General features: G+C 42.4%; 1 protein-coding gene across 3 annotated transcripts; it reads right to left on the bottom strand.

Moving 5' to 3' along the window:
- Window positions 1-853: 853 nt before the first annotated feature.
- On the bottom strand, window positions 854-112,412 carry arhgap18 (Rho GTPase activating protein 18). Of its 3 annotated transcripts, none has more exons than XM_080192469.1 (15): window positions 112,006-112,412; window positions 43,111-43,310; window positions 40,166-40,371; window positions 34,213-34,288; window positions 32,792-32,940; window positions 30,631-30,796; window positions 23,407-23,498; window positions 21,616-21,693; window positions 19,962-20,121; window positions 16,334-16,416; window positions 11,663-11,857; window positions 9,172-9,324; window positions 8,453-8,586; window positions 8,008-8,066; window positions 854-4,306 (listed from the first exon to the last, which is right to left on the bottom strand). In XM_080192469.1, the coding sequence occupies exons 1-15, from the start codon at window positions 112,047-112,049 to the stop codon at window positions 4,215-4,217; spliced, it is 1,887 nt and encodes a 628-aa protein (XP_080048595.1). In that variant the 5' UTR covers window positions 112,050-112,412; the 3' UTR covers window positions 854-4,214. The 3 variants fall into 3 exon arrangements, with proteins under 3 accessions (XP_080048595.1, XP_080048594.1, XP_080048596.1); XM_080192468.1 differs by lacking the exon at window positions 112,006-112,412 and adding an exon at window positions 95,723-95,789; XM_080192470.1 differs by lacking the exon at window positions 112,006-112,412 and adding an exon at window positions 72,287-72,460.
- Between the last annotated feature and the right edge of the window lie 4,878 nt (window positions 112,413-117,290).

Raw genomic sequence — 117,290 nt, 5'->3', positions numbered from 1 at the left:
AACCCTACTAATCCCCCTGACTCTAAGGAGCAATTTAGCATGGCCTATCAACCTAACCCGCACACCTCTGGATTGTGGGAGGAAACTGAAGCATCCAGAGGAAAGCCATACAGACACGGAGAGAACGTGTAAACTTCATACACAATCACCCAAAGTTGGAATTGAACCCAGGTCCCTGACACTGTGAGGTGGCAGTGCTAACCACTGCATCACTGTACTGCCCACAAAACTGGACTAGTAATCCAGAGACCTAATGCAAGGTCTGGGGACCCATGTTTCCACCATGGCAGATGGTGGAATTAAAGGTCTAATGATGACCATGAAATGATTGTTCTAAAAACCCATCTGGCTCACTAGTGTTCTTTAGAAAAGGAAATCTGCCATCCTTACCTTGTCTGGCCTATGTGTGATTCCAGAGCCACAGTAATGTGGTTGACTCTCAAATGTCCTCTTAAATGGAGGGTAGTTGATACTGGGCAATAAATGCTGGCCCAACCATCAACACAAAAAAAATTAATATTAATATCCGGTGACTAAATACTCAGTTGGATATATCGTTATTGTATTATACAATACTTTATTCTAATATGTGCAGTGCATTTATTCGGATGATGCATTATTATTGTCTTTTGGGTTGTTGAAACTGAAAGGGAACAATGCTATGAGACAAAATACTGTAGGTTTGTTTGAGTCAGTGATAATTACATTATACCCTATAGAAATATTTTCCACATACAAGCCTTCCTTACTAAAAAAAAATTAAATGACAACTGCAATATCATTGCAACAAATAGATCATATATATCTTTATTTACAGAACTAGAAAATGTAACTGTACAGTTTAAAAACTGAAAATTTATTAAAACAGTATAGATATTTGTATATAAAACAAACATTTTATTTTGAATACATTCAACAAAAGAAAAATCTAAAACAATTTGATAATTTGTTTGTTTTTAAAAATCACATAAACCCTCGTAAAAGCAGTACCATTGAATCAGTTTGATGGAAACTCTTTAAAGCATGCTGTTTTTTGGAACAAATATTGTAGAATATTTACTAAATTCTACATGGCATTGGTATTGCAGCACAGGGAGACCATTTTGACAAATCAGTTGAGTTACTTCATTTTTATTTAATCTGCCTCCCTTTTCTATTATTCTGAAACTTCTATCTCATTTAATTTTGCTGCAACTTTTAATTAAAATGTTTAAGCTTTAGGTTGCATAGAAATAAGTTGCGATATTATTGTTTGCAATACGAACACGGCATCTTGATGTAAAATTTTGTCGCTATTTTAATGCATTAACCTGGTTATTTATGTGTGTTAATGCTGAAGAATGAAAAAGTGCTAAAAGTACAAAGCCATACTAGCTGCCTGCTGGCTTACTAAAATCAAGGGCAGAAGCAAGCCATTCAACCCAACAAGTTCAGGTTAAGAGCTATGCTCTACTTGTGCATAAAGTTAAGTCTTGCATATCCATCACTTTGTGGAATTATGGTGCTGCAGTCTAAAGCCCAGTTCAGCAAGTGCCTTTAACCTCCATCTTATGGAACATGCATGATAATGGGCCTAATCCAAAATCCGAAGCATTTCAAAATATCTGAAGAAAAATCATATGGATTCAAAAAATGAACTGTTTCTCGCTCTACAGATGCTACCAGACCTGCTGGGTTCCTCTATATGAGAGAATTTGTTTTACCTAATTGCTCTGAATTTGTCTGTGATACAACTTGTAAAGTATTTTCAAGCTTGTTCTTAGAACGTGATGTTAATTTGTTTTCTGGTGATGTGCTACATGATCGACTGACAGTTTTACTATGAAGCAATGTTCCCTCTAATTTGTCTATCCATGTGCATAATGAATTTTGAATTATGTGCCAACATTTAGGTACAGTACAGATGTGCACCACCAGTACAAACAAAAGACCTATATATATTTTCAACAAGTTACCATAGGTATGGTTGAAGAAGGAAGAATCACCCACAGCCACTAGATCAGCAATATGCTAGACCACAAACCACCTGATTTACTAAGTTTAGTTTTAAATTTACTGTTATGGCATTTCAACCATGTCATCTAAGTCTTATGTTCAGGGGAGGTAGTGGTGTAGTGGTATTGTCACTGGACTAGTAATCCAGAGATCCAGAGTAATGCTTTGGGGACGTAAGTTCAAATTCCACTATGGCAGAGGGTGAAATTTGAAATTAATAAAGATCTGGAATTAAAAGTCTAATGATGATCACAAAACCATTGTCGATTGTTGTAAAAATCCATCTGATTCACTAATGTCCTTTAGGGAAGAAAATCTTACCTGGTCTGGCCTATCAGACCACAGTAAATGTGGTTGACTCTTAAAATGTCCCCTCAAGGACAATGAGAAATGGGCAATAAATGCTGGCCCAGCCAGCAGCACCCACATCCTTTTGAATGAATTGAAGAAAGTACCATATCCACTACACTACCATATATAAGAGACATTTGTTAGCTATTATATTGCAGCTTGTATTTTGTTCATTTAATGGAAGAGTTGAATGGCTCAGGACAAGTATCTTTTCTTTTAATTTGACGAGCTCAAAATAGAAACAGCTAGATAGAAAATGTGCCAAAGGCAACTTCTACTTCTAAAACTTATTGGGTGTGTTCTTTATGTAAAAACTGCTATGAACGATAAGGAAAAGAACTCAATAACTTCTTCACATCAAAAAACGTTATCAGGCAGAGTTAAAGTTTCCCTGTGAATTTGGAGGGAACATGTCAGCTTCTGTCAGAGAGATGCAATGGCCGGAATTCTCCGTTGTCTTACACCCCATCACCGCTCCCAGCAAGAACAGAGAAATTGGTGCAACTGCCACAGTAGCGGGACTGGAGAATCCCAGTCATGGACGAGGTCAGAGAATCCCAGCATTGTCCCCGTGAATTATGTGAATATTGAAGGGGGAAAACTACATCTCAGAAAATATGGAAGATATCATTGTGGTGGAAACAGAATGGAATGCCAAGAAGAAGAATGACTGTTGAGGTAGTTTTTGGGGAAGTAGTGAGTAATATTTATTCCACCTACAGTTTTATTGATCAATTTTTTAATGAATTGTGAAGTAATAAACTGGTTCACCATTTTTAACATAAGTAGTCTCTCACAAAACTTACAGAAATGAAATGAGAAGAGGTAGTGTTTGGAATACGCAGTTTAAAATATCCTATAAGATGATCTCACAGAACCTTTGCATTATTATTTGGAGCTCTGGTTTCGGAATTGAAAACTTTTCACAACCCCACCCCCACGCCCGAGAAATATCCGCATGTTTTTAATGTTTGAATGGCTTTGGGATCAATTTTCCTGTAATAATTTTGCAAAACCAGCCACAGTAGAATTACTAGATCGGTAGTATTTACTGTTTCAATATTTATTCTACTAACTCTTGATAGCTTAACTCTTTCAACTTATTTCTTGCTCAGTGCTTCCCCCCTCCCACTTGCTGCTTCCCGCCCACCATCCCTGGTCGCAGTGAGCAGGAGGGTCCAGGAAGGAAGCAGTGAGCAGGACAGTTGGGAAGAGAAGTGACCAGCGGGAGACGAGCAGAAGGGTCAGTGAGCAGGAGAGAGATGGAGAGCGAGCCATGGGAACAAGTGCTGAGAGATAGCTTCAGGCTCCGAGACCTGACACGAGTAAACTTTAGCTGTTAATTCTATCTGATTGATTGTGTCAGGCTTAGCTCTCATCTGTTAATTTCCATCAGTTCTTTACTAGTGGACTAGAATGGTAGTAAACTTCATTTAAACAGCAGATGTGAGCAGTTTCAATCAGCAAATCTGCAGTACTTGATTGACCATTGTGCAGCAATGCAGCTTAGAGGGAGTACTAATATTAAATAGTTTGTCTTCCAACAAGCTTTGTTTTTGTTGCTATGAATGATTTTTTATGGTCTACTCACACTATAACATGCATTCTTCCAATTTCAGATCCTTAAAATTCAATAAATCTGATATTTTAAAATGATGATGCATGGAATTGATCTTTCATTATCTGTCCTGGTTTCAACTTAAGTTTTGATCATAAGCAACATTGTTGTTCTTTTGGTCTACTGTCTATAATAAAATTCCAGTACTGGCATAATGAGCATGTCCGATTGGTGTCATTTCCTTTGCTGTACAGAACCAGTTGTATCCAGTATTTCCTAATCACGCTGCCCATCTATTAATAAAACAACTTTATTGACACCGAGGCTTTATAACCCACTCTGCATTCGGATTAAGTTGGTATAGGTCTTTCATATACGTGTCGTCATCGAGGCAGCGTTCTCCTAAAAGCAAAACATTTTTATTGAAAAGCTGAACTGAAACTGATATTGCTTACATTTTACCTTAATCACATTTTAAAGGCACAAATGCTTCTGATCTACTTCCAGTATCAGAAAATCAGTAGTTGTAGTGTTTTCCCAACAATCTCATTGTTCCCGGAAGAGAATTCTGTTCAGATAAGCACTGGCACTGCAATTTTCCACATGTTTTCTTTATCTCTACAATATTTGTCTCAGTGGCAGATTATGCCCGAGCAGTCTCCAGTTCATGTGATAAGTATGTCAGTATTGCTGTAGCCCAACTATTTACATCAACTGATTGTAGTGGAAAAATTAAATTGACTTTGTTCCTTTTCCCTCCATGACAGAGATTGCATCCATGTCTTGCATAATACCAATAAGATTTGTTTAGAAACTATGAAAACACCACTGGCAATTCTTGTATCTAGATTTCTTTTCAAGGCTGCTTCTTCAACTAGTAGAGTTTAGTGTAGCTAAGTGTTTCTTCAGTGCACCAATGAACTGCACAATGAGTACCATGATAATCAGTTACTGAAAATAACTCCTCATGAATAAAAATAAAAGTAATCACCACCTAGAAGAATGGGTGAAAACAGGACCTGGGGCAGTGTGCACTAATCCTTACTCCTTCCCCCATTGTGCACTTGAGCAGAAGGATAGGATTTTCTGATTTGGTCAGAGACTGGAGGGTGTGACCGTGAGTGAGGCAAGTATGGGAACTCAAAATGTAGCAGTGGAGGAGCCTTAGCCTTTCCAATTGCTCAACAGGTTCAAGGTTCTTGCAGCTTGTAGAAATAAAAATGGTGGCTACAGGCTGGATCAGCAAACTGACTATGGCACTCTGGTATAGGAAGCCATGCAAGCAGGAAGGGTCAATAGTAATGCAGTGCTAACTGGGGACAGAATAGTTAAAGGATAGACACAGTTCTGCGCAGCCAAGAGCTTGAGTCCAGATAGTTGTGTTTCCTGCCTGGTGCCTGCATTCAGGGCGTTTGATCTTGGCTGGAGAGGAGCCCGCAGTGGACATGGAAGGATCGAATGGTTGTGGTCCACAAAGGTATCAATGACATAGTAAAACCAGAAAAGACATTCTGCTGATGGAGTATGAGAATGAACACCGCTTGACAATCACCAGGCAAGAGTGTTCTCATCCTGTTGGTGAACACTTCAGTGGTCAGGGGCATTCGGTCTCTGATCTTCGGGTAAGCATTCTCCAAGGTGGCCTTCACAACACACAACAGCGCAGAGTCGCTGAGCAGAGACTGATAGCCAAGTTCCACACACATGAGAACAACCTCAACCAGGAACTTGGGCTCATGTCACACTATCTGTAACCCCCCACAACTTGCCTGGACTTGCCAAATCTCACTAACTTTCCTGTCTGGAAACAATACACATCTCTTTAACCTGTGCTTAAAGCTCTTTCCAGTCACATTGTCTGTACCTTTAAGAATTGATATTCTGTAAAGACTCACATTCCAATCATTATTCATGTAAATTGAGTTTGTGTCTTTGTGCCATTTTTACGATCAGAACACCCAGCCACCTGACGAAGGCACAAGCTGTCCCGAAAGCTTGCGGCTTTTGCTACAAATAAACCTGTTTGGACTTTAAACTGGTGTTGTGGGATTTCTTTCTGAAGTATGAGCAGCCAGGGGCTCAATTTAAAAAACACAACCTCAAAGGTAACAATCTCTGGATTACTACCTGAGCCACAAGCAAATTGGTGCAGTGTAAATGAGTTTAGACAATTAAATGCATAACTCAATATGGGAGAAATGATTAATCACTGACCTCATTGTGAAGGTGCCATAAGGTAGCAATGATCATAATATGATTGAACATTCAATTTGAAGGAAAGAAGAGACAAGTGTTTTAAACTTCAATAAAAGCAATTAGCTGTCTAAACTGAATTAGGAAATTAGGTTAAAGGATAGATCAGGAGAGATGCAGTGGCAGAAATTTCAGGAGATATCTCAGAATAGTCAGAAAAGATATATTTCAGTGAGAAAAGACTCTAAGGAAAGATGCACCATCTGTGGCTAACTAATGACACTGAATTTTAGTATCAACTCAAAAAAAAGTACAATTCCGCAAACATTAGTGGCTTATTAGCAGATTAGACAGAATATAAAGAGCAGCAAAAATATCAAAAAATTAATAAGGAGGCAGAAATTAGAGTATGAGAGTAAGATGGCTAGAAATATGAAAAACAGATAGTAGAAGTTTCTACAGGTATTTAAAAAGGAAAAAAGCAAGCAAAGTGAGCATTGGTCCTCTAGAGACTTAGAATGCCAAATTAATAATGGAAAATAGGAAATGCTGAGTAAATTGAACAGCTTTTTGAATTGATGTTCAGTGTGAAGGATATAAATAACATCCCAGGTATTAGTGGGAATCAGGAGGTGGAAGGAAGGAAAGAACTTAAAACAATTAAAATCATCAGGGAAAGGGAACTAAGAATATTATTAGAATTTAAAGTTGGCAAGACCCCAAGTCCTGATGAACTTCATCCTGGAGCCTTAAAAGAAGCAGTTGCTGAGATAGTAAATGCATTGGTTTTAATTTTCAAAAATTCCCTACAATCTAGAAAGGTCCCACAAGATTGTAAAATACTGAATGTGACTGTTCTATTTAAGAAAAGAGGGAAACACACAGCAGGCTTCTTAACCTAATGTTGGTCACAGGAAAATTGCTGGACTCTATTATTAAGAAGGCTATAGCAGGGCACTTAGAAATCTCAATGCAATCAGAGTCAACATGGTTTTGTGAAAAGGAAATCATGTCTGACTAATCTGTAGGAGTTCTTTGGGGAAGTAATAAGCAATGTGAATAAAGGGGAACCTGTGGATGTGTTGTACTTAGCTTTCTAGAAGGCATTTGACAAGGTGCTACATCAAAGGTTACTATACAAAATAAGAACTCAAGCTGTACAGGGTAATATATTAGCATGTCTGGAGGATTGCTTAGCTAATAGAAAGCAGATGGGTCATTTTCAGGCTGGCAAGATGTGACAAGTGCAATGCCACAGGGATCAGTGTTGGACCCTCAGTTATTTACAATGATTTGGATGAAGGGATTAACAAGGGAGTAAAACATTATCAGAGATGGACAAAATGTGGAGTAGAAGTCACGTGGGAACAGCCATGAACAAGCTTGAGGGGCTAAAGATCCACTACTGCTTCTAATTCATATGTTTATATGTATGTTCAATGTTCACATGGTACACAAAGAATTAGATTAGGCCACTCATTCTACTGTTACCTCTTGGGCATTTGTCTGAGTCCAGCTCAAAACAAGCATGTTATAGATAGCAGTGAGGGATATAAATACCATCAGCCCCATCACAAATCTCTCAGTGATTACAATGCAGAATATTAAAACACAGCGAAACAAGGAAAGTTATTCAACCTATTGAACCTGTACTCAGAGCATATTTATAATTTTCAACAATAATTGGTGTTTACTTCAGAGACAGCTGGTGTGAGGAATGGAGTTGCCATGTTGGTCGGGAGATAATGCACTTTTGATGGAGATTGAGACAATGTACAGGAAGCTACATCATGAATCTAACTCATTGCTATCAGGACTTGAAGTTAAAACTGGCTTAATGAAAACTGGAGCAAATTTCTTCCTACGGTTTATTTATGGATTCCTCATGCTAGAAACAATTGAACTCTTACCAATGTTTCCTCCGATTTCATATAAGCAAACTTCCTCTTTATGCGGAGATTCAGTAATCCTGTTTTTGTGAACAAAGTAAAATGTTTATTACATGAGTGCTATTTTTTCAAAATGAAATTAAAAATTTTTTGGCATAGAATTAATAATAAAATGCAAGAAAATACGATCTAAACTATAGGTAAAAGGTAAAGTTATCAGAGTCTCATTGGACCATAGCCTTTGCGAGGGAGAGCTGACTGGAGTCGATTTAATCTAATAGTCACACCTCAAGGTGGGGCCTTCATGAATAATCTCAGCCAGTATGGGAATTGAACCTATGCTATTGACATTGCTCTGCATCACAAACTAACTTGCTAGCAATTGGCTAGTTTTGATGTTAAGGTAATATCATGAGTAAGCGATAGAGATAATTTCAAAGAATGTCTATCTGAGGTTTTGGCTTACCTGTTCTGACTAAGACATTGCCGGAAACGTGCCAGTATATCACCAGCTTTGAGCTCTTCTGTTAGTTGAATCGCCATGGAAACTTTGGAAAGAGATGGTGCCTGAACTCGTATTACGCCCTGAAGAGTGACTGACTGTAGAAACATACCAACAGAAGATAATTGCATGTATTGTTTTGTTTCAGAGATATCACTTATGATAAACTCAGTATAAATGGCCATAGGAAGTCATCTTTATCCAAAATATAACTGAAAACTATCCCTATTGTACCTAAAGGCTGCAGAGAAAATATATGCATTAACCAGCATTGTTACTGCAGTGAGGCCTGAACCATATTGAGGCCCATGTCTCATTTGCAGGCAGCTTGTCAGCTGGGGCATAGTCTTTACTCCACATAGTGAGGCAGCTCGCTCACTGTTTGGGAAGGAACAGAATTCAGCTGGCTTATGGTCCCAGAAGGAAGACAAAAGTAAACTTCAAAATATCTTACGCTATTTTTAACATGGCCTCCTGTGGCTCCTCCCACTAGATTTCTTTGGCCCTATTAAGTAATTTTAGCCCAATTAATGTAATTTAATACTGTAATATTTTAGAAATTGCCCCTGGCCTAACATATGTCTTTTGGCACATTTGTCATTCATGTAAGGGTGCCATAAAACAATTACATAAATCTTTAAGCTATTTTAAAATAAATCTAAATATTGGTGTAGCTTACTCACATTGGGTAGACTCTTGTCAGATTGGTTCCGGTCATGTTTATCTTTATCATATGCCATCATTTTCAGAAGCTTTTTCACAGCCTTTTCCTTGGACAGCTTTTTATGGTTTCCAATGTTTTGTTGTCGCACTTGATTCATAATAAACTTTGGAATCTGAAACATGTTGGAAGAAAAATGTTTATTTACAGACTTCCTTTGACAGGTGTCAACATTTAGCTCATTAACTTAAGAGATTGTTTCCTTACTTTGGTAGCCCAACAAAATGTATTGATGTGACAGGATCAGATTTGTCGGTTTCAAAATATTTGCAATGCAGAAACAGGCGATTTGATCCAACAGGTCCATGTTTGTCCTTATGCTATTCATGAACCTCATCCTACTCCTTTTCATCTAACCTCATCAAGATATCTTTCTATTCGTATCTCCTTCATATACTTATCCAGTCAGAAAGTTATCATTTGGGATTCCAATATTTCATGAGGATGTGTCTACGGCGGTGGATAGAGGAGAGCCGGTGGATGTGGTCTTTCTTGATTTTCAGAAGGCGTTTGACAAGGTACCTCACAAGAGGTTATTGCAGAAGGTCAGGGGGCATGGAGTTGGGGGTAGGGTGTTAGCGTGGATAGAGGATTGGTTGTCAAATAGGAGGCAGAGAGTGGGGGTCAACGGGTGCTATTCGGATTGGCGGATGGTGACTAGTGGAGTGCCCCAAGGGTCGGTGCTGGGGCTTCAGCTATTTACCATTTATATAGATGATCTGGAGGAGGGAACCGAGTGTAGGGTGTCGAAATTTGCTGATGACACCAAAATTGGTGGAAAGGCAAATTGTGCGGAGGGTGGGGAGAGTCTACAGAAGGATCTAGATAGGCTGGGCGAATGGGCCAGGAAATGGCAAATGGAATTTAATGTTGGCAAGTGTGAGGTGGTCCACTTTGGTAGGAATAATGGTAAGAAGGATTATTACTTACGTGGAGAAAAACTGCAGCAGGCGACGGTGCAGAGGGACCTCGGGGTCCTTGTGCATGAGTCGCAAAAACCCAGCTTGCAGGTGCAGCAGGTGGTCAGGAAGGCGAATGGGATGCTGGCCTTCATCGCAAGGGGGATTGAATATAAAAGTAGGGAGGTCTTGCTGCGGCTGTATAGGGCATTGGTGAGGCCGCAGCTGGAGTACTGTGTGCAGTTTTGGGCGCCTTACTTGCGCAAGGATATTTTGGCCTTGGAGGGAGTGCAGAGGAGGTTTACTAGGCTGATGCCGGAGTTGAGGGGGTTGAGCTATGAGGAGAGGCTGAATAAATTAGGCTTGTACTCGTTAGAGTTTAGAAGAATGAGGGGAGATCTCATTGAGACGTATAAGATGATGAATGGGATGGATGGGATAGAGGTGGAGAGACTCTTCCTGCTCAGAGGGGTAGCAGGACTAGGGGGCACAGCCTGAAGATAAAGTGGGGGCGGTTTAGAACGGAGTTGAGGAGGAACTTCTTCACTCAAAGGGTGGTGAATCTCTGGAATTCTCTGCCCGTTGAAGTGGTGGAGGCTACCTCGCTAAATATTTTTAAGACGCGGGTTGATGGGTTTTTGATAAGAGAGGGGATTAAGGATTATGGGGAGAGGGTGGAAATGTGGAACTGAGCCACGACAGATCAGCCATGATCTTATTGAATGGCGGGGCAGGCTTGAAGGGCTAGTTGGCCTACTCCTGCTCCTATTTCTTATGTTCTTATGTTCTTATTAGCATTTTGTGCAGTATATTTTCTGCTGCTGTATATGCTTAATCTTCCATATTGCAAGACTTGGTGCAAGATTGGCAAACTATCCACAAACATTCACTTCCTCCACCGCTGATGCAGCAGTGTGTACGATCTCCAATATGCAATCTCAACATTGGTCCTGCAATTTGCCCACTGTGGATGCTGTGTGAGTAGGTACGGAGGCTGCAAGAGCAAAGGGTGTAGTGTGGGGGCATGGGTTGGTCTGAGTTGCCACTAAGTTGCCATAGAGCCTAGAAAGGGCCATGGGGGGAGAGGCATAAAGTGGCATGGGTTGGCACAGATAGGGCCTGTGCTGCCTCTGCATTGTGTCTAGGCTTGCCTACCATGATTCCCAATATACCTTGCACCCCCTCCTCACCCTGCCCCAGCAGATCAATTAAACTGGAAGTTCCAGGGAACCTTCTGGTGGGTCGGTTTTGTGGAGCCAGGAATTGTCCTGACTCTGTGCCCTGATTCAAGAGCAAAAATTTAGAGCTCAGTTTTTTTGGCCGATGAACTACTGGTTCATGCAAGATTATACAAGCTTAAGATAAATCATTTTAACTTCATCCTACCATGTGTTGTGCACAAATTTCTGTATAGATATACCAATGCAAGGTGTACCAGAGACCTCAATATGTACTTTTGAGGTGGGGCTCCCTGCCAGGACACCAAAGTCATAACATTACCCCTTGAAGTTTAGTTTCAAAAGACATGCTTTGCAAACTTGAGATTGTTCTTACCGTCCAAAGCAACTCTTGGTATTTGATCAAGTAGCGCATTATGTTGCTTGTCCCAGCAGCCATTTCTAACTGTGTCTTTGTGCAATATCCTTTAAACATAAACAGGTTGGGTGCCATGATGACGGAAACGTTGTTTAGTGTCATTTTGTTGCTCTCCTTGTTGTCTATTAATCTCTGAAGAAATTCGAGCAATGACTGGAAAAGGATATTAAGTACATGATCAAGGCTGCAGGGTATTCCTAACCTTAAAAACAGAAAGGTGTCATTTTGAAAGAAATCAAAGACCCGGACTTTGTTCTGGATAAATTCTTTTCTTTCTTTTCTTGGAAACAAAAATTTGTTCAGTATATCAAATATTTTCCTTAATTATTAACAAATTTGCTGCCAGCCTGGTGAATGATAAATCTGATTTAGTCACAAAATCCAAATCTCTTCAGTGTAAATATGGTGTTATATATTTTTAACAGGCTTTGAACTGATGATTTTCTTCAGCTTCAGAGTCAGTGGATTCTGGGGTTGAGTCCCACCCCAGAGACTTGAGCTCAAAAACCTAGGTCAACACTGATGCAGATCTGAGGGACTGCTGTGTCATCAGAGGTGCTGTCTTTTGAATGAGACATTAAATCAAAGCCACATTTGCCATCATAAGTGGATGTAAAAGGTATCATTATTTTGAAGCACAGAGATTTATGGTCGGCTTGTCGGAGCTTGTAGATTGGCTGCTGCATTTCCTATAATACAACAATGACTATACTTGAAAAATACTTAATTAGCTGTAAAGTATTTTGGGATATACTGAGATCATGGAAGGTGCTATGTAAATGCACCTTCTGTCTTTCATTTTGAGCAAATAACAAGTTGCTGACATTAATCCCATTATGTTGTTCATGTGTGCTTCTTAAACTATATGCCTGATAGTTGCAATGTGGGTCGTACTGTGGCACAATCGTTAGCATTGCTGCCTCACAGTGCCAGAGACCTGAATTTGATTCCTGGCTTGGGTCACTGTCTGTGCGGAGTCCGCACTTTCTCCCTGTGTCTGCAAGGGGTTCTTCCGGATGCTCTGGTTTCCTTCCACAATCTGAAAGATGTGCAGGTTTGGTACATTGGCCATGCTAAATTCTCCCTCAGAGTAGCCAAACAGGTGCCGGAGTGTGGCAACTAGGGGATTTTTGTAATAACTTCATTGCAGTGTTAATGTAATCTTATTTGTGACACTAATGAAATTTAAAACTCAGAACAGTAGATTTGGCAGTTTCTTTAAGGTGTCCCTTTTCCTTTATCAGCTGTTCCTAGGTCCTCTGGGAAATCACAGTAAGAAGTCTCACAACACCAGGTTAAAGTCCAACAGGTTTATTTGGTAGCAAAAGCCACTAGCTTGCAGAGCACTGTCCCTTCGTCGAGTGAGTGGGAGTTCTATTCACAAACAGGGCGTATAAAGACATAAACTTAATTTATGAAATAATAGTTGGAATCCGAGTCTTTACAAGTAATCAAGTCTTAAAGGTACAGATAATGTGAGTGGAGAGAGGGCCAAGCCCAGGTTAAAGAGATGTGTATTGTCTCCAGACAGGACAGTTAGAAATTTTGCAAGCCCAGGCAAGTCATGGGGGTTACAGATTGTGTGACCTGAACCCAAAATCCCGGTTGAAGCTGTCCTCATGTGTGCGGAACTTGGCTATCAGTCTCTGCTCAGTGACTCTGCATGGTCATGTGTCGTGAAGGCCACCTTGGAGAACGCTTACCCGAAGATCAGAGGCCGAACGCCCGTGATTGTTGAAGTGTTCCCCAACAGGAAGCGAGTACTCTTGCCTGGTGATTGTTGAGTGGTGTTCATTCATCCATTGTTCCTAGTGTCTGCACGGTCTCCCCAGTGTACCATCCTCGGGACATCCTTTCCTGCAGTGTATCACGTAAACCTGTTGGACTTTAGCCTGGTGTTGTGAGACTTCTTACTGTGTTTACCAAAGTCCAACGCCAGCAGCTCCACTTCCGGGTAATGCCAGCAGCAATGAGCTTTGCCATTGGTTCCTACCATATAGGATGTCCTGCTGTCCTCTGGGGGTGAGTCCTGTGGCAGTTGGGGCAACTTTCTATGCAGCACTGGCATGGAGCAACAGCTCAACTTTACTAGCCAATAAACAAAAGATTTTGATGCTATTCTGTTTCAACTCTATAACCATAGAATCAGTTTTTTGTTTCATATTTATTTTGTAGCCAGTATTTCTTTTACAATATGCATTGCAAATACTTAACAGCTTTTTAAAATTTGGGGCTACTAACTTTATAATCATGCTTTTCAAACACAGCTGATGCCAAGCTTCATTCAGAACCAAGATACACAGTGCAGACAAACCAACTTGCCTTGCTAAGTTCTCTCCGTGTACCCGAACAGGTGTCGGAGTGTGGTGACTAGGGGATTTTCTCAGTAAGTTCACTAATAACTAAAACATTTTTTAAAATCATTTGTGGGACATAGGCGCGGCTGGCTGGCCAACATTTATTGCTCATCCTTATTTGTCCTAAAATTGAGTGGCTTGCTAGGCCATTTCAGAGGGCAGGTAAGTGTCAACCACATTGTTGTGGCTCTGGAGTCACATGTAGGCCTCACCAGGTAAGGATGGCAGATTTCCTTTCCTAAAAGACATTAGTGAATTAGATGGGTTTTTCTGAGAAACGACAATGGTTTCATGGTCATCAGTAGATTCTTAATTCCAGACATTTTTATTGGATTCAAATTTAACCATCAGCTGTGGCAGGATCTGAACCTAGATCCCAGAATATTAGCTGAGTTTTTGAATTAATAGTCCAGCGATAATACCACTAGGCCATCACCTCCTAAACTAAACACTACTAAGTTAAAAACACAGCTTCATTGACCAAATCTCAAACTGTAGCCTAACTAGAGAACACTTGAGGATTTTCTATTTCCTATGGACTCCTTGGAGCTGAAACTAACTGGTTACAGATATCATTGGAAAACTGGAGAGAGTGAATTGGTTACCCTCTTTACACCCTGTTCAATTTTCTTTGTCCACTACAGTCAATAGAGAAGGAAATCAGCTGAGTGCAAAATTGTTGGCGATTCATTATTGCCAAATTTGTACTGTGACCCAAAAACCATTTCACCCCCTTCAACAAAATACTGTAGCTGCTAGAAATCGGAAATAAAAATTCAGAATTTCTAGCAAATTCTGGAAATACTCAAAGTCTGGCAGCATCTGCAGAGAGAGAAATTGGATTTCACAAGGTGTTCTCCACACCATGTCAGTCGGAAGCCCAACAATGGAAAAGCCTTTGTGCTCTTTTAGACTCAGCAGAGCATTAATTGGCTGAGGGCAAGATGTCTGCCCGATCTGAAGAGAAAGTTTCACCTTAGTTGACAATGCAATTAGCTGGCAGCTCTGTAGTCCCAACATTGTCAGGTTCAAATAGTGCTCATGCTGTGACTACAGCCAGTCCCTGAATTATGGAGGACAGACTGAAGTCAAGTCTGATGTATTGGTGGATTGTGGTCAGGAAAGGGGTGAGAAGTGTGTGGAATAGGGATTGAAAGACTAGGGATGGAAGAAGGTTGGGGAGGGGTGGGGAGGGAGCAGGGTGAGTAAAGCTTTGAGGGGTACCTCTAATGGATACAGGCATCCACCAAAAGAGGTCCCACCTTTGCCCAATATTAGCTCTTCAATAAAAGCTACCCACTTTGCATGTACCTCCCTCTGGCTTAGGTAAAATATTGGTGGGGGAAGGATTTGGCACTTAAGTGGCCACTAATTAGTCACTTAAGGACTTGAATTGGCCACAGGGTTGCCATGCTATGCGATGCCACAACAGCCACCTGTAAAATGTCAGATTGGGACAGGGAGGAAGACAGTCTTCCATTTTCTGAGTTCCCTCCTCAAGTAAGCTGGTTAAGGCATGAAAAATCCAGCCCAGTGTTTCAGGTCAATTATATTTCATTGGAGTCATTTTAATGAAAGGTCATTGATCTAAACCCTGTTTTTTTTTTCTCCAGAAATGAGGTCAGTCTTGCTAAAACATTTCAAGCATTTCCTTATTTTATTTCCCCCCTTTGAATCGTATAGACACTTTGAGCAGGTTGTGGGCAATTTGGTGCTCTCAGACTGCAATTCCTAAGTGACGTGGTTCAAACTACTACACAAACTCACTCTTAATGATTTCAGCAGAAAAAGAAAACTTTCATCCCTGGGCAGGATTCAAATTGAAATCCTAAAGGTAAAAGGCAGTGTGCAAACCCATTCTATCACCTGGTACTCTATTGGCAACCTAGTAAATCTTACTAATATTTAACTTTTCACAGAAAATGTGCATCATTCAGAACATCTTAAGATGTTCATTTCATCGGGTGTTTCAGATAGACATCTCAGTGAATCAGAGGATATAAACCTGGATACAAGATATAAATATAAATATGTCCTGGAAACAGGATATAAATATAAGTCCTAAAATCAGCAAATTTGGGTCAAAGAGAAACCAGCCTATTGTTTACAAGAGCTAGACCCAGAAATTCCTTAATCGTGCAATGGGAATAATGATTTGCCAAAATTATTTCCCTTTGAACAAAAAAACCTGTGTCGAAATTCCACAAAGTAAACATTTTCATTTTGAGGAAAAAAGAAGTTCATGTATGTTTAATACATCAGATAATCATACCTTCAGTGTATCTCTATTGTGGTCTGGGAGGAGAAGCACCAGCAAGTTAAGAGCCTGTAGCTTAAGTTTTCTACTTGATAGATCTGTCAATCAAATATTTGCATCAGGTTATTAAAAAGGATCCTACCTAAGAATTCCCAAACCAAACTACAGTGAACTCCACACAAGTGAAAGAGGCAAAAAAAAACACCTGGCAGAAATTCATCATTCGACCAAGAGGCCCAAGTCCAGCCCAAATTTCGGCCTTGGCCTTCAGTAGCATTTTACCTGAGAGCTGTTGCTGCCTGTAACCTCTCCACTCATCTTAACAGCATAAATATTGGGCCATTTCCAGTAGGGGTCTGATAGGAAGCCTTGAGAAGAGCGGGCAAGACTAGGGTGGGGCTTATTATGCTAAGTATGAAGTCAAGGTAATCTTCTGCAACACAGTAAGTAGTATTTACAAGTTTACATTCAAAGAATAAGCTGCCACTTGACAACTGCAACATTCACTGAAGAATCCTGGAGTCATCAGAATGAGGCCTTGGAGTTAAAATAGCCCAGGAATTATTTCATGGGGAGCAGTGGGAGAATTTTCAGCTCAAGGTTGTACTCAACCACCCAAAATCGAAATCTGACTGGAGTCAAAATTGGGGCCTGACTGTTAAAATGGCCAATTAGTGAAGACAGAAATAAACAAGTCGGAAATTAAAGTCAAGCACAAGCAAGTGCAGGACAATAGAGCAATTTTGTGTTTTCTTCTCAAATTTAATTATCAGTCATAAACAAGATATATATATTTACAGCGGACGCATCTTCATGTCGAGAATGCACTAATTAGTTGATTCTCCTTTGTCTGGTGAGGAGAAATGCTTGTTGATTTTGTAAGTTGGGAAATTGCCCGGTTGTTGGTCATTATTTCCAGTCTATTTAAATAAATAGACAATCAGGCCCAATGCTTTTGCACCAATATCCCTGCAACTGTTGTTCCATTCCAAAGCGAGAATAGAGGACTAGGTTTATTGAAAATGCAAGTTGCAAGACTCCTGCAGTAAATCTTACTTTAATGGGTATTTTCTACTCATTAAAATCTGTCAGAAATTTATAGAAACATAGAATCTCTACAGTGCAGAAAGAGGTCATTCAGCCCATTGAGCCTGCGCCAACAACATTCCACCCAAGCCCTTTCCCTGTAACCCCACGTATTGATCCTGCTAATCCTCCTGACATTAAGGGGCAATTTAGCATGGTCAATCCACCTTTGGACTGTGGGAGGAAGCCAGGCACAGAGGGAACATGCAAACCTCACACACAGTCAGTTGCCCAAGGCCAGAATTGAACCCGAGTCCCTGGCGCTATGAGGCAGCAATGCTAACTAGTGTGGCACCATGTTGCCCACCTTTTTTAGCTCATGTAGCATTTGCACACATTACTACAAATATATGTGCTTACGGACCACAAACATTTACTAATACATTGATAGATATTAGGATCTTTCTAGATTTAGGCTATTTCACATTAAAATTGTGAACAACCTCTGTGCAGTAAACAATCTTATTGCTGCACAGACTCAAGGACCCAGATCCAGAAACCCCACCCTCTATTTCTTACAAATCCCATTTCTGCTTGTAGGGGGTGCCGAGGGATGGATAGAGGAGTGGTGAAGTACACAAACACAATTTGCAAGTTGATTGGTCTATTTAAACCTAGTGCATAAGACAAGCCGGCACAAATCTTCCTCCAGGAATGGTCACAACCTGCAGTGAATTCCTACCCAAAATAGTTCATATCATTTGACATCCGCTGCTTTAAACAGTTTTCATTTAACTTTAACTGCTCCCAATTGCGGTCATGTTGTCATCATTTGATATCATTTGCACTCACAAGTAATCATCTGACCATCATTCTATTTAACTTTCTTTCAGGACTGAAGAATTAGCTTTCCTTTTCACACATAACAATACTTGTGATGTCCAATGATAGTAATTAACTGACATCATTATCATCAGTTTGACAGTCTGCTGTCTTCACAACATGTGACTGTACACAGCCAAAATCTTCACAAGTCCCAGCTGATAATGTATGTAGTGTTTAGGATCACACTTCCCCAATCAACCTCCCTCTCTCTACCTCCCTTTCCCCTCCCTCCAGTCGCACCTAATATCCCCTTCCCAAAACCCCCTTACTTTCCCAACACTACTTCCCTCCTTCCTTTTCCCCCCTCTTTATTTGCTCCTCCTATCCTCCTTTCTCCCTTCTTCCTCCAAGCTCCCCTTTTCTCCCCTCCCTGTCCGTCCTTCCTGCCTCCGACCTTTCCTCCCATCCCCATCTGCAACTGATGAGCTTTGTGTACAGGGTTGACAGCCAGGCATAACTACAGAGAAATGGCACAATGCGACTTCAGAGGAATAACCCAGTTTAAGTTCAGACTAATGGCCCAGTACAAATTTAGAGAGGGTTGGCGTGACTTAAGAAGGGAGGCCTCATGGCCTTAAGATTGGAGGGAGGGGATAGCTGGTGGACAGAGAATTCATTTGTGGGATGTTAACCATAATCTTAGTATTTAAATTGGATGAGCACCCTTTTTTATGTACGAAACCGATCCTACTGGCAAAACAGGGCTGGAAGAATGGTATTTGGCATCAAACGGCGTGAATCAGGTTTCAGCCTCGTACACTATCTTTCTGATCACGATTTTTTATCACTGAGGGCAAGCAGTTGACAGTGAAGGGAGCACGTGACAACCCGGGCATCCCACTCACCCAGTCCTCCAACTACCATCTTCCCCACCTGTGACAGAGACCGTACGTCACACAGTGGACTCCTCAGTCACCTGAGAACTCATTTTTAGTGTGGGAGCTAGTTATCCTTGACCCTGAGGAACTGCCTAAGAGGAGGGCTGCAAGTTCATAGTCTTAATGATAGTTCCAAAAGGATTATCTATGAATTCCAATTTTTTTTAATGCGAGATTAAAAACTTGAGGGGATTTAAATGTTTTGAATGGGTTTTCATGAATGAAAGTTTTTTTAAATATAGTGAAGTCTGTAATAAATATTTGGAACATATTATTTCATGTCAGCATAAGTCCTGAGGTTTGCCTTTGGTGGAGACTTGGGCGAGTTGCCATGGAGAGTGTAAGGGTGGAGGATGTGGGGGTTACGAGCTGGCTCTAAGTTGGTATAAATGCTATAAGAGGCCATGGGGATTGTGGGTGGCGTGAGTTGGCATGGAGAATGTGAGGGTTCATGGCAGGGTAGGTGGGGGTGCGTGTGTTGACATGAATTGGCATAAATGGGGCTGGGGAGGGAAGCGGTGGGTTGGGAGGTGAGGGGCTGTGAGGGTTGAGGGTTAATGTGGCTAATATTTAATAAAATATATGGGACGAAATCCCAGAGGACTGAGGTGAACCTAATAAACAGACCACTTCGCCATTCGGTAGCCCCTGTGGCAGTCTTTGCTATATGTTAGGGAGTGGGAGGGTTGACTCCAGCCCTCACCTTGAATGAAAATCGGGCCATTTGTGCTGAGGCAGGTGCATCGAGCTGGGAGATTCCCTGACTTCTAAATACTCACTTCTATGGTAAAAAGTCAGGCCCTACGTTTCCATTTTAATTTGAAAGCTAGTAAAACAGGAGGTTAATAACTTACTTTGTACAGCTAGAAAGGCATCAAGGTACTCAAGAGTGACGAGTGGATGTGGCAATTCTCTTACAAAGAGCTTTAGTATACTTGCTGCATCATGCTGACGCACATCTTCCCAGTTAAAAGTTCCTTCGTAGAACTTTGCTTCTAGCTCTTCACGTAGACTCTTAATACACATGGGGGAGAAGAAATTAGGGTGTCATCCTCAACAACATCAACAAACAACATTAGGTTACATTTGAGAGCAAGGTCCTGCATATCTCTGAACATGGGTAGTGTTGTTTACTTCCCTGTAGATTTGTCTTCATATGGATAATCTGTTTGTTTTTACAAGTTAGGAGATCTGTTGTATTACTGACTGATTTACTGTATTGCCCTCACATGGCTCACTCTGAATTGTCAATTATCTCAGTTGCAGGAGTTCCTCAGGGTAGTATTCTAGGTCCAATCATCTACAGCCTGCTTCATCAATGACCTTCCTTCAGGCATAAGGTCAGAAGTGGTGACGTTCACTGATGATTGCACAAAGTTTAACATCATTCATGACTCCTCAGATATGAAGCAGTCCATGTTCATATGCAGCAAGACTTGGATAATAGGGTGGCACAGTGGTTAGTACTGCTGTCTCACAACACCAGGGGTCTGGGTTCGATTCCCGGCTTGGGTCATGTCAGTGTGGAGTTTGCATGTTCTCCCCATGTCAATGTGGGTTCCCTCCAGGTGCTCTGGTTTCCTCCCACAGTCTGAAAGATGTGCTGGTTAGGTGGATTGATCTGAACAGGCCAGAGTATGATGATTACGGGAATTCCACAATAACTTCATTGCAATGTCAATGTAAGCCTTATCTGTGACTAGTAAATGAACTTAACTTTAAAATCCAAGCTTGGGTTGATGGCAGCACTGCAGGTGTTCCTATACCACACAGACTGCAGTGGTTCAGGAAAGCAGCTCACCACCACCTTCTCAACAGCAATTAGGGATAGGCAATAAATGTGGCTTAATGAATGATACCCACATCCCATGAAAGAATAAAAAAAATTCTCAAGACTCCTATCACTCTCTTCCTCATCACTCTCAACAACTCATCACTATTGTCAACATATAAGCACACAGCACACACCACACTGCAATCCTCTCTTATCCTAGACTTGCACCTTTTTTTCTCTCTTCACTGCAGTCAGGTTGTCACAGCAGAAATCTGTGTCACCAGCCTAACAAGTATCTATCAATTTTGGTGTTGGAAGTTTCAGTTTATCCGGCACTGACAGCTTTTTGAGGAGGTTTGTTTCAGATTTTCACTACCCTTTGTGTTTCACATCTGAATGTTCTGGCTCGAATTTTAACATGATACCTTTGCCATGAGTCCCCCCACACATGCCTCTCCTCACAAATGAACTGCGAGTTAAAATACTTCACAGCAATTTCAACTGCTTGCCTGTTCTCACTGAGAAAATCGTCTCAAGTGGTATTTAGACTTTTGTTTTGCGCACAGAACATTGCTGGCTACATGTTGAGACTTTAAGGTGTAAATTGAAGAATTGTTATTTAAAAAGTCTCCTTGATCAAAAATTCTTCACAATAGTAAATGATTTACTTTTTTTATAGTTTGTACATTTGCGGCTAGTCTCCTTCCAATTAATATAAGTTTTTCTCAAAATACCTTAACTCTAAATGCAAGTCCAGGTATCCGTAGAATTCCTTCAGTGTTCAAGCCCTCCTCCTCTATGTGAGTAATAAGCTACAAAAATATTGGAAATTTCATGTTAGAAAATTAGTATCACACCAACTAAAATATCTAATTCAGGGATAAGACAAATTGGTAATTGAAGAGAAGTTGGAAACAAATTCTGAACAATTGGGATATCTAGAAAATAACTTATTTGTACAAAACCCACATACATATCACTTTTACTGCATGTTAAATAATAGATGATACAGTATACAATGACCTGGACCATCTGAAGAGCAGCAAACATTGCTGGATTGCTGCTCCATTCAAGAACTCCCGACTCGATGCTGCACCGCATTTCTTCCAAGACCTACCCAGCTCAACTTTTCCAAAAATATGGAGCACAGCATCCCTCAGAACTTGGATGAGCAGAATTGTGGCGGGAGTGGAGAGACAGCACAACCCTCTTATTATGGCACCAGCTGCCATACGGTAAGTTTAAATGTTAGTGAATGGGTGAATGGATGAATGAGTGAATGGATTGGGTGGTAGGGTGTGTAGCTGGGTGAGGCAGATGGGTAATTGGGAGTTGGGTAGGGTGGGTGTGGTGGATAAACAAGTATGAGGTTGTTGGATGGCGTGGATAAGTGAATAATTGGGTATTGAGTGAGGTGAGTAGGGTGGGTGATGTGCTGATTGCATCTGAGGGGTGGTTGGGAGTGTGATTGGGTCAGATCAGGAGGCTAGTCTGGTCTGGTCAGAGGATGCTTGAGTTGTCAGGAGTAGCATAGTGCTCAAGGTTTAGCCATTGCGGTGGTCAGTGGACAGATGAGTAGTCAGGGGAGGAGTCTGGTGGTCGGGTGGTTGTTGGGTCATCAGGTGGGTGGCTGGGGAAGATATGGTGGTAGTCTGGTGACTGGTAGGTCAAGTTAGGTTGTCAGTGGGTAGTGTGGTTAGGTCAGGCGGTGTTGTATGGTCAGGCTGGTCAGATCTGATTGGAGGGGAGGTTTGTAGTCGGGTGGGTGTTGGGTGATCTGGGGTAATCAGATGGTCGACGGTAGTAGGAGATGGTCAGAGGTTAGTTTGGGGTCAAGGGGGTGAGGAGGGAGTTTCAGTTGTGTAATTATCCAGATGTTAGACTGGGTTTTAATCTGCCCATTTCCTGGATTTCCAATAAGTAGATTAGAACTGTCCAATGTCTCCAACTCTACCTCAGAGTCAAGAGCCTTTTGTGAAGGGTCCTGGGGAGCAAGGGAATTGTCCATCAGAAGATGGAACTTCCTGTGCAAATCCCATGTAGGTCTGTATGTTAACTTCCATAGGGTCCCCTTGCACATTTAAGTCACACATTCAATCTCTGACAATCCAGAGGCACATGATTTGGGCCAGTATATCAAATTCAAATAGTAAATTAATACTGTACCAGACTGAAGTTGTACGGACACCCCCAGGGACAGTGTGTGCATCCACCAAAGATTTAAAATGTTAACTTCTTACTGATTCAGGTACTACACTGACAGTCTGGCCGAAATTTTACCGCTTTGCCCGACCCGGAATTAGGATGGGTGAGGCTTGCAGAATGGAATTCTCTGTTGGCCCAAGCAAGGTTATGAAATCCCACCCTCTGCCTCCTGAAGAGCTCCTGATCAGATTCCTCGGCTGCATAGATGGCTTTCTTTGATGTAACTGATTAAAAATCTGAGCAATTCTGCTACCAAATTGTCAGGAGTTTTAATAACGTGAAGCTACTCCAATTGAATATCAGTTGCATCCTGTACTTACTTTCTGCAGTATGAGTGGGACCTTGGTTCCTGGTACTTTTTTCTGATCCTGTTCCAATAGCAATGAGAGCGGAACCCCGAACAATCCCATTTCTGAAAGCACATATTGAAAATCCAGAGTTCATTGAACTTTGATAAACACCGTGTGCTCCTTCTGTTCCAAACACCAGATACCACTGCAACATTTTATATGATCATTTATATTAAAAAGTAGCTTGATCGATTTACACAGGTAGAGCTCAAAACTTAAGATCAGAAATAACTCGGTCACATTTCAGAATGGTCCTAAGCTGAAACGAAGAGGGGTAAAGACAAAATACTGCAGATATTGGAATCTGAAACAAAAACATTGGGTGGAATCTTACAAGATTTTTTTTCTAAGTGTCCAGTTAGCGTGAGAACTGGAGAGTTCCTGATCCATCTTTGGGGCGAGTTTTCTCTCCCAATCTTATGCACTCAAGTCATTGAAAATATGGGCTAGACCATTTCTAGCCACTAGAGTCAGTGGGCGGGGCTTAACTTGCCAGACATCCAGCAGCTCAGATCGGAGCCACAAACTGTGCATGTGCAAAAAAAGCATAAAAACAATAGCCTTCCCCTCCCCACAGATGTCGGGGACCCCCCCAACATTACTGTTTCCGCCCCCAGCACCCACTTGCACATGGCCCTTGATCACCCGCCTGACCCCAATCGTTGACTGACATGCCCCTCCCTCTCCCCTACCCCGCTCATCAGAGAGGTTCAACTCCCTCCTGCCTCCATCAGCACACCCGTAAGCGCTGACTTGGTTTCCCCTCCATAGTAACATGGCAATCTACATTAAACTTGCTGGAATGTTCCAACAGGTGTGTAGTCACAAAAACTGCCTGAGCTGATCTACCCTAACCAGGGAAAACGCCATAAAAACCACCAAAGATGGTCAGGCAGTGCAGGAAGAAATGGCCTCCAGGAAGACAGCTCCCTGATTTTTGGATGTGGATCTTGCCAGGTTGCTGGAGGCGATGGTGGCAAAAAAGAGGCACCCGCCCCCCACCCCCCGGAGGATGCCATCCCAGGGGAAGAAATGGAAATGCAGCACTGGCCAGGAGGACCAGAAAGTAGTGCCACTAGAAACTGAATGACCTCATCTGGGCAGCAAGGATGATTGTTTCACCTCATATAGCATCTTCCCCCTAAATGCCCTCCAAATCCACCCACCCTCAGCAGCCTGCATGCTTCCAGCCTCTGACCCTCAAGCACCTCCCCACTCCCTACCCCTCAAGAGTGTCACAACTCTTGCCCTCTCAGGGCCACCCTCTGATACCTTCCAGGATCCATGCCATCATATTTTATATGGCTCCTTCTGTCCCACAGGAGAAGAATGTCCACAATCGCCCAGAGAGGGCGAGGACAGGTGGTGTGTCTGTGATTCGGGTCCTTACCCTCTATGAGTGGGCACTGGAGCTTGCAGGGGAGGAGGTGATGCGGATCATTAGTGACAGCATGGTTGGGCTGGAGTATAGAAGTGAATGCCTGCCAATCCTCCACTCATTGGAGATATCTGAAGTAAGTTGCATGCAGCCCAGATTCTCCTCCCTTCCTTGCATTTAACCTTGTGTCCTGTGTTGCAGGAAGGGACCCTGATGTGCTGGGACTATCTGGCATCACGGACCCGGCTCCTGCTCTCACCCATCCTCCCTATGGCAGCTCAGAAGACTCCTAGGCAGAAGCCGATGAAGAGTCCTCCAAGGCCGGCACCAGTTTTGCGTCAGCTTCTATCTTGCTGTTCACCATCCCAGAGAGTCTCTCACTGGTGGGTTGTTAGTGGCGAGGCATCTGGATCACTCTCTGATGCGGCATAACATATCTGCTGATGTACATTGAATGAAGGAGGGAACGTTCTAAGTCTCTGGCACATGGGGGCCTGCCGGAGGCAAGGACTCAGCTGGCTCCAGGCTACATGCTGGGCCTCTGAAAGAATTTCTCCTTCAGCTGCTGGAGATGCAGCAACAGAGCCAGGGAATGCAGGAGTGATTGACGGCCACACTGGACCAACTGCGAGGCTGTTGGGAGGAATCCCAAAGCTTTCAGGCAGCTATTGCCTGTTTTGCGTGATTCCCAGGGCAACAGTGCAAGGGAAGCATCTGCAGTGGAAAGCCCGGGGCAGGAAATCCTCATCATGAATGGCAAGCTCCAAGCGATGGCTGAGTCACAGCGGGCCACGGCGAAGTCTCAGAGGGCCATGGCTGAGTCATAGCAGGCTACATCTGAGGGACTGAACAGGCTTATCAAGATTCTGTGGCCCATAACTGAAGCTCGAGAACTTGCAGGAGACCCAGCGGCCCAGCACTGAGACACCGCAGGCTATGGTAGCAGTCCTTGAGGATGTGACCCACTCAGAGGGTCATGGCTGAGGGGCTGCCTCAGACTGTGACCCAGTCTCAGACGGCACACTGCAGCTACTGATATGTGGACACCGACTCAGAGGACCATTGCTGAGTGCTTACACAGCATGGCTAGATCGCAGGTAGTCATCCAGGACTGATCCAGGAACCCCAAGGAAGAGCTCGAGCCTGTGCCGGGGTCTTCCACCCAGGAGGCTGCGGCGGTTGCTACACCTTCTGACTCCCACTTAACAACACCAGGGCATCTCAGGGGCAGCAGGATGAAGAGGCTGGCATGGATACATCTATGATATCTGGAAGACAGCCAGGGCCCTCAAGGTCCAAGCCCTCCAGAGGCATCTCAGGCCATGGGGTGCAGTAGGCAGCTGACCACCTCCATCACTGATGTACATCTTGGGGAGACACCGAAATGTAGTGGTAGGCCATGTAAGGTTAAGAAGTTGGAGCGGCACTAAGATGGCACGGGTGAAGGAGAACACTAATTAGAAACAATATTTAGGCACTTTAAAATCTCACATTCACATGTTTTTTTATTAGCACTTATTTTGAAGCCACTTTTATTGGCACCAATAAATGTTATTTCACCCCAGACCTGTGACTAATTTGTCTCTGATTAGCATCCACGAATGAACTCATCCCGACAGTTGTCAGTAGGGGAAGCCCCTCAGCACACTGCTATTGTGAAAATCAAGGCAGGTGGTATGCATTGGCAGCGACTTACAACGTTCATGAGTTCATGGCACCGCAGAACTCAGGAAAGATTCCCTTGCTGCACCCCCCACTCCCCACTCTCCTCCATTCCACCCGCCCCAGGACCTTGCATGGGTGTTGAGTGCTACCTTAGCCACCACTCAGGTGACAGTGTGCATTTGGAACTCAAGTAGGCGTCAAACAAGTTTGCACCAGGGCATCATCACAATGGTGCATAGGGAGTTGTCATCACCCTCCTGTTTGCCACAGAAACTTGCTAACGACAGCATAGCTGGGCCCACCACTCCTGTGTTACAATGTTGCAGGAGATTGCAGGACTGCCTGGGTGGGGTTTGCTTCCCATGTGCAGCAACACAAGCCCCCTAATGATCAAAACAGTGGCAATCAGGGCCTCCCTCACCACCCTTGCATGTCTGATCCTCGCTGCTGCCAGCCTCCTGTGCCTGGGTGGTGTTGGTTACCCTCATCCTCCTACTGTTGGGCAGCCTCTTCCACAGCAATGCCTGGCTGGTTGGCCTTCACATCCTCCTCCTCCTTCTCACCACTGCACCAGGTTGTGTAAGGCACAGCACACCACCACAATACAGGACAATATCGGGGCTATACTGGAGGGCCCCACCCTAGCAGTCCTGGCACCTGAACCACATTTTCTGGTACCCTATGCACCACTCCACTACTGACTGGTGGCAATGTTGGCTTCATTATATCGGATCTCTGCCTCAATCTCAGGTCTCCACAGAGGTGTCATCAGCCAAGTCCGAAGCAGGCACCCCATGTTCCCCATGAGCCATCCCTGCACCCTGGGGTCCTTCTCAAAAACCTTGGGATATTGGAGCTCCTCAATATAAAACAATCATGCAAATTGCCGGGTTGTCTGGCACAGACATGCAGCTGATGGTCACACACCAAACTGCATATTGATGGAACAGAAGCCCTTTCTGTTCATGAATCTTTCAGGATTTTTCACTAGGGCCTTGAGGGTGATGTGGGTGCAGTCTATAACCCCCTGCACATTTGGCACTCCCGCGATGGTCACAAATCCTGTAATCCGGTCCTCCTGCTGGGGCTGATCCAGGTCAAATTTAATATACTGGCCAGCCCAGCCACACAGGGCATCTGTGACCTCCTTCACACGCTTGTGGATAGATGGTTGTGAAATGCCACAAAGATCTCCACTGGCGGTCTGGAAAGGCCCGGTGGCGTAAAAGATTAAAGCAGCCGTCACTTTCACAGCCACTAGGAGTGGGTGCCACCCATGTCCCAAGGTGCCAGATCCTGCAACAAATGGCACATGTGCTGCACTGTCTCCTTCCAAAGCCAGAGACGCGATGGCACGCAATGTCCAACAGCTGCTTGAACTGCCTGTTTCATGCCCCCTCATCTCGGGGTGAATGGCAGCCACATCCTGCCTCTGTGGCCATCTCTCTCCCCTCCTACAAGTGACATGGCCCAGGCCCCCTCTGCCTGCAATTCATCCTCCTGCTCCTCAGCTCCAGCAGCAACCAAAAAAACAGCAAGATCAATTGCATCACAAAAGCCATCTTGTCAATCTGATGAGGGGTGGCTGGATCGGGCAAGGGGAGAGACAGATGGAAAGTTGAAAGAAGATACCACACGGTAAGTTGTTGCATTAAATTAAATCTCACGGGACCCAGGATGAGCTATCTAAATGGATACAAAATTGGCTTCTTGACAGAAGCCAATTGTACAGAGTTGTTTTTCATACAGAAGCCAATTGGTTGTACAGAGTTGTTTTTCAAACTGGAGGCCCGTGACCAGCGGTGGGCCTCAAGGATCAGTGCTGGACCCACTGTTATTTGTCATTTATATTAATGATTTGGATGAGAGTATAGGGGGCATGGTTAGTAAGTGGTAAATTGGTGGCATGGTGGACAGTGAGGATGGTTATCTTCAATTGCAGTGGAATCTTGATCAATTGGGCCAGTGGCTGACAAATGGCAGATGGAGTTTAATTTAGACAAGTGCGAGATAATGCATTTTGGTAGATTGAACCAGAGTAGGACTTACTCAGTTTACGGTAAGGTGTTGGGGAGAGTTACAGAACAGAGAGATCTAGGGGTACATGTTCATAGCTCCTTGGAAGTGGAATCACATGTGGACAGAGTGGTGAAGAAGGCATTTGGCATGCTTGGTTTCATCGGTCAGAACACTGAATACAAGAGTTGGGATGTCTTGTTGAATTCGTACAAGGTATTGGTAAGGCCACACTTGGAATATTGTGTGCAATTCTGGTCACCCTATTATAGAAAGGATATTTTTAAACTAGAAAGAGTGCAGAAAATATTTACTAGGATGCTACCGGGGCTTGATGGATTGAATTATAAGGAGAGGCTGGATAGACCAGGACTTTTTTCTCTGGAGCTGTGAGGTGAACTTAAAGAGGTCTATATAATAACAGACAAGGTAGATAGTCAATATGTTTTCCCAAAGATAGGGGAGTCTAAAACTAGAGAGCATTGGTTTAAGGTGAGAGGGGCAAGATACAATTGCCTCAGAGGGGCAACTGTTTCACACAGAGGGTGGTGAGTGTCTGGAACAAGCTGCTAGAGGTAGTAGTAGATGCCGGTACAATTTTACCTTTTAAAAATAATTTAGATAGTTACATGGGTATGATGGGTTTAGAGGGATATGGGGCAAATGCAGGCAATTAGGATTAGTTTAGGGATTTTAAAAAAAGGGGTGGCATGGACAAGTTGGGCCAAAGGGCCTGTTTCCACGCTGTAAACCTCTATGACTCTATGCACGCCCCCAGTCTTGCAACACACACTCACTCTCCACATTCCCCCCACAGCCCACGATCAACACACACTCCTCAAACCCTGTGAGCAACAACAGTCCCCCACATACTCACAGGCCCCCCTGACCTGAAATACAACATGGCTGCCACTAAACCACCAACCCCTCCCCCCTCCTCACTAGCATGGAGCAGTTTGAAAGCAGAGACTTACCTCCTCGCTCACCCTCACTGCTCCAGGGTCTGAAATTAACATTTATAGAGGAGATGTTTTACTTACTGATTCCAGCTGCAGCAAATGAGAAATACAGAGTCTGATAAAGGGTCATTGAGATGCAAAACATTGGCTCTATTTTCCAGCATTTTCTATTTTTGTTTCAGATTCTAGCATCTGCAGTATTTTGCTTTTTGATTTGATTTATTATTGTCAAATGTATCAGTATACAGTGAAAAATATTATTTCTTGCATGTTACACAGGCAAAGCATACGGTTCAGAGAAGGAAAGAAAGGAATGTAGTGTTACAGTCATAGCTAACTTTTATGACAACTTGCTCATTGTGGTGACAAGAGTTCAATAATTTTATTATTTTCCCAATGCAAACTTTGGACTTTACTCTGAATCAACCATCTCACTGGATGCTATCTGTAGTAAAACCCTTACATTGCTGAGGAATGAAAAGAAGTTCACAGAGGGCACTATTTTCCTTACTGACACATCCCCACATACAGCACACATGCTCCAATCCAATGTTAGTTTAACCAGAGAGAAAATAATGCAAATAAGTCCACCCCCATATATGAAGAAAATCTTAAATTTCACGAGTAATAAAATACATAAAAAGTTTACATACATAGAACCCCTACAGTTCAGGAGGCCCATTCGGACCATCAGGCTGCATCCACTCTCCGAAAGAACACCTTACTCAGGCCCACCTTCCGACACTATTCCCATAACCCCACTTATTTGCCATTGTTAATCCACTCAACCTACACATCTTTGGACACTAAGGGGCAATTTTGCATGGTCAATCCACCTAATCTGCACATCCTTGGACTGTGGGAGAAAAGTGGAACACCTGGAGGAAACCCATGCAGACATGGGGAGAACGCTACACTGTGACCCAAGGCTAGAATCAAACCCAAGTCCCTGGCGCTATGAGGTTGTGCCACTCAGACAGAAGGGGATGAATTTTCCCTTCCCGCCTATCACAGGAATTATAGTGGGCGGGGACGGACCATGCAAAGATCCGTTGACCTCGGGCAGGGTTCTCCAGTTTTGGAGCAAGCGCGTCCGGAAAATCCCACCAAGGAGTTACATGTATCAACTTCATAGCGAAACAGAGGTTCAAAATTTAAATAGTGTATTCTCATTACCTCGCATTTTGACTTTCATTGCTTTATGATGCTTGAAATCCACACCAAGTGTATCGTATAGAGCTGTCATTTCAATCAGAGCCAATGAGCGGACTTTCTTCATGTCCTGAGGGGCGAGATTTCCGGCTTTAGTTGTACCTGTCTTTTCTTTTGGCAGCCGGTAGTTCTTATGAAAAAAAGAAACAAAAGATGCATTATGCCTTTCATAGCCTCAGTCCAATCATAAAAAATTAAATACTCTTAAAGTATAATCATTACTGTAATATGTCAAATTCCAGCATTTAATTCATGCACAGCAAGATCCCACAAATAGCAATGGAATAAATAATTAGATCATCTCTTTTCTGATGGAATTGCTTAAAGGATAAATGGTGGGCAAACTTTTAATTTTGCCAAGAGCACTTCAAAAGCACATATAAGGAGATGTAACACTCATTATTATGTCATTATAAAGATGTTGCAATGTTATATACAGATCTGGTTTTTAGATGTTGTACAGGGGCCTCAATATTAAGTATTACTGAGGAACAACGGACTGTATGCTCTGCATTTCTGGAGAAGCCAGGCTCGGAAGACTGAGACAGAAATGCGGAGCTGCCTTGGAGTTTGGTAAAGTACGGTCGGAGCAGCAATCTGACAGTGACTGACACTTTGCGGAATTTGGGCTTTTTTTTATGTATTTAAATTCTAACATCTCTTTGGTACACTTCAGTATCTTCAGATGTCCAATCCACACATGAGTCAAAGCTGATTGCTTTCTAGTATTTGAGATCTGAGCTATGATGAATGAGTGGACAAATGTGGATTTTTCAGCCTCGAAAGAAGTTGTTTGAATTTGATTCTGTAGAAGTGGATAGAATATTTCATAATGTGGAAATCCAAATCCTGGAGCTTCCTTTCCAACAGCACTGGGGGTGCAATCGCACCAGAGGGACTGCGATGGTTCAAAAAGGAGGTTCACTACCACCTTCTTAAGATTCTTTCCAACCTTTTCATTACCACACCCCATGAAAAAAAATTTAAAAAAATAAAATTTGCTTCAAAGCAAATGGCATTAAGGGTTAAGTTGGGGCGGGGGGGTTATGTGTAAAACCATGAAAGATTTTGATAGGTTAAATAAGGAGAAACTATTTTCATTGGCGGAAGAGTTGGAAATCACAGGACAATGATTTAAAGGAATTAGCAAAAGATCAGAAGCAACATGAGGTTAAGAAAAGAAACTTGTGCAGTGGGTTCTCATGATTAACTGACAGCATAAAGGAAACAAATGTAATAGCATCTTTCAAATGGAAATTGGATATAAACTTGAAGGAGAAATCATTGCGGGGCAGTGCAGCAAAATAGAAAGCTCTTTCAACAAGATGGCACAGAAACAATAGGCTAAATGCTCTCCTTAGATATCATTTCATGGCGGCAATTCCCCAGCTCGCCGCACCATTGGTAGATCGCGTTAGTCCTGGAGAATATTGTGCAGGCCTAAAAAACTGTTTTGCACCCATCACCAAACAGTTTGTGATTCTCCCAGTCCCTTCCTAATGGCGCGAACCGGATCATGTCCGATTAGCACATCTAAAGTGTTATTGTGATAATGCCAAGAATCACTACTGTTCTCCACCAGCAGAAACCTGATGCGGTTGTCACATGTGGGGGGTTGGGGGGGGGTGTGGTGGTGGTGGTGGGTGGGTGGGTGGAGGTTACTAAAACCCCTGTGGGAGCGTGGGAGGGGTTGTGACTGGGGTGTCTTACAGGGGTGGATTGTGAAGGCGGTCTTGATGGTGCAGCATATCGGAGGGTCTTGATGGATGGGCACGTAGAACATGAGGACTCATCAAGAGGGCCCTGATGCCGGTGACCAATGTGAGGGAGGATGTGGGGAGGCATCCCACCTCTGAGGGGGGTGGGTTAGGGGAACCTGATGTCCATGGGGAAAATGAGGGCATCTCCCAGTGCACTGAAAGATCAGAACACCCTTGCGAAATGGTGCCCAAGTTTAGGTTCCATCCACCACCCTCCCCACACTGTGAAAAACTCTCAACTCACTGAAAGAGTGACCAACTATAAGACGATTGTGGTGTGTCTTGCACCTGACAGACTAATGCAGATCACTTCATTATTCTCACTGTTTCGGTGCTTCGAAATTTCTCCCTATGTTTCTACTTACCGGGAGAGATGCATCATCCTCTCCTTTAGGATTTATTCTGCCTGATTTTTCTTTCATATTTGCAGCCTGCTCAGAGTAAGATATTTCTAAATTGATATCAGCTGCTTGTTGAACACCTTCATCCTTGATAGCCAGGTTGATCAGCGGCTCTGGAAGGAAACAAGATGATTTTTATTGTCCTGAGTGCCTATCTAACTGAGTGTTAGACTTCAATACTTACTGCTCCTTCACATCTCCTGCTGCAACATTCTACCTTATGAATGTGAGACATGTGGAGCATTGTAATCAAAGAACAATCTACAAGTAGGATACCCTTTATCCGTACACCTGAAAACCGAACACATCCAAAAACCAATCATTTTTTGAACAGCTACGCAGTTTATTTATTTGTTAAGAAAGCAATGTAATGTTATATTACAGGTGTAATAAAGTACACCTGTAGGGTGTCTGATAGTAGGGTGTGTGATAGCTGGCAAATCATAGAATCCCTACAGTGCAGAAGGAGGCCGTTCGGCCCATCGAGTCTGTATCGACTTTCCAACAGAGTATCTTGCCCAAGCCCTATCCCCATAACCCCACATATTTACCCAGCTAATTCCCCAAATCTACACATTTTACGACACTAAGGGGGAACTTAGCATGGCCGATCCACTTAACCTGCACATCTTTGGAGTGTGGGAGGAAACCAGAGCACCCGGACTAAACCCATGCAGAAGTGGGAAGAAGGTGCAAACTCCATACCAGCAGTCATCCAAGGCCAGAATTGAACGCGGGTCCTTGGTGCTGTGAGGCAGCAACACTAAGCACTGTGCCACCCCAATGGAGAAAGAACTTAGTATTTTCAGAATATAGTTAGCCTAGACGTAGACTATTGAAATGTAAGTAGGCCTATAGGTCAACCATAAATGCTGTAGATCTGAAACTGAAAATATATGATTACCGAAATGCAACCGGCCCCAAGGGTTTCAGATAAAGGATACTCAACCTGCATTATATATTATAAAGACACATCGCAACATTTTATGGTAATTGAATCTATTGGTGGCATTGTGGGCATAAATCATCCATAACCTAAAAAATCAAGAACTCCACTTTAGAACGGTAAAAGTTAAAAGAAAAAAATACATTTAACTAGTTCTTTAGGAATTGCAAATCACATTTTTTAAACACAGCCAAATGTTTGGCCTTATTAAACAATTAAAAAAATAAATAAATTAGGCATCAACTGAAAAACACCCACTAATAGCCAGAGCTGAACATGATCCATCATGTGAGAAGGAAACTTTGCAACTCAAACCTAAACATATGAGTCAAATATGTTTTCATCCAGTTGAGCAATAGTAACTGGGAAACAAGTGGCATAAAAGTCAACATGGTAAACATGAGTAGATTTCATATTTTCTGAAAAATAAAGGTCATACCTCCCATTTTGTCAAAGGTACCTTCTCTTTCATTTCCATCAGCTGTACTAGCTGAAGCTTCATTTGTACTTGAGGCCTGAAAGTCAATATAAAGTTACCTATAACTGAATGTACAATTCAGCCACAATCAAATAATCACAGAGTGAAATTGATGGTTAATATTATTCCCTCATTACCTGAAGGACTAAGAGATGAAAGGTGGCAACTCAAACAGCTCTGCTATAAAAATAATGGAGGGAAAGGAATACAAAATGAATGCATTCGAAATTTCTCTCTTCCTTCAGTTATAAACAGTGTGCACTTGTTGAAGACACATAGTATATGGTATATAACACTGGCTTTATAAAATAATCTTTCTACTTGCATTGATTTTGGATGCACTTGTATTTTAACAGTACAGAAATATGATTATTTTTAAAAACCTGTTTTATAATTTTTCTACACTATTTGATTTTTTTTCCTTTAGTTCTGGCTGCATGACTTCCAATAACGCAGAGCAGGAATGGACGATATAACACTGCAGTTCAGGGATGCCCCAGAGCCACACGGAGCATCAATTGGCTGAAGGTGAGTCTTCTAACCCTCACAATATCATTGTGACTTTGTAATTTTATGTTGAGGCTGATATTAGTGAACTTTTAACGTTGTGTCGGGAATGTGCTGTTTCTCCATGTGACTTTTCTTTTTGTCAGCTGGGTATGTGTTGACAAAGGCATGGTTTATAAGTACATGCAGAAAATTGAACAATATGGCACAGGTTATGGTTGATTAATTATTTTAATTATTATAACAAGTGATCAGAATGAGAGAGATAATGGGCTGGAATTTGCCACACCCTCCCCCCAACCCCAGGGAGGCAGCGAGTCAGCCTAACTGTCCATTGACTTTCGGTGGGACTGGACAATCCTGGTGACGGGAGGGTCTGGAAAACCCTGTCCAGAATCTCTTGTGCTCATTTCCTGTATCCTCTGATACGGAAAGTTTTTGTTCTGTAACTTGTAGTGAGTTGATAAAGTGTAAACACTCTGGTGAAGGATGGGGCACAGGAGGTCCCTCCATGACCAATGAGATTTAATGAAATAGAGGATGGACAGAGAAGGAGTGAGTCCAAATTCCCTGTTAAATCAGGTGCAAGGAGAGAAACTGGAAAGGATAGATTGGATTAGAAGAGAGAGAAAAAGAAACAGAGAAGAAAGAAAAGGTAAAAACCTTTTGGGGCAGAATTTTCCTGAAGATCAGCAAAGGCCAATAGCAGGTGGGAAAAGCGGCATTGAAGCTGCCAGCACCAAGTGTGGCTTTCTCCACCATATCACCCCACCTTGATAAAAAAAAACAAGAGCTGGTTTCCATGAGATCATGCTGGCAAGGCCCAGCCCACAAGCAACTTAGCTTTTTTAAGATAGGGGTGCCATTTTTAAAGGGTGCCTTAGTGCACAAAAGTTAACCAGGAATGCCCTATGCAACGCCCACTGGCACTGCCTGATGGCAAAAAGACAGTGCCCAGGTAGAGCCAGGAGCAGTGCCCATATAGTGACTGCGCAAGACCCTTCCCTGCCACCATCCCCCCCTCACAACCCCCCCTAAGTGATGCACTACCTGAATTCCTCTGAGAGGCCTGCTCACTAGGTACACTCATTGGTTCCAGCCTGTCTGTCCTCACACCAACATGAATGGACTTACTTATAGAAGAGGGAGAGGATGATTCAGGCATAGAGTCCTGATAATGGTGTTTCTGACACTCATCTCATAATGTCAATGACATGGGATGCAGACAATTGTGTCACACTTTTCCGGCAGCATGAAACTTGATTTGGACCTCATGCACGATTATCTGTTGTTGTCATCAAACCCATCCAAAACAAAAACCAGGAGGGGAAAATCCCATAACATTTTTCAGTTTTGAAATTTCTAACATTTCACTATCTGAAGAAATGAGACTAAAATTTTAATAGGTCATTTTAGGTGCCAGAGAGTTTGATTGTCAGTCATCAACTGTTAAAGAGTTCTTGCACTTACAATTACCACACTTAACCTTTTGTGGTGACTTTTCTGGACAATTATTGTGTAAATGTAACAGCACCATTGTAGTTGGGGAGATCATGCATGAGATGCTGTTTTTATGAAACTAACAGAGGAGCACTTTGTTTGAGTTTTTTGGCTGATCAGCACATTAACAACGGCATGTACTGCTCACACGCTTTTACCCTTCAAATTCTGGGCCAATGTAGCATTAAGAAAAACTTGTTGGAAAACGATATTTAATTTAAACATTCAGCATTCAAATTGGGTTTTGCATTTATTGCCATGCATTAAAAAAAAGAACAAGTATGTTTTCCTTCCCCCCCAGCCAAAAATGAAAAGAGACAATCGTGTTGTTGCCGGATGACACTAAGTAATGGGAGCCCCATTTTGTATTTGTGACCTACCGCTGGTTTACTTTAAATTACAGCACAAGTGATGTTTTCAAAACGGGTCACTGGAAACAGGATGTTATCTCACCGCAACAACTTGTATTTATGTAGCACCTTGAACACAGTCGAACAGCCCATGGTACTTCACCAAGCTTAATAAAACAAAATTTAACACTTAGCCCCACAATGTGAAATTAGGGCAGATGGCCAAAAATTGGGTCAAAGAGATAGACTTTAAGGTATATCTTTAGAAAAAAGGTGGTAGAGAGGTGGAGAGTTTTACTGAGGGAGTTCCAGATCTTGTATTCTCAATAACTGAAGGCATGACCATCAGTGGAGGAACAGTTAAAAACTGAGATGCACAGGAGACCAGAATTAGAGGATTGAAGTTGTACTGAAGAGTGTGGCATTAAACAAGATTACAGAGGTAGAAAGGGGCAAGGTCAGGGAGGAATTTAATAACAAGAATGGGAAATTTTAAATCAAGATGTTGCTTGATCAGGAGCCAATGCAAGGCAGCGAGCCAGGGGTCATGGGTGAACAGGACATGGTACAAATTAGGAGGCAGGCAGCAGAGCTTTGGCCTCCAATATACTGAGATTAGAATGTGGGAGACCAGCCATGGGTGCAGAGGAATGGTTGCATCTAGACATGATAGAGGAAAAGATGAGAGCTGCAGCAGCAGGTGGCGGAGGTTGGGTAGAGTTGGATAATGTTGCAGAGGTGGAAATAGGTGGTCTTAGTGATCACACAAATGTGTGTTTGGAAGCTCATCTCAGGATCAAACATCACACCAAAGTTGGGAACATTCACTTGAAATGCAGCGTTAAGACATTGTAAATAGAGTTGGAACCTTAAACCAAGAATTTTGTGTCGGATATCCTGGAATTAAGATTGATCATACGTAGATGGACCAGTGTCATGAATCCTGGAGAACTCTGAAAGGCAATGAGAGGAGAAACAGGCCGGGATTTCTCGGCCCTTACTTCCGTGGAAGATGATTCTCTGCTGCAGTTTCCCCGGCAGTGGGACAAGCGAGCCGCACAAAATGCCATAGACCCGGGCAGGACTGGCAAGCTGTCTGCCCCTCCAGAAAATATGCCGCTGGGAGGCAGGTGAAATCCTGGTCATAGTCATTGTGTTGTGATATAATGCGTGGCATGGCAATCAGTGGTACATTCTGCAACCTGTTTATTTGAACTAAAATTGTGGCCGGAATTCTGCCATCGCCGCCTGCCACTAGAATTCCAGCGGTGTGTGTGTGTGTGTGTGTTGGGGGGGGCCGGTGGTGGTGGCAGTGGCGGCAGACCATGTAAAGTCCATTGAAGTCAGGTGGGAATCTCTGGTTTTCAGGTGAGTGTGGCCAGAGGATCCCACCCAATGAATCCAAAAATGAATTTTGGTGATATTAGCAAACAAGTGCTTTATGGGTTGGATGGATTTCTTATTCAGCAACATAAGTGTGGAGAGTAACCCATTTATTTGAAATGTGCGATTCCTCTAATTATAACAATTGACTGCCAAATGTCAGATGAATCATTTACGTTTCATGTTCTTATATTACCAGTAGCAATGTTGAAGCAACGTGTGACTTTTTAATGCTACAAATGTATTTAAAGGCCAGTGTTTTCTGGCTGCTCATGGCTGCCAGATCTTCTGATCTTGCCAATGGCGCACCCTGCTGTGGATTTCCCAGTGGCGTGGGGTGAAGTCAATGGGAAATCCTACAGAGAGGCCAGAGCATCCCAAAGGTGTTTTTCTATTCTGTTAGATTGTTTTATATAAAATTACAGATTTCCTCTGTGGATTCTGTGAGTGACATAGTTAAAAACATTGGAATTTGCTCTATGGAGAAGCAGAAGTTCAAAATCTATTCTTGTCTCTTGGCATATTCCAGTCCCAATACATTGAGCCAGTGCACAACCCATCTCTTGAATTTTATTACCAAGGGAGTTCAGTTTTTATGCCCAGTTAATTTATTGTAGTATAATGTGTTGCCTGTATTCAGTTTACTTACCCTGTACACCTTTGCGGGTTACTAGACTATAAAGAAAGTCCACGCTAGGCAATAAACAGCAAGATATAGGGACGATTCTCTCAGCCCAATGCAGTGCCCATGTAGTGTAACAGGTTGGGAGACACGAGCAGAGGCCGTTTCGCATCTCCAGGGCTAAGTTTTTCAGCATCAACAGGTCCATGCCAGAAATCGGCATGGAGTTGATTAAATATGGAAATCTTCATTTGCTTCCAATTAGCAGGCCCATGACTGATGTCACCGGGTCTGCCAGTGTCTCTGCTCCCCCCCTACTGGGAGTGATTTGCTCCAGCTGGATTTACTTCTGCCCCCCACTAATGGGGAACAGGAAGCCCAACTCCAATGGAAGGAAGAGAGGCTATTGAGGGCCCCCCAGGGAGGTCGGAGGTAAGAGGGATGTCCCTTGGGCAATGCCAAGGGGCAAACTGGCACTACCCACTGGGCAGTACCAAGGTACGAAAGGGTGGGATGAGGGAGTCCCACTGCCACACTGCATTGGGATGGCTGGCAGAGGGAGAGAAGAGGGCGATCAGGAAGGCCATCCGGGTGAAGAGCGGGGTAGGGGATTCTCAGGGCTGCCAGTGGGGTAGGGGCTTGTCATCAGGGGTGGGGGGAGGGGGGGGGAATGGGCTTTCCAGGGGCTGGTCATTGGGATTGGGATTGGGGGGTGAGGGTGGTGGTGTCAGAAAACTAATGATGGGGAGGGGTCGCCGGGCTAGCAACACAATGCAACACGGGGCCAATGTGCATGCTGACAGATCGGCACATACACAGTAGCCGGCTCAATGCAATGCTGCCAGCCTCTTAGATTTCCAGAGTGAATCACGCTAGGGCACTCTGTGATGCACAGAGTGTCAGAGATTCATTCTGTAAATCATGTTGAGAAAAAACTCAGCAGGATTTACTCCCATTTCCCCGCACATTGGGAACTTAGAATTTTTTGGGAGAATCCTGGCCACAGAGAATACCAACTATGACACACTTTTCTGATTTTCTGCAGCTATTAACGTGCAATGTTTCATGTTCAATTTTTCTACTTTGTCTAAATGTTTTGGAACATATTTCCACACAAAACCACCATATATGTGCAAGTTGCTGTCACCATACCATATGACCATGTTAAGATTCATTAGTGGAGTTCTCCCCATCTCCTCTTTGGTGGGACACTGCCAGAATTCGCAGAGAATAGTACAATTGATTGACAACATTTATGGGAGATCAGCTACTCACCCACTTACTCACTCCAAGTTGGAGCAGGCAGTCAGGAGAATCCCATAGAGTTTCAGGACCAACAAAGAACCATTATTCAGAGCTTATATATTTAACCTTTACCATCCTATGAATCCCCTCAAATGCTGCCTCCTTATTGTATAGGGAGAACTGTCTTAAACATTGACAATTCCTGAGATTAAAGTCTCCATCACACAAGCCCTTTTAAGGATCCAAACTTCTCAAAAATGAGAGGCCTGTTCATGGCTTTCTGTTAGACTGAATGCACCCTCCCTACCTGTGGACTAAAGATGTTTCTGACATCAGGGAACTGTTGTTTGTTCTTTTTCCTCATCGTCATTGTAAATGTTTCCACTCTTCTCTGAACAGCTTCCGCCTGGGTACGGGTTAGAGTTGACAGTAAAGCTATGCTTTCTTGGGTGTTTCCACTGACTAGGCCTGAAAGGCCTGCATCCTTCAGCCACTCTGCCTCCACTTCCCCCTCTACACAGGGAGCAAAAGAAAAAAAAATGAATGCAAGACAGAAAGTGACAATAAATAAATTTAATTCATTAGACTGATCTATCCCCTACAACGTGGGGCTCAATTCTGAAACATGGTTGCCAACTGTAATTAAGATGTGGAGATGCCAGCGTTGGATTGGGGTGGGCACAGCAAGAAGTCTCACAACAGCAGGTTAAAGTCCAACAGGTTCATTTGGAATCACGAGCTTTCAGAGCACTGCTCCTTCATCAGGTGAGTCATCTACACTCAGCTGATGAAGGAGCAGCGCTTCAAAGGCTTATGATTCCAAATAAGTCTGATGGACTTTAACCTGGTGTGGTGAGACTTTTAACGCTAATTAAATGTATTCCTGGAAATTACATCGCATGCCTTTCCTCCACACTGCATTAGTCAGCAGTACATCCATCCCTTGTGACACATTGCCTTCCTTCGCCAATTGGAAAACAAAAAGACCTATTGCCAACTGGATGATGCTTTATTGTCAGCCAGTCTTTTTTTCCTTTTTTAATATCTTTAAATCTGATAAAGAGAAATTTTCAAAAAAAAGACTTCTGTAATATCCACTGTGATGAGTGCTTGTAAATACACTGTATAAGAAAAGTAGACTGCATTGGAATACCTTTGAACTTGTATAATGTTTGAAATGATACTTGAAACTTGTATATCTGATGTGCTAAGTGTAATATCCTGATGACTTTTCTCCAGGTTTGCACATGGCAGCATCCTGGAATTAGATCTTCAATTCCTGGAGGCTCCATGCTAACTCTGGAGGGTTGCTACAATCTGAAATTGAAGTAGGAGACATTTCTTACCCCAGAGAGAATGTGCAAGTTCATTTATCACATATATTCAAGACTGAGTTAAGCAGATTTTTGATCAACAAAGGAATCAAGGGTTTTGGGGGACAGGCTGGAAAGTGGAATTAAATACAGAATCAGATCAGATCTTATTAAATAGGTCCGAAGGGCCAAATGACTTACCCTTGCTCCTATTTCTTATATTCCAAAAAATGGTCTGTCAATATCTCTGACCCCAAGCATTTCAATCTTCCAATGTTTGAGCTTTTGATTGCCAAAGACCAAGTAATAAAAACTAGATTTTTCAAATGTTGTATCAGCCCTCTACAGATGTAAAAGTAAATAAAAGACCTGGGCCCTAAAATTCCATGAGAATTCTCCTTAGTCTCCTGTTATAACTTTGAGATGACACTGTTGGATTTGCTGAGAACAAAAAAAGAGAAAATTACAGCACAGGAACAGGCCCTTTGGCCCTCCAAGCTTGCACCGATCATGCTGCCCGACTTAACTAAAACCCCCTACCCTTTCAGGAACCATACCCACTATCCACTCTGTCCATACCTCTCATAATCTTATAGACTTCTTTCAGGTCTCCCCTCAACGTCCGTCGCTCCAGTGAAAACAAACCAAGTTTCTCCAACCTCCCCTCATAGCTAATGCCCTCCATACTAGGTAACATTCTGGTAAATCTTTTCGGTACCCTCTCCAAAGCCTCCACCTCCCTCTGGTAGTGTTGCGACCAGAATTGAACAAGGTTCTATAAAGCGTCACCATGACTTGCCAATTCTTAAAATCAGTACCCAGCCAGTGAAGGCGAGCGTGCTGTATGCCTTCTTGACTACCTTCTCCACCTGCATTGCCACTTTCAGTGACCTGTGTACCTGTACACCCAGATCGCTTTGCCTATTAATATTCTTAAGGGTTCTGCCATTTACTGGACATTTGCTATCTGTTGACAGTAAAGACTGTAAATCGCAATGAACTGTGATCAGCTCAGGTTGAGTGGACACAATGATGTATCTGATCAGACAATGGCATTATACTCCAGATAAGTAAGCGGTCTGTGCTCTGTACATATTTTAGAGTTAATATGGTGTAAGAAAGTTCATTTTACTGTTACCCAGGGGTATTTTCAGCTTCAACCTACGGGAATGAAGGAAACCTTAAATAGCTTAAAAATAACATAGTAGTTTTGATTTCATACAAGCATACATACGAACTTGGATAAGCAATAGGCCAATTGGCTCTTCAAGTCTGCTCTGCCATTCAAAAAAATCATGGTTGATCTGAATGTAATCCCCCACTTACCCTGAAAACCTTTCACCCATTTGTTTATCAAGAGTCTATCGATACTGCCTTGAAAACATTTAAAGGCTCTGCCTTTTGAGGAAAGAAGTGCCAGAGACTCACAACCCTCTGAAAAAAGTATTTTTTTTCCCCATCTCTGTCTTAAATGCGTGACACCTTATTTTTAAACAGTGACCTCTGGTTCCAGATTCTCCCACAAGAGGAAACATCCTCTGCACTGTCAAGACCCCTCAGTTCTTACATATTTCAAGCAGACTCTTGGTTTTCTAAACTCCAGCGGATAAAAGTCTAGCCTGTCCAATTTTTCCTCTTAAGGTGGCCTGCCACGTTCCTGTTATTTTCTGAACTGCTTCTAATGTATTTACATCCTAATGTGGTTTTACCAATGTCTTGTATGACTCATGCATAAACACCCAAATTATGTTTGAAACTGCCCGTGCAATAAACGATAACATTCTATTAGCTTTCCTAATTATTTGCTGTACCTGCATATGAACTTTGGCAATTCATGCATTATGGCACCTGGATCCCTCTAAACCTCAGAGCTTGGTAATGTCTCACCATTAATTCAGTTTAGTAACATAAGAGGAATAACGAAATAGATCTCACATACCATCAGGCACTTTCACAGACACCTCCTCTTGTTCTTCCTGGTCATTTTCCTGGGTCGTCTGAATGTTTTTCACTTCACTCCAGTAGTCATCCATGGACAATTCGTCCAGAGAATCCTGGGAGAAGGACCGTTCATACTGAGGTTTCTCCATCGTTTTTCTGGAATGCACTTGGTTCATACTATACTGTCCACATCTCCGACTGTAAAGCAAAGGGCACACATCTTTAAAAAGAGCTGCATCACATTACATCTCCTACCAAAATATCTTTTATTTCTTGGATTCACCTTTAAGAAGCTCAGCTGAAACTGTTCAGGATAATTTTACCAAAGTTGTTGTTTGTGAATAGAAGTAAATAGTTTGATAATGTAGTTATCAGTTAGTGAATCTAAACAGAAACTCCAGAGTTTGAAATTTTATTTACAACCATTCTTGTAAAGTATCACATGATGTTATTGTTAAATGAAGTACTAATTATTTTTCTCTTTTCAGATACTGACAAACCAGCATTTTCTGTTCTTATTTTAAATTTCTCTTTTTTTTATGAGTACAGTCACATATATTGATGAGTGACAGATCTTCTGTCTGTCTGTGCAAAACCACATTATATCAGCATTAAACATGACAGTAATGTAAAGTGAGATAAAATAGCGCGATATTACGCTATATCGTTGGACCTGTACAGAAACCATTACCTGCTGGTGATTCTTCATGGCAGAAGACATATACTGCAATGATAAGTATGATATTGTCCTCTTACATTAAACTAAAGCCTAGTCTTATGTCAACTTAGTATATTACATCTGAGTTGTGACAATGAGTGCAAGTGGAGAAACAGAATAACGGAAAAAATAGACAGGAAAAGAAGCAAATGATCAATTTGCAAAAAGAAAACAATCAAAGGGAAAATGCCGGCCTCTGAAAGCACTGAGTAGTCTGCATGAGGGTAAAACAATTTGAGGAGGCAATTGAGTAGGGCAGCATGGGAAATGATCCCAGGGCAGTGGGGATCTCTGCTTTTTGAAGGAAGAGTTAATGGAACAAACCTTAGGCAGTTGAATTGATCATCTTGCAATTGATTACAATCCTTGAAGCTGTTAATATATAATCTTTCCTCCCCAATGCCATAGCAACCATGAGCAACAGAAGTGCTTGAGTGTTCCCAGTGGCCAACACTGCTCTGACTCACACGGCAGGCAATATATCATAAGATATAACTTTTCATCACGCAGCATGCCTGTCCATTGTTTCTGCCTTGTTCGCTGACTCTATGCCAACACGTTCCTGTAACTTATATTGAAGGATGCTTCCATATCCTTCAGGAGTCCTTGAGAATCTCACTCGCGTTCTATTTTTCCAATCTGAGTCAAGAGATGAGTACTGGTGGGCTAACAACAGTGCTACAGTCAAGCTGATTCTTTATTCAGAAGTATACTTTATTGCAGAAAAGACCAGTTTGTTGATCCTTGCTGATCTTCCCCTCCTTAGACCAAGGGCACCGAGGCCAGTTCACATCATTTCACTGCTCACTCATGATGGAGCACAGAAGAAGTCATGAGCCACCTGGTCCATATGATTCAGTGCTATACCAGCTAGTGTACTGCCTCCATTAGTTGCTATAGCCACAGCAATTGGATAGACTTTGACTTTGCTTGTATGAAATGATGGATAGAGAACTTGCAGGACATTTTAATCTCTCTTCTTTTTAATTTCCAGCTTTAAATGGCAGCTGGATCACTTTTACCCATTTTGTATAATAACACAAATCATCATCAAACCTAACAAGTTATTTTTCATTAAGTTACATTGTGGTTAACACAGCAAGTCAGACAATAATTCAAACAAGGCACTCATATGATGCCAATCAAACCTATAAGACAACACATCACAAGAAACTATTTATCGCATTGCATGAGAACGTGATCTTGCAAAAGCCCCTTTTCCTCAACCCCGCATCTTCCTGTACATTCCTTTTTTCCTCCTCTCCTCAATCCTTTGCTCCTCTGCCTTCTCTCCTCTGTACCTCTCCCTGCAATCACTTGCCCGGTCATTCCTCTTCTTTCCTCTCCCTATAAATCCTTCTGCCACCCCTTCTCTCCTCCTCCTCCTTCTCATCCTCTTCTGTCTCCTAGAACATAGAACAAACAAATACAGCACAGGACGAGGCCCTTCAGTCCACAATGTTGTACCGAACATGACAAAATTAAACTAATCCCTTCTGCCTGCCCTTGGTCCATATCCTTCTATTCCATCCATATTCTTGTGCTTATCTGAAAGCCCCTTAAATGCCCCCACCATATCTGCCTGCACCATCACCCCGGCAATGTGTTCCAGACACCTATCACTCTCTGCGTAAAAAACTTTCCCCTCTCATCTCCTTTGAACTTTCCCCCCTACCTTAAGTGCATGCCTCCTAGTATCGAACCTAGGGCAGCACAGTAGTACAGCGGTTAGCACTGCTACTTCACAGCTCCAGGGCCCTGGGTTTGATTCCTGGCTTCGGTCACTGTCTGTGTGGATTTCCTCTGGGTGCTCTGCTTTCCTCCCACTGCTCAAAGGTGTGCGGGTCAGGTCGATTGGCCGTACTAAAATTGCCCCTTAGTGTCCTGAGATGCGTAGGTTAGAGGGATTAGTGGGTAAATATGATGCGCGGGGGGCGGGGGGGGGGGGGGTGGTGGTAGGGCCTGGGTGGGATTGTGGTTGGTGCAGACTCGATGGGCCCAATGGCTTCTTTCTGCACTGTAGGGTTTCTATGATTAGACATTTTAAATCTGGGAAAAAAAAATCTGTCAATTCTATCTATGCCTCTCGTAATTTTATAGAAATCTATCAGGTTTCCCCTCAGCCTCAGTTGCTCTAGAGAAAACAATCCTAATTTGTCCAGCCTCTCATTATAGCTCATACCCTCTAATCTGGGCAGCATCCTGGTAAAACCTCTTCTGTATCCTCTCCAAAGTTTCCACATGCTTCCTGTAATGTGGTGACCAGAATTGAACAAAATACTCTAAGTGTGGCTTAACCAAAGTTTCTTCTTCTCTTCCTCACCAGATGCAATAATCTCTGTCTTGATTCCCCACACACAATGCAAAGAGAGATTGATAATGTATTAACCTTGGCATTTAGCCACAAATTCCAGTGAAAACTCATTTAATGAGAAATTCAATTATAATAATCCAAACATTTACCTATAAATTCTGTTACACTTGTTAAGAGTCCTGCAGTAGGACTTGCAATATTGGAGTTGAAGTTGCACATCTTTTGTCACATAACCTGTGGGGATCACAATAATTTTAAATAACATCATGACAGCATGGTTAAAAAGGAGGGCTTTGCAGCTACAGACTCAGGCCACTGAGTGGCGCCTGGGAGCAGGCAAAGATTGACACCATTTTTATTATTTTCTTTTACAGTTAACTTATCATTTAAAATGTTTTTTTTTCTGATTTATTTATTATTACTTTATTTTAGGTGTCCCTTCATTATTTTGAGTGTGTTGCAATCTCCACAAAATACACTCTGTTACTGTGAATAGTGAAGTTTCTTGTCAGGGATTTCCACTGTAGCCGTGGTGGACAATCGGCAGCCCAGGGACCACATGCGGCCCATCTAGATTCTGAGTGCAGCCCACAAGACACTTTGTTAACCATTGTCCACATGCAGTGTTGTCACATTTTGTTGAATTTTGTCTGCATAGTTTTTTTTTCCTACTGGTATGATTGAAGTGATACTTACACAAAGAAAGGGCAAGTGAAGTGAGGTGTGTGCTGATTGCACTTAGCAATGACTGTGACAGCCGTGAGATCCTTCTGCTCCAAAGTGTAAACATTTATTTTGTTTTTACAATTTGAAGTTGATGGTCATTCTATTAATACATGAATGATTTAGCACTTTCTATAACTTGTTATGAAATAATTAACGTGTATTAAACGTATTCAACCTTATTCATGGGGTCATGGTTGGTGAACAAGTCTGATTTCAGCCTTGCAGTCCATTGAGATGAAGGAGGGCCACTTGTATAGCCCACTCAATAGCCTAGGTTGCCCGTCTCTGCTTTGTATGGCCGTTCATCCAACTGCTGTGATCACTTAGACTCCAAGACTCTCCTTCACAGCAACATTCTGGGGGATTTTTCCTGCCCTACCCACCACAGGAATCCTAGATGAGGAGGGGGGCGGCGGTGGGCGGGGGGGTGGTGGTGACCATACAAAGGTCCATTGACCTTGGGTGGGGTTTTCTGGTTCTCTGACTCTAACCCTAACTTAGCCATTTTTGGTAAACACTATTTTCCACCGCTCCTGCCCAGACCAAAGTGTTTGTAGGACTATTTCATTGGCTTTAAGCCACGAGGGATCAATCCCCACATGCAGGCATGCTGATGGCACCTTCCACCTCTCACAAGCACTCGCAGGTTTTCACTGCCTCTATATTGCCAAGCCGTTTATGCAAAATCCAGCCTTGGAGAGGCCATAACCTTCTCCAGCTAAACACTGGGAATAATAAAGATATTTGGCCCCCTCCAAGAATGCTCATTTGATTATTTTCCTGTTTTTAAAAAATATGGTAAAAATGCAAGATTTTGCATTCTGTCATTACACTTGAGTTGTTTCTATACTGGCCTGAGACAGCTGATAGTACCGGGAGTTTCCCTTGCATGTTTAAGTTTGTTAGATTCATTCAATTCCTATGGCTGGAAAATCCAAGTCTCCTTGACAGCCCAATTTCGTGACCACAGATAGTTTATAGTGGAATCACCACAGTCTGCATAAGACTCTCAAAACATTTGTCAGCACAATTAATAATCATCTAAGACAAGAATAACAACTGAAGTTTTCCTGGTAGAACAGCCATTTCTTCCAAGACAGCTAAAAACTCAAGCATAACAATGTCCCCTGGAAAAAGACTTTGGCTGGAATTCTCCAGCCTTTCACATTTCATCACCACTGCCAGCGAGAATGGAAAATATGGAGCTCAGCCAAACCTCTCTTCAGTGCAACGGGACTGGAGGTTGGAGAATCTGGCCCTTTATCTAAATGTAAGTTATGGGTTAATGAAACAGTGAAAATTGTCTGGCATGCAATATTATTTTATTTCACTTGTGAAAGAGTTCAGAGGAGTAATATTTTCCACTAATTATTAGCTTAGATAAATAGTAAAACTGTGAGATTTCCAAGATTACAGGTAAATATGGAAGATAACAAAAGGTGAAAGAAATTAAAAATACAGCATTCCGTCAAATAGTATATTTTTGCCGACAGGATTTAGAAAGGAAAATTAAAGTCATTTAAAGAGCTCTGTTATAATTTTCTTTGAAAATAGGTCCTTAATCTTGTTATGAGAGATAGCAAAATCTCTTCCTCTGCTAGATGGCTCAATTGCATTGAAATGACACAGCCCCTTTGCATGTGCTAAGGCCCCTGGCCTCAGGATCTCTGCAGGGGCGGTGAAGAAAGATCTGCCGCAACCGGAATCTCTAGCTTCAGGTGTTTTTATTAAAACAAGGCAACAGGTAAAGTTGCACAACACGGTGGCTCCACTGTAGTTATAGCAGTACACCAGGTATTATTTAGATAAACTGACTAAAGTACACATTTTACAGTTTTGTAATTTCCCAAGCAACTAAATGACACATAACTTGTGGACAGTGTCCCTAACTAGCAGGAGCAAATCACACAAGGATCCTTTACTGAACAAGTCTTAAGCAAGTTAAAATAATTTCAGATTGATAGTAAATTTCCTACACAGCACTGTTTCAACACTTTGGAAGGAGGAACGGACGCATAGACTATTTTCTAACTGGGAAAATGCTTAGGAAATCAGAAACACAAAGGGACTTGCAAGTCATTGTTCAAGATTCTCTCAAGGTTAATGTGCAGGTTCAGTTGGCAGTTAGGAAGGCAAATGCAATGTTAGTATTCATGTATAGAGGACAAGAATATAAGAGCAGGGATGTACTTCTGAGGCTGTATAAGGCTCTGATCAGACCCGATTTGGAGTATTGTGAGCAGTTTTGGGCTCCATATCTAAGAAAGGATGTGTTGGCTTGGAAAGGGTTCAGAGGAGTTCACAAGAATGATCCCTGCAATGAAAAGCTTGTTGTATGAGGAATGATTGAGGACTCTGGATCTGTATTATTTGGTGTTTAGAAGAATGAGGGGTGATCTTATTGAAACTTACAGGAGGCCTTACAGTGAGATCTGGATAGAGTGGATGTAGTGAGGATGTTTCCACTAGTAGGAAAAACTAGAACCAGAGGGCACAGCCTCAGGCTAAAGGGACAATCTTTTAAAACAGAGATGAGGAGGAATTTCTTCATCCAGGGAGTGGTGAATCTGTGGAACTCTCTGCTGTAGAAGGCTGTGGAGGCCAGGTCATTGAGTGTCTTTAAGACACAGATAGATTGGTTCTTGATTAAAGAGGGGATCAGGGGTTATGGGGAACAGGCAGGAGAATGAGGATGAAAAAAAAATCAGCCATGATTGAATGGTGGAGCAGATTCGATGGGCTGAGTGGTCTAATTCTGCTCCCATGTCTTATGGTCTTACATCAAAAACATGTCAAGGAATATATTCTCTATTCAGATGAAGGTTCACCTTGATTTGTGTTCCTCTCCACAAATGCTGTCTGACCTTCCATAGTTTTTATTTCAAAATCTCATCATCTGAAATATTTTGCTTTTTTTACATGAAGTAACATAGTACTGCACACTTAATATAGTGGATTCAGATGCCTTTCTCCTTTAGCTAGGCACTTCCCACTTTGCTAAATGTCACATCGTTATTGCTGCTAATCACGCTACAGTGACTTTCACAGTTACAGATAGGGCTGACCTTGTGCTAGATATTGTCTACAGCTCAGGCATCGATAAATGGCATTTCTACAGGCTCCACTGTAGAACATACGTAGCAAAGAAGAGCCTGATAACATGTATTTTTTGCAGCCAATTCTGAGTGTGTACCTTGCATCTAAAATACAAGGGTGTATGCTTTCCTTACTTCTCGGGGAACTCCACTTCCCACTCCAATTATATGATGGTCGTCAATAGGCCCAATAAGAAGGCCATGCTAAACTGTGAATATAGTTTGCAAGGGGAGAGCTGAATTGCAAATATTCAATAGTAAACCAATAGAGGGAAAAAAGCTCTGCAAAAGATATAATGCTGGCACCCTTTTCAGAGAGATAGTTACAAAAGTTTGGGAGAGCCTGAATAGAAGTCATTTAGCTGTCCTTTTGTTCAGAGATATGAAATATTGTAAGGAGAATGGAATTAATGCAATTCAGGGAGGGACACATCTTATCATTTCTCATCATGATCTCAAGGATAATTTTCCAGCTTCTGTCAGTAAGGGTCTTGGTGGGAGTTTAAGTAGAAATTGGGTCCATGCTGCATATAATTTTCTATTAAGTTTTCCTGCTACACAAGTCCACCCCTCATGCATTTTTTTTTGCAACAGTGGCTGTACTTCAAAGTATCTCATTGGGTTGTAAAGTATTATGGAATGTCTTAGGGACATGAAAGACACAATACAAATGCAAGTTCTTTCGAAAGGCGGGATGTTCTGGCCATTCCCGCGGGTGAGATCTTCCAGTTCCATTGACAGCAACCCCCTGCCATGTGATTCCCAGCGGCAGAGGGTGTGAAGAATGGGAAACCCCGCTGACAGCGGCAGAATTGGAAGATCCTTTTGCCGACCAATGGCGATCACAAAACACATGATACAAATGCTGTGACATAACGTCCAATGTTTTCTGCCTCTACTTTTGTCAACCCAGGACTGTCCACCAATTTGCTTCAATGACAGAAAATTGCTGGTCAGCAACTGCAGAAGCAGAAAAAAAAACCTAATCAGTCCAAACCGTTTCAGGTTGCATTCTAATTGCTTTTAATTTTCAGCTCTTTTTTTCCCAAGGGATAATTAATGGTTACACTCCAATGTACAACCTACTGAGAAAAGAAGCCTGCACTTTTTTAGATTGTTGCCAAGGTCACCTGGGAACACATAACAGCGTCTCTATTTTCAGCTGCCAAAATAAAAGGGTTGTTTATGCAGTACAAAGAATCATGCTGCAGTATAGAAATAAAATATCATCAGTGACTTTTAACTTCTTTCAGAAAAGGAACAAAATGTCAGTTGTTGGCATCATGTTTTAACCTAATGTATTTTGAAAATAATGCAGGGAAAAATAGATGTTATCAGCTAATGTTGCAGAATCAGTCAGCCAGGCAGCTAAATATTGAACTGCTTTGTGCCACCTGGAGCCTTGTTTGCTGATACCTTGTGTTCCAGGCACCTGAGAAAGTCCATTACAAATACATGCAAAGAGTAGCACTACTTTGGAAATTAATCAGATGAAGTTGGTTTTCAGTGGAAACAAATAAGATGGCTTTCCATTTTGCATCATCACTTAAGACCAACTTGGCCCCCCGGGAAGAAGAATAATTGGGCTTCAAAACCAGTACAGTTGGCCATTCACCAAACTCCTCCATGCACATAATGTCATCGGGTACAGTGCCATGGTGATTATGCTAATGGATTAGTAATCCAGGAGTCCAAAATCCATACCGCAGTTTAAATCTCAATGTGGCAATTTGGGAATTTGAAATTAGGTGAATAAAACACTTTAATCTGGGCTTAAAACCTAGTCTCAGCAATGTTGACCATGAATACATCAAATTGTCATAAACACCCAACTGGTTCACTAGCACTCTTTAAGGAACAAAACCTTACATCCTGATTGGGTGACTGCACTCAGAAATGGTCTAACACGCCAGCTGGATCAACCTGCTACAAAACTGCATAATGAAAATAAAGCCAGACAAGTCACTTGGTTTCGAATATCAGGTTAAACAAATCTCCTGCCGGTTACCACTTACTGTCCCCCCTTAGCTAATAAACCAGTACTCCTCCATGTTGAATACCACTTGGAAGAATCACCGAGGGCATCAAAGGCACAGAATGTATTTTGGATGGGTAACCTCAATGTAAATCATCAAGGTCGGCTTGATAGCATCAAGAATGACTGAACCCTAAAGGACACATTCTGCATTATCTCATTTCCTTCCCTATGAACAATATGCTGTCTATATAGCATACAAGGAACAATACTTTTCACTGTATACCAATACTTGTGACAATAATAAATCAAATCAAACATCTGCCAGCCTGTGCCTGTAGTGGTGCTGGTGAGGGAACAACATGACAGTAAAACCTAACTGACCTTATGTTCAGCAATCTACCTGTTGCAGATGCAAATGTCAGTGGAAGTATTGGTATGACTGATCACCAATTTACACTAAAGATATCCTCCATTTAATTGTACTACACTAATATGATAGAAATAGTAGATCAAAGCTGGCAATCTGTGTAGAGCACTGGGCCATCAGCAGCAGCAAAATTGCAATCTACCACAATCTGTAACCTCTCCTCACTCTACCATTAGTATCAAACCAGGGACCATATCAGGTTAATGAGGAATGTAAATGAGCATTACAGAAGCAGCACGTATCCTTAAAAATGGGATTAAACAGCATAATCATTTTACAATAAACTGAATAATCTAACAGTCAACAGATCAGATCAAAACTCTATGGTTCTGCAGCATCTAGTTGTGGTAGACAATGGAACAACCACTGGGAGGAGGAAGTTCCACAAACATCCCTGTAAAGCTCTGATCTGCTCAGTTGGTTGTGGGATCACTTTGCGACTTCCACTGTCTGTCTTAAAAGTAGTTCTGTGTTGTAGCTTTGCCAGGTTGTCAACTCATTTTTAAGTATAACTTTAGTTAATCAATCTCTATCCATTCTAATATATCACCCCAACACCATAAAATTTTATTTTATGTTACAATCTTTTATATTGCACCTTATCAAATGCCATTTGGAAATCTAAATACACTATAGCCAAAAATTTCCAGTCTCGCCCATCATGGGAATCGTAGTGGACGAGACAGAAAATTCAATGGACCAGTTAAAGGCAGGAATTTCTGGTTTTGGGACACATGCAGCCAGAAAATCCTGTGCCATACCTTCTGATTCTTCTTTATCAACTCTGCTCATTATATCCTCAATGAACTCTAATAAATTTGTCAAATGCAATTTCCCTTTCATTAAACCATGCTGACTCTGGTTGATTGTATTATGATTTTCTAAATATCCTTTTACAGTTTCCTTGATAATTGTTTCCAGCATTTTCCCAATGACAAATGTTAGGTCAACAGGTCAATGCTTTCCTACCTATCTTTCTCCCTTCTTGCACTTTTCCAATCTGTTGTGACTCTTCCAGGACCAAGAGAATTTTGGAAGATTTCAACCTATGCGTCCACTCACTCTGCAGCCAGTTCTTTCAAGATCCTAGGAAGCAGGCCATCATGTTCAAGAAACTTGTCAGACTTTAGTCTCATTAGTTTTCTCAGCACTTTTTCTCCAGTGATCAGGATTGTTTTAAGCTCGTCCTTCCCTTTCAGCTCTTGACTTCTACTAGTCTTGGAATGCTTTGTGTGTTTTTACATTGAAGATGGATACAAAATATTTGTTCAAAAACTCTAACTTTCCCTTATTTTCTAATATTAATTTTGGTCTCAATATATCTCCTCAAATGTCTGCCACTGCTTTTTTTTTCACTAATTCGTGGGACATGGGTGTCATTGGCGGGCTAGCATTTATTGTTCATACCTAGTTGTGGAGAGCAGTTAAGAGTAAATCACATTGCTGTGGCATTGGAGTTACACGTAGGCCAGACAAGGATGGCAGATTTCCTTCCCTGAAGGACATTAACGAACCAGATGGGTTTTCACAACAGTCAACAATGGTTTCATGGTCATCAGCAGATTCTTAATTCCAGTTCCTTTTATTGAATTCAATTCCACCATCTGCCGTGGCGGGATTTGAATCCGAGTCCCCAAAACATTAGCTGAGACTTCTCTACCATCTTACTTTTTAATCTATTTTTCCAGTCCACTTTAGCCAAATCTATCTTCATATTACTGTAATTGCATTTATTTAAGTTTAAGACTAGTTTCAGAACCATATTTCTCATCCTCAAACTGAATGTGAAATTCTATCATTTTTGATTATTGTTACCAAGAGGATCTGTTACAAGGAGTTCATTAATTAATCTGTCTCATTACACATTACCAGGCCTAAAATAATATGTTCCCTGATTGCTTCCACAATTTATTGTTCAAAATACATTCAAGAACTCACAGAAGGTATTTTTCCATTTGATTTATCCAATCTATAAGAAGATTAAAGTTACCCAGAATTACTGCCTTACCTTTCTTACAAGCCACCATTATTTATTGATTTATATTCTGTCTACAGTGTAGCTACAGGGGGTCTAGAAACTTCTCCTTCCACTGACTTCTTTCTTTTGCTATTTCTTATCTCTACCAAACCAATTCTAGATCATTTCTCACTATCATACTAATCTCATCCTTTATTGACAAAGGTACCTAGCTCCTTTTCCTTTCTTCCTGTCCTTGCAGAATATCAAATACACTTGAATATTTAAATCCCTGTTACTTCACATCTGCCAGCAACAATGAACCTTGCTCACCCATAATTTCTAACTCCAGAGGTCTGGAGTATCGAAAAACCCGACTGATATTCAAATAACCTGCCTCCTCTAAATGGGCTCATTTGTTGTCTTTAGCTCCACTAACCTTAAGTACTTATTGCTCAGTTAAACGCAGACAAGTTGGCGTTAACAAACAACACTTTAAGTTCAAGATAATATCATATGTCAGCTTGGCTCCATTGGTATTACTCCTGCTTCTGAATCAGATGGTTGAGAGTTCAAGCCCCATTTAAAAGGCATGTACTTTAAGTGATGCTTTAGTGCGGCAATGAGAGAATACTGCATTGTTGGAGCTACTGTCCTTTTGATGAAATGTAAAACAGTTCAACCTGCCTGCTTGAGTTGACATAAATATTCCCACAGCAGTATTTGAAAAAGAGCAGAATGTTATCTAGAGTAACAATTAATGACCAAGGCTTAGGTGTACAGGACACAATTTCACATTTGTGGATGATACAAAACTCGGAAGCATTGTGAACTGCGAAGAGAATAGTGTAGAACTATTGCTTTATGGCTCTATGACACAGACAAGTTGGTAAAATGGGCAGAAAAGTGGCAGATGAAATTCAACACAGAGAGGGTGAGGTGATTCATTTTGGTTGGAAGACCATGGAAATATAATACAAAACAAATGTTACAATTCAAAAGGGAGTGCAGGAACAGGGGGATCTGCTGGATGTATATGTACATAAGTCATTGAAGGTGACAGGACAGGTTGAGACAGTGATTAATGGTAGAAGTTAATACAGTATTCCAGGCTTTACTATTAGGAACATAGAGCATAAGGCAATGAAGTACTGTTAAACTTGTATAGAACACTGGTTCAGCCCTAACGGGAGTATTCCGTTCAGTTCTGGGTGCGACACTGGAGGAAAGATATTAAAATATTCTTGAGAGAGTGCAGAAAAGATTCAAAGAATGGTTCCAGGAATAAAGACTTTGAATTACATAGGTAGATTGGAGAAATTGGAACTGTTTTCCTTGGAGAAGAGAAGGTTGATAAAGGTATTTAAAATCATGAAGGGTCTGGACAGAGTAGATAAGGAAAAAACTATTCCCATTTGTAGAAGAATTACAAAGAGGACACAGATATAAGGTAATTGGCAAAAGAAGCAATGGAGAGTTGAAGAGATACATTTTCATTCAACAAGTCATTGGGATCTGGAATGCACTGCCTAAGTATGCGGTGGGGCAGGCTTAAACAAGTCATTTAAGAAGAAATTGGAATATTACCTGAAAGGGAAGATTTTGCAGATTAAGGTTAAGGACTGGCATTGCTGGGGGTGGGCACAGAGAGCCAGCACAGACATGAAAGACTGAATGGCCTTCTTCTGCCTTAGTGTAACAACACAATGATACTGTGACCAAATTACCCTCATTGATCCTTCTTCTGATTTAGTGATTGCGGAACCTGATGAGCTAAATTGGTTGCTTCATTTGCTTGTATAACAGTGATTTTATGTTCGAAATAATTTATTTGATATGAAGAGCTGTAAGGTGTCCTGACAACATGATAAGTGTGATATAGGCTGGAATTTTACAAGCACGCCTGCCCCAATTCCTGGATCAGGCGAGACTCGGAGAACGCCATTCTCCATTGGCCTCGGGTGGGATCATATGAACCACAGGCAGACGTGCCAGTAAAATTCTACCCATAGTGTTTAAGTTTTTTCTTATTTTCCAGTTGACATTAAGCCATTTATAATAATATTGAAAATCTGAAACTAGGGGCTACAGTATGTTATCAGGTGCACAAAACAAATGAGATTTATAGATAAGTTGTGCTGTGTATATTTAATTTTTGAACCACGTCATAATCTAAAATGTTACTATTCATTCACTGAAGGACACACAAGAAACTAAAATAGTGTAAGAGTTACCTGAGTTAGAAGATAGTATGAATAACTTGATGTCATTGTGAAATAAAAATAAATTGAATGTACTGAAAATACAGAGCAGATCACAATCATCTGTACAGAGAAAACAACAGGGTAGCTTTAGTGACCTTCATCTGACTGAAGGGTAAGAAATAAACAGGCATTTTAGTCATTCTGGAAAACAGAAAGGACCAGAGAAGGAAATATTATTTTAAATGGCCTGCAAACACATAACAGGTGATATCATAGGTCACTGAGATAATGGAGTCATGGAAAGGACGAAAGAATGTAAAAAGAGGAGGGAGGGGGTGAAAAGCATCGTTCACAATGAAAAGCTGGTTTTAAAAAAAGCTTAGTTAAAAAAAGAGAGAAATGAAGAAATGAGAAAAAGAACGAAAGAGCTGTGTATTTAACACAAATGAAACATAAGCAGAAAATGCAAGTGAAGTAATGTAAATCCCAAATCATGAGAGACAAGAACAGGCCTACATCAATCTCCACCAGCATTGTGCTTGATTATAGGTCTCAAACTCAAATGTCAACCTACATTCCATTTGTCCAGATATTAGCAGACCTGGCCTCTGTCACAAGCTGTAAAAAGAATTGAATCTGTAGCTGTAGTCTGAGGTTAATAATGTCAATGTCAAGACTACTGAGGTGCTGTTCTTGAAACTTGCATTGAGCATCATTGTATCAAAGTGAGGTGGATTAAATCAATGAGCCACATCCTCATCCTTTCCTCATCTCTACCCCATTTATTTCTTCCTTCCCCTCCTCTCTACATTGTTTTCCTCATTCTACCTCTTTGCACCTCCTCAGCGCACCATTCCTCCCTCCTGGTCATTCTTTTTCCTCTCGTTGTTTTACACCTCCCCATTTCCTCCTTTTCTGCCGTTCAGTCTTTCTTCCCCTCTGTTAATTCCTTAATCCAGTTATCTCCTGCCCTCTGTCCTGAATATAGCACTTAATCTTGTCCCCCATATGCAATGCAATATCGATTGATGTTTATCCAACAAAAAAACCTGACCAGGCAATATTGAGTAAAGATGTTGGGTCAAGTTTTTGCATTAGGATAGCCTGCAGTGGATTTCCTTTTGCCTTTCTAAATTATTTGTTCATGGAATTTGATCGTTGCAGGCAAGATCAGCATTTAATGTCCATCATTAATTGCCCTTGAAAAGGTAGTGGTGAGCCACCTTCTTGAGTTGCTTCAACCTGTACAGTGAATTTGCAATGTTGTTGCTATGGGAACACTGATTTCCAGGGACTTTCTTGTATTGTGCAGATTAAAGGAAACAGCTGTCATAGTTTAGACATTCAGTGGATGCTGCTATTTCTGTACAACAGTCAAGTTCCATAAAAAATGTGCTGAATGGGTGTATTCTTGCAAATTGAATGAAGCAATCTATGGTATAAATTTTCATTTTAGGGTCAAAAAGTGAAAGAAAACAACTTCAAAGAATTAATCTACATTTGATCTATATGATATGATTTTTTTCATAGCAGGTATAGCTTTTCAGTAAGGGATTGTGGCTCCTGCAGAAACCCTTCAATTATTTCAACAGGGAAGACCTGCACTTCCTAAATCTACATATCAATGACTTGGATGAAAGGACCTAATGTATGGTTGCTAAATTTGCTGATGACACAAAGATAGGTAGGAAAGTAAGTTGTCAAGACGACAAAGAGTTTTCAAGGGGATTTGGATAGATTGAGTGAATGGGCAAAAATTTGGCAGATAGAATATAATGTGGAAAACTGTGAATTTGTCACTTTGACAGGAATAATAGAAAATCAGTGGTCTTTTGGCTAAAATCAAGCATCAGATTTCTTCTTGGTCATTTGGCTAACATCAAGTGTAAGCGTTCAGAGTAGCCAATGAGGTTAAACTGAGTCTTCATCTGATGCAGTTTTCTAAAGCCATCTTAGCTATTTGGTCAAGATGAAACTCATATTGAGCCAGGGATGGGGTGTAATGCTTCATCCTGTCAGCTTAAAGCCCAAGATGGGATGTGTATCCTTGTCTTGTCAGTTTGGAGTGGTTTGTCCCTCATGTGGGGACTCTGATTGGACTTCATTCCAAATCAAAAAGCCAACTAAGTACCAAAGGTACCAAAAAAAATCAAGCCCGGGGTAAGATGCAATATCTTTTCTCGTCAGCTTGGACCTTGTATGTCTTTTTTGTAGGAATTATGTACTGGATTAAATTTGAATTGTTTTTTGGAACAAGCAGGGCGATGGATTAAACTCCTGACCTGTCAACTCTGCACACTGGCTTTGTAATTTTAGAAGAAACAACTTTTTTTTAAGCAGGCCTTGTGGCTAAGATTAAGTGTAGGTCAGAATAAGCCTGAGATCAGGTGTAATATCTGTTCTTGTCAGCTTGCATCTCTTGCGGGAACCATGAACTGCATTGAAATTGAATTGGAATTGTTTTTTGGGGCAAGCAGGGAGATAGTTAAGGGCTTGCTCTGTCCACCCTGTGCATTGGCTTTGCAACTCTGACAAAGGAATTCATTTTCTTTAAAAAGTGTATTATTTGAATGGAGAGACACTGCAGGACTCTGAGCTACAGAGAGATGAGTGTCCTATTCAGTTTCCTAATCACTTGCTGTACCTGTATGTTGACATGAATCGCAGAATGTCAGCATACAGGTACTGCAAGTGATTAAGAAGACAAATGGAATGTTGGTATTTATGAAAGTCTCCACAGGCATTTAAGTCCAGCAAGGGGCATGCAGGCGGCAGGTTGTAGTGGGCTGCTCTTGGATGTTGCTTCGGGAGTTGCCTATTGCTTCATGTCGTTAGTGTGCTTAAACTGGACCATCTCGAGGGCAACATGACAGCTCAGAGACTATCTCTGTTGCTGTGCGGACACATGGATTTGGGCCTGTGTCTGTGGGAGTTTGCACGTTCTCCCCGTGGTTGCGTGGGTTTCCTCCGGGTGCTCCGGTTTCCTCCCACATCCCCCAAAGATGTGCTTTTAGGCTGATTGATTGGGTACTAAAATTGTCCCTAAATTGGACCTCCCTGATCCTCGCACGTTAGACGTAGACTAAAATCATGAATAGGTCACTGAGATAGTAGGACGGCGGCGTGGGCTCGTTGGGCCGAAGGGCCTGTTTCCCGTGCTGTGTTGTTCTTTGTTCTCTTTGTTGTTGTAAAGTTGGAACGTCCTGCTGCATCTATATAGGACTTCAGTTAGATCACTGGATAAAAACAAATTACTGCGCGTGCTGGAATCTGAAACCAAATAAGAAAATGCTGGAAAATCTCAGCAGGTCTGGCAGCATCTGGAAGGAGAGAAAAGAGCTGACGTTTTGTGTCCAGATGACTCTGCTGAGATTTTCCAGCAGTTTCTCTTTTCGTTAAGATAGATCACATTTGGAACACTGTGCATAGTTTTGGTCTACATCCTTAAGAAAATATATAATTGTATTGGAAGCAGTTCAGAGAAGGTTCACAACTCTTTCCTGGGAGGTAGAAATTGTCTTCTGAGGAAAGATTGAGCAGGTTGGGCTTATACCCATTGGAGTTTAGAAGAATGAGAGATGATCTTATTGAGACATATAAGACCCTGACAGAATTGGACAAGGTGGATGCTAAGGGATGCTTCCCTTTGTGGGCGAGTCCAAAACCAGGAAGCACTATTTAAAAATTAGGGTTCTCTTATTAAAGCTGGAGATGAGTAGAAATATTTTCTCTGACAGGGTTATTGGTCTGTGGAATTCTCCACTGTGAATGCTGGGTTATTGAATATATTCTAGGCTGCGTTAGATGGATTTTTGATTGACAAGGGAGTCAAGGGTTGGGGGGGGTGGTGGGGAGGCGGCAGGTGGATTAGAGCAGAATGTAGAATTAAAGGCAATAAATAGATCAGCCATGAACGTATTGAATGGTGGAGCAAGCTCAAGAAGCTGAATGGCCTACTCCTGCTTCTAATTATGTGTGCCGATACTACATGTAATGCAGGCAGAGCACTGACTGTGAATAGCTCTGCATTAAACTCCAGTTCATGTATCATGCTCAGTTCAATCCCACTGGCCTCCATACAACTTCATCATACTAAACCAAATATGTGCGGGTTAGCTGGATTGACATGGGGCATGGGGCAGCGGGGATGGAGCAGAGGGGAGTGCCTGGGTGAGATACCCTTTTGGAGAGTCAGTGCAGATTCAATGGGCCAAAAGGCATCTTTCTGCACTTTAGGGATTCAATGGGAGAGGGAGTTAAAAAGGTGGGTGCTGCATCTCCGGTGCTTGCATGGAAAGATGCCCCAGTGAAGGGTCTCTTTCAGTATTCCATGGGAACCATTCCCTCCACAATACTCTGCTCCACTCCATCATCTCCAACAACCGTTCCCTTTCCCACAGCACCAATAATCTTGTACCTCCTCTTTGTCACTGTTCAAGGCCTCAAATATTCAGAGAGTGGGGGTCAATGGGTGCTATTCGGATTGGTGGTTGGTGACTAGTGGAGTGCCCCAGGGGTCGGTGCTGGGGCCTCAGCTATTTACCATTTATATAGATGATCTGGAGGAGGGAACCGAGTCTACGGTGTCGAAATTTGCTGATGACACCAAGATTGGTGGAACGGCAAATTGCGCAGAGGGTGTGGAGAGTCTACAGAAGGATCTAGATAGGCTGGGTGAATGGGCCAGGAACTGGCAAATGAAATTTAATGTTGGCAAGTGCGAGGTGGTCCACTTTGGTAGGAATAATGGTAGGAAGGATTACTACTTACATGGCGAAAAACTGCAGCAGGCGACGGTGCAGAGGGACCTCGGGGTCCTTGTGCATGAGTCGCAAAAACCCAGCTTGCAGGTGCAGCGGGTGGTCAGGAAGGCGAATGGGATGCTGGCCTTCATAGTGAGGGGGATTGAATATAAAAGTAGGGAGGTCTTGCTGCGGCTATATAGGGCATTGGTGAGGCCGCAACTGGAGTACTGTGTGCAGTTTTGGGCGCCGTACTTGCGTAAGGATATTTTGGCCTTGGAGGGAGTGCAGAGGAGGTTTACTAGGCTGATGCCAGAGTTGAGGGGGTTGAGCTATGAGGAGAGGCTGAATAAACTAGGCTTGTACTCGTTAGAGTTTAGAAGAATGAGGGGAGATCTCATTGAGACATATAAGATGATGAATGGGATGGATAGGATAGAGGTGGAGAGACTCTTCCCGCTCAGAAAGGACAGTAGGACTAGGGGGCACAGCCTCAAGATAAAGGGGGGGGCGGTTTAGAACGGAGTTGAGGAAGAACTTCTTCACTCAAAGGGTGGTGAATCTCTGGAATTCTCTGCCCGTTGAAGTGGTGGAGGCTGCCTCGCTAAATATTTTTAAGACGCGGGTTGATGGGTTTTTGATAAGCGAGGGGATTAAGGGTTATGGGGAGAGAGCGGGAATGTGGAACTGAGCCACGACAGATCAGCCATGATCTTATTGAATGGCGGGGCAGGCTCGAAGGGCTAGATGGCCTACTCCTGCTCCTATTTCTTATGTTCTTATGTTCAAATGAAACAATGAATTACTTGTACTTCTGCAATTTAGCATACTGTATTCGCTGCTCATGGTGTGATTTCTTCTACACTGGACAGACCGAACATAAACCAAGTGACTGCGTTTCAGAACGTCTCCATTCACTCAGCAAGCACGACCCCAAGTTTCCTGTCACTTGTCATGTCAATTCTCTGCCTTGCTCCCATCCTGACCTTTCTGTCCTTGGACTGCTACGGTGTTCCCATGAAATTCCACACAAAGTTCATTGTGGGCTGGATCTTGTGACTGCCTGCCTGATATGTTTTCAGTTGGTGGATGTCCCCACCCACCTCCAACCTGGTGGGGTGGGAACAGTGCCCACTAGCTCACCTGCCCAGAGGCCGATTGAGGCCCTTAAGTGGTCATGAATGACCTCAATCTGCCTCCAATGCTTTGGGCAGTGGAAGTTGTGAAGAATGAAAAGACTGTTTTCCCCATCAACGTAGGGAAATGTGCATTGGGAGGAGTTCCTGTCTCTGTTTGTTAAGGCTGCTTGCAGCGTAAAATCAACATGGGGCAACCTTTTTGACCGACTTATCCAAATTCAGTGTTATATTTTCACTCTGTGCTCTACAGTGTTCTGGATTCCACTCTTGAGTTTAACAATTTCAGACATAACCTCTGCCCCATGTTTCTTTCCTTATTTGCTGGTTTGTTTTCTTTCTCATCTTTCTCTTTGTTCTTCACTTTGCATTCAGACAGCTGCTATGCAGCCTTTCACACATCATCCGTATGCATTTTTTTGTCCCTTTAACTTGTGTATCATGAAATGACTTCACAGAATCGTGAAGTTTTATACAGCACAGAAGGAGGCCATTCAGGCTACTAAGCCTTCGCCAGCTCTCCGAGTGAGCAATTCACTTAGTGTCGCTATCCTGCCATTTCTCTACACATTGTCCATTTTTAGCTAATGGTCTAATTCCCTTTTGAATGTTTGATTATTCCAACCTGCACTACACTCTCAGACAGTGATCTCCAGACACTAATCAGTTGCAGCAAGTCTTCCTTCAGCCTGTGTTTCTTCAAGGAAAACAGTTCCAGCTTCTCCAATCTATCTTCATTACTGGAGTTTCTCATCCCCACTGATCTGTGCAGCACTCCCTCCAATACCTCCACATCCTTCCTAAATACAAAATTGTGGGCAGGATTTTACAGCCTCACTCGTCCAGAAACTCAACGGACATTTCCATTGTCCTGCCCTTGCCTGCTCTGATTCCCATGGCAAGTGGGGCGGTAAAATTCCAGCAGGTATCTAATACAAGTTCAGCATAACTTCTTTGCTTTAATACTTTCTGCCTCAATTAGTAAAGCCTAGCTAGGATACTATTATTATGTTTTATTAGCCACTCTCTCAACTTACCACCTGCATGTATACACCCAGGCCCCTCTGCTCCTGCAGCCCCTTTAGAGTTGTACCTTTTATTATATTTTGTCTCTTCTTACCAAATGAATCATTGCACATTTCTCCGCACTGAACTTCATCTGCTACCTGTTTGCCAAGTCCACCAATTTGTCAATGTTCTTTTGCAGTTCTGCACTATCCTCCTCACAGTTTATTATTTATTTTTTCAAAGGGAAATATCCTTCCAACACCCAAGAAATTGGAAAATCAAACATCAACTCTGTTTGTCTTCAGATGCAGCTTGACCTGCTGTGTACTCCCAGCATGTCTGTTTTTATTTTGTCTTTGACACCAAAGCCTTATCCAGTACTGTCCCCAGATCATTCAATTAAAGGAACACCCTTTCATTTCCAAACCCATTCAACAACATGACAACATCAATTTGCATGATCATGCCAATCTCAGCACCCGAGTGATGTAATGAGCAACAAATCACTCGTCAACACCCTTTCCTCCGTGACTCTAACTGATAAGAACAAAGCATGACAACGGTGCAAATCTGTTTAATAACAAAATCCAAAGTGAACACAAGCCAGCCTATACCTTTCAAGTCCTGCGCTTTCTCTTGCACCTTCCAGCCTATCACCTAAAGTTAATAAAATGGCTAGCAATTGAGGACCCTGAGAGAAAAGTTAATGAGCACATAAGGACTCCATCCCATTGCCATGGCGACCAGAGCAGGGAGCACAACAAATAAATGTGTACAGCTGCTTCTCATCCCCACAAGGGAGGGTGTTGCTCCCTCAAGGGCGCTCAGTACCTAATCAAGGAATTGGCATCAGGAAGGGAGTCCTGCTGGGAGCCGCTACTCTTTCCTTATTGCAGAACCCCACTTCCTTGTGACCACTGCTCACGAAATCCCTCTCACTAATGGTGTAATTCTGAGGAAGTGCATCAGACCATGACAGCAGCATCTCCTCTAACCAGTGACAATCCTGCAACTGCCCTTATGTAGCCCGTAACTCGCCTGACGATGCTCCCCGAAAAGCCCCGCGACTCGCCCAGCAATGCCGCCGAACAGCTCCACGATGCCATGTCAAGCAGAACACAGCTGTTCCAATGGCTGGATACCTGTAATAAATTGCTACCCATGGCACCATCTTCACTTCTGCCTACAAAGTGGTTCTGAAACCAAATCAGAAAAAATGTTCCTGGTTACCTAGGCTCTCTTATTGGCATAACAGTGAACAGCTAATGTCGAAATACTATTGAAGATCCTGGGGCACAGGAAAGAGTCACCAACTTTCAGCTACCTCCTCAGATCTTCTTTCAAGCCCACTTTGCTTCAAGTTTGCTCCCTTTACAGCTCTTTCTTTAACTTGAAGCTTCCTTTAACTTTTCCCCTGGAAATATGGAGACTCGCAGGGCTGTTCAGATGTGACGTGGCCAAAGGTCTGTAAGTGTGCCTGGAAATGAAGCTTCAGTGTGTGTGCAGATGATGAGAGTGCACCAACAGGTGTCAGGAAGCTAAGGATAGGTGACTGTTCTTGGTTGTGCCAATGCAGCTGGTGCACACAAATGTAAATTGGCTGCAGTTGGAAAAAGCAAATGCCCCAAGATTTTCAATAGAATTCGGACATTAGCTGATCACTGTTATGTCAATAGGAGAGCCTGGGTAACCAGGGACATTTTTTCTGATTTGGTTTCAGAACCATTTTGTAGGCAGAATTGAAGATGGTGCCATGGGTAGCAATTTATTACAGGTACCCTGCACTTATTATTCAGTGATACATCTGACCTTGCAAGCCATTTTATTAACTTTAGGCTATATGTAGCCAAGGCTCAGGCTATTGTAATGTAAGTGGCCTCATGCTATATCCCGAATCTGAAAAAAAATTATCTGAAATGGCCTTGAGGATTTTGGATATTGGATGTTTGATCTATAAAATGTTGTGCAATGAAACTCTAGCTATTCTAAAGATTAATGATTCAAAATACCATATGGTTCAAAATAACGTGCCTACCGGCACTTAGATTTTTCACTTAAAAAAACCAAGTCCGGAGTTTTCTGACCAGTCATGCCAGCCGCCATTGCCAGTGAGAATTTGGCGCTCAGCCAAGTCTCTTCTGCACAGGGACTGGAGAATCCTGCTAGCATGAATGGCTGGAGAATCTCACCCATATTTTACTGATTTTTGGGTACTCAAATGATTAATACATCGGAGAACAGTGCACCAGTAGATTTTGAAATGATATGGCAACCAGATTATCTAGGAGCTCTTGCACCTCAACATTTTCCAGAATTCCACTGCCTCTCACCATGATTGGCCAAAAACTCTCTGTAGGTGGACACCCTTCACCCTGACACTCCTGATCCTCACAACTGCTTTATTGGCTTGTGGTTTGGTGGGCTTTTGCCTGAGAAGGCAACATGGGTTCCTTGCTGGTTCTACAGCCAGCCAGCAAGACTCTCATTGCCTTCATAAGATTCTTCCAATGTGTCTTGTAGTAAGAGAGAGAAATCACTCTGCAAGCCGATTAGCTTGTTTTTAACATGGATTGGTGCTTGTGGCAGTTGCCTCAGGAATTACCTTAAATATGCCCTGAAAGTGGAGTCAGTAGTCAAGCTGAACACTAAGAGAGGGAATAGTTAATGCTAATTAAATGATGAAGCCCTACACAAACAAAACATTAGTTACTTTGGATAGAAACCATGTCATCAACACTACAGGTCTGGTGATGGCATGTTAAAGGGGTTCATTTAAAGGCCCTAACTTATTTGGACCCCTGGAAGATCCAAGGAACTATCAAGTAAACAAGAGTTCCAAAATGTCAAGATGCTGATGCTTCATTTATTTGAAAATCAACATGGCTGTACAAAATAATAGACACAAGGTCTGAATTATTCTAACCTAGATTGTTCAATGCAATCTTTCTTTGGAAATTGATATCTGAATGATAGAAACAAAGGGTCATCTGACTCGAAACTGGAAATGTGAGCTCTATTCTCTCTCCATAGGTACTGTCAGACCTGCTGAGATTTTCCAGCAATTTTGTTTTTGTTTCAGCATTCACAGTATTTTGCCTTTATCTAAATTAAATGTTTGACAACAAAACCAGTTCTCAGTCCCGGTTCTTTTAGTATTTCTTGTAGTAGCAGGATTAGCAGTTTAGTGTTGAGTAGATGTGGTAGGGTACCTCTGTAAAATTGGAAACTGAATCTCAGTGCAGCAGATAATTATATTCACAAGTAGACAATATAGGAGGAATGACTACCAGCTCTACAAGAGGAGATTAGTCAATCTGACATCTAGGTAGGCTACTGATATCATTTCAGAGAATATTAAAGCACTAGTTCATCTACACCAGCTCATAAGAACAAGATCCTATGAGTTCTAAATATAATCTTAACTACAAGCATCTATTCAATAAACTGGCTATCCGATGAGACCTACGTATCTGCCACTTAAGGAATCACCAACTGATATCAATCCCACTCTGATCTCCTATAAACTTATAATAACTTAATATTTAACTTAATATTACCATGTTCTGATATTTTGTTTTAATACCACTATCAGCCCTTTAGTCCTTAATGCTACCATTCCCACCCATGTCTTATGCCAATCTTTATCAATCTCTTCTTAGCTCTGATCTATCCCTGATCTTTTATTCTACTCCACCTCCTCCAACCTCCTTTCCAGCTGTATAAAAGAGTCATATGGACTTGAAATGTTAATTCTGTTTCTCTCTCTGCAGATGCTACCAGATCTGCTGAGTTTATCCAGCATTTTCTGTTTTTGCAACTTATAATGGCCAAATGGCTATTGCTGGATTATTGTGACAAAATGTTCTGGTGTGGATTAATTGACTCCAAATGGTCTGTTTCTGTGCCATAATCCTATATAATAGCAGACCTACCTTTGAAACTGTTACTTACTTCATTTGTTAAGCCTCTTTGCTAATTATTTCAGTGCTCAATGTTAAAGCTCTGCTAACTATGATTCTATGGCAGCTTAAATAATTGTTAGTTTATTGCAGTTTTGTTGTCTGGCTGTCAATAATTAGCAAGAAAGAATTCTGCCAGTGGCTGTACAAATCCTAAGAAGATGGTAATGAAAATGTGAATATAATCAGAATTTTTAGGCATCATCCACCCCTTTGCAAAGACTATAAAGTAGGCTAGGAACATAAAAATGAGTAAGTATTTAGAAAAATAAGACTCTAAATTGTGTAAACAATTAATTTAATAGCTGTTTTTTTAAGGAAGAGGGAAGGTACAGACAATTATAGTACATCAATAGCCATGGATGATGACTCACAGCAATGATGAAACCCAAACATGCCAGGCCAAATGAAATGTAAAATGCTGCATCAGCCAACTACTACAAAAAGGAGAGAGGGGTATATATTGCAAAGGAGTGAATATTGCAAACTTACCAATGATATATTTAATATGGGCTATCAAATTAATATTGCTAATCTTCAACAATGTAAGTTGTGCTGTTGGTTCATGATGCAGAGCAATGCCAACAGCATTGGTTTCAATTCACACACCAGCTCCTGAGGTTATTCAGGAAGGTCTGCCTCTCAATCTTGCCCATCACTTGAAATGTGGTGATCCTCTGGTTAAATCACCACCAGTCTATGGTTATTTGGGATTATGCTGACTTTATGTTATGCTGTTTTTAAACAAAAGCTTAGTAATGTTGAGATATTGGAGAGTAAGTCCTTAGGGTTCCTCCTGCTCCATCAACATAACTTAGGCAGTGGTTTGTCAGAAATCTGATTTATTCACATAAATGGGATTCAGCCAAGATTTTGCAGCAAAACAAAAGAGGTTATTTTTCATTTATCCCCTTTGTAATGTACCTAAAGTGCCATTCTGTCTAAAATAGTTCAATTGATATCAAATTTCCATTTAGATAATCCTTGGGATGGTGCTCATTGCACTATCATTGGTATCACATAAAAAGGTAACATTCATTAATCATATGTGTTTGACTCAGTCATTGATGTCTTTAGCAAATAGAAGACATTTCATCAGCACTTTGTCCTGATTTGGCTTTTATGGTCAATTGGATTGGGACAATCCAACTGCAAGCCTATTCATAAAGAAAGATTATCAATCTGTGATGTTCCACTTTCTCTCTCCACAGGTGCTTCTGGACCTGCTGCACATTTTGAGCATTTTGCTTTTGGATTTCTGACATTTAAAGTATTCTGCTTTTGTGTTGGTAAGAAAGCATTTTCACCTCCTTCCACAACCTGATGTTCCAATGTGCTCCACAGGTATTGGAGTAGTTTGAAATGTAGATTGACTGGCAGTAATTAGCACCTAGCACATCGTTAAAATGGTCTTAGCCTTAAAATGATGAGATTTAACTTTCTGATGTTAGTTGAGTTTGTAATGCAGCAACCTCATGTCATTTAATTCAGTGATGAGGCCGAGAAAGAGATGCCACTTTACAGAGAGTGGCAGATCAAAGTCAGCAACTTTGGGATTTCCAAGTATAGCTGCCCATCTGCCAATCAACTGAAGTTGCCGTACCATTTCTGCATACATAATAGTGAACTCTATTAGTGGAATACTTCTACGGAAAATTCTGACCCAATATAAATTTAGTGAATTTGAGACAAGACTCACTTAAGTCAAATCCCTATCACTTTTTTCCACTTTAACTGGAAGTCGGGGAGAGCAATGTTTACTATGATGAAAAATAAATGAGAGAAACATGTCATATTTATAGAATTTCCCCATTTAGCAGTCCCTGTATGTTCAGTATTGCCATGACCCATGGGTGAGATTTAACTTTGAAGAAAGTGTTTCCCAAAGGTATTCGATCACAGCTTTCATGAAACTGACCTTGGGTTCTACATTTTTTTTAAATTGCAGCAATCCACCACAGTGGAATCTTACCCAAACTGGATATCTTGTTCGCACTGCTCACAATATATAAATGTTTCCAATTTAAAACGTGACTGGAGGCTGGAATGCAGACATAATGTGCACAGATGTTCAACCTCATCCAAAAAATTCCCACTAGGCTGATAACAGCTCTGGAAGTCGGAGAACACCAAGGGTCCACATACTTCTCACACAAGTCTTTGCAGTAATCTCAGAAGGGCGAATCCAAATTGATTGCTATTACACCCCCACAGTGAGAGGGGTGCTTGAGATTGTACATTGGCGTTGTACCTTCCTTCTGGATGCACTAATTATCTGGCATAGGCAGTGAAGAACATGCTCCAAAACATTACCACCAATGTCACACCTTGTATTTTTGACATGTCTTGCTACTTCTCCATCCAGAGATGGCATTAAAAGGCCTTGCCACCTTGCCAAGGGAAGAACAAATTCTCCTGGCCCCCCGCCACCCTGCTCCCCACCTCCCCAACCCGCCCAGCTGCTCCACTGTGCAATCAATGCATCTTCAAACCAATTGTTTTCTTTCCTTTACCACCTCATAATGATAACGAATGCACTTGTCCTGCTCTTTCAATTAAAAATTGAAGGACCTGGATGTCAAATAAGTATATGAAAAAAGATGTATAATTTGATTGTGAATTATCAATGCATTGAAGGGCAGAGGAATTGGTTGACATCAGCCTACAATCCCTGAGCAAGATTGGACCTCAGGCCCCAGTGAGTTTGACAGATGAGTGTTCAATAATGCTGTGGAGAAGTGAGGAGCATCCTGCTCTTGTAAAGTGGCAACAGTGTCACCAAGGCCAAGATATTTTGTAATAAGTATGAAGGTCCAGGAGGCAGAACCAATAATGCATGCATTTGTCTCATGCAGTGCAAATGATTATGAAGATTTTACTGGAAGTTTCTAAGAATTTTGTTTTTATTCATTCTTGGGACATGGGCATCGCTATTGGACAATCCATAGTTGCCCTTGGAGGACAGTTCTAGGTCAACCACATTGCTGTGTCTGTGGAGTCACATGTAGGTCAGACCAGTAAGAATGGCAGATTTCTTTCCCAAATGGTGAACCAGTGGGACCTTTTTGACAATTGACATAGTTTCACGGTCATCAGTAGATTCTTAATTCCAGCGAGGCAACTCTCCTAAAAAAATTCTAAGTGTCGAAATCGTGTAGAAACTGGAGTAAATCCTGTTGGTTTTTCAGCAGGATTTTCAAAATGAATCTCCTACACTCTGTGCACTGCAAGTGCACTAGTGCAAATCTTGCAAAAATTTAGTGGGCAGGGCCTGGTCCCACTAGAGAAGCTGGCAGCATAACACTGAGTGGCCACTATGCCAACCCATCAGCGCCGAGATCGGCACATGTGCAGTAACCTTGCACTGCTGGCCTCCCAATTGCTGGCCAACCCCACAACCCCTCATCACTGTCCCTCTGATTCCCCCACGACCTGATCATTGGCCTCACAAAAATATCCAGGCCAGCTTCAACCCCCAGCACCCCGCTTGCCTCCCACGCCCTACCTCTATCTCCCTGCCAGCAGTCCTGATCTCCCAATCCCCTCTCCCTACAATGGCAGCCCCGACCACCCTCCGCAATCCTGACTCCGCCCCCCCCAACCCCGATGCTCAGCCCCATCACTGGCCTCCCTCCCTCTGCTTGCGATCCCTGTGCAGAGTACAGCGGGAGTCCCCTGATCGCCCCTGAGGCCCTGCCTCCTTTAGGCCCCACTCCCTTGGTACTGCCCAATGCCCAGTGGGCAGTGTCAACATGCTTCCTGGGTATTGCCACTTTTGCTCATTGGACATTGACAGCCTAGCAGTGACAGCCTGGCCCACTGACAAGGTCCAGGGGGCACCGCCCCTTACCACCAACCCGCTGGAGGGTATCAACTGTCCCCCTTCACTCCAGCAGGGTCAGGCTGCCAACTCCCCGTAAAATGGGGAGTTATTGTAAAACCCAGCTGTCTGGGGGGTGAGGGGGAGGGGGGGAAGCTGGCAATCCTCTCCCAGCAGCTGGATTATCGGGGGAGGGGCAGTAATTCTCTCAGCCTGCTTTTGCAGGCAGCAGGCCGGGAGAATTTTATTGAATTCAAATTCCACTCTCTGCCATGGCAGGATTTGAACCCAGGTCCCCAGAACAGTAGCTGAGTTTCGGGATTAATAGTCCAGCCATACCACTAAACCATCGCCTGCCCATAATTCAGTGGCATAGTACAAGAAAGAAATGCTAAAGCAGCAGGAGTGTTGTAAACTCAGAGCATTCCTTTTTTTGTTTCTGAATGAGCCCCAAAACTGTCAACAAACAAAAGGCTGAAGTGTTCAGGTGAGGCACATCAAAATAAAGCCGACTGAGATTTGAAGTAGTGCGATCTGCGATGACCTGATTGCAGCGACAGCAAAAATCACAGTATGCAATATATAACGCGATATGATTTATGATTCGAATGCAATACATAATCTGCTTGCAATTGCCTTTTTTTAGATGAATAAATACAAGACATTTCTGCTTTATGAACAAAATTCTTAATTTCTAAACGAGATTTCCTGCAACAGAAAATTCCAACTATGATCTGGGACAGTTCTAGTTCACTTTCAAAGACTTTACCGTGTAATTCAGCAATCTAGCCCATAGGACAAGTACGTACCTGTTTAATAGGGACGCGCTCTACGTGTCACAGGGACTAAAATCCGAACTATGTTCAGGTTTGTAGCGACGTGCAATTCCACAATTTATGGACAGATGCTGAAATGCTAGAAAGCTTATTAAAAAGCTTTGCATTATTGATCAGCAGTAATTAAGCGCAGCAGCCGAAACCTTTGCACTTTACTGACGTTTGAAGTATGATAACGCACAGGTATGTTTCAAAGTGCTGAGATTCTTTGAAACCATTAACAGATAACGTAATTGGAAGAGTAAAATTCCTACCCTGGCGAAGAGAGTTCTGCTTCCTCCTTGGCGCTGGTTGCAACACCGTCCGCGGAATCATCGTTTAAGTGGTAGCCCGTCAAAACTACGCTCTGAGAAGTAGGCAATGGATCCATAGTGTACAAAGCATAATTCCTGCTAGTTATTGATCAACCGGACACGACATAAAGCAGAGAAGAGTAATAAACCTCCTTCCTTGCCAGGCAACGTGGATTATTTCCATATTGAAACTCCACCCCTACAATTCTGAACAAGGGTAGGGTGAGTGCCTGAAAACGCCTCTATTGTTCCAAACAAGGAACAGTGAACATAGAGGAACTGAACTTCGAGCGTGCGGCTCTAGCCCCGTCATTACCGAATCTCTTAATACTTTCAACACTGGTGTATATATTTTTCTCTCCCATCTTTTACGAATTTATAATTGTGAAGCCAACTAACATAAAAAAGGCAATCTCATCAAAAAAGACACATTTAAAAACAAGCCGCTGGCAATAAACATCAAGGTTATTCTGCTTTTTTTACGTGATTCATATTTTGTGTGGTAGTTTTGTTAAAATAGGTGTGTTTTCATGAGTGAGCTGATTTGGATGATTTTCTGATTGAATAATGTGAATGGAATGTATTGACATGCATAGTTGAAATCTCCCAATTTCTGGGTTAATAGTATATCTTTGGTGATTGTGTTTTTGTGAATGTTACTATAAATGTAATGGAATGTAGTACTTTGGAATGGGACACTTTGAACACTCTCCTCAGAATCATGTACCCTGAGGTTAGGTTGCAGTACCCATTGGCAAAATGGTTGAGAACCAGAGGACACAGAATTAAAGTGATTGGTAAAAGAACGAAAGACGACACAAGTGGTTTCAATCTGGGATGCACTGCCCGAAACGGTGGTGAAAGCAGGTTCAAAGAATGTGATCAGGGACTCGGTGACATACACTGAACACGCCAAGCGCAAAACGGTGAAGTGCCAGGGGCGGACCCTGTATGACTTTGGTGGTTGAGGACAGTGTAAAGGGAAATAGAGACTTTAAAAGGGATTTGGATAAGCACCTGGAACAAAAACTGCAGGGTTACAGGGAAATGACAGAAGTGTGACTAGCTGAATTGTTCCTACAGAGTTTCGGAATGGACATGGTCAAATGGCCGCTATCACGGACAGAATATAGCTGCACTCGTACTTCCAATAATTTTCCAAGTTTTGTATGGGAAGAGATACGTCTTTTCCTACACTTGGAGTGTGTAGTCCAATTAAATACTTCATCAGAAAACATTTGTGAGTTTAAAATAAATACTTTTTTATTCTCATACACTTAACCTAAATGAATGCAACGTCACACACTCTGTTTCTCTCTCTCTCACATGGACACATACAAATATTGGATACACATTAAGATGTGCATTTTTATAGATTGTAGTTAATTCAGTCTCTGGTTTGTGATTTCTAGGCTCCCATGTGGCAGGCATGTGGTTTCTAGAATGGATTTGATGGTCTTGTAAAGTGAACTGTTCACAGCCAGTTGGTTCTCAGGTGAACTTTGAAATTGGAACATGCTAAGTACTTGGCTGCTTGATGATTCATAGCTATTTTCTGTCTGATTCTCATACTGGCTGGCGACTGGTGGTGCTGATGGATCTGGTTGGTCCTGGGGTGATCAGGATGCAATGGTTGAAACCAACTTTGATCACTTGACTACTGGGTAAACACTTCTTAGGCCTAATTTGGATGGGAGAGGCCATAATGACAGAATGGATAGTGGATTCTGGCCATTGAGTTTTGATTCTTCCTCTTGCTCAATCTTTTACGTGGAAACAGGCACTCTGGAAACTCCATAGTGTTTAGCTGTTAGCCTATCCTTGCACAATGAAACATGTGAATTACACAACTCACTGTGAGGTACTCTCACCAATTTAATGATGCATTCACTGGACATGTGATACTGTCTGCAGACCAAATGCCAAAAATCAGTTAATGTGAAGCAGCCAATTTAACAGCTTGTGTGTAATTATGACTGAAAGTTCATAATATGACATGCCTTTAGCAGTCATGCCAGCTTCCTTCGATGCTGTAGCTGTTCTGTGATTCTATTCTACAAGATATAACATGAAAAGTGTTGTAAAAACCTTTTTATACATTGTACAAAAATACATCTAAATCTTTATCCTAATATGAAAGATATTGATGAACTCCACTTCGCCAAACTAATCTGTTCAGAAGAAATTCTATAAAGCTTCATTTTATTCCACCCTCCTCTGCAATCAACCCAAACTCTAATTTATCCTTTTCATCCATGTCTAATATCTTGTTGCTTTCCTTGGCATCATCCCATAGCTTGTCATGTTCCACACATCATTTGATTATTAGTAAAAGCAGAAAATACTGGAAAAACCTATTAGTTCAGGCAGCATTTGTGGAAGAGGTTAATGTTTCAAGGTTAATGCCCCAGCTCCATACCCTTTCATTGAGAACCGCTTCAGAGTCTCTACACTTGAGCACAAAGATCAAGGCTGACACTCTAATGCAACGCTGAGGGAATGCTACTCTACTGAAGGTGACATCTTTCAGATGAGACATTAAACTGAGGCCACCGCTTAACTGGATGTGAAAGATCCCACGTAACTACTTTTTAAGAAGACCAGAGGAGTTATTCCCTGTGTCCTGGCCAGTACAGTGTAAGAAGACAGCCTTTGTGATGGAGTGGATGTGAGGGTGAACATTAAGACAAGTTAGGATTAAGTATGAAAGAATATTCCAAATGGATGATTGGATCAAAAACTAAGGAGTCAATTTTCTGATGGGGGCAGCATCTGGTTTTCATTAACATTAAACTCCAAAAAAGTTGTGTCAGAACATTAGATGGACAAAACAATCATGAGGCAAAGAGTGGTGGTAGAGAGGCCAAGCATGCACTGTTCTATTGATTAAATTTGTATTGAACAATTCTTTTCATCATCCTCAAAATCTATAGCAAGTCATAATTTACTGTTCCTTTCAGCTCAGAATCATGACATATTGCTGTGATGATGTTCTTAAGGCATTGGGTTGATACTCCAGCATGAATCACCTACTGCTCTAATAGTTTTCACTTGGGTTGCTTCCAGCTGCTTGAAGCAAACACAAACAGGGCAATCGCATAAATAGTTTCTCAAACTTTGTCACAGGCATCGCTCATGTTACGCTCAGTTGAACAGCAATCCTATAATATTACCACCAAGAACAATAGCACTGCACCCAGTGCCGGATACAGCTCAGCAGGAGACCTTAGTATGACTGAAAAGCACCTTCGTGGCCAATTTTTCCTTTGTGGCCCAACTACATACTAGTACTGTATTACAATAATGTGGGATCCAATTTAAAATGCCATTTTGCAGTTACTGATCTGGTAATCATTCCATTTTAGATTCCACACAAGCACTGCATAAGCTGTGCAATTACATTTCTTGTGAAACAGCACACTTAGGCACGTGACAAATTTGCACAAAATAACTAACTACAAATCATTCCTTTTATCATGAACCAGTCTTTGTCTTTTTGTGTTCTATTGTTATGAACACTCCATTATCTTCCTGTGGAGGTAGCAGAATTGAGCTTCCCAACTCCTCCTCTTGTGACTTTTATTTCTGGTAAGGCCTACCTCCAACTTGAGCTAGTTTACTTCATTAGGAAGCAAAGACTGATAAATGCATAGTCCTTCTGGCAAATGCCTACCATTGACGTATCACAAAAAGAGCAGGAAGTACAAATATAGTCCATATGGGCCAGCTCCTCCACCTGCTCCAAAAATGGCCTGATCCAGATGGGAACCAGGATTTCCAACATGAGGAATTCACAAGCTCTTGAACTCTCATAAGCCTTGTAGAGCACTGGGCCACTGAACACTACATATAGGGTAAAAACAAATTACTGTGGATACTGAAATCTGAAACAGAAAATGTTGGAAAATCTCAGCAGCTCTGACAGCATCTGCGGAGAGAGAATAGGGCTCACATTTCCAGTCTGGATGACCCTTCATTTGAGCTGCTACGAGGCCCAGCTTCGTATGGATAAACACTCAAAGAGGAGGGCCCATTATTTGCCATAGAAATTTTAAGCAGTCCTTACAAATGGGTGCACTGGACAGCTCCAATCTTTCTGGAGATAGGACCCCATCCCTATCAACCCCCACCTGCACTTCTGGGCTGGGCTTTCCAGCCTCCCAGCATTACAGCTATGCAAGATGTGTCCCAAGTGAGCAGTAATAAGGGAATCTCTGTTAACCTTGAAAAACCTGCTAAGGCCAGAATCACTATCCTGGAGATTTTTGACCCAAAAATTTTGACTTCTGCAATAGTGTGAAATGGCTGATGGTGAATTGGCAGCTGATCTTACACTAGCACAGGAGACCAATGTTATCCCCAATCTCTCTAACTGGTAAAATCTGGAAATTTAGCTGGTGAAAAGCTCTTTAATTTCAAACAACAAAACATGCTTCTTGAATCATGAGCTCAAAAGTGAAGTATTATATGCTTAGGCAGGATATCAGCCTAAAAGTGAATGGTTACTTCTTTGCCCCCCTAGTAATATTGAAATGGAAGTTTACAAGTTGCGCTATAAAAGATTCACCCATTTATTACATGTGAAGCAGATGGTAGAATTTGAATTCAATAAAAAATATCTGAAAATAGGAGTCTACTGGTAATCATGAACCCACTGTCAATTGTCAGAAAAACTCATCCGGTTCATGAATGTCTTTTAAGGAAGGAAATCTGTCCTTATTTCACCCGGCCTACATGTGACTCCAGAGCCACACCAATGTGGTTTACTGCCCAATGTGCTTAACTGCCCTCTGAAATGGCTGAGCAAGCCACTCAGCTGTAACAATCGCTACAAACTCTCAAAGAAAAGAAACCAGATGAATCACCTGGTATCGACCTAGTCACCAGAGAAGACAATGGCAAACAAAAAACAAACAGCCTTGTCGGCCCTGCAAAGTCCTTCTTTTTAACGTCTGGGGACTTGTGCCAAAATTGGGAGAGCTGTGTCACAGACTAATCAGGCAGTAGCCTGATATAGTTGTCTCACAAAATCATATCTTACAGATAACATCCCAGACACCACCATTACCATCCCTGGGTATGTCCTGTCCCACAAACATGACAGATCCAGCAGAGGTGGCAGCACAGTGGTGTACAGTCAGGAGGGAGTTGCCCTGGGAGTCCTTAACATTAACTTTGGATCCTACGATGTCTCATGTCTTCAAGTTAAACATGGGCAAGGAAACATCTTACTGGTTACCACATACCGTCCTCCTGCAGCTGATGAATCAGTATTCGTCCACATTGAACAACACTTGGAGAAAGAACTGAGGGTGGCAAGGGCACAAAGTGTACTCTGGATGGGAGATTGCAATGTCTACCACCATACTGGTCGAGCTGGTCAGGTTCTAAAGGATATAACTGCTAGACTCGATCTGCAGCAGGTGGTGAAGGAACCAATAAGAGGAAATAACATACTTGACCTCATCCTTGTGTTCCAGAACTTGCCGCTTCCCTAGCCAAGCTCTTCCAGTACACTTACAACACTGGTATCTACCCAAAAATCTGGAAAATTGCCCAGGTATGTCCTGTACACAAAAAGCAGGACAAATCCAACCCGGCAAACTACCACCCAGTCTACTCTTGATCATCAGTAAAATGATGGAAGGGGTCATCAACAGTGCTAACAAGCAACACCTACTCAGCAATAACCTGCTCAGTGAAGCTCAGTTTGAGTTTTGCCAGGGTCACTCAGCTCCTGACCTCATTACAGCCTTGGTTCAAACATGGACAAAAGAGCTAAATTCTAGAGGTGAGGTGAGAATGGCAGCCATTGACATCAAGGCCGCATTCGACCAAGTGTGGCATCAAGGAGCCCTAGCAAAACTGGAATCAATGGGTACCGGGGGCAAACTCTCTGCTGGTTGGAGTCATACCTGGTACATAGGAAGATGTGGAGGGTCAGTCATCTCAGCTCCAGGACATCTCTGCAGGAGTCCCTCAAGGTCGTGTCCCTAGGCCCAACCATCTTCAGCTGTTTCTTCAATGACCTTCCCTTCATCATAAGGTCAGAATTGGGGATGTTCACCGATGATCACACAACGTTCAGCACCATTTGCGACTCCTCAGGTACTGAAGCAGTTCATGTTCAAATGCAACAAGATCTGGACAATATTCAGGCTTCGGCTGACAAGTGGCCAGTAACATTCACACCACATAAATGCCAGGCAATGACTATCACCAATAAGAGACACTCTAATCACTGCTGTAACCATCACTGAATCCCCCACTGTCAACATCTTTGGGGTTACCATTGACCAGAAACTGAACTGGACTCACCATATAAACAGTGGCTACAAGAGCAGGCCAGAGGCTAGGAATACTGCGGGAGTAATTCACTCCTGACTCCCCAGAGCCTATCCACCATCTAAAAGGCACAGGTCAGGAGTGTAATGGAATAGTCCCTACTTGCCTGATGGGTGCAGCTCCAACAACTTTCAAGAACATAAGAACATAAGAAATAGGAGCAGGAGTAGGCCATCTAGCCCTTCGAGCCTGCCCCGCCATTCAATAAGATCATGGCTGATCTGTCGTGGCTCAGTTCCACATTCCCGCTCTCTCCCCATAACCCTTAATCCCCTCGCTTATCAAAAACCTATCAACCCGCGTCTTAAAAATATTTAGCGAGGCAGCCTCCACCACTTCAACGGGCAGAGAATTCCAGAGATTCACCACCCTTTGAGTGAAGAAGTTCCTCCTCAACTCCGTTCTAAACCGCCCCCCCTTTATCTTGAGGCTGTGCCCCCTAGTCCTACTGTCCTTTCTGAGCGGGAAGAGTCTCTCCACCTCTATCCTATCCATCCCATTCATCATCTTATATGTCTCAATGAGATCTCCCCTCATTCTTCTAAACTCTAACGAGTACAAGCCTAGTTTATTCAGCCTCTCCTCATAGCTCAACCCCCTCAACTCCGGTATCAGCCTAGTAAACCTCCTCTGCACTCCCTCCAAGGCCAAAATATCCTTGCGCAAGTGCGGCGACCAAAACTGCACACAGTACTCCAGCTGCAGCCTCACCAATGCCCTATACAGCTGCAGCAAGACCTCCCTACTTTTATATTCAATCCCCCTCGCTATGAAGGCCAGCATCCCATTAGCCTTCCTGGCCACCCGCTGCACCTGCAGGCTGGGTTTTTGCGACTAATGCACAAGGACCCCGAGGTTCCTCTGCACCATCGCCTGCTGCAGTTTTTCGCCACATAAGTAATAGTCCTTCCTACCATTATTCCTACCAAAGTGGACCACCTCGCACTTGCCAACATTAAATTCCATTTGCCAGTTCCTGGCCCATTCACCCAGCCTATCTAGATCCTTCTGCAGACTCTCCACACCCTCTGCGCAATTTGCCGTTCCACCAATCTTGGTGTCATCAGCAAATTTCGACACCATACACTCGGTTCCCTCCTCCAGATCATCTATATAAATGGTAAATAGCTGAGGCCCCAGCACCGACCCCTGGGGCACTCCACTAGTCACCAACCGCCAATCCGAATAGCACCCATTAACCCCAACTCTCTGCCTCCTATTTGACAACCAATCCTCATAATCCAGGAAAAAACAGCTTGCTTGATTGGCATCACATCTACTAACGTTCAATCCCTCCAGCACCGACGTTCAGTCGCAGTAATGCTTACTACCTACAAGTGCGCTGCGGCAATTCACCAAAGACCCTTAGACAGCACCTTCCAAACCCACAGCCACTTCCATCTACAAGGACAAGGGCAGCGGATAAATGGGAGTTCCCCTTCAAGCCACTTACCATCCTGACTTGGAAATATATTGCCATTCCTTTGCAGTACTGGATCAAAATCCTGGAATCCCTCCCTAACAGTATTGTGGGTCAACCCGCAGAATATGGACTACAGCAATTCAAGGAGGCAGCTCACCACCACCTTCTCAAGGGCAACTAGGGATGGGTAATAAATGCTGGCCAGCCGGTGTCGCCCATGTCCCATGAATTAATTAAAAGAAAGCTTTTATTGGATTGTGCTGTAATTTTTCAATGAAAGTTTAATAGACATGTTGTTACCTCTGTAAAATCCTGTAGCAATGAAATTTGTTAACTCAGCGCTGACAGCTGAATATTCATCTGTGATATATATTTATAAAATTGAAGCACAATTTGTCAGGATGAAAATAAGTTTCTCATTTCCTTTCAGAAAATTACATAAATTTGTTGTGAAAGACTGTAAAGTTTTATTATGGAAGAACCCAACATTGTCTGGGCAGGAAAAACAAGGCAAATCATGGTTTCTGCAGACAGTATGTGTGTGTGCGCAAGCCCACCAGGTTCTCCCGTGTGCCATCCTACAGATGTTCTTGCGTCAGTCCTCTACAGCAGAGCTTGTCTGTGATCTCGCCCTCTGCTGAGCTGGAACAAACACTACATGTTCCCTTTGCTAGGCTGCAGTCCACTTGCACTCAGTGACTCACTATCTCAATTCTATACAACGCTCTACCACTTGCCCAGTGCCAGGGTCTGAGCTGTTGGCTGCATTTTCAAAACAAGTGACTGTATTTCTTTGTCAGATTTTTGCTGTTGCAGTTCCCTTCATGGTGAGGCTGCACTGACTGCTCAGGTGGTAAGCCTTGGGTATCTGAAAGCAAAAATGCAGAAGGTGGAGTGGGGGTAGATGAAGAAAGGGTAGAAACCAAGAGGACCAAGGCTACACCTTCTGCAGCTTGCTCTTCTTGCCAGATAGCAGGATGAAAGTAAAATGGGAATTGAGAATGTTTTCTGTGATATGGGATCCAACAGCCTCATTTACAGTAATGCTGAGCACGGTTTCATCCAAAAGATTGACTCTCTGTTGCTCGCTGTGGTTCTGCGTGATTCTGTTCTGCAAGGAAGAGGGAAGAGTATGTCTTTGGGTTACTCGTCTTATCACAGCTGAGTAGCTGGAGATATGGAGAAGCTGAAAGAAGGTGTGTGTGTGAAATGGACAACATTATAAAGCGTGAGAGATGAGGCACAGCATCTGAATGTTATGCATGAGCACAGAGTTGTTGGGTATTGATGGGGCTGATAATGCATGGTCCTTCTGGCACCACTGGTGCAGCACAAATAGAGCAGGAAATACAGAAAAAGTCCATATCTGCCAACTCCTCTCCCTGCTCCAAAAATGGCCTGATCCAGATGGGGACGTGTTGGTGGTGTGGTAGATAAGGGATGGCATTTGAAGATGCATTCACTGACCTTAACCACACAGCAAGATCCTAGGGGCCAGACTCGAAATTGACCTCTGTGGCCAGCTGCTCCCATTTCTTTGGGAGGGTTTGTCTTGCGATCCTCCAGGCCCCTGTGAAAACATAAGCTCTCTCCTCCTTTCCTCCTCCATTGTTTTTATCTCCAGATTCACATCAGAGAATCTCTTTCTGGCTGGTTGCTCAATTTGAGGTTTTCTTCCTTCGAATAAAACCTTGGTCACATGATTCCAGCAGTTGCTTAGCCTGAAACCGCCATCACAGGTGCTTTGTTTTGCTAGTTAAGCACATGCAGTCAGTCAGCAGCATATTTTGCATTGGGCTAAAATACTACAATAGAATTGGATGCTGAGATTTCTGTCAAGTTTGCCTCAACCAGGCATGGACTAAGTGCACATTGCAATCCCCACATCTGAAAACAGACTTTACCAAATGCTTTCCCCCAATGTTTTATAGAGATGTCACATTCCCAACACCCATAAAAGCATCTTCTTACCAAACAATTGAAAATTTCATTAACAAATGTTTCCTTTTCCTATTTTTGCACATTTGGTCCCAATGTCAAGACATAAACATTTTCCAGTTTTTATTACATAGAAACACAGAAGATAAGAGCAGGAGGAGGCCATTTGGCCCTTCAAGCCTGCTCCGCCATTTATTACGATCATGGCTGATCATCCAACTCAATAGCCTAATCCTGCTTTCTCCCCATAACCTTTGATCCCATTCGCCCAAGTGCTATATTCAATGTTTTGGCATCAACTACTTCCTGTGGTAATGAATTCCACAAGAACACCACTCTTTGGATGAAGAATTATCTCCTCACTACTGTCCTAATCCTACTCTTAATCCTCAGACTGTGACCCCTTGTTCTGGACTCTCTCACCATGAGGAATATCTTTGTTGAATTTACCCTGTCTAGTCCTGTTAGAATTTTATAGGTCTCCATGAGATTCCCCCTCATTCATCTGAACTCCAGTGAAAACAATCCTAATATCATCAATTTCTCCTTGTACATCAGTTCCATGATCCCAGAATCAGCCTGGTAAACCTTCACTGCACTCCCTCAAGAGCATGGACATCCTTCCTCAGAAAAGGAGACCAAAACTGCACACAATACTCTAGGTGTGACCTCACCAAGGCCCTGTATAATTGCAACAACATATCACTGCTCCAGTACTCGAAACCTCTCACAAAAAAAGGCCAACATGCCATTTGCTTTCTTTACTGCCTGCCGCACCTGCATGCTTACCTTCAGTGACTGGTATACAAGGACACCCAGGTCCTGCTGCATATTCTCCTCTCCCAGTTTACAGCCATTCAGGTAGTAATCTGCCTTGTTTTTGCTTTCAAAGTGAATAACTTCACATTTATCCAAATTATATTGCATTTGCCATTGATTTGCCCAGTCATCCACCCTGTCCAGATCATTCTGAAGGATCTTTGCATCCTCGTCACAGTTCAGCCTCCCACCCAACTTGGTTTCATCTGCAAACTTTGCATGTTACATTTTGCTCCCTCATCCAAATAATTAACATATATAGTGATTAGCTGAGATCCCAGCATCGAAACCTGTGGCACCCGACTAGTTACTGTCTGCAATTTAAAAAGCACTCATTAATTCTTACTGTTTGTTTCCTGTCTGCCAGCCAGTTTTTTTTATCCATTCCAATACACTTCCCCCAATCCCATGTGCTTTAATCTTGCATGATAAGCTCTTGTGCAGGACTTTGCCAAACGCTTTCTGAAAGTCCAAATATAATCAACAGGTTCCCCTTGTCAATTCTACTATTTACATCTTCAAAGAATTCCAACAGAAAGCCATTGCTTTCTAAATGCTCTGCTATAAAATCCTTAATAATGCATTTGAGAATTTTCCCCACTTCCAACGTTGCTGGTCTATCATTCTGTTTTCTGTCTACTTCCCATGTTGAATATTGGAGTGACATTAGCTATCCTCCAATTTTCAATAATTTTATTTCATAAAAGGTAACAAATTAGCCTAAAAAACAATCTTGATGGTACACATATCAATAAACAACAATTAGACAAACAGCTGACCGAATAAACACTTTTATTGTAAAGATTGCACTATTTTATTAGCTTCTTGGTCTATAAGTACCAAACTGGCACAGTGTGCTTTTCAAAGATAAATAAATACTGTTAATTCAAATCAAAATCTAAAAGCCTAAACAATTACTTTTTAATTTTGACAACATTGAGATTGTTCCAAAGATCATAATGCATAACAAAAATGTACCGTTTAGGAAAGTAGTCCAACAGAAAAAAAATGATGATTTGTTTACATATTTATGACTGTTGTCTTTTTATCGTAACTATCTATTGTGGGACAGAATTCAACAAACAACTATCTTTGACTTAAAAAGTCCAAATTCCAATCTTTTCGAAGCAGAATCTGAAAATCCTTATCGATTGTCCAAGTTTTCCTGGATCAGAAAGGGAGCTAAAATGAATCTTTATCCTACATTGCCAGGATATCTGTTAGTGAGCTCTTCTGAAAATTAGTTGTACCCAACATAGCTGAACTAATCAAATTCCAACATTGTTAGAAGCAATGGACAAAAGGGGTTAAATGCTTCACTCATTTGACCACCATTGAAATTCACTGCACATTGATTTGCCAATGCATGTACAGTCTGATCTTGCTCCAGGACAAGGTAAATATCAAAAAATAGTTCAGCAAAAACCTCCAGCATCAGACAGGAGCTGTTTCTCTATTCATCCAATGTTGAAAAATAATGGGCCAGATTCTCTGACCTCGCCTGTGGCTGGGATTTGCCCGTCCTGCTGCTGCAAACGAAGATTTGACTAAGCACCAAATTCTCTGTTCTCACTAGCAGTGGTAGCAGGCATGCATAGCCAGAGAATTCCAGCCAGTGCTGGCATAAGGAAAACTGGGAAGCAGCATATTATAGAATATTTTCAACACCATGACATCTCTACTTTTGTTTTATTTATTAGTGTCACGAGTAGGCTTACATTAACACTGCAATGAAGTTACTGTGAAAAATCCGGAGTCGCCACACTCCAGTGCCTGTTCGGGTACAGTGAGGTAGAATTCAGCATGGCTAATGTACCTAACCATGGTCTTTCGGACCGTGGGAGGAAACTGGAGCACCTGGAGAGAACCTATGCAGACTCCGCATAGACAGTGACCCAAGCCGGGAATCGAACCCAGGTCCTTAGCATTGAGATGTAGCAGTGTTAACCATTAAGATGCTGCTGACTTTGTCATCTCCAGTAACAACAGCCAGAGAAATACACTTTACATAGTAACATAGAAGATAGGAGCGGGAAGAGCTCATTTGGCTTTTTGAGCCTACTCCGCTATTCATTATAATAAGAACATAAGAACATAAGAAATAGGAGCAGGAGTAGGCCATCTAGCCCTTCGAGCCTGCCCCGCCATTCAATAAGATCATGGCTGATCTGTTGTGGCTCAGTTCCACTTTCCCGCCCTCTCCCCATAACCCTTAATCCCCTCTCTTATCAAGAACCCATCAACCCGCTTCTTAAAAATATTTAGCGAGGCAGCCTCCACCACTTCAACGGGCAGAGAATTCCAGAGATTCACCACCCTTTGAGTGAAGAAGTTCCTCCTCAACTCCGTTCTAAACCGCCTCCCCTTTATCTTGAGGCTGTGCCCCCTAGTCCTACTGTCTTTTTTGAGCGGGAAGAGTCTCTCCACCTCTATCCTATCCATCCCATTCATCATCTTATACGTCTCAATGAGATCTCCCCTCATTCTTCTAAACTCTAACGAGTACAAGCCTAGTTTATTCAGCCTCTCCTCATAGCTCAATCCCCTCAACTCCGGTATCAGCCTAGTAAACCTCCTCTGCACTCCCTCCAGGGCCAAAATATCCTTGCGCAGGTGCGGCGCCCAAAACTGCACACAGTACTCCAGTTGCGGCCTCACCAATGCCCTATACAGCTGCAGCAAGACCTCCCTACTTTTATATTCAATCCCCCTCGCTATGAAGGCCAGCATCCCATTCGCCTTCCTGACCACCTGCTGCACCTGCAAGCTGGGTTTTTGCGACTCATGCACAAGGACCCCGAGGTCCCTCTGCACCGTCGCCTGCTGCAGTTTTTCGCCCCGTAAGTAATAGTCCTTCCTACCATTCTTCCTACCAAAGTGGACCACCTCACACTTGCCAACATTAAATTCCATTTGCCATTTCCTGGCCCATTCGCCCAGCCTATCTAGATCCTTCTGCAGACTCTCCACACCCTCCGCACAATTTGCCTTTCCCCCAATCTTGGTGTCATCAGCAAATTTCGACACCCTGCACTCGGTTCCCTCCTCCAGATCATCTATATAAATGGTAAATAGCTGAGGCCCCAGCACCGACCCCTGGGGCACCCCACTAGTCACCAACCGCCAATCCGAATAGCACCCATTGACCCCCACTCTCTGCCTCCTATTTGACAACCAATCCTCTATCCACGCTAACACCCTACCCCCAACTCCATGTCCCCTGACCTTCTGCAATAACCTCTTGTGAGGTACCTTGTCAAACGCCTTCTGAAAATCCAGAAAGACCACATCCACCGGCTCTCCTCTATCCACTGCCCTAGACACATCCTCATAGAGCTCCAGTAAATTTGTCAGACACGACTTCCCTTTAATGAAACCGTGTTGCGTCCGCCCTATCAAGCAATTCCCTTCAAGATGCCTCGCAATTTCCTCCTTAATGACGGATTCTAACATTTTACCTACCACAGACGTTAAACTAACCGGCCTATAATTCCCCGCCTTTTGCCTGGCACCCTTCTTAAACAACGGCGTAACATTAGCCGTTTTCCAATCTTCCGGCACTTCCCCGGAATCCAGCGACGTCTGGAAAATAACCACCAAGGCATCCACTATCACCTCCGCCATTTCTTTCAGAACCCTCGGATGCATTCCATCCGGTCCTGGGGACTTGTCCACAATCAGCCCCTCCAGTCTGTCGAGCACCACCTCTCTAGTAACAGTAATGTCATTAAGACCCTCCATTCCTACCACCTTTCCATCGCTAACACCCGGCAAATTATTCACGTCCTCCTCCGTGAATCATGGCTGATCGTCCAACTCAATAGCCTAATCCTGTTTTTTCCCCAAAACCTTTGATCCCATTCACCCCAAGTGTTATATCTAGCCACCTCTTGAATACATTCTTGAATATTTTGGCATCAACTACTTCCTTTGGAAATGAGTTCCACAGGCTCACCACGCTTTGGTTGAAGAAATTTCTCCTCACCTCCATCCTAAATGGCCTACCCTGAATCCTCAGACTGTGACTCCTTCTTCTGGACTCCCCCACCATCGGGAACATCTTCCCTGATTCTACTCTGTCTAGTCCTGTTAGAATTTTATCAGTCTCTCTGAAATCCCCCCTCATTTGTCTGAACTCCAGCAAAATCAATTCCAACCCAGTCAATTTCTCCTCATTCATCAGTTCCACCATCCCCAGAATAGTCTGGCGAATGTCTGTTGCACTCCCTCAAGAGCAAAAACATCCTTCCTCAGAAAAGGAGACCAAAACTGCACACAATACTCTAGGTATGGCCTCACCAAGGCCCTGTATATTTGAAACAACACATCCCTGCTCCAGTACTTATAACCTCTCGCAATGAAGGCCAACATACCATTTGCCTACTTTACCACCTGCTGCGCCTGCATGCCTACATTCAGTGACTGGTGCACAAGGACACCCAGGTCCTGCTGCATACTCCTCTCTCCCAATTTACGGCCATTCAGGTAGTAAACTGCCTTCTTGGTTTTGCTTCCAAAGTAAATAATCTCACATTTATCCAAATTATACTGCATCTGCCACTGATTTGCCCACTCACCCAACCTGTCCAGATCATTCTGAAGGATCTCTGCATCCTCGTCACAGTTCACCCTCCCACCCAACATGGTATCATTTACAAACTTAGCATGTTACATTTTGCTCCCTCATCCAAATCATTAATATATATTGTGAATAGCTGGCGTCCCAGCACTGATCCCTGCGGCACCCCACTAGTTACTGCCTACCAATTTGAAAAGGACCCATTAATTCCTACTTTGTTTCCTCTCTGCCAACTAGTTTTCTATTGTTCTCAATACACTTCCTCCAAATGCATGTTCTTTAATCTGGCACGATAATCTCTTGAGGCTTTGTCAAACGCTTTCCAAAACTCCAAATATGCCACATCGACTAGCTCCCCTTTGTCAGTTCTACTAGTTACATCTTCAAAGAATTCCTACAGATTTGACAAGCATGATTTTCCCTTCAGAAATCCATGCTGACTCTATCTGATCCTGCCACTGCTTCCTAAAAATGCTCTGAAATGAAGTCCTTGATAATAGATTTCAGAACTTTCCCCACTACGAAAGTTAAGCTTCCTGGTTATAATTCCCTGTTTTCTCTCTATCCCCCTTTTTGAATATTGGTGTGATATTCGCTACCCTCCAATCTGCAGGGACTGTTCCAGAGTCTATAGAATCCTGGAAGATGACCAGCAATGCATCCACTATTTCTAAAGCCACTTCCTTAAGTACTCTGGGATGTAGATTATCAGTCCCTGGGGATTTATCCAGCTTCAATCCCATCAACTTTCCCAGCACCATTTCTCTACTAATATTGATCTCCCTCAGTTCTTCCCTCTTACTAAATCTTGGATTCTCCAACATTTCTGGTGTCTGATTTGTGTCCTCTTTTGTAAAGTCAGAATCAAAGTATGCATTCAGTTGCTCAGCCATTTCTTTGTCCCCTATTAGACATTCTCCCGTTTTTGTCTGTAGGGGACCTAATTTGCCTTCACCAACCTCTTTCTCTTCGCATAGCTACAAAAATTCTTAGTGTCATTTTTTATGTTCAAGGCAAGCTTACTTTCATGCTGTATTTTCCCCTTCTTAAATCAATTCCTTTGTCCTTCTTTGCTGAATCCCAAACTGCTCCCAATCCACAGACCTATTATTTTTCTTGGCCAATCTGGACGCTTCTTCCTTAGATCGGATACTCGATAATTTCCTTTGTAAGTCATGGATTGGCCCTTTTACCCATGTTGCTTTTGTGCCAGACAGGAATAAACAGTTGCTGCAGTTCCCCCATGCATTCCTTGAATGTTTGTCATTGCCTATCCACTGTCATCCCTTTAAGTAACTCTCGAGTGCGTGAAACACGCCACAGGACAGTAGAAAGCTCATTTCAATACAGTAGCATGTCATTAGAGAGCACTCTCTCTCCAGGACCTTCCCTCTTACTGTATTTTCGGCAAGTGCTGGTGTAACATCACATTGGCGCCATCTACAACAGCTTCACTTAGGTATGAGCCTGTTGTGAGGGTCTCCCCAGGGATGTAAAGATGTGTATTGCCCCTCAGGAAGAGGGACAACATACTCCCTGGCACATGTTGACACTGCCCAGGTTGAAACCATACTCATGCCGACCTGGCAGTGCCAACTTGTGCCAAGGAACTGGTCCCAGTGGAAACCTCAGAGGGGAGGCAGGGGAGTTCATTCACATTTGATATGGGCCGGGAGCAGACGGAGGAACAGAGGATGCCGGCAATGGCCACTGGGGGGTGCAGTGGATAGGTGGGTGCTCTGAGGAGGGGGTAGGAGTCAATGATCAGGGGGAAGGGGCTGATGAGGCAGATGAGGTGGTGGCGGGGGGAGGGGAACTGGCGGGGAAGAGAATAGCTGACTCCGACTGGGGACAGTATGAGGAATTCCTGACAGCTCTGAGGCAGCTGGGAGAGGTGGAAGGTTTATTCCTGTTCTGATGGTGGCACCCTTTAAAGATGGCATCCCGGTCTCAGTGCAGCTGGGTTTTGCCAGGGTGTTCAGTCCTCGTCCCTGCATGAAGGCGTTAAACATGTCCTTGACTTTTTTTTAGACTTTGTCATAAGATTGGGTTTTCTTGCCAGAAACAACACTCTGTCATTATTTGATAAGGTTCCTCCCCCTGACTACTGAACCTCATCTCTGTTCCTTCACAGTCACTGGGTCAAAATCCTGCAGCTCCCTCCCTAACAGCACTATGGGTGTGCCTACAACACATGGACCACAGTGTTTTAAAATGGCAGTTTACCACTACCTTCTCAGAAGTAATTAGGGATGGACAATAAATGCTGGCCTTGCTCGCAATGTCCAACTCACATGAAAGATTAAAGAAAATAATTCAGCGATGAGATTACTCATTACAGTAAAATGTGCCACTTTCCTGTTCTCCATCCTGTGTTTCACCTTCTTCTCCTCTACCAACACCCACTATTGTGAACCAAAGGAAAGTGCCATGCCTGTGGCTTAACAGTCAGGTAGTCTTCCCATCAGGACCAAAGTTACAGGCTTAAAATCCCCCGCTGATTGCTTCCCATTGGGAGAGCCTCTGTTTGCTGAAAAGGCATCTCATACTCCACAAAACCCATGGGGAGATCGACTGATGACCCCCCGTGGCCTATGTGGCCATCGTAACATCCGCCATGATGATTATATACAAGAGTAGTCAGAGTGACTGCCATATCTGCTTCTCTGAGTGGGAAATGGGAACTGGGAAGTGGAGTTGCTGCAATATTGGGTTGGCAATAATATTATGCACCTAGCTGAGTAATATTTCTGTACAAAGACCCAATGTGATGTTTGTTATTGGTATTCCTGGCTCTTCCTATCTTTTGAAGACTGGAGTAACTTAACTTCACTCCACAAGCCATACTCCCAGAGGCTCATACTTTTACATGCACTTGAAGACACAAGTGTAATTGTTTCCATATTTTTTCAGCCCAATATGAACCCTTGGGATTTGAGCACTTGAGCTATGCAAAGGTAATGTTATAGTTATATTTAGGACAGATCTACCATGCTCTTTCTCTCTGTCAACATGAGACAAATCAAATCCATGGAAAAGACTCTGAGGGCTGATTTTAACTCAACAAAATAGAACATAGAATATTACAGCGCAGTACAGGCCCTTCGGTCTTTGATGTTGCGCTGACCAGTGGAACAAATCGAATGACCCTCTAACCTAAACTATTCCAATATTATCCATATGCCTATCCAATGACCATTTGAATACCCTTGGCAATCACATGGTAGGAATGCCTTCAAAATGCATTTGGTAGACTTATTGGCATATTAATACCATCACGCTGCTCAGCACCATTTTTATAAGGGCCACAGTTGGGCAGCCAAAACACCCAGTGATTACATTTAACATACCATTTGGGGTAGCTCGAGGTGCAACATACACATTCTGACTGCTCCTGTCAAAAGACCTCAAAAAGGTAAACTCAAAAGTACCACTGGGAGATCAGGAGTTCTCTTCTGGGCACCGAAGAAATGATCTGAGCTGCTACAGTCCTGGCCATCATCACAACTGAGGACGGCAAGTTCCTCCAGTCCATGTACAAGAAAAGATTAAACAGTTTGGGCTTATACTCACCTGAATTTAGAAGGATGAGAGGGGATCCAATCAAAGTATATAAAATACTAAAAGGGATTGATAAATTAAATGTTTCCTCTTGTGGGGCAATTTAGAACAAGAGGTCACAGGTATAGGTCAAGAAGCGAAAGATTTAAAACTGAGATGAGGAGGAATTACTTCTTGCAGAGGATGGTGAATTTGTGGAATTCTCTGCCCCATAGCATGGTAGAGTCTGAGATGTTAAATGGTTTCTAGAGGGAGATAGATGTATTTCTGATTTAAAAAAACAGGTTAAAGGGATATGAGGAACAGGTAGGGAGATGGATTTGAGACAAGGGAGAGATCAACCATGAATGGCAGAGCAGGCTCAAAGGGCTGAATTTGCCTACTTCTGCTTTTAATTCATATGATCCTATGTCCAAATCTTGCTGCTGCACAGATAGCTGCCTCATGTTGCCTCAGTCAAAACTCATGAGCCACTTACAGCTCATTGATTCTATTTAAATGAGTCGAAGGGCTTGCAATGGCTCCTCTTCATCACTGCCGGTGCTAGCAGATGGGCAGCCGAAACATATTGCCAGTCAGTCGCCCAAAACCTAAACCCTGTCTCCGAGTGTGATGCCTTTATTAACCTGGAACAGGCTCTTAATTGTGTCATGTGCTTAATCACTGATGAAGAAAGTAGTTTTCAATACTGAACATACTGCCAAATGCAAGTACATTTGACCCAGGATACGGAACCAAATGCTCGCTATGCACCAACACCTGGAACAAAAGCATTTTTAGCCTCACTCAATGATAACACGAAGGAGGTCATATTGTAGTTTAACAGCAGGGCAAGGTGACCTCTTCAGCTTCTTAAGTCCCAGTGAAAGTTGCTGTTATGGGAATGCCGAATGTTTAAGAATAAGAATTATTTCTTGGCACTGGTGGGATAAAAATCAAGCTCAGTGATTAGCTATTTCTCCTGACTGAATGCTCAAGTTGCACCAAGGGCAACAAAAGATGTTCATTTAGTTTGTGACCAGATCCTAGGTCATTTGGCTGACATTAATGACTATGCCTCTCTCATCCATCATTTTTTTAAAAATCCAATTCAATCAAATCAAGTCCAATTCAGAGTCTCAACAAGTGAGACACTCCTGATGCAAGCTGACAAGCCAGGGCTCTCACCTCCCATCTTGGACTTGATCCACACAATCCAAACCGATTGGAGCAGCCACTGCATCCCCTCCAAGGCCTGATCTTACCTGCATCCTAGTCAAAAGGCTGAGACCACCCCCAAAAATTGCTTCAAATGAAGCCAAAATGCAAGCTAATGACTCCAACCAAGTAGAGCATGTTAATACTACACTTGATCTTTCATCTACCATTTATAGTATCTCAAGGGCTTGCAAATGCACATTTCAAAGCTGACTATATTCTTGGACAAAAAGGGATGCTGTTAAGAAAGTACTCCTCAAAGTGATTATCTTCAGAGTTCACTTCTCATTGTGTCAACATTTTAACAGCAGGTTTTCAACATTATTTTGGAAGTTAATAGAAACACTAGGAACTTTTCTTCACGTGCAGAATTTAACAGCACCATTATTACCACAGCTTAAGCATAAATAAATGGCAGCCATAATGTGTGAAGCTTCATCTGATTAAAGGAGCATGGGAGGAAAGGAGTGAAGTAAAACAAAGTGTTGGAATTATATCAAAACCTGTGAATTTAATGGATCAGTTGTGGACTCTTTGTCCAAACTGAACACTGAAAGTAAGTGTTTTAGCATGAGGTTGAGAGAAAAGGAAAGTTATTGTTAATATATGGAGCATGTCAATGGATTGAGAAACACACAAACTGCTTAGCGGAAAAGCCCAAAATTGTTATGTGCCATTAAAGATCCTGTCAGTGAGGCCAAGGATTAAGATAACGTGAAAGGAACCCATGAAATAAAAAAGATTTTCATACAAGGAAATTGAAAAAAAGATGTAATTTAAAAAAATTGAAATGCATACGGGAGATGCTGGAAACACACCAGTTTATCAGTACCAAAAATAGGGAAATAAATCATTATGATGACCCCCAGGCAGGTGGGATTGGAAAGCTGGGTATGAAAATGGAAGAAATACACACACCTTTTTGCCAGACATGGAAAGAGTGTTTATGGAGCTAAAAAGAAGAGAATAACCAGATGATGCAGCTGCTGCAGTTACATTGCAAAGTTTCAGTGATCAAGAAGGTGGACAAATGATAAGGAACCCCACTACAATGTAATCATTCTGGGAAACGGAGAGAGGAGGGGAAAATGTGCTGCTATTGGGATCAGCAACAGCAATGGAGTGGATTAAATCTTACAGCATACTCGTGTTTAGTCTTCAGTCACAGGTTTAACTCAAACTCAGAAACTTCCCTCCCTCTGCTGGTCACAAAGCTTATTTGGCCAATTTCAAATCAGATTGTTGCAGCGGTGCATCTCCAGCTGAAACTGGCTTACTTACCAAATAATTGATATAAAAACTAATCATTTTCTGTGGATCATATCTTTGAACAGGCTGTAATGGACTGATCAGCTGTGTGCCCACCCAAATTATGTCATCACCCTTTTTAGAAACTTGCACTTTCAGCTCACCAGTTTACGAAGCAATTTCTACTGCAATTATGCACAATTCAAGGTTGTACTGAAAAAAAAATCCGTTTGACAATCGTATTAATTTTAATCCATAGATATCAAAAACCCCTGAAATAAAAACAGAAAATGCTGGAAATAATTTGCAGGTCAGGGAGTATTTATGCAGTGAGAAATAAGAATTAACATTTCTAAGTCTGTGACTTTTAGAATCATAGAATCCCTACAATGCAAAAGGAGGCCATTCAGCCCATCGAGTCTGCACTGACTCTCTGACAGAGTCCTTTAAACAGGCCTTCTCTCCCACCCTATCCCATGGCCCCACACCTTTACCATAGCTAACCCATCTAACTTACACATCTTGGGAGACTAAGGACAATTTAGCATGGCCAATCCACCTAACTTGCACAGCATTGGACTGTGGGAGCACCTGGAGGGAACCCATGCAGACATGTATGCTTCAACAATGCCCCAAAAGTCCATTAGCCTGTTGACACATCAACAGTAGTTATGATGTGGAGATGCCAGCATTGGACTGGGGTAAACACAGCAAGAAGTCTCACAACACCAGGTTAAAGTCCAACATGTTTGGCTCTCTGATGTATGTTGTCAGTTTTACTATGTTTATTTACAGAACATGAAGTATTTAAAGTGCTTGCAGTTTCTGATTTTGATACTTTAAGTGTCTGGATTATTGATATTTTTATTGGTCTGTAGTAAAAAAAAAATCAGAAAGTGAATAGTTACCAATTAATGAGTATTTTAAACCTTTATTTTAATACACCCTACTATCATTACAGTGTTCATTTATTCCAAGCCGTTTATACTGGGTGAATGCACATGGAAATGACATGGACTGGCATGGGGATAAAGGTCATAGAAGTTGTTTGGGGAGCCATAATTTGGCTTTGTGGGCATGAAGGGCCATTGGAGGTGGTTGAGAGACACAGGTGGCATGGATGAGGTGTAATAAATGTGTGGGGGTGAGGAGGTGTGAGGAGTGAGGGCTCGAGTACCATTCTGCTTTTATTATAATTGGGATAATGCTCCACAGCACTGAGGTGGGTCTTTTAAACAGCCTGCCTCCACATCCAGCAGCCCCACGGCTCTCTCCAACCTTCTCCCAGGTTAGGTGGCCCAACTGTAGCCCACACCCACAGCATCAACTACCATCACCACCAACCCACCACCCCCTCCCCTCCCCCCTCCACCCCCCACCCCCGCTACACACTTACCTTACAACTGTTCCAATGATTCTCAACAAGAGCTTTACATTTTGTATGACCTTAACATTGAGTTCAACAATTTCAGACCAGTGGGTGCTGGAAATTTACAGCTCCTCTGGTCCTATCTTTTGTTTCTTGTCCCATTATTATCCCATTTTTCCCTTTCATCTTTCGCCCTTCTCTGTCTCTGCCCTAGCTTAAAAACTCCAAAATCGCTAACACCCAACATTTCAAACCTTTTCCAGTCCTGGTGAAACGTTATGAACCTGTAGATTATTCTCCCTTTTTAGCAGCTCATGACATAACAGTTATCAATTCTGATCATAGGCACAGTGTGCATATTCATCATTAAGGACTACTCTCATCTGATTTCTCTGGAAATTGTTAAATTATGCACACATTGTACACTCAGGCTTTTTTATATAACAAAGCTCATTGTCGATGGCTTAGCTGAAAGTAAAAAAAAAATGGCTGCTGATTCACTTGCACCTGAGATCTCACAGTTGGGAGATAATTTCTGTTGCGATCAGCATCTAATGAATTTAGTCAGTATTTAATGTAATAGACAATGTCTCCCCAGTTAACTACATCTTTGATGGCACTAGGAGTAGCCTCAATGTGATTTGCATTATTGAGAAATAATAATAAGTCTTTTACCACCCACTTTTACTTGAAGGTGGCAACCTCATAAGAAAACGAATACAGGACTTCAGCCGCAAACTGCAAACATTATGTAAAAGCAAGTAAATGTTAGTGATTAAGAACTATGAAGCGCACTATGGATTTGACCAATGTTTATGACCACAAACTGTAGGAGCTTACAACCTATTCCAACCCTTATTAATCATAATTGAAAACAGTTTAAACAGCATGAATCAATTTGCTTATTTTTCTCCTTACCTGTGTAGACACAATGCAGTGAAGGAACTTCTAAAGATTTCTTGTCCCATAGTTGACTCCAGTTTGACCAAGTGAAAACAAACATAAAACCTTACATTTGCCTTTTTTCAGTTAGTGAAATGTAAAACATTTAACTGAAACACCATAAAAAAAAAGCAGGCAATGAACTGCCAACCACCTCTACAGTCCATCTATAATGCATTTTTATTACTGTACTTAAAAAATTATTTCCAGCAGTACTCAGCTGAGACATTGCGGTTGAGGGTTCTGCCTTTCATTTCTCTAACTGGGCCTAACGTCACAAGGTTATCCATGAACAGCATTCATACCCTTTATTGTGCCTCTATGGTAAATATACACTTAGCATTATCTATGAGCCACATTAGCATTTCTCACATTTCAGAAATGAAATATACAGAATTTGTTTGATTTAATTGTTTGGGAAATTACATAACATAAGGCCTGAGTATATTAGTATCTTATTAATATCAGTAATTCATTGTCCAGACTGGAAATATTTAGAATCAGAGTATTTAGAATTAGAATATCCAATTAAATGTGGAACTTTTATTTTCACATAAATAACTGTTTCATATCATGGTTTGTGAAGCTAAAGAATAGCATTCCTTTAACTATCAGACTTTGGAAAAGTAACTATTCATATATCCAAATATATCTGGGGAGGTGAAGCAAACTTATTTATAAACATCAGTTGTATTTAATGAGCATAGAATAGTAGAAGCTAAGCAAACTACTAGAATATAATGCAAAGATCATGACATGTATCTATTTCATCTATAATTAATTATTAAGCTGCATTAGTGCTCAGATATTAATACAGGTTACATCATTAAAATAGCGGCCTGTGTCTGCTGCAGTCTCTTATTTCTTAATGAGTTTTCTCATTGTTATCAGTTTGGATTGCGTTAGAAGACAATTAATCTGTCTAAAACTGATTTATTATTGGGTGGGGGAATGGGAGACAGTGACAAAGATAAAGAGGAGCAGCAAGAAGGACATGTATTCTTCGTCAAGTACAGTGATAATGGTAAGAATGATGACCAGGCCACAGAAGAGTCATTGAAGAGATTGTTTGCTTCATGCTCCTGCAGCAAAACCTCTCAGATGTTATGCCCTGCCTTACTTTCCATGTCACTGTTATGTGCAAACTAGTGATTCTTAGCAGAATTAGATTATGAGAAGGTGGATGATGCACAGAGCAGGGAAGAATAGGTGAGGGTTGCGTCACTTTGTAGTGGAAGTTGTGAAGCTAATTATCCATAGGTTTGGAGTTGTTGGATGTGAATTCATGGCTATTTACTTGAGCAAAAAGATGTTTGAAGATCATCATTCTTATGTGCAGTTTTTGAAGTCAGTTTCTGACTGATGTGCAACTCACTAGTCTGCAGAACTCATTTGCTGGAGCATTATGTGATATTTCCATTTGCCACTGTTCTGCCCATCTGACCAGTCTGTCCAGTCTGTCAGTATTGCCCTGAAATCTAAGGTTTTCCTCTTCATCATTTACCACATTTTCATGTCATTGGTGAACTTACTGATCATACCTCCTATTTTCATATCTTGACCACTAATGTCCACCACAAGCAGCAAGGGACCCAGCAATCTCTAAGGTACACTATTGGATACAAGCTTTTAGTCATTTTATGGTCACATTCTACCTTCTGCCATTAAGCCAATTTTGGATCCAATTTCCTAAATTGCCCTGGATCCCATGGGCGCTTACCTTTTTGACCAGTCTCCTATGCAGGAGCTTGTCAAAAGCCTTACTGAGGTCCATGTAGACGACACCAACTGCACCACCTTCATCTGCACAATTAGTCACATTGTTCAAAACTCAACTACGTTTGTTAGCCAAGATCTCCCTCTGACAAAGCCATGCTGAGTATTCTTGATTAACCTTTGCCTCTCTCCAAGTAGAAATTAATTGAGTCACTCAGAATTTTTTGCAATAATTTCCATACTACTAATGTCAGATTCACTGTTCTGTAATTACCTGGTTTTTCCCTACTTTCCTTCTTGAATAAGGGCAGCACATTTGCTGTCCTCCAGTCCTCTGGCACCTCTCCTGCGGCCTGAGAGAATTTGAAAATGAGCACCAAAGCATCGCTTGTCTCACTCAGTGGCCTGAAACACAAGGGGTGGGATTTTATAGCCTTGCTTGTCCCGAAACTGTACAATCTCGCCCAACGTCAGCAGATCTTTCCATATTCCACTCCCTTCCCATCTGATTCTGGCCATCTGGTCTGGGCCTGAGGATTCATCCACTTTTAAATCTGCTAAAACCACTAATACCTCCTCCATCCCAATGTTTATTTGTTGATTATATCACTGTTTCCCTCCCTGGTTTCTATACCTTCTCCATCATGAGCACGGATACAAATAATTATTCAAACCCTTATCTAGGTCTTCCAGTTCCACACACATTGACACTTCAGTCCTTAACGGGCCCTACTTTTTCTCTGGTTATGCTCTTACCCTTACTATAGTTATAAAACAGTTTGGAATTTTCCTTTGTTTTGCCTGCCAGTGTTTGCTCATGCCCCCTCTTTGCTCTCCTAATTTATTTTTAAGTACTCCATGCACTCTCAATACTCCTTGAGGCTGTCCACTGTTTTGAACCCCCTATATTTACCACAAGTATCCCTTTTCTTTCTTTATCCAATCCTCTATCTCTTGACAACCAGGGTATTCTGGATTTCCCATCTTTTACCTTTATGGGAAAATGTAGGTCCTGTACTCGATTTCCTTTTTGAATGACAGGTCTGATGTAGATTTTCCTACAAGTAGCTGTCCCCTAGTTGGCTTTGGCTGGCTCATCCTATTAACATCGGTGTTCCCCCAATTCAGAAGCTTTTTTCTGCTCCATCTTCGTCCTTTTCCATAACCATCTTAAATCTTATGGAATTATGGTCACTATCACTGAAATGCTTCTCCACTGACACTTTTATCATTTGCTTCATTTTATTTTGTAGGTAGTTATCTTTTGGTATTTTAACTCTAATCAAAAAAGCCAATTCAAATTAAGCCCAATCATGATCCCCTCACGAAGGACAAACCAGAACCAAGCTGACAAGAAAAGGCATTGCATCCCATCTTGGGCTTGATCAAACAAGATTCAAGCTGACAGGATGAGGCAGTGCATTTCCTTCCAGGCTTGACATAATGATTCACCTTAGACAAAAGGCTGAGATGGCTTTGAAAAATTGTATTATAAAGCCTCGGTTTACCTCATTAGTTACCCTGATCCTTTGCCCCATTCTATCTTAGAGAACCACAGTCGCAGGCACCAGCACAGCCCCAGTGCAATGTGCTAGTCTTATCCCCTGCCTGATTCTAGTCTCATCTCTGCTTAAATTTATTCTATTTCAATTCTTTTCCTGCACTTAGTGGTGCACTAAAGGCAGAATTTTGTCTGTTTTCATAGCTGGTCATTCCTGGAACAGTTCGCTAGTCTGTTACCTGTTAAATAATTTTCTACTTGGCAGAAATTTAAGTTTATTTTAAAAGCAGGCTATAGCTCTTACCTTTCCTTAATGTCATTGTCCTCTTTGAAGGCCAATACTACCAATTAGCACTCTTGCTTGTATTTACACCCAGATCTCTTTGGGCATCAACATTTCTCAGTCTCTCACCTCTTAAAAATTACTCTGCATTTCTGTTTTGTTTTCCTACCAAATGACTTCACATGTTTCTATATTATATTCTATCTGCAATGTTATTGTCCACTTAGCCTGTCTAAATTCCCTTGAAACTTCTTTGCATCTTCCTTCCATAGATAGGAGGAGTTTGGGTTGTTCTTTTTAAAGAAAGCATTGAGAGGATATTTGAGGGAGTTACAATTGGGAGATAAGCATTTGAAGAGAAAGAATTGCAACATTCAGTCTGTTGCCCTGCAAGTTATGGCACTTCAGAAGGCATTTGACAAAATCCCTTATATACTGTTAGCTAAAGTTGAAGCTCATTAGATTGAAGACAAATTACTGAGCTGGTTAGAAAATTGGCTAATTGGCTGAGCAGTGGCAGACAGATTAGGGATAACAGACAGCTGCTCAAATTGGTAGGATGTGACTAGCTTTGTTCTAGAAGGATCTGTGTTGTGGTCTCAAATATCCATCCTGTTTATTAACTATTAGATGAAACGATAGGAAACCACATATCTAAATTTATCGATGACAAAAACAGACAGCACTGTGGCTGTTTACGTGCAAGCAGAAATCAGGGAGAATTATTGATAAATTAGGTGAATGTATATATCCAAGAGAGTGGGCGCCACAACAGCTCGGTGACAAGCACTGCTGGCTGTGCAGATACGTGGATTTGGGCCTGTGTCTGTGGGAGTTTGTGCATTCTCCCTGTGGTTGCGTGGGTTTCCTCCGGGCGCTCCGGTTTCCTCCCACACCCCAAAGATGTGCTCTTAGGCTGATTGGTTTACTAAATTGACACTATTCTCCCCTGAATCTGGCTAAGTTAGGGGTTCCATTCGTAGACACACAGGGTAGAATAGGTGTAGGGTGATGCGGCGGCGCGGGCTCGTTGGGCCGAAGGGCCTGTTTCCCGTGCTGGGTTGTTCTTTGTTCTTTGTTCTTTATGGTCTACTCCTGTTCCTATCCACATACCATTGTCTGATCCCCACATGCCTATTACATACCATACACAAGTGTCTCAAAGTCAAATACTTGCTCATTAAATAACATTTTTTTTACAACACGGCACATTTAAAAGACGTCTCAATTTTAGACTTCAGATTAAATACACTCTTATCAACAACAAAATGGCTGAGTGTATATCCTGTTTCATTTTGCATAACTGGCAGTGGATCGGTTAAAATAGATTCTAGATCCAGATTATCTAGCTTGAGTAGTTAAAGTAGTTCAATCCATTCTTTAATACAGTATTACTCGGAGCCAACAATTGCTGCAGCATTTTGGGCAGAGTAATCATCAGGCAGAATTTTACACTCACCCCTCCCCCACCCCCACCCCCACCCCCAAGCTCAGTTCTGAGGTGGCAGGGAGGGGTTCAATAAGATTGAATGGATGGGATTCCTCTGGGGGCAACTTCCCAAACTATGATTCTTGGGCAGGCAGGAATTTGGGCAGGAAACTTGCCCTTTCACCTATTAAGGCCTTTGTGGCCATTTAATGGCCAGTGAAGGGCATTTTCCCACCCAGCCTCAATTTTTAGCACATGTAGGTAGAGTGGAAAACAGAGTAAAAAGTATTTCTCCATCTTGGATGGCAAGGTGGAGGGGACGGCATTTCAATCTCATCAGCTGTCCAGGGGAATGTCAGCTTGGTTATTTTGATGGATTTATGAGTAATTAAGAGGATTTTCATTTTCTTACAAAGTATATTTCCAAGTAATGTTTGCTCATTTTGACAGACCGCTAAGCTTCTCAAAAACTTCCAAATTTTATTAAAGGGCTCATGAGTTCTGTTTATAGTGGATACTGAGTGAGTGGGTAAGGAAAGGCAATAATTAGGGGGCCTTACAGTCATCTCCAGAACTGAGCCATTGTCTCAGTGAACAGAGACAGACTTTTTAATTTGGCCACCTTGGCATCAGTCTGTCTCCATCTCCACCCTGAGCCTGCTGACAGGCCCAGCTCCAGCCCCAGCCCCTCACCATTGGTGTGCTCACGACATCAGGAAATCTCCCAACCCTCGATTCCCACCTCCAAGGTGAAACCCTGGTCCTATGTGTTTCCCATTGGGAAAAGCTCTGGAGTGATATCATTTGGATAAACAGAGAAGGAACAACAGGGGGTTACTGGGCTAGACAGGCAGTATTTGACAATACCTGCATATTTATAACTAGAAACAGGAGTGCAGAAACCAAGTTTTGATAGGATCACATTCCTTCCCATTCCCAAACCAAGTTGTGACAGCAGATCAGCCAGTACAAATGTCTGCCTAACTCCAAATCCTGCCAGGCTTTACAAGATGCCACATGAAAGAAGAAATGTGGGGCAATCAAGAACTGACAGAGTTTCTTCTGCGGAGAAACCACCAACCATTTCTTGAGGCCCTGGTACACTTACTCAGCAATGACCACATGGGGAATTTTTGGCACCAAGCCCAAGTCATCAGAGAGCCAGATGTTGAGCTGCACCATCTGATCTGCAAACACATGCAGCTTTGTTTAGCACAGAAATGGTACAGGTGACAGAACAGGCTAGCATGGCCTCAAACGTGCCTCTATCTGTGGTACAGACCTCTTGACGTTATGCCACGGAGATCAATGATGATCATGTTGCTGAGAATATCTCATACTATACTGGTGATGCACTACCAGGCCCACATAGCAGTTGCAAATCCTGAACCTGTGGGCCTCATTTAAACTTTGTTATTGAGCTACAGACACCACTTAGGGACTCTTCTGTAGCCTGCCAGTTTGCCAAGGGAATTGGGATAAATTACACAGTGAGTTGGTAGCTAAGGCCTGTCAGGAGCGGCACAGCACCAGGGACCTGGGTTCAATTTTGGCCTTTGGTGACTGCATAGACTTTGCACATTCTCCAGGTATCTGCATGGGTTTCCTCTGGGTGTCTGGTTTCCTCCTAGACTCCAAAGATGTGTAAATGGATGGCCATGCTAAATTGTCCCTTAGTGTTAAAAGATGCGTAGGTTGGGGGGAGGGAGAGGGGATGGGCCTGGACAAATTACTCTTTTGGGGAGTTGGTGCAGACCCAATGGGCCAAATGGCCTGCTGCTGCACTGTAGGGATTCTATTGTTCTATGGTCAGGGTTTGGAGCGTGGGGTAGATGGGTTGGAGCGAGACAGCCAACATAAAGGTGGAAGACTTTGCAGGTTTAGGGGAATAATGCTGTTTTTGAATTCACTAAAATCATAAAATGTATACTTTAGGGTAACCTGCGGCACCTTTATAAGGATGACTTGTTAGGCCTCTAAATGCTTGGAGAATTTAATTTGGTATGCAATATGCATGCTTTGTCATCAGTTTCCTTTCAAAGTTGAATTTCATACCTAAACAGCCTCCTGGCAAGTTTGGATGATTACGCTGGGTGATACATAAAAGCCTGCTAGAAATTTGGTTCAGGTTTGGAGTCAGACCTTACACAAAGGAAGATGGTTATGGTGGTTGGAGGTCAATCATCTGAGCCCCAGGATATTACTGCAGGAGTTGCTCAGGGTAGTTTCCTAGGCCCAACCATCTTAAGCTGCTTCATCAATGACTCTCCTGTCATCCTAAGGTCAGAAGTGGGGACGCTTGCGAATGACTGCGCAATGTTCCACACCGTTCAAAACTCCTCAGATACTGAATTAGTCCATGTCCAAATGCAGCAAGGCCTGGACAATATTCAGGCTTGGACTGATGAATGGCAAATTACATTTGTGCCACCTAAGTGCCAGGCAATGACCATCTCCAATCTAACCATCACCCCTTGGCATTAACATTGCTGAAAGCCCACCTTCAAAATCCTAAGGTTTGTCATTGGACAGAAACTAAACTGCACCGTCATGGCTAAAAGAGCAAGTTAGAGGCTGGGAATTATGAGGTTAGTAACTTACCTCCTGACTCTCCAAAGCCTCTCCACCATCTACAAGGCAAAAATCAGGAATGTGATGGAATACTCTCCACTTGTCTGGATGAGTCCACCTCCAACAACACTCAAAGCAGCTCAACACCATCCGTAACAAAGCAGCAATGATTCGCACCCCATCCACCATGTGATTTTTCCAGCCAGACCTCCAACCAGAAGCAAGCACTGACAGAACCAAAATATTCAAACCTTGTCAGGATCCCAGAATTATTTTCATTCTGGTCAGCACTGCCACAAACAATGGACCTTGATTTCGTCCCAAAATGCTTGACCTCACACTACCCCATTTTAAATTTTATATTTTACCTGTCTCCTAACCTAATTCTTCCTGATGTTTTTCCAGTCCTGCTCGCTGTTTGCCAATTAACTCCCGATACTTGTATCTTATCACTAAACTTTGCACTTTTGCATTGTTGTTGTTTGTCCATCGTCATCGATGAGGACCTTGACACCATTAGTCATTTTGAGGCTGGATGCAATGTGTCTGAAGATGACTGATCAGGCCAATTTGGGCATGAAATGTCCTGGCACATATTGGACAGACTTGTGTAGACACTGTAGTTGTTGCACTGGTGGTTCTGGACTTGCGCAGCTCGCACTTAAGTTGTGCTTCAGCAATACACCTTGCTTCGTAAGCTCGACAGCCTTTGTGGATGAGGCAGTGCCAGGTAGGGTGGTTTTGTGCCAGCATTTCCCAGGTGGTCGTGTCAATGCCAAGCAACTTCAGGGAGGCCTTGAGTGTGTCTTTGTAATGTTTCTTTAGCCCTCCATGCGAGGGTCTTCCAGCAGAGAGTTCCCCAAAAAGGAGCTGCTTAGGTATGCGCTCGTCTGGCACACGGATGACATGACCTGCCCACTGGGTCTGCGCTCTCATCAGCAGTGTGTGGACTGATGGTAGACTTGCTCTAGAGAGAACTTCAGTGTCTGGTACTTTGTCTTGCCATCTGCGAAGACAAGTTATGTGGGAATGATTGAGCTGGCTTGCATGCCTTCGGTACATAGAGTCCACATTTCACAGGCATGCAGGAGGGTCATGAGTACCATGGCGCTGTAGACCTTCGGTTTTGTTTCTGGGCTAATTCCTTGACGTTCCCATACAGTGGAGCGCAGTCTACCAAAGCAGAACTTGCCTTTGCTATTCTGCAGTTAACTTCTGTATCAATAGTCACTGCTTGGGAGAGGGTGCTGCCAAGATAAGTGAACTGGTCCACTGCCTGTAGTTTCTGCCCTTTGATTGTCATTATGGATTCTGTGTACTGTGCATGAGGAGCAGGCTGGTGCATGACTTTGGTCTTTTTAATGTTGATGGTGAGTCCAAAGTTGTCACAAGCCAGAGAAAATTTGTCCATACTGACTTGCATCTCTGGCTCTGAGCCAGTATATAGGGCACAGTCATTGGCAAAGAGGAAGGCTCTCAGAACAGTCTCCTTCACTTTATAATAGCTTGAAGTCTCCCCATGTTGAAGAGCTTCCCATCCACTCTGTACTTGAGACTGTCCACACTGTTCAGCATGGCAGTAATCATCATGCTGAACAGTGTGGGTGCCAGTACACAGCCCTATTTGACACCATTGGTTACTGGGAATGCCTCAGAGGATTCTCCGCCATCCAGTACTCTGGCCATCATGCCATCATGGAACTGGCATCTGAATGAATTTGGAGGGAGCAGCCGAAATTTGACATGATTCTCCACAGGCCTTGTTGGCTGACAGTGTCGAAGGCTATGGTGAGGTCAGCAAAGGTTGTGTAGAGCTCGCAATTCTGCTCCTGACACTTCGCCTGAAGTTGGCGTGCAGCAAAAATCATGTCAATATCCCTGCGACCTTTGCGGAAGCCATGATTCTGGAAGCAGGCCCAGCTCCAGATGAGTGACCACATGATTTAGCAGGACTCTTGCAAGGGTTTTTCCAGTGATGGAGAGCAACCTTGGTGGTTGTCGCATACTTGCTGATTGCCCTTCTTCTTGTGGAGGAAACATTCTTGTACAATGGAAACATCTTTAAGTTTCTGAGGAATGGAACTTTGCTTCCAAAAGGACTGGAACATTTCAGTGAGCTTCTTGATAAGTACAGGACCAGCAGCTTTGTAGATCTCTGCAGGTATAGTATCTGCCCCTGAGGCTTTGCCACTGTATAGCTGACTGACAGTTTGTGACTTTGGCTACTACCGGTGGGTCATCCGTGGCGCTGTTGATATCGACCTGGGGAATCCTATCTATTACCTCATCGCTAATAGATGACGGTCGGTTGAGGACGGCTTCAAAGTGTTCAGCCCATCTCTGGAGGATCTGAGCCTTCTGTAATGAGAGTTGTACCATCTGTACTCAGGAGGGGGGATCTCCCAAGAGATTGAGGTCCATAGAGAGTGTTGAGGGCTTCATAGAATCATTTCAAGTTGTTTCTGTCAGCGTATCCCTGTATTTCATCTGCCTTGGTGTTCAGCCAGGCATCCTGCATTTTACGCAGGTTATTCTGGACTGTCCTGCGTGCACTGGTAAAGGCATTTTTCTTGGCAGCTGATGATGGTCATTCTGACAGGCCCGATGAAGATGGTGCTTTTCAACAAGTAGAGCTGTAAATCCTCATCATTCTCATCGAACCAGTCATGCTGCTTGCGGGTAAAGGGCCCGAGCATCTTCAGTGCAGATGAATGGACAGCATCCCTGAAGCGTTCCCAGTTGTCCTCAGCGCTGCCTGCGAGGTGTAGGTCAGCAAGCTTGATTTCTGGGTCTTCAGCCAGTGCTGAAGCTATGCTGGGGTTCTTTAGCTTGGCCGCTTTGATTCTTATCATTACCTTGCTTCCTTGTGGTCGCCTCTTGGGTCTGATGCAGAGCCTCATTTTGGAGACAATGAGCCTGTGATCTGTCCAGCAGTCAGCACCGCACATGGCCTTGGTAACTCTGACATCCTGCCTGTCTTTTCTCCTGACAATGACATAACTTTTGGATAAAATGCACGTGAATAGAGTTAAAAGATCAGAAAGGAAATAGTACAAATCTTGGTGTCCAATATAGGCCATTAATAAAGTTATAGACATATTCAGGCAGTTTGTAGAGACATACAAGGACAACAATAAGGAATAATGCTAATTATTACAAATTAAATTGGAATAAAGCTAATAATAGGTCCTCAAAGCATGCAGTGTTTTCAGAATATATCCAGGAATTTAACTTATGTTTCCATACCAACAAGGAAATTGAAAAATGAGCATTTATAAACTGCTTTTCATGACTTCAGAATGTCCTAATTGTGCTTCACAAATGATTTGACATGTATTTGTGATTGTAATTGAATAAGCAGAATTGACAATAAGCACATAGGCAAAATTCCACAAACAGTAATGAGATGTCTGTTTTTCAATAATATTGGTTGATATGTTTTTCACATTCAATACCTTATATTTCTCTTCTCATATTTGGTCAGATATCCATCAAAACGTACTTTCAGTGCCACAGCTACTTCCTTAGCAATTGATTCCATCTCTAACTTATCCCATGTGGACATGAACTAAAATGCCATTCGCCACATTTTGGATTGACTCGTGATTACATTACCTCTGGGAGGGCAGCTGTCCATTTTTCTGCCAGTCACCACTCCTCTGGACACAACTTTGTCCCATTATTATTTCCTTTGGCTATTCTCTCAAACAATATTGTCATTTCAGTTCACCCACCCTTTTGCTTTATGACAGACATTTTTTGTTCTTTTCGTACCCTTTCCGTTTGATGAATGTAAAATTTATTTCTTTTCTAATTATCCCAGTTGTGATGAAAGATCAAACACATGAAATGTTAAAACGTTAACTTCACAGACGATATCAGACCTGCTGTGGTTTTCCAGAAGTTTTGCTTTTATTATGGAAAATTCTCATGTTGTTCTTCATAAAGTGTCTTGGGATTTTTTTATATCGATCTGAGATTTGAAAGATGAAATCAGCACATAAGAAAAGGCTATTAGATTATGTAATAGGAAATAGCAAGGATATATTTAAGTGCCTAAAAACTAAAAAAATGAAAAGAGCATATGTTGCAGAAAAAGAGTTTGTAAGTGAAGAATTTAAGTAAATAATGGTGGAAATGAAAATGTAGGTGTATTGAAGAAGATTCAGTGGGATGTTGAACAATTGTTTGAAATAATTGTGGAAGTATTTAGTAGAACTGAAGGTAAGTAGGTCAGCAGCCCTGATGCCTTGTATCTTAACAAAGGATAGCAAAGGTTCTGGTTGAAATTTGCAACTCTAGAAATATGCAAATAATGTTGCAGAATTCGAGAGAAGCTAATATAACACCACCCTTCAGGAAGATAGAGAATGATAAATCAGATATAATGTTTTATCTTCCTTTAGCCATGAATAAATAGTTTTGAAAGGCTACATTCAAAGATTGTGGTTCAGAGCAAAGAGTAAACATACAAGTTCCAAAAAAAAACTGGGGATGAAGTTAGTCTCAAATAGTCACATGAAATCAAAGCTAACAAATCTGGCGATATTCACTAGTTCTACACTCCTCCTGACTATTATTATTGAAGTTAAACTGAAAGTAAATAGGGCTAAGGACAACCCGGCTGCCAATTCATATTCACATGTTATGCTACCACCCAAGAGTAACTTCGCCCCCATTAGCTCAAAAAGTATTTAGTTGTTAATGAACCAGACTTTGACTTTATTTCCCAAAAGATTGTAAATTCTTAGGATGTGGATGATGCTGGCGAGGCCAGCATTTATTGTCCATCCCTAGTTTCCTTTAAGGAGGTGGTGGTAAGACATCTTTTTGGACCATTGGTGAGTCCCTGTGGTGAAGGCACTCCTAAAATGCTGGTAGGAATAGCATTTCAGTACCTTGATCCAGTGCAATAAAGAAATATGTCCACATCAGGATCATGTGTGAATTGGAGCTATAACAAGATCTGATTTTTCATAGTTTATTAAAACTACAATCTGCAAAGAAAGAAGCAAGGCTTGCATTCCTACGCTGTTTAGAGTTCAAGGAAAATAGTACTAAACAAAGCAATTCTCTGTGTAAATGGGTGTGGGTAGGGAAGACAGGAAGCTCATTATTTTGTTTTACTAAGTATAAATGTAGAGAAAACATGATGGTAACTTGCTGAGTTGTCATTAGGTATAGACCATTACTGATTAGATTTTATCACTTCCAGTCTCCATCCACTATATAAACTTTGAAATCACAAGACAGCAAACATAACAGAACAGCACAAATAACCAAATGGGTAAACTGTGCCGCGACAGATTATTACACTGAACTGAAACAAAACAGAGCAATAATTCACAATCCTATTTTTTCATTAGCTGGTACACATGCAGAAATAAATGTTATTGTTGTACATAATTTCACAGATTCATTATTGTAGATTCAACACATTGAGAATAATTTAGAAATCATTCTTACAGTGAGCAAATACACAATTTCTTCTTTTAATTTCAGAATTGGAATATTCGCTTCTTCCTCAAAAACACCTAACCAGTTTTCTTCCCATAGTGAAGAAAAGCAATTATGGCACTGACATTCTGTGAGACATTTCGCACACTGCTTGGATTCACATACAAAATACAGCAATGGACAGTCATTTACATTCTCATGGTAATAACCAGGTTTTGTGATTCTAATAATGGTAACACATTCAGCACCCACCATTCTTAGATTGTTATGATCCCCATGGACTTTGATAAGTTTTTGAAAAGAAAGGAACCGTTACAAATCAGAAAGAAAACCATGAGACAGGATTTCACTTTTAAAACTTTTATTGTAACAAACCAACTAACTCAACATAATTCAAACATTAATTAACAGTTGAAGAGTATCTTCAAATAAAAAGATTTTGCTAGGGAAGGTGGAAAAGAGCAAGCACCAAGAAAGAGAATATAGGCTGGTGTTTCCAATGTGCTCTGCTGCAGAGCTATCTCAGGGAACTGCTGATCCGTGAAAAATAAATATTGATGTTAAAACTATGCCACGAGCATCCAGGCAGCACAACCATACACAGATCTCAGTCCCGAGACATTTTCTCAGATTTTATTTGAGCCCGGACCTTTCATCCTGCTCTAGATTGACTTTGCAGCTTAAACATAAAGGCCACCTTGCCATTTGACCTGCTATCCAACCATAAAGGCAGGAGGGCAACATAAAAGCCAAGCCAACTGCTATTTAATTAATTTAAATTGGCTTCTTGATTGTTGGCGGGTGCACTTCCGACTTACGCCTGTGCCTGCTAACTGGAATATCATACGAGAGTGCGACATTGGGACACCTTCCCAAATGATTTTACACACTTCGGGTCGGGTGTGCATCCGAACTTTCTATGTAAATTGCCGGCTGTTAATTTGACTTTTAAGATCTTTTAGGGATGTTTATCATGCTTTTTCCTGTTGTTTATAAGTCAGATGAATCTTGCTAATAGATTAACATGAAACATCTGGCAAATCTTGTTAAGAAGTAACATTTTTTTAAAGCATGGTTTATCAGAGTTTTAAAATGTTTCAGTGGATATCGCTTTTCAAAATCATTTCTCAGGCTTCTTCAAAACTGACTGGGTCAAAATCATAGAACTCCATCCCAAAGAGTAAGTGAACTGATACCACATGGACTGCAGTGGTTCAAAGAGGTGGCTCACCAACACCTTCTCAAAGGCAATTAGGGATGGGCAATAAAAATGCTGGCCTTGGCAGCGACACCAAGGTCGCAAAGTACAAAATGAATACATGAAAATGATTCGGATGAAAATTACTGTGCTTTTGAAAGATGGGTTTACATTTTCCATTTTGTAATTTTTCAATCTGATCTTTTCTTTTTAGTTCAGCAGCTTGGTTTCTGATGTATTGCCTGGAAGCCATACCACAACTGCCTGATGTTTTCACCTATTCTTAACTGTATTCTGGGCCTCGCTGGAACCAACCCCAGGAGGGAATGACACTGACATTCCTGCCAGAGAGTTCACAGGAAGTTCATGCACGTGTTGATCTAATGTCACTGTCAAGCGTTATTGCTGTACCATTTACCAGGAGTTGCACAAGGGGCATGTCTCCCTTTCTAAGCTTTATACAGGTGCTGCATAAAAGATGGAAACCTACTCTGTTTTACTTTACTCTTCCATTTACTAATTGATCTATTCAGTGTGCTAAACTGTTTTAATTTTTATTTTGGAGTCCCAACATTTGTGGTGTTCTTCTTACCTTTTGATATCATATGCAATCATAAAGAGTCATAGAGCTTTACTGCACAAAAATAAGTTCTTCAACCCATTGTGACTGCGCTGGGCATCAAGCCCCTATCTATTCTATCCCCATTTTCCAGCACTGGGTCTGAACCTTGTATGCTATGATATTTCAAATGCTTATCTAAATGCTTCTTAAATGTTATGAGGGTTCCTGCCGTTACCATCCTTTCAGGCAGAGAGTTTCAGACTCCTACCACCCCCTGGATGAAAAACAATTTCTTCAAATCCCCTCTAAATCTCCTGTCTCTTACCTTAAATCTATGTCCCCTGGTTATTGACCTCCCTCTACTAAGGGGAAAGGTTTCTTCCTATCTACTCTGTCAATGTCCCTCATAATTTTGTACACCTCAATCAGATCCCGCCTCAGCTTTGTCTGTTCTAAATATCAAATGACACCTCACATTGTGTTTCTTCTGTGAAGGTAGGGTTAGGGTCAACCTCTGAATAAATCGGCGGTGGCTGAAATCGGAACTCCTGAATATAAGCAAATATGAGGCTCCCTAATTCATGCCCCAGCCTAACCAGTTTCTCTTCGAAGCTGAATCACTCTAGCCCAGGCAACATCCTGGTGAATCCCCTCTGCACCCTTTCTTGTGCACTCACATCCATCTGTCAAGGAAAGATACAAAAGTTTCCGATCACTCACCAACCCACTCGGGAGCAGCTTCTTCCCTGCTGTCATCAGACTTTTAAATGGACCTATTTTGTGTTATTAAGTTAATCTTTCTCTAGCTAGGACTCTAACACTATATTCCGCACTCTTCTTTCATTTTCTCCTAGGGACTCTACGAACGGTATGCTTTATCCCTTTCGCAAGAAAGGGTACTTTTCACTGTATCTCAATACATTCGACAATAATAAATAAAATCAAAATTCCTTACTATAGTGTGCGATTAGAACTGCACATAATACTCCAGCTTTGGCCTAACGAAAGCTCCATCGTAACTCCCTGATCGCATATTCTATTGTCGCGGTTAATAAAGGCAGGTATCTTATATCAGTTCAGAAAATCCCATTTAGGAGAACGCTAGGGCTTGTCGAAAGTTAGGTGCAAAAGGCGTGCGGTCAAGTTAAATCCTTTCACAATTATGTGTTTGCAATCCCCAGATTGTAACCCACTTTATCAATCCCCTCTTTTGCAAACCTATGTCTCACAGTAATTTTCAACCACGTAATTTTGATATGTCAACTGAGCTTACAGAGAAACAATCAGAACAAAATCAGTTAAACTATATTACAGGAAACAGTTGAAGCTTCAAAATGGATAGTGCCTCCAAACATCGCCAGTGGATCATTTACGTTTTACAGAGTGCTCAGTGTCATCTGTTCCTTTGGCTTTAACACCACTCCAGACCCAAATGATTTTTTTCAGTGTTCAAACAACAATAAAGGCAGGAAATGAATAATGTTGCAACAAAAGAAAAGACAAATCCGGCTGTGCGAGCATTCCAAAAGCAATAAATCTTACCTCAGGTGAAGACAATGTACCAGTTTAGTACACATCGTGACCATTTTAGGAATCCCTCTTCCACCTCTTAGTAGCTCAGAGCATTCGTCACTTTACTGCAACAATATTTATCTTCCTTAGGGAGCTGAACATAACAAACTGTAATCCCTCTAGAAATCCTTTCTAAAAATACAATAATGTATAACTAAAGGAACAAACACGATTTAAAGAGTAGCAGTAACTGCACATGCTGTTCCTGATCAGTGGCAGGGCTCTCTCCCACTTTCCCGTTGAATGTGCCGAATTACACGATCTGAAGGGACAGCTGCTGAAGCCCAGCTTAGTTTTATTGAGGATAACAACGCTTGTCGCCGGCAGAACCTCGGGCAACACAGGAACAGGAGCAGCGACTGGTCCCAGACCAGGAGAATCTGATCACATCCCTTGTAACGTCCAGAGGAAGAAGCTTAGCTCTTACCACCGCTCCCCCACCCCCCAGCCATCCACCACCCACCCACACACATACACACACGCCCAACAGTCCCCCTGGGATGGCGCTCTTCAAGAACCTCTAGCAAGGATGGTTCCCTGAAAAAGTTCACAGGAGTTATAAAGGAGCTTTATGTCCATGAATTCCATCGCTGCGTTGCAAGCAAATCAAACTCTTCATGAAAACAGCCCCTTTAATAAAGTTATTTTAGGGGAAATGCCGTGCTATTAAATCAACGTTTCATTTTTCACATCTGTTAGGATTGCAAGGTATTAGTGGGATGTTTAATGTGCACAATACAATTTAAACTTTTTTTAAAAAAGAATCGCGTAAACATAATTGAAGAAGGCGATTGCTTCTCCTGCCCTTGATCCTTTGTTAAAGTTTTGACTTTGAAAATCTCTCTCAAAAGTCAGGACTTGGACGTGATGTCGCATATTTTGTTGAAGGAATAACACATCCGAAGGATGCACACCATTAATTATGAGAAAGACGACTAGCAACTTGCTGGCAGGGAGGAATTGTGAATCAGCGCCAGTTGCTGAATAAACGCACTGCTCCATACAATGTCATGCTTAAACTCCCCAACAGATTTATGAGTTTGCTGCATTTGCACATTAATTGCCCATTACATTTCCCATATCAAGATGTAGTAATTAACAGCATAGGTGTCTATTTAATGACATGAGGATTGTTTATGACGGTGAAGAAACCTCTTTCTACCCAGAAAGTAAACAGAAGTTTAATTTCTCCAGGTTATGAATTATTTTAGGTGATTTAAAAGAGTTAAATTCGTAAGTTTTTTTAATGTTTGTTTTCTGCCACATTTCCCTTTCAATCCATCTTTCCCACAATTTATTTATTTTCTGTACCTGATTTGATTTGGGGGATGGGGGGATGGAAGATGGGGGGTGGGGGGGATGGGATGGGGGGCTGTGGGGTGGGGGGCAAGAGGGTGAGGGGATGGGGGCAGGGAGGTGGTAGGGGGTGGAGGGGGCAGGGGGGTGGTGTGGGGGTGAGGGGTGGGGGGCAGGGAGGTGGGGGGAAGGGGCAGGGGGGTGATAGGGGGTGATGGGGGTGGGGGGGCAGGGAGCAGGTGGTGGTGTGGGGGGCAGGGGGTGGTGTGGGATGGAGGTGTCGGGGGGGTTTGGGAGTGGGGGGGAGGGCTCTAAAACAACCTCTGCATGGAACGAGTGAAGGTGGCTAGGGAGGAGTCTTGACTGGAAGACTTGGAAATAGTGCTATAAGATGTCTAATGGTCTCTTAGAGTCATAGAGCAACACAATACGGAAACAGACCCTTCTGCCCAACCAGTTCATGCCGACCTTGGTGCCCTCCAAGCCACTTCCAATAGCCTCTGTTTGGCCCATATCCCTCGAATCCTTTCCATTATATAGCTATCCAAATGCTTTTTAAATCTTTTCAATCAGGCAATCAACTCACTGAGTGCATCATCACATCTACCCACTGCAACACCAGCCTCTCACACTGCTCAATGCTCTCATCACTCACCTCACACAGCAGCACTTCCAGAGCTCCTTATTAACACATAGATACCTCACCTCACCTCATCTCACCTCCACATAGCTACCAATACTGCCAGACTCACACCCATCCTTCAGTGCCTCCACATGTCTCTAACTGTTCAGCTGTGGCAGGCACATCACACAATGACAGCACAATGCAATCACTAATATTTTGGCCTTTCACAGAACAAAGTGGCGTTGCAGAACCGATGGGAGGCAAAGTCGCTTATGATGGAGATGGTTCTCAGCATCATTGGCCCAGCTCTGAAGGAGCATGTGGCATCTGTCATAACTGAAAACATTAAGGATCATGGTAAGTTCTTGTCTTATGAGTTCTCCTCAATATTTAGTACATCCTCATCCTACTACCTAATAATAATAAGCAAGCTGCTGCTGATATTAGCATGGACCTCTTGGTCTATCTCCCTGTTGTGTTATCATCACAAAGACATAACCATCACTGCCCCACACTTATTACAGCCTTTATGTGGACAGGTCATCCAATCCTCTGCCTTCTTGTGAGGATGCAGCAGTATTCTCTGGCAATTCCAGGAACAGCACCTCTAACTTTCCAGAATACTTCCAAACACTTCATAATCGCAGAGGTTCTCATAAATTACCTTACTTACAGTTTGGGAGTCTGTTCCTTTAACTAGCACCAGCGTGGCAGCCATTTTTAAATTTAGCACTTATTTCCAGTGCAATCTATAAAGTTGTGGTCTAGACTTGCGTGGACTAAGCAAGGCAATTGGACGGTGTGGAGTTAGAATAATGCTCCTTCTTAGGCTATTGGCACACACTGGGAATACCCTTCTCAAGAGGGAATGCCATGTGGGCTGCACCAGAGGAGGTTGGCAGTGCTGCACTTTACAGAAAATGATGCCTGGTTGCAGTAGAAAGTTTTACCCAAATTGTTTACTCCATTGTTACAAAGGTTCTGGGTGACCCATTGCCTTCAATTACATCATTATCAGCAACACCCTGGCAAAATAAAAAAAAATCAATCAGATTTATAGCTGTTGCAAAATCTGAGCTTATATTTTTGCCTAAAGCTATAACTTTTGAAGTTGAATGCTGCAGGACTGAAAAACTGGTAACATTGTGCTCATTGTTCAAAAATGGAGGAAGGGATAGCCTGAATAATTACTGATCAGTTAGCCTAACTTCAGTGGTGGGAAAGTAATTGGAAGTGTCACTAGTAGCCTTACATTAACAGTGCAATGAAGTTACTATGAAAATCTCCTAATCATCTCAATCCGGGTACACTAAGGGAGAATTTAGCATGGCCAATGAACTTAACTAGCATGTCTTCGGTCTGTGGGAGAAAACCAGAGCTCCTTGAGGAAACCCACCCAGACATAGGAAGCATGTGCGGACTCCACACAGACAGTGACCCCAGCAGGGAATTGACCCTGGTGCTATGAGGCAGCAGTATTACCACTGTGCTATTCAGATGACATGAATGATTCCAGGATGGTCAATAAACGTTTTTGAAGAGAAGGTCATGTCAGACTCGCTTGATTATTTTGTTTTGAGGAAATAACAAGAAGTGTAATGAGGTTAGTATGTCTACTGCAGTCTTCAGCAAGGTTTTTGACATGGTACACATGGCATACTGCCCAGAACATTAAATTTAATACTGACAACTGAACAACAAGGGACACTACAGACAGTTACTGCAGATCCGACCAAAGAACACACCCGTCAACTGAACCGACTGATCAAGACCTTGGATCCGGATCTTCAGAGCACCTTCGGTTCTGTCATCCCACGTACTCCCCATGTTGGAGATCTCTACTGCCTCCCGAAAATACACAAGGCCAACGTATCAGGCCATCCCATCATATCAGGCAATGGGACCCTGTGTGAGAACCTCTCTGGCTACGTCGAGAGCATCCTGAAACCCATCGTACAAGGAACCGCCAGCTTCTGTTGCAACGCTATGGACTCCCTACAGAAACTCAGAACCCGTGGAGCAGTTGAACCAGGAACATTCCTCATCACAATGGATATCTCAGCACTCTACACCAGTGTTCCCCATGATGACAGCATTGCTGCAACAACCTCAGTACTCAATACTGATAACTGCCAATCTCCACATGCAATTCTACAACTTACCCATTTCATCCTGGACCACAATGTCTTCACTTTTGACAACCAGTTCTTTATCCAGACACACAGAACAGCCATGGAGATCAAATTTGCATCTCAATATATCAACATCTTCATGCACAAATTTGAACAACACTTCTTCACCGCACAGGACCTTCAATCAATGCTGTATACTAGATACATTGATGAAATTTTCTTCCTTTGGCGAAGAATCACTGAAACAACTACATGATAACATCAACATGTTCCATCCCATCATCAGACTCACCATGGACTACTCTCCAGAATCAGCTGCTTTCTTGGACACGCACACCTCCATTAAGGACAGTCACCTCAACACTTCACTCTACTGTAAGCCTACAGATAACTTCATGATGCTCCATTTCTCCATCTTCCACCTTAAATACGTTAAAGAAACCATCCCCTATAGACAAGCCCTCTATACACAAGATCTGCTCAGATGAGGAGGTACACAACAGCATTTACAGATGCTGAAAGATGCCCTCAATATGGTGCTCAACTCATCGATCAATAGTTCTGACATGCCATAGCAAAAAACTGCACCAACCTTCTCAAAAGATAAACATGGGACCCTTTGTCATCCAGTGCTTCCCTGGAGTGGAGAAATTACATCTTCTTCAGAGCCTTCAACATGTCATCGATGAAGATGAACATCTTGCCAAGGCCATCCCTACTTGTCTTCAAACAACTGTGCAATCTCAAACAGACCATTGTTTGCAGCAAACTACCCAGCCTTCAGGAGAACAGTGATCACAACACCACACAACCCTGCTATCTCTGCAAGGCATGTTGGATCAACAGCACAGATATCATCATCAGACATGAGGCCACCATCCACCAGATACATGGTACATACTCAGCGACTTGGCCAATATTGTCTACCTCATATATTGCAGGAAAGGATGTCCCGAGGCGTGGTGCATTGATGAGACTATGCAGACGCTACAACAGATGAACGGATACCATGCGACAATCACCAGGCAGGAGAGTTCCCTCCCAGTCGAGGAACACTTCAGCAGTCAAGGGCATTCAGCTTCCGATCTTGGGGTAAGCGTTCACCAAGGAGATCTTCAAGACGCACGACAATGCAGAATTACCGAGCAGAAAATAATAGTCCCACACGCATGCCTCAACCTGGATCTTGGGTTCATGTCACA

This window comes from Carcharhinus amblyrhynchos, chromosome 7 (assembly GCF_965287045.1).
Source record: "Carcharhinus amblyrhynchos chromosome 7, sCarAmb.v2.hapA, whole genome shotgun sequence".
NCBI classification, from domain to species: Eukaryota; Metazoa; Chordata; class Chondrichthyes; order Carcharhiniformes; family Carcharhinidae; genus Carcharhinus; species Carcharhinus amblyrhynchos.
The sequence above is the reverse complement of the archived record's forward strand: the minus strand, read 5'-3'. Positions and strand labels throughout refer to the sequence as shown.

What these genes read in the sequence shown, in the direction of transcription:
- arhgap18 (XM_080192470.1), bottom strand. Translation starts at nt 72,402, where the DNA reads ATGGATCCATTGCCTACTTCTCAGAGCGTAGTTTTGACGGGCTACCAC. An exon ending in GACTTGCATTTAGAGTTAAG is followed by an intron (nt 20,122 to 21,615) that starts GTATTTTGAGAA and finishes ATGTGTATTAAG; the next exon opens with AGTCTACGTGAAGAGCTAGA. An exon ending in TGAAATCGGAGGAAACATTG is followed by an intron (nt 4,307 to 8,007) that starts GTAAGAGTTCAA and finishes TTTTGCTTTTAG; the next exon opens with GAGAACGCTGCCTCGATGAC.